The sequence below is a fragment of the Amblyomma mixtum genome, chromosome 2 (genome assembly GCF_055824585.1).
Source record: "Amblyomma mixtum isolate Tamu chromosome 2, ASM5582458v1, whole genome shotgun sequence".
NCBI classification, from domain to species: Eukaryota; Metazoa; Arthropoda; class Arachnida; order Ixodida; family Ixodidae; genus Amblyomma; species Amblyomma mixtum.
In genome coordinates this window covers 63,488,991-63,633,169 of record NC_143013.1, presented here as the reverse complement: position 1 = coordinate 63,633,169, position 144,179 = coordinate 63,488,991, and the positions used below count along the sequence as shown (strand labels likewise).

General features: G+C 47.6%; 1 protein-coding gene, 1 long non-coding RNA gene and 2 pseudogenes across 4 annotated transcripts in view; 3 read left to right on the top strand and 1 right to left on the bottom strand.

Moving 5' to 3' along the window:
* Positions 1 to 40,738, top strand: part of LOC149359539 (nucleoredoxin-like protein 2) — a 209,839-nt gene extending 169,101 nt beyond the window's left edge. The window contains exons 2-5 of one of the 3 annotated variants that reach the window (XM_089571733.1): positions 16,625 to 16,811; positions 36,741 to 36,978; positions 37,836 to 37,921; positions 40,288 to 40,738. In XM_089571733.1, coding sequence (XP_089427859.1) covers positions 36,790 to 36,978; positions 37,836 to 37,921; positions 40,288 to 40,432 — 420 coding nt within the window. In that variant the 5' untranslated portion in view covers positions 16,625 to 16,811; positions 36,741 to 36,789 and the 3' untranslated portion in view covers positions 40,433 to 40,738. Of the gene's footprint in view, positions 1 to 16,624; positions 16,812 to 36,740; positions 36,979 to 37,817; positions 37,922 to 40,287 lie in introns of all 3 variants that reach the window. The other 2 variants (XM_089571730.1, XM_089571731.1) reach the window with 2 other exon arrangements.
* LOC149359540 (phospholipid-transporting ATPase ABCA1-like) lies at positions 656 to 7,954 on the top strand (annotated as a pseudogene).
* Positions 40,739 to 43,572: 2,834 nt separating the features above from the next.
* LOC149359538 (uncharacterized) lies at positions 43,573 to 45,716 on the bottom strand (annotated as a pseudogene).
* Positions 45,717 to 55,830: 10,114 nt separating this feature from the next.
* Positions 55,831 to 123,419, top strand: LOC149359537 (uncharacterized). The gene is made up of 4 exons (XR_016288785.1): positions 55,831 to 56,051; positions 85,182 to 85,290; positions 86,396 to 86,506; positions 123,332 to 123,419. It is a non-coding gene; the product is annotated as an uncharacterized LOC149359537 (long non-coding RNA).
* Positions 123,420 to 144,179: the final 20,760 nt, after the last annotated feature.

Genomic DNA, 144,179 nt, shown 5'->3' with positions numbered 1-144,179 from the left:
ACATAGTGTGAAAGCATTCGGCCCTAAAGCATAAAACAGGGCTCCATTTTCCTTCGTGCATTTTTATAGAAATAAAAAGCTGCTCACATACTTCACAGCGAGCTAAAATCTACTCAAGAATAAAACGCACCCTTTGTGCGGTATGGTTACCTGAAGTACTTGAGATGGTACTCTGGGTCCTTCTGCCGCAGTTCTTGAACAAGCTGGTGGTACTCGCCTGTGCTTTTCCGCTCAGAGAAAATCTCTCGCACATACATCGAGCGCCTGCGCTTTCGCCGCAGGCGGCGTACTAATAACGCGAGAGCAAGTTTCTGTCGTGCAGATAACATCCTAGCCATGGTTAGTAGTAGCCGCGATGCCGTGGATGGAGCGAAACGGATGAGCCGCCGAAGAAAAATGCGCGAACGGAATGCAGACGGCCCGCGGGTCGGAAATTGGCGCGCGGGTCTGCGATCGTTCTGCGCATGCTCCGAAGAGTGCCGCCGACGGCGCGCAGCGCCGAAGTATAGAGGGGTTCGCATTTTGTCTGGCGTAGCGAAACCAGCGTAGCGTGGCTGACCGCGAGCGACGCTTGCCCGCGCGCCGACCACGTCGGACTATAAACGCGCCTTTAAAGTTGATTCTGAAGATGGCGCTATAGAGATCAACCTTAGCTATGAACCAATTAGCCCATACCAAAGTACTTCCTGACGCGTTCCACTTGTTTCGACAACAGTGAAGTCTCAGCCCATCATACACCTGCGTAACAGAGACGCCCCTGCAGACGTTTTTGGTCGTTATCAACGGGAGTGTGGTGACCATGGCGTGCTTTGACGCAGGGCGAGGAGACCGCGGGCGTACTGCTGAGCTTCTTCCGCGAGTTCGAGCTGGGCGGCCCTCGGAGCCAGAATGCCGGCTACGTGGTGCACGTGGTGTTGGTGCGCGTGCTGTGCGCAGTGTTCGTGCCCACCGCGCTGTGCTACCACGCGGCCCACTTTGTGGTCGTGGTGCTGAGCGAGCGCGTGTCGGGCACCAAGCACCAGCAGCTCATGACGGGCATCGGCGGCACCCTCTTCTGGCTGGGCCACCTCCTCTTCGACGGCTGCCGCGGAGTGCTGCACGCGTTCGCCTTCACCGCTGCCACAGCTTCCTTCCGCCCCTTCCTCAGCTGGATCTTCATCCGTGAGCCGCAACTTAGTTTTCACAGCGAGAGCTGTTATTTGCACGTTAGGCGAAATCGCGTTGTCGTCGTCGTCGTCCGCGCCCTCCTCATCTTTCTCCTCTCCTTCCTGCTCTCTCTCTCTTACGCCCTTTTCGCTCACTGGGCTTCTAGTGCAGGACACCCGCCTTATATGGATGTATACGCGAACATGCATGGCTGCGGTTGATGTACACGTGCCCTGCATCTAGCATCACACATCTTGACTATTAGTGTACACTATTACTCCAAATCTAAACATGTCATTCAGTTAACTTTAACCCTTTCCACTAACTCGAGTGCAGCGGCATAAACACTAAAGGTACTAGGAGACCCCAACCCGGAGTTAAGAAACGACCGTACTGGCACCAACATTCCGCGCTAACCAATCTATTCCACATTACTACATGACTAAACGTCCGGCAATTTTTTTTGCTTGTACTTTTATTAGCTTCTATGCACTGTCGTGAAGAGCCTTTACAAGCTTCGTTTTCGCTCTTTCTTCGTTTTAGATGCCATATTTGTCGTCTTCGTGTTGTATACTTTCGTGGCCATCAGTTTGGCCTACTTGTTCTCATTTTGGTTCGACAACGCATCCAACGCCTTCTACACGATAGCCACCATGTACCTCGTCGGAGGTGAGTTATTCTTGTCCAAGTACCATCTAGAAACGCCACTGAGACATCCACGTCCACAAAAAAGCGTCGCATTTTCCAAAAGTTCATAACAAAAACACTGTAGTCGGTGGTTTATGTGAGACTGTGCATGCCAGAATAGTGTCCAAGCCATTTGGTTTAACGGCATGTTATGTAACGGTCCAATCGGATAGAAATCATTGAAGTTTCTTGGATTAGGGTCGAGTCCAGTCGAAAAGAACAGAATATTCTTTGTCGTCGCAACAATTTTTTGTAGTATTTTTGGCCATTAACTTTTTTTGGAGTGATGCCATTTTTTTCTATAGTAAGGTGCTTTCCGTTGTACAGAACTACAGAAACGTACTACAGGAAAATACTATAATGCTATATCAAAATATCCCGCTATGACAGAACAAAAATCATTTTGTCGTACTTTGGGCACGATTCTGTCATTGTTTTAAAATGAGAATGAACTGAATTTAAGAGTACGCAGTCGCACAAATCAGGTGGTGATGATGACATTTTTCAATGGCGAAAGGGCAGCTTTGGCCGAAGAGCGCACAGTAGAAGGTATTTTTCTATAACGTGAGGTGGAGACCAAATACCTGTTTCCAAGCATTTTACCTGTTTCCAAGCACAGAGTCTGCAGTCATTTTGCTGCGCTGGTCCGCGCTTCAGCGCATTACACACTATCACGTAGTGGACCGAGTCTATCCTTTTTTAGTTTTTTATGACTAGGCTTCAAGGTAATACCAGACGCGCCCTTTTGAGGTTTTTTTTTTCTTCCTCCACATCTTTACGAAATTGGCATAGGCGGTGGCGCCAGCTTTCTCCCTATAGGTAATGTCGAAAACTTCTATGACCACGTCGATTGCCCAGGAGTACTGGGTTCCCTGTTTTCCACTGCCACGGACCTGTACCTGTTCTCGCCGAGCGCGCAGGCCGGGATTCGGGGCCTCATAACGCTGCCTGTTCGCTGGGTGCCCACCTACCTCGTCACCAGAGGCATCGTGAGTGTGCATGTTCTGCAATGAGCGATGATTTCTCGCCGTTTTGCTTCTTGTTCGTCGCAATCCATGGCGAAATCAGTAGTGCGCATCTAAGCGAAGAAAAACGCGGGCGAAAAGTGTTATAACTGGCACAGAGAGGCAATAATCACAACGATTGCGCGTATCATGACTGTCATCATCATCATCAGCCTGACTACATCCATTGCAGGAGAAAGGCCTCTCCCATGTCTCTCCAATTAACCCTGTCCTTTACCAGTTGCGGCCACTCTATTCCCGCAGACTTCTGAATCTCATCCGCCCACCTAACTTTCTGTAGCCCCATGATACGCTTGCCCTCTCTTGGAATCTACTCCATTACTCTTAAGGACCAGTGGTTACTTTGCATTTACATTACATGACCTGCCCAAGCCCATTCCTTCACGCGGCCCAAGCCGCGTTTGTTCCCTCACCCACCCACGTATATCTGCTGCCCGAAGAGGATACTGCATGGCAAGGTAGGCTTGGGTCCTCAGAAACATATGGACGAGCTGGCTTTGGCTGTGGGGTGTCATATATGCCGGAAAGGCTTTGGCCCCGAAGGGCATGTTTACGGGCAGACTTTTGCTCTGAAGGTCACGTGGACAGGGCAGCGTGGTCCCTGAATCACATGTGGCCAGGGCAGGCGTGATCCATGACGGACATGTGGACAGGGCTACGGGCCCTGAAGAACATGTGGTCAGGGCAACTTGGTTCCCAAATGACCTGTAGATAGTCACTCCCTTGGCGCACGCATGTGGTCGAGATGATGTGCGTCTATCTTTGCTTGGAGGCCAAGAATCTGACTTTCTCTTTCATTCAAATTTCTTGGTGCTGATTTAAAATCGATTGAATATTTATTCAGAAAACTGCCACGGTCCTATGCCAACGAGTTAACTACTTGCAGTATAATGAGCGCTTTACAAGTTTAGTGAGGTGCCGGTCTGGTTTTGCGCACGAAATAGCATTCATAAGTTAATTGGTTTCAAATTGGATAGCTTCAGGTTGACCAGACGAGTCATTGCGTCAGTTTTTAGCTGCTAACCTAAACATGTGAATATTTCGAAATTTGTTATCTGTCTAACAACTTTGTGATCGACTGCAAGAGGTGTGGTTCTCGATCTGTTGAGGAATCACTTGTATGGAGAGCTACTGATGCATAGCAATATTTGAAGCCTTGGCCATCAGTAACAAAAAGGGCATGTAAGTGCTCCAGTGTAGCAACAATAGGATCGTTAGAAAAGAAAAACAAACAAGATTTCACTGATTACTTGGTTGTTTTTGTATTTTTCTCTTTTCTTTCTTGCGTTGTTTGCACGTGCGAAGAGGAAGAACGGAAGAAACTTTTTCTATGTGATCTGAATGAGACCGGTCACGGATAAAGACGAGAAACAGCGAGCTACTATCAATTTCTCTATTACAGCACTTTGTCTGATGTCATTCTCCATGTAGTCTTTTTGGCCAGCATCGCAAGCGGTGACTCCTGCCTCCCCGGCATATTGTCAAGGGGTTGGGGGAATGCCATTTATTTATTTATTTATTTATTTATTTATTTATTTATTTATTTATTTATGAATACTGCGATCTTGTACATAAGACATAGCAGGTGGGAAAAATGTGTTAAGATACAAAAATACAGACGCATACGAACAAACCAGAATTGCACATAGAAAATGAGCAAAATATACCGCGGCAAGGTCATCAACAACAATCATTTAAAGTGCTCTTCAAACAAATGCAATGATCTCTGCCTGACAACATCATCTGTGAGGTTATTCCGGAAAACAAGAATATTTAAAACAATTAACTCGAGAATTTAATAGCGATTTCTAGTTTGGTGCCCCGAGGAATAAGCAAGGATATTAGAGGCGTCAGCTTTGAAATTATTATTAATTAACTGAAAGAAAAATTTTAAGCGACATATGTGATTTATGCAAACAAGGGAAGGGGAATGAGGGGCTCGTTATAAATATGACAGAAGCCAACAGCCACAGAAACCAAGGGGCACACGGGATTTTTTTAAAATTTATTTATTTAATTTGTGGTGTTGATAAATTTAGAATATTACTGAATATGTTATCGCTTAATGCTAATTGATTAGAAAAGCAGAAGAAAAAACAACCACATGCCGCCGGTGGGATCCGAACCCACGATCTCCGGAGATCGTGGGTTCGGATCCCACCGGCGGCATGTGGTTGTTTTTTCTTCTGCTTTTCTAATCAATTAGCATTAAGAGGTCGTGGGTTCGGATCCCACCGGCGGCATGTGGTTGTGTTTTCTTCTGCTTTTCTAATCAATTAGCATTAAGCGATAACATATTCAGTAATATTCTAAATTTATCAACACCACAAATTAAATAAATTAATTAAAAAAATCCCCTGTGCCCCTTGGTTTCTGTGGCTGTTGGCTTCTGTCATATGTGATTTCTGTTAGGAATAGAGGGTAAGGCGTTTTTTTTTGAAGAAATCACTGACTGATGCTCGCCCGTAAGTGTTATATATAAACCTTACTGCTTTTTGGATAATAAAAAGTTATTTCCTCCCTCCGCTTGGACTTTACAAAACTAGGCGATGGATCCGCTCGAATCATGCAGCATTGACTACAGCCGCTTTAGCAGCCCTGCAGACTGCTCTCATACCACCGTCGTTCTGTCAAAGTCATAGCATAGCATTAAAGTCATAGCATTAGAAGCCTTATCGGAAAGATATGCCGTTTCAAGATAAATTCGCTGATTGGCTGGAGGGAAGTTACAACACCAGACCGGAACATTCCCATTGGCTCTTTAGCTCGAGGAAGTGGCGTCACCAAGCCGGTGAATTCCCATTGGCTATAATGAAGGGACGTCACTAGACGGGAGCATTCCCATTGAATAGAAACAAGTAACGTAGCCAGTGCGGAGGTGACGTCACTTCCGGTGAAGGCATCTACAGCTGCTAATTAGGTCTTCATGTGACTTTTTTAATGTATGTGTGCGGATAGATAGTTGTAGCTAGTCAGCGATGCTCGTCATATGAAACCAGTTTATTGTGCTCTTCTGCTTCTTTCCTGCGGCACGTACAGTCTTTGTCAAAAGTTTAGAGCCCAGGGGGTTTGCTTCTAAGCCTTGTAGTGGGAATCCTGAAGCATTCGAGGCAGCCCTACCCATTGGAGGAGGCAGGACCAGAAATCTTCTTACCTTCAGCAGATTTGGAGCGCTGGAGGTGCATTACGAACCACACAGTGTGGCTCAGAAGCAAACCCCCTGGGCTCCAAACTTTTGACAAAGGCTGTACCTTTCATTGCTTTGCAGACCAAGCTCATCCTTTCAGGAAGGAGAACCTCATCTGCTTAGAAGACGGCCTCTCGCTGAAGCAGTACTGCCGAGAAGACTTCGTGCGCTTCACGCAGAGGCTGGAGGAATGCTGCCCGCCGCTCAAGAACGCTCGTGCGTATTTTGCTGGCGTGCGTCATTCGTGGACGCTGTCTAATGTTACATTTTCCCTGGTGTCAGAGCTTTAGTTGTGGCCAAACACCAACAAATATACCGAAACAGCGCTTGGTCCATAACCATCCTAAGTTATACTTATTGGCGTGAGTTCAACGAGGCAGGTTGCCATAATTTATATAGCCGCAATGTTGCTGTTCCTCTTGCATTCGGTTCTTTCCTATTCGTTTCAGACCAGTTAGTCGAGTTCAGCTGTACTCAGTTCAGTCAAATCATTTGATTCCGATCTTGTAGGTCAACTGATTTGTTCAGTTGGAGATGAAGAGTCAGGTGTCAAAAGTCCTCACAATATGGCTAATGTAGCTTCCTGTAGATTCTGTACAGCTGAACGCAACCCTACCCACTGAGCCGGATTGTTCTATAACCTCGCGGTGCGAATAAATTATTAACACTGATCCCTGCAGATTCCGTCGACCAGCTACAGCCCTTCGGCGTGGGCCTGAATACGGGCTTTTACGAAATGTTTTCCCTGATGCTCGAGGGCGGATTCTGCTTTGTCTTGGTCAGCTTCCTCGATTCCGAGCTGTTGCAGCGCCTCTGGTCGCGTTTTGGGACCAGCGAACCCACCGCCCCAAGCAAACCGTTCCCGGACTCTTCGGATGACGAAGGCGTCATGAAAGAGAGGCAGCAGGTAGAGAACATCTACAACAAGCGCGACTTCGAACAACACGGGCTGCTCGTGAGACGTTTGAGCAAGACGCACGGCTTCTTTCGACCCCGCCTCGCGATCGACAACATCAGCTTCTCAGTGCCAAACCGCGAGTGTCTCGGCTTCGTTGGCGTCCTGGGAACCGGCAAGTCCACCCTGCTCGGCGTTCTCGGCGGCGAGCTGTTCCCGACGTCCGGGGACGCCTACATGGGTCCCATGTCCCTCACCCTCCACTACCGACAGTGGCTACGCAACGTCGGCTATGTTCCGTTTGCCGGGGGTCTCCTGGAGGCGCTAACGGGCCGAGAGATGATCTGCCTGCTTGCCGTGCTTCGCGGAGTCCAGGACGTGCCACGGATCACGAGGTCTCTTCTGCGCATCGTTGACCTCGCCGAACCGGATGCGGCCATCGGGTCGTACGCCGTGGGCGCCAGGATTCAGCTGTCCCTGGCCCTGGCGCTGATGGCCTTCCCCAGGCTATACCTGCTGGACCTTCCGGACTTGGACACGCAGACGCACTCGGTGGTACGACGGGTGCTGGAATCCCTTCGGCAGTTCAGCACTGTGGTATTGGCGTGCGAGCATCTTCACCACTACGAGAGCGCCTGCGACCGGATCGCCATCATTGCGGCCGGTCGCATCGAATGCATTGGCTCGGTGAAGGAACTCAGTGACAGGTACTGCCGCGGCACCACGATCACCGTGTACACGTTCCCCGACCGCAAGTCTGACCTGCAGCACCAGCGTCTTATCGTACTGGACATGGTGGACCACTTCCCGACGTGCACGCTGGTGCGATGCTACGAGGGCCTGCTGGAATTTCGAATTTTTGAGCCACTGGCCAGCCTGTGCGAGACGTTCGACCGCCTACTATTCCTCAAGCGGAAGCACAAGTTTCACTTTTTTTACCTCAGTGACACCACACTGGACCAGATATTTGCCAGCCTCGGCCGCAAGCATGTTGGTCTTAAAGGCAGCGACTGAGACGACTGCTTAGCATGGCGGCCGGAATAATGGTTATCATCCCTATACATAATCGCAATGGGGGTGTTTACGAAACAGTGAAGATAGGACGATGTTTGGAAGTTTATATTTATTCATTTTCCAGATGAGCATTGGAGTTCTTTAATTAACGGCGCGCGCAATCTCCCTGTGGGTGGTCGCGCTATGTATGTATGTACGTATATATGTCTATTAACGTGGCGTCCTTTACTGAATCCCTTAAGCGTCGAAGTTGAGGAGTGCAAAGAAGAACTCTTAATTTTTTATTGAACAGCTGATCGGCTTTCGCAAAGACTACACCTATTCGCACAGTAAATTTGTTCGCTTAGACGACGCTGACAAACTGGCGTTTTGTCCTTGATCGGGTTTACAATTAGTGATGCGCCGTTTGTCAAGTCAAGTTGTTTGTTGTCAAGTTCTGTTAACACGTCTCTTGCCAGATGCCCTGCAGGTTTGAGCAAATGTGTGTAAACGGGGCGAGGGTTGCATTATCTCATGGCAGAACACAAAAGACAAAGTGAGACATGAGGCACGGTGATGCCCATACTCCTACAACCGAACGCAGCACACACCCTCAGTCGCCACAAGCGCGATGCAATGCGCGAGCGTGGCAGTGTGAAGAGCATTTCGTGGACCCAATGCGGCCCAGTGCGTTCACAGCGCGGTCCAGTGCAGTTTCAGTGCACTGACGTTCGATTTCAGCGGTAATAAATGTGTGCCAGTGCGGCCCGGTGTCAGCCATCGCAGTGCCAGCGAAATCAAGTGTTGTCCAGTGCCACCTCAGAATCGCCAACGTGACCCAGCGAACTCTCAATGCAGCCGGAGCTCTCCTTAGTGCATCCCAGTCAAAGCCAGCGAGCTGTTATGCCCCTTAAAAGTCATTGCGCAAAACATTCGGTGGAAGCACCTGCCATCGCAGGGTCATCGCTTAACCGCTGCACCACTGCGCCCGGAGTGGTATGAGGACTCCCAGGGATCTATGAATGTAGAGAATCGCCAATTTATCTCGTATGGGCTTAAGCCATGAACGCTGTCGCGGAGCTAAGTCTGATTTTACCGATCTTTGTCTGAAGCTCACTTGACGTCGAATACTAAGCCTCGAACCGAAACCGAAGCGAAACCGAAGTCGAAGTGCATCTAGTTTTCATTTCCCTAACCATGTTAAATCGTTCGCCAAATATTTCCCTGTCTTTCAGTTTAGGGCTTTCCCTTTCCTGTCTCTCTCTAGATCGAGAGAGACATAACCACGAAGCTCAGTATCCTAATACTTAACACGCCAGTAATTAAAGAACTGCTGTAATTGGCAGCTCTCTGCCCAGCCTATCGCGCGACGTTTCAATCTCAGAAACACGTCTTCGAAGCCAGACATGGGCACGTCTGCCAGCATGGGAACCACCCGCTGAGTAACTGCTGCATCGCCTCGTCAAAGTAGTAGTAAGGCAAAGTATGCGGTTAGCCGGGCGACTGATGCCTTCTGCCACTAACGAATGCTGGAGCCCGTGCTCAAATGCGATAATCTGACGTACAGGTGGCTTGTTTCAGGCCAGCTGGTTGGCTAGTGTCGAAGGTTATACAACAGCGAAGAATAGATGCCGTTGCTTTGAGCGCAACTATGGCAAGCTTTAGACACTTACTTAACGCACTGAAACCAGCGTTCTTGCTTCTCTTCTGACGTGGCGTTACTAGGGAATAAATTTTGTAACAGCGAATGTTTATTTTCATTTTGTTATGGTAGCTGTCCTCAGCGTTTGTGTCAGACACAAAGTAGTCATGCCTTGGTCACGCCAAGCTAGATGAAGCATGCGATGGCTGTAAAGGTACTGATATACTCATTTATGTAACATTAATATATCTGCATAAATAACCCTTAATTTCATTGTGTGCTCTAGATACTCCGGTGAGCTGTGAAGTGCGCTGTAGAAATCATGTACGCACTGTTTCAGGCCAGCGTACACGCGCAGTACGACCTATGGCGCGCACATATTTGTAAATAGTAAGCGATTTAAATGTTTGCTTCCCATTTCTGAAAATGTATAGTTGTCGCATGTACCTCGGCATTTTTTCCAGTCGAATTGCCCAAGGCAGCAGCTACGTCACCTCAGGGAGGAGCTTCGTGCCGAGCTCCGCGGTCTTGCATGCGTAATGAGAGTTTGGACTGAAATTTTAGACATGCATATATCAGAACCCAGACGCGTTACTAAAATTGTACAAAACAGAATAGTCCTTGAATGCCACTGCGTCGATGTTATCAATATAAACATGCACGCTAACTGCAATAAATGAAAATTTGATTAATGAATTTCATTTGATCAATTTCTTCAATGTTTGCGTCTGCCTGAGCACACAAGGCATCTAAAATAATGACTTTTGTGTACTGCTTTTGGTGTTTTTTTAAAGATCAATAAGACCTAATTTTGAACAGCGTGTACATTGCGTTCTCCTTTTCGATATAGAAAATGGTTATAAATGCGCAGTATGTATTCCCGCAAGATGTCCAAAACATATTCCCTCAAAAGTGTGAAATTTAGTGATTAATTCTCATTTTTTAAATGCGAAAGCATATCTTGCCTTGTGGATGGCATAACTACGAGGTGTGTACTCGATAAAACGACGATGTTAAGTAAAGTAATCAAAAAATTAAAGAGTAATTAATGAAACAGAACAGGTAATAATTAATGCAATGAAATTATAACAGGTAATTAATCTCAAAAATTTTTAACGAGCGCACGAGAATGAAACAAGCGCGAAAGAAGACACACACCACAAGTGCCCGGCTACGGCGCTTTGTGGTGTGTGTCTTCTTTCTGTCCTTGTTTCATTCTCGTGCGCTCGTTAAAATTTTTGAGATGTGCAACCAACTAGCCCGCCAGTTCGTCCTGAGGTAATTAATGATTGATAAAAATAGTGACAGTAAAAATAGTTGGTGATAGTAACAGTTACGAAAAACACTTGCTGTGGACTTGCCCGGCTACAGCTTCCGTGAGACGACGCTTCCTAAGAAAGGTTGGCCTGCGATGGGACGTTGCAGACGACTATCGCATGCGGACTCAAGATAATCGCTTTATCGCGAACTTTTGCCGCTTTTTATGCGAGGCTTGTTTACGCTCCTTTTTATAACTTTCTCTCCCTTTTTCATTATGCTTAATGGCAAACAGCTTGAATAAAAAAAACAGTTAATGGTAGTAATAATAGTGATAGTGACTTCATCAACCAGTCACGTGATGGGACCCAACTAGCCACGAGATAGGAACGTGTCTAAAGCAGTTGTCTACGAGTTGATGACATCACAAAACTAAAAAAAGGCACAAAAAATGCCTACACAATAAGTTCCGTCCTTCCTTGTTAGTTCGTTTTTGGATGCCGACATGTGCGGTACTCGAAATACGTTCGCATTTCCCCTTAAAATTTTTTACCTGTTCATCGTGCACAATCCTGCCTCGTTACTCTGCAACCATTATATCAGCAGCAAATGATAATAAAACGCCTATGTTATAATAAGGCGAAAGCCTTTAATGCCTCATGCTGTCGTTAGCAATCCGTGTCGGCAGCCGTGTCGCCAGCCGTGTCGACAGATGTGTCCCCGTTTTGACGGGTGTCCACCGAGATATGTGAGACAGTTACTGCGTAATTTCCTTTCCTCAAATACAATTTTCAGTTTCTTCATCACGGCCCCTCTTTCTTCTTTCACTGCCACTTCCTCCCTTCCTGTACGGTGCGGTTAAGGCGTCCACCGAGATGACTGAGAATTACAGCGCCATTTCCTTTCCTCAAAAAGCGTTGCGTTCAGAGGGTAAGGCATCGCGCCGAACGGATGGTGGCGTTCTGTGGACTCCCTGGCATCGTGTTCCTGGCAGCGCTACAACACGCTGTCGCGTTCCACTCCTAAAGGCGAAGCTTAAGCGCTATTAATTAGCAGTCAATTAGTGCTGAGTGATTGATCAGTAATTAGTCATTTAGTAATTTGTCATTACTTCGTCATCAATTATGTGTGATGTCATCCAGTGGTGACGTCACCAGTGTCACATAGGCAAAGTGATGCGGAAAACGCTTTCGCCTCTACGCACTTTAGACAGTCAAAGTGCCCCCTGAATTTAAAAAAAATGACGACATTTGCAGAGATCAGCGGCGCTGTACATCTGCGGTACACATGCTGCGAGGGCAACAGCTCCTCCTTGTTTTATTGTCATTCTTGCAGACAGACGCAGCAATCGTCTTGTGAACCTTCCTGCGCGGCACTCGCATATTCTCAGAGCTGCGCACAGTGCGATCCGCAAAAAAATTGGCAGCGGCTTAGCTCGGCTATGCCAGGATATGCAGCGAAAGCGATCGCAACGACGAGGCAAGTGGTGTGACGTCATGTCAGACAACGGCGGCGGCTCCGCGGCGATGGATGGATGGATGGATGGAAGAAACTTTATTGTCAATAAATTGGTGTTCTTGACCCTTACGGGTCACTGGGCGCCGTGGTCGATCCTTGGTCCAGGATGCCGCACTTAACTGCTGCCATCGTGGCTCGGCGCACTAGGAATCGTTGCGCTTCCTCGTCCTCGCTGGCCAGCAAGTGCTCCCACTGCATCACACTCGGGTTTATTCTTGGCTCTAAGTCTGCCTTAGGGCAGGTCCATGTGATATGTTCTAGTGTAGGTTTACCCTGACACCACGGACATTCGTCTGCATATTGTGTAGGGAAAATCTTGTGTAGTTTATGAAGGTGTGGGTAGGTACCGGTTTGTAGTCTGCGCCAGTCTACCGCCTCCTCTTTGGTGAGCCTTTTGTGTGGGGCTGGGTAGCGTTTCCGCTGATCCCTGTAATGATCGAGTATATCTGAGTACGTGGGGGTAACTGGGTCAAAGGTGCCTGTGGTGCAAAGTGCTGAGTCTGCTCGGTTGACGTATCCTCGAGCTAACTCGTCTGCTGCCACGTTGCCCCTCATCCCCTCATGTCCCGGAACCCACACTATACTATGTTTAGTGTTTTTGTGTCTTCTCGTCGTGTGTAGAATATGATTGGCGATGCTGTCGATCCTGCCTCTTGTGTAGTTTCTACATGCTTGTTTGGAGTCCGTCACTATAGTGAGGTTGTGTCCTGTTGCGTTGCCGTGCGATATTGCGAGAGCAATGGCGGCTTCTTCAGCTGCTTCTATGTTTGGGTTGTTGATCGTTGCGCTGGTTATTTCTTGCCCTCCTTCGTCTGTTACAACGGCGATTGTTTTGCGTTGGTATCGGTACTTTGCTGCGTCCGTGTAGACTACGTTGGGATTGTCGCTGAGTTCCCTTGTGAGTGCTCGGACTCTGGCTTGTCGTCTTTCATGATGTAAATTCGGATCCATGTGTCGAGGTATTGGTCTTACCCGGATGTTGTTTCTGTCTTCATTATTAATCTGTTCCTTGTCTCTTGTGTACCTAGAGGTAGCCGTAATTTCTCCAGTAGGTGTCTTTCCGTTCTGGTTTGAGTGAGTCTGTCTAATTGCGCACTACGTTGCGCTTCTCGTAGTTCGTCGAAGGTGTTTGATACTCCCAGGGCCATTAGTTTTTCGGTTGGTGTGGTCATTGGAAGTTTGAGCGCCGTTATGTACGCTTTGCGTAGTATGCTGTCGATTTGTAGAGTCTCTTGCTTGTTTAGTTCGTGGTAGGGGAGGCTGTACGTAACTCCATCTGGGGGTACCAAAAACTCAATGCCAAAGGTAAAAGCATAGCAGAAAGCACAGAAAAATACTGCATGGAGCTAGCTAACGACCCCAAAACTACGACGAGGATAGGAAACAGCGCCTGCAAAGACACCACGCCTGACCTAGCCTTCTCAAAAAACAACGAGAATATCCAATGGGAAAATACAATGGAAACCTTAGGGAGCGACCACTTCATCCTTAACTTAGAAATAGCCGCAGGAGAAATGAAGACATGCCTAGGGACTGCCAAAATCACAGACTGGGAAGCCTTCAGAAACCACAGCGACGAAATAATAAAACCGATAACCAATATAGAAGAGTGGTGCACGGAGCTTATGAAGGTCAGACAAAAATACACGAAGATGATCGTTCGCACGGAACAACACCCAGACGTAGACAGCCACCTTCTTCACCTATGGGAAGCACGAAGAAGCCTTATCAGGAGATGGAGGCAGCAAAAACACAACAGGAAACTCAAGCTGAAGATCGCAGAACTGACTAAGAAGGCATCAGAGCACGCAGACAACATCGCCACGCAAAACTGGCAACAGTTCAAGGAAACACTTAGAGGAACACTAGGCACGGCCCGAACTTGGAATATACTAAGAGCTTTGATAGACCCCACAAAAACCAAAACGGAAAGCGGCAAGTCCATGAAAAAAGTACTCCACACCTTCCCTGGAACGGAAGACCAACTAACACAAGCACTGAGGGAAAAATGCTACGGCACAATCATGCACTCAAAGCAAGACCAAGTATAGACCGGCGAAAACAACCCCGAGATGGATAGGCCAATCACCGAGGAGGAAGTAAGGGCAGCCATAGGGGAAGCAAAAAAGAATACGGAAGCTGGAAAGGACAAAATAAATAACGCTACCATTAGAAACATGGGAGACACAGCCATCGCCGAGCTTACGAAGTACCTAAACGCTATCTGGGAAAAAGGAATCGTGCCGGCGGAATGGAAACATGCAGAGGTAATTATGATACCCAAGCCGGGTAAAAGACTCCAAATTGAAAACCTAAGACCAATCTCCCTAACCTCCTGTCTAGGGAAGATATACGAGAGGGTGATTAATGAAAGGATCACAAACTACATGGAGGACAAGGGATATTACCCTGATGCCATGTTTGGCTTCAGAAGGGGACTGTCCACGCAAGACGTACTCCTACAATTAAAGGAGGATGTCCTCACTGAAATACCAAGAAGCGGCGAACACATAGTGCTAGCACTCGACATAAAGGGAGCCTTCGATAACGTGGGACATGCGGCCATCATGGAAGGTCTCATTAACATAAACTGTGGAAGCAGAGCCTTCCATTATGTCAAAGCCTTTCTCACGGAACGAACAGCTACGATAGGCATCGGAGATACAAGATCGGAGAGCTTCACGGTGCCAAACAAGGGTACCCCGCAAGGCTCAGTAATATCACCGCTACTATTCAACATAGCGATGATAGGACTCACGAAAGTACTGGACGAAATAGAAAACATCAGCTACGCAATGTATGCAGATGACATAACAATATGGACAACCACAGGCTCCCTAGCAGCTAAACAAGAGCGGCTACAAAAAGCGATCGACCATACTGAACAATACGCCAGGGCCAGAGGATTATCGTGCTCAGCAGAAAAATCAGAATACGTAAGAATCAAAAAGGTATACGAAAATACGACTCCGCGGCGAGGCGCGCGGTGTGACGTCATGCCAGATGGCGCGGCAAGCGCGAAGCGTCCGCCAGCTGCGGCGGTTGCTAGGCAACGGCTCAAGGTCGGTCTCTGTGCCTCCGCGGGGCGCGTGTTCGCCAAATGCAGCCGGTACAGCCAGTGATGACAGCGCCGCCCACCGGCAGGTAGCAGCCACCTTTAAGGCTGGTTATAAATCTTCATTCAGAACGACGGCATGACATCGCCGCTATGGCGCAGTGGATTAGAGGCACGTGTTGCGTATGGAAGGTCGGCCGTTCGACTCCGCTCTCTATACTGTAATTTTATTGTTTTCTTTTATTTCATTTTCCAATTTTTTTCCCCTTTTAGGTCGCAAATCGTGATGCTTAGTGGCATATAACGCCGTTTAAGATTTTCAAAACATTTTCTGCATACTTTTACACAGATTATTCACAGCGCTGGAATATCAATTTTGAATTTAAACTAAATATTACATAGTTAGTAACAATAGGTTGGTATAGACTTTTAAGCATTATTTAGGGAATAATTATCCCTTTTAGGTAAGCCGTTGTGACAATCTTCAGTCACCGTGATCAATTCACCGTGGTTTCAAGCCGTGTGGCTGTACAGGCTGCAGTTGGCGAATACGCCCCCGGGGCACCGCCACAGCGACATCGCAAGTTCGTGGCTAATGAAGCTTTCGCTACAAAAATGCTGAAAAACGAACAAACTGCTCGTTATCGGCTAGTGCCTTAACTGCATAAGTGAAGTCCACTAAAGTCTATTTCCATGTTCAAAAGTGAAGGCTTTCTTTGGGACGACATACAGAGTTGCCGTTCAGGTGCGGGCGCACTCTTGGCGACGGCCAACCAGTCTGTGACGCTTGTCCGTCGACCCTTTCGCCAACGCAAGTCACGCGGTTCTCGTATGCGCCTGCCTGAGAGAAAAAAAAAAAACGATGAGCAGTCAAACATTTAACGCCTAGATAAGACGAGGACCTCTGTAAAACTGTAGTATGATAAGGAATGACCGGCATCTAGAGAAATCAAAGGCGCTGCTATGGCCTCAGCTCGGGCACGTGCCGACTAGGATGATAACGCCATATGAGCAGCGGCGCGAGATTTGGCGAGAATTTTGTCTGTGCCTAGCAGAGCAAAGCGGCGGCGGTGGTCCGACGTTATCCTCCCAATTCATGCTGGCCGTGCGAAACCGACCTTGCCTAAAGAAGCTAATGAATTACCCCCCCCCCCCCCTTTTAAAGCGGGGGGGGGGGGGGGGGACTGTTGCAGAACCCGGAATTTCTGTTCACCTACAGTGCCCGAAACCGGCGCTTGACAACGTTGTATTCGTGGTCGCCATTCGCCGGACCATCGGCTGCCAACATGGGATCTTCGCCATCGGTGGTGAAAGGACTTCTGCCACGGACTTGTCTTCGGAGTGCATTGACGTGACCACAGTCTTCTCAAAGCCTGCCGCCATATCAGCCGCAGGAGCAAGAAACGGTGTGTGCGACTACAGTCTGTCAGTTCCGCAGCTTATACGCCGCCGAATACGCGAGTGTTGTGGCTTTAAATTTGTCATTAGTGTGTAAATTGCATTCAACGCTGCGATGAAAATTCCTGTAGATGCGTTTATACCGTCGTGCTTGTCCTCTGAAATACACAACAGGCGCAAATTCAGGAAGCGCAGCTGCAAGCAGTTTGTGCACGGGGCCTCGACCTTATTGCTTTCACCTCTGCTTCCTAAATTTTCCCAGTGGTGTCTTTCAGCGCACGAACACGATCGGTCTTTGGGCGGTCTAGAAGTTGCGCGTCGGCCGCCTGTGCTGGCGGATTGTGTTTTTAGGAAACGGTTTGAAAGTCTACGCTGGTGCTGACGCACAAGTTTTACGCAGCAGCGTATACAGCTCGTTCGGTCGATAAGCCGGGGCTGCGTAAAAACATCATATCATGCTAACCGTTGGTCGCACAATGTTCCGGATGGTGTCATACGGTTCAGGGTTTCGTGCAGCATAAACTGACCAGTTAAGTTAGAGCCTAGCTTGCGGCAGAGATTCCAACCGGTGACCTATGATCGGGGCCTGCGTAAAAACGTATCGTGGTAATTTGCGGTTCCAGTTACTGATAAATGATTGGTGTGTGATAGGCGATGACGACTCAGTTAAATCATTTTAATGACTTGATTATTTGATTAAAGGAATGAAAAAATTGAAAACCGGGGGTTGAAAGGCGTCAAGGTGCTCAGAATGAAAAGGCAATGCTTGATGGTGCTAGTTATGAAAATGTGCAGTGTACAACTGCTCGATTAATTAAGTTAAACCAACTGAAAAATGAATGAAAAACGCGTTCAGAGGCGTCAAACTGCTCAGAATTGAAAACCTAATCCATTACGCTGTCGCGTCATGCCCTTAACGAGGAGCTTAAGTGTCCTCTCAAATTTGCTTGCAATATGTGCTGAAGTTCAACACGTCATGTGGCCATGATTCGCGCTCAGCAAAAACTGATAAAAACACTAAAAAGTGGGCTTTTCACGCATAGTTATGCTGTTAACCTCTCGGTGAATGTTCATGTCTATAATCATCAGCCACAAAACAATAACAATATGCTTTATGTATGTAGATCCCATCAGACCTGACTGTAGCAATCCAAGAACTAGAAGACCTTTTCAAACAACTCGGAACCATACCTTGTGTTCAGGGGCTTTAATGCTCGCTCTTCTTTTTGAGAAAGTGACGGGACCGAGAGAAGAGGGCAAAAAATGAAAAATTTTATACGTTCCAATAATACATGCCTATTAAACAAAGGAAAGGCCACTTACTGTAGCCCAAGCTCGGGTAAAGTAAGCTGTCTTGATTTGGCTTTCACATCACCTTTAGTTTTTAATGATTTTATACGGGATATTTTCGACTGCCCTCTAGGAAGTGATCATTGCGTTGCAGTTATTAAGTTATCATCGTCAGCGCCTATCGTCCCAACCAGACCACAACGCTGGAAGTTCCATCGAGCTGATTGGTCGCTTTTTGCAACCCATGCCACATTAGACAAAGTATTTTGCAAAGAGCTCAGCACAGATGACATAAATGGAAAATTCACTACTTGCGTAATCTCTGCAACGAGGGATAGGTATCCCCCAAACTAAAGTGTTTGTCCAGAAAAAAAAAAAACAGAAGGTGTGGCGGACTCAAGAATGCACAGCCGCAAAAAAGAAAAAAAAAACAAAGCATGTGGTGTATTTCGTATGTATACGCCATGGCAGAGTTTTAAAAAAGCTAGAGCCAAAGCGCGCTACATTCGTCAAAACGCAGAAAAAAGCTCACGGCAGAATTATATTTCTTTTATCAGTAGTTCCGCCTTTTCAAAAAAGTTATGGGAGCAGGTCCGAAAATTTAATTCCGACTACTCAACTTTCACATTTCCTGTGCTGTTCAGATTACCTTATAAGAACAAGCATTGTGCATACCTTCCATATTCATATAGTTCCACAAACATGTCACACACGTACCAGCTTCGAGCTGACCACTTAAGGTTTCGGGCTCGAATGTTGGGAGGCAGCAGGAGCGAGACCTAGCTGCCACTGGAATGACGTGTCCCAAGTTGGCCCTAATCACCCATTAAAGGTTGTGCTTAGGATGCGAGCCGCTGGAATCACTGGAGGAAATTTCGCAGTGACTCAGGAACAGCTCGGCTCCACACGTCCCCAGCTGGCTGGACGACCGTTGTTAGCAGGTCGATGATGTTACGGGCTTAGCGACCCTACCGCCATATATGGTGGATCTACCGTTCGGACACTATACCCATATTGCCTGAATGTTAGAGAGAACGCTCAACTCTGCCGTATACAAGGCAATGGTATGGACCGCTATAGCTGCCGGGCATGCAATCTTCTACCGATTGGCGCTCAGCCCTCTCGCCCAACGCTGTGTTCCGAGCGAAACCAGGGACAGTTCGGTGGTTCACTGCGAGGCAACTCGTAATTGCCTCGCCTTATATCCCGCAAAGACTCCATGTGGAGGCGCCTTATGCGCAACTGGGGAGAGCCGCCGAATTTTTTGGCTGCGTTTCACTGTGACGGGCACTGTGATGCGTAATGCACTGGGGACCGCCGTGCCCTATCGAATGTGGAGAACGGTCCTCGTTAAGCGGAGAATCCGGTGTCATGGTTTGCATCGCCGGCAAAGTAGCCTAGGTCACGTGAGGCTGTGACGTCATCACAACCTGCCCACTGTGGCAGGGCCCGCCGCGGTGGCTCAGTGGTTACGGCGCTCGGCTGCTGACCCGAAAGACGCGGGTTCGATGCCAGCCGCGGCGGCCGAATTTCGATGGAGGCGAAATTCTAGAGGCCCGTGTATGTGCGATGTCAGTGAACGTTAAAAAACCACAGGTGGTCAAAATTTCCGGAGCCCGTCACTACGGCGTCCCTTATAGCGTTAGTCGCTTTGGGACGTTAAACCCCAATAAACCTAAACCTAAACACTGTGGCAGGTGGCACTGCAGCTGGATCTCACAAGCCCCATCCATCGCAGCACCTGCCATCACTGGGTGGTGGGGTCGAGCGCTACCGCTGCACCACTGCGGTGGTAGTGGCATGAGGACTCCGAGCGATCTATGAATGTGAAGTACAGAATGACGTTCTGCATATATGGAACCAACCCTCTACGCTACCGTGTCCCCTTCAGTTTTCATTGGCCCTTCGGACCTTAAATTTTTTTGCGTCCTCCATTACGGCAACTCTTGGGCTCTTCTGCTCCCACCTCCTTCCCTTCCCTCACATCGCGGTTGAGGTGTCCACCGAGAAGTTCAACCGTTACTGCGCGATTTCCTTTCCTCAAATACCACGAAGTATGTTCACGCTGCCGTGTTCTGATAGAGGCGAAGCGCAAAAGGCGATGGGAATCTACGAAATGTGCATTTGATTTCGGTTTCAGCTTTATCGTGCTCCGACATCGCACAACGCAGGAGTCTCGAGCATTACGACTGCATTGAAATTTTCCGATTTCGGGTCAGCATTGGAGCACAGTAACCTCAGATCCACGGCGGCGGCCGGAACGGTTGTGCTTTGCAGTTATTGTCAGTGGCTTTTCGTGAAGAATTTTCATGGAGACAAATATACATGCCGTTGGTATTATGGAATATTTCCTTAGGGCTACGCACAATGGGTGTGCGAATAGTAGGTACTTTCCCCAAACCGAACTCGAGATAAGTTGTGTAGCCTTGCTACAGAATTTGCTATGAATCAGATATTTTGACGAGTATTCGGTACTTGTACGAATTCTCAGCGAGCAATCGTGACTAATACCGAAGCGCTGCTTTGGCAGTTGTAGCTGCATCTGTCCGAAGAAGGAACACTGATCCTTGTTATTTAAGTAGCCTCCTAGTTAGTTCGTCTTAAAGTATTCTGATGTACTACGCCGATGACAATGATAAGCCGAAAAAAGCTCTCTTCTAGTTAAGAAAGCCTATTTCGAAAAATTATGTAAAGTGCTGACTTTAATGATGCAAGCGTTTTTTTTGTACATAAAAAAACAGAAGTTGTGGTGGACTCAAGAATGCGCAGCCGCAAAAAAAAAAACAAAGAAAACAAAGCATCGGGTGTATTTCGTATCTATACCCCATGGCATAGAACCTATTCATTTTTAAAAAAGCTAGAGAAAAGCGGGCTACATCCGTCGAAACGCCCAGAGAAACTCAAGGCAGAAATATATTTCTTTAACAAGTAGTTCGGCCGTTTCAAAGAAGTTATGGGAGCAGGTCCGTAAATTTAATTCCCGCTACTCAACTTTCAGACTTCCTCTGTTGTGAACCCCAGGTACTCAGATTACCTTGTAAGAAGTTTGTGCATACCTTTGACATTCATATGGGTCCACTAACATGTCACACACGTACCAGCTTCGAGCCGACTGCGTAAGGTTTCGGGCTCGTATGTTGGGAGGCAGCAGGAGCGAGACCTAGCTGCCGCTGGGATGACGTGTCCCAAGTTGGCCCTAATCGCCCATTAAAGGGTGCGCTTAGGGTGAGAGCAGCTGGAATCACTGGAGGAAATTTGCCAGTGACTCAGGAGCAGCTCGGCTCCACATGTCGCCAGCTGGCTGGACGACCGTTGTTAGCAGGTCGATGATGTTACGGGCTTAGCGACCATACCGCCATATATGGCGGGTCTACCGTTCGGACACTATACCCATATTGCCTGAATGTTAGGGAAAACGCTCAACGCTGCCGTATACAAGGCAATGGTATGGACCGCTATAGATGCCGAGCATGCAATCTGCTACCGATTGGCGCTCAGCCCTCTCGCCCAACGCTGTGTTCCGAGCGAAACCAGGGACAGTTCGGTGGTTCAGTGCGAGGCAACTCGTAATTGCCTCTCCTTATATCCCGCAAAGACTCCATGAGGAGGCGCCTTGTGCGCAACTGGGGTGAGCCGCCGAATTTTTTGGCTGCGTTTCGCTTTGAAGAGCATTGTGATGCGTAGTGCACTGGCGACCGCCGGGCCCTGTCGAAAGTGGAGAAGGGTCCTCGTTAAGTGGAGAATCCGGTGTCACGGTTTGCATCACCGGCAAAGCAGCCTGGGTCACGTGAGGCTGTGACGTCATCACAACCTGCCCGCTGTGGCAGGGCCCGCCGCGGTGGCACAGTGGTTACGGCGCTCGGCTGCTGACCCGAAAGACGCGGGTTCGATCCCGGCCGCGGCGGTAGAATTTCGATGGAGGCGAAATTCTAGAGGCCCATGTATGTGCGATGTCAGTGAACGTTAAAGAACCCCAGGTGGTCGAAATTTCCGGAGCCCTTCTCTACGGCTTCTCTCATAGCCTGAGTCGCTTTGGGACGTTAAACAACAATAAACCTAAGCCTAAACACTGTGGGAGGTGGCACTGCAGCTGGATCTCACAAATCCCATCCATTGCAGCACCTGCCATCGCTGGGTGGTGGGGCTGAGCGCTACCGCTGCACCACTGCGGTGGTAGTGGCATGAGGACTCCGGGCGATCTATTATTGTGAAGTACGTTGTTGTTGCGACTGGGAGAAGGATTATTTATTTATTTACAATACTGCCAGTCTCAGTAAGAGACCGTAGCAGGTGGGCATCAGTACAATATAGAGTACAATACAGATAAATTACAAACAGATCAACAAAAATGAGAACTCTTACATAAGTGTTATATAACTGCTAGTAGGCAGGTTAGCAAACAATAGCCGCCGCGGTGGCTCAGCGGTTATGGTGCTCGGCTGCTGACCCGAAAGACGCGGGTTCGATCCCGGCCGCGGCGGCTAGAATTTCTTTGGAGGAGAAATTCTAGAGGCCCGTGTACTGTGCGATGTCAGTGCACGTTAAAGAACCCCAGGTGGTCGAAATTTCTGGAGCCCTCCACTACGGCGTCTCTCATAGCCTTAGTCGCTTTGGGACGTTAAACCCCATAAACCAAACCAAACCAAGCAAACAATACCTTGAAAATTCAGAACTGAAACAAAAAGGAATCAAGTACAGCAGGAGTCGTTCATTCCAGCAAGCATGCTAGTATTTTAAGTATTATACAATAGAAACTAGAAGGAAGCGAAAAAGAAGGTAACGGGTGGCAATAGGCATGCAATCATCCTTAAATATAACATGTCAAGAAATGTCGATAAGTAGCTGTTGGGCAGTATCTGGTAAAATGTAGAACTATTGATATTTTACTGATTCTTGTTACATTCTACTAATCTTGAGGTGAAGGAAGATAGTGAGTCCGACATGGTAATCGATGGATCGAGCTGATTCCATTCGCTGATTGCTAAAGGAAAGAAAGAATGCTTGAGTGTGTTCGTTCGGCATGAGTATTCCGTCAGCGTGTGCGCATGCTTGTGCCGGGATTGCCGTGACTGTGAGAAGGATGCATATTTAGTCACGTCTACACTGAAGGTGTTCTGTATTAATTGATATAAAAACTTCAAGCGGGATTGTTTTGCCCTAGATAATAGTGATGGAAGGCTAGATGATGCTGCAAGATCGGTAGGGGAGTCAGAGGGTTTGTATTTGTTATGAATGAACCTTAAAGCTTTTCGTTGCACTCTCTCAAGCCGAGTGATGTTAGTGATAGAATGCGGGAACCAAACAGTGCTTGCGTATTCCAAGATTGGCCTCACGAGGGTAGTGTAGGCAAAAAGCTTGGTATTTTGAGGGGCCAAACGTAAGCATCTTCTAAGGAAACACAGCTTTCGCAAGGCAGCAGATGTAACATTGGCGATATGCGCGTCCCATCTTAGCTCAGAAGTTAAAGTTAACCCTAGGTATTTATGTTCAGAGACCCTTGAAAGCGTTGAATCATTGATGCTGTAGTCATAGTTATATGGCTGTTTTTTCCTGGTGACTCTCATGCAAACGGATTTTTTATTGTTTAACGTCATCTGCCAGGTGTTACACCATTCAACAATTTTGTGAAGAGAGCTGCTTGAAAAGGAAATTGCACGGGCCTGCCTACTGGCGCGAGCCGAGCCGCCACCGTTGCCACGTGCAGATAGTGGAGAGTTTAAAGATAAGAGGATTGATTGATTCATTAAAAACATCTTTATTTGTACAGTATTCTCAGAACATGTGAGTAGGTCGCCTAGTCCGGTAGTCCATTGGCTGCTGCTGCTGCGCTGGCCCTCCCCACCAGCCAGTGCTGACGATCAGGATCATCGCTGAGCAGAATAGCCTCCCACTGCTCCTCCGAGGGGTTGGGAATGGGGTCAACTAAGGGATTAAATTGGCATGCCCACACCATATGGTAGTGGTTAGCTACGTCTCCACAGTGTGAACCCTGCGGAGAGTATAGTGTAGGGTACCACTGGTGTAATTTAGCTGGTGTTGGGTATGCGTTGGTTCGTAGTCTCCTAAGGGCGTTCTCTTCTAACTTATTGAGGGATTTGTGTGGTGTAGGGTACTTCTTTCTGGCTGTTCTGTATGGCGCGAGATTGTCAGCATACACTGCTAAACCTATCAGGTCACGGCACCCTTCATGGTCATCATGGGGAGACGCCCGGTATAGAAGAGCTCGGGCGTGCCTGTGAGCGGCTTCGTTTCCTCCTGGTAGTTCCAGGTGACCGGGAAACCAGATGACTGAGGCCTGGTTGGGTGGATGCTTAGTCAGCAATGACAACCCTGACTTATGAATTAATCCGTAATTGAAGTTGCGACAGGCGTTCTGGGAATCAGTGAGCACAACGGCGTTGGGGTTAGATGCTACAGCTAATGCCTCCTCTGCGTGAGTGGGGTTAGATTTTTTCACCGAGGCGCAGTTCACCATCGACCCTGAAGGCGTTGAGACTACAATAGTCATGACTCAATTCTTTGGTCCTGCTGCGTCCACGTAAAGGGTGTTAGTTTGCTTGTACCATTTCTTCTGCAGGGCTTCCCCTCTTGCGTTCCTTCCCTCGATGTTATACGCGGGATGCATATTCCGCGGAATGGGGTGCACGTTGATGCGTCTTCTCACATCGCGTGGGACCTCTTCCCTTTGGTCAATTGTATAGGGCTGATTAACACGGATCTTCTAGAGCAGTTCTCTGCCGGGTGTTGTAAGTGCGAGCCTATTGAGTTGTGAGAGCCATTGTGCTTAGGAAAGAGTGAAAGAAAAGAAAAGACGCGCGGCGCAGCAACAACCGCGTACGCCGAAGCGGACGCTGGCTGAAAAAAAAAAAACAGATAAGCGGCCGGAGCCGCGCTTCGTCACCACCTCCAGTACAGAATGATGTTCTGCATATATTGGAACCAACCCTCTACGCTACCGTGTCCCCTTCAGTTTTCATGGGCCCTTCGGACCTTAAATTTTTTTGCATCCTCCATTACGGCAACTCTAGAGCTCTTCTACTCCCGCCTCCTTCCCTTCCCTCACATCGCGGTTTAGGTGTCCACCGAGAAGTTCGACCGTTACTGCGCGATTTCCTTTCCACAAATACCACGAAGTATGTTCACGCGACCGCGTTCTGATAGAGGGCGCAAAATGCCATGGGAATCTACGAAATGTGCATTTGATTTCGGTTTTAGCTTCATCGCGCACCGACATCGCACAACACAGAGGTCTCGAGCATTACGCCTGCATTGAAGTTTTCCGATTTCGGGTCAGCATTGGAACACAGTAACGTCAGATCCACTGCGGCGGCCGGAACGGTCGTGCTTTGCAGTTATTGTCAGTGGCTTTTCATGAAGAATTTCCATGCAGACAAATATACATACCGTCGGTATTATGGAATATATCCTTAGTGCTACGCACAATGGGTGTGCAAATAGTAGGCACGTTCTCCAAACCGAACTGGAGAGAAGTTGTGTAGTCTTGCTACCGAATTTGCTATGAATCAGATATCTTGACGAGTGTTCGCTACTTGTACGAATTCTCAGAGAGCAATCGTGACTAATAGCGAAGCGCTGCTTTGGCAGTTGTAGCTGTATCTGTCCGAAGAAGGAACACTGATCCTTGTTACTTAAACCAGCCTGCTAGTTAGTTCGTCTTAAATGTATTCTGATGTACTACACCGATGACAATGATATGCCGAAAAAAGCGTTCTTCTAGATAAGAAAGCCTATTTCTAAAAATTATGTAAAGTGCTTACTTTAAAGATGCAAGCGTTTTTTATTTTTCCAAGTGAACTTGGACATGGGTTGCCCAGTTTGGCGTGCAAGAAATAGAGCGCATTTTTGCATTACAATTAACGGAATATAAATTGTCCAGAGAAAGTCCCGCGTACAGCTAGAAATCTTCTCGAACACGACATCTTGAGGTCTATTTGACGAGGCTTCGCCGCCGTATCCCTCCTCTAAACTTCTATCGGCACAGACATAGTTTAAATAAATTGGTAACTTGTTTTCTGAGAAAAGGAAATGACGCAGTATCTGTCTCACATATCTCGGCGGACACCTGAACCGCACCGTAATGGAAGGGAGGAAGGTGGGAGTGAAAGATGAAAGAGAGAAAGAGGTGCCGTAGTGGAAGTCTCCGGAAAAAAGTTCGACCCCCTGCTACCTTGTAGCCACATCAAAGCTGAAAGAGAGCAAGAAGAAGCTATCCTTCGCAAAGCATACAAGATAGCCTTACATCTACCAAGGAACACGTCCAACGAGAAGCTAATGCATGCAACTAGGGCTTAACAACACTTTTGAAGAGCTGAGTGAATGCCAAATAAAGGCACAACTTCGAAGACTCAGCGACACAAGAACCGGAAGAGCACTTCTGACTAGGTTGGGTCGGGAGACGGAGAACCATCAGAACAACAGGGCAAACATACCAGACGCACTGAGAAGAAACATAAGCGTACAACCCATCCCCCGCAACATGGACCCAAACCTCCATGCCAGCAGGAGGAGAGCCAGGGCAGAACACTATGAAAAAACAATAGGGCACAGGGACAGCACGGTATACACCGACGCCTCCCCGTACTATGGTGAACGAGGAAATAAAATGGTGGCGGTAGTCGTCAACCACCAGGGAGAACAAATAACGAGCCTCACGGCCAGGGCATCAAATGTAGCATAGCGATAGCCCTAGAAATGAGGGAGGGGGATAGAAAGGGGAGACCCCTGAATATCCTAACAGACTCACAAGAAGCGTGTCGAAACTACACAAAAGGAAGGGTAGGCAAAACGACACTCAGGATCCTCAGCGAGGGGACACCCTCGGGGAGGAGAGAGAAGGAAGGAAGGAAGGGAAAACTTTATTTACACTAATGGTTTTTCCTGCGGTTTGGGGGCATCTTCAGAGACGTCTTGGTTCTACCCCCAGGAGCCTTCTCTGTCGAAGTCGTCCGCCTCTAATCAGTGGTCGGTAGCCCTCAGTCCAGGGCTCCGCTGGCCACTGCCGCCCGTTGAGCTCGCTGTACCAGACCTTGTTGGTCTTCGCAGCGGTCGCTGGACAGCAGAGTCTCCCACTGCTCCGCACTCGGGTTTTGTATTTTGGGGACCACGTCTATGTTTTGGCAGGCCCATGTCATGTGGTATAGTGTAGGTTTTTCGTCGCACCAGGGACATTTGTTCGTGTATATCGTAGGGTGCATTTTGTTTAGTATATGTAGGTTTGGGAAAGAGCCTGTTTGTAATTGTCTCCAAGTGACAGCTTCCTCTCTGCTGATAGATTTGTGCGGTGGGGGATATCGCATTCTTCTGCCTCTATAGTTTTGTAGTATGGCCGAGTATTCCCTGGGTGCTGGCGCGAGTTCCGCGGTCTCGTCGGAAGCTCGGAAAGTAATGTATCCTCGAGCTATCCTGTCGGCCTCTCGGTTCCCTGCCACCCCCGTGTGCCCCGGTACCCACACAATTTTGTGTCGGATCTTGTCGTTTTGTTCTTCCCGGTTTTTAATTCTGTCACTCGCTACGAGGAGTATACGGAGCGCGTGACGACCTATCCTGCCATTCATGTAATTTCGGCAGGCTGTTTGAGAGTCCGTAAGTATTGTTAGTGACCGCCCGGTTCTATAGCCCTCCGCCACCGCTAGAGCAACGGCTACTTCCTCGGACTCTGCAGTTGTGCAGCCTCGGAGAGACGAAACATAACATAATTTGGATACCAGGCCACGCGGGGGTCTGGGGCAACGAAAGGGCGGACGAACTAGCTCGAGGGCTTACTATCCGAGCTGGGGGGTCACAAGCCCCGGAGGAGCTCTGGACTAGCCTAGGGGCTGGGTACTCTGAAACACTAAGTTTATACAGGTGGCTAAGATACAAATACCCCCCACCACACAAAGAGCTAAGCAAGGAAGAAGCCGCAAAATGGCGGAAGCTACAGACAGGCTCCTTCCCCAACTTATATATACTAAGCAAGATGTTCCCGACAATATACCGCGCCACATGCCCTTGGTGCGAAGCGAGGCCAACACTATACCACATAACATGGGAATGCGATAGAAACATATCGTCCCACAAACACGACACACCAAGTGCGGAGCAATGGGAGAGCCGGCTCACCAGCTGCGAGCTAGAGGCCCAAAGGGCACTCATAGCACACGCAAGCGAGGTGGCCAGACTCAGTGGAGCCCTGGACTAGGGGACCACCCAAGGCTAAGGAGGCAACCTCAAGACTTGAAGAGAAGACTTGAAGACGACCTCCACCGCAGGCTAAATCTTAGAAATCAATAAAGTTTCTACTCACTCACTCACTCGACCACCTGGGGATCTTTAAAGTGCACTGACATCGCACAGCACACGGGCGTCTTTTGCGTTACGCCTTCATCGAAATGCGGACGCCTCGGTCGGGTTCGAAGCAAGGTACTCCGGCTCGGTAGGCGAGCGCCTTAACCTCTGAGCCACCGCGGCGGGTATCTTCCTTTTGCGCATTTCGCCGCAAACCTCATTATGTTTATCATTTTCGGCTCTATTGCCGCCGCATTACCTCTTTTTATAAGATGGTTGTTGGAGGAGCCCTTGCAGTATTAGACCCTCTTTTGAGCTGTCCGCTCTTGCCGTCATTTGGCGCCACCACACTTGGTTTCAGCCGCAGATCTCTTTGTTCTGCCGTCCAAAATTTCTTGCTGGAATCTCATTGGCTGCCTTGCTAAATTTTTCTAATATCGCCTTTTCTGTCTTTATTGTTACATTTTTAATTAGTTAGTTTTTCTTTTTCCTTTTCAGTCTGTAGACTGAAAAATTTATGCAGTCTATAGACTATCCACAGATTATTGCTTATAAAGTCTATTGGCTTTCAGTAGACAATTCCTATAGACAAGCCTAAAGGCAATACAAACCATTTAGACAGTTTATAGCCAGTCTATAGATTTATGGCCGTACACTTTTAGTAGACTTTGTCTACATACAGTCTGTAGTCTAGGCATAGACAAAACGATGTGTCTGCTATAGGAAGGCTACAGAGTCTACAAGAAGTCTATAGACAGTCTATAGACCACTTTTATAAGGGTATGCCCAACTTGAACTAGGACCCAACGGTGTTTCAGTCCCTCGTGCGTTATCATGTGCCTTTTTTTTTCTTGGCCGCGTAAACGTACAGCTAGATAGCTATCTATACCTCCCGATTGGCCACTCCCACACTGTGAGTGTATGCCATGTGTTATTAGGTGAACGACAACAACGTCCTCGTGCTGTTTTCTAGTGCGTTCGTATCCGCTATGCACCCTGGCCAATACTCCGCCGTGGGTATGTGCCATTAAGCCCGAGGACATCATCATCATCATCTCGCCGGCTCTGCCTCAATACCGAACACGGGCGCGCGACTCGAAGTCTCGTGCCGACCAGTGAAGAAAACATCGCCCTGTGGACGTCCGCAGTTGGCATCTTTTCGCAGGATTTGGCATGGAGCTATTCTGTCCGCATCCCAGATTATATCCCCATATACTTTGCGGAATTTTTTGCTCTTGGAATGGCCCTGCACAAAATTCCGTGTCATGTATCTCACGTTATCATCCTGGCTGATTGTTTGTCAGTTTTAGTCTCCCTTGAAACTTCCCAAAAAGATTTTTTGCGCCGCTTCCTGCGATTTTTTGTCCCGTCCACTTTAAAGGAGGTTCGTTTTGTCTGGGTTCCTGGTCATGCAGGCATTCATTCCAACGAGGTGGCTGATTATTTAGCAAGGTCAGCTCGACGGGCCAGTAACGCATCCTGTCCCGAATTTCAGTCTGCTGGCGATCTCCAGGTTTCAGCGGTTCCAACACATATCAGCCAGGTTACGCGATCCCTTACTAAATACTACTGATTATCAGCACTTATAGCGTATAAATGGAACGTCCGTTCGTGTAAAACCAGGCAGTGTGAGGTATCAATGACGCGTTTGCGGTGCAGGATTCCCAGTTTAAATTTATACCTATGCAGATGTGGGTGGTCACAGACAAACCTATGTGACTCATGCGGGGACGTTGAATCTGTGGACCATTTCCTGCTCTACTGTCCAAAGTTCGCACTTCAGAGAAAGATTTACCTGGAGGTCCCTCTCTCCAGGTTAGGGCTCCCGTTATTTCTGCCAGTGTTGTTATCGGTCGGAGCGAGCGCCAAAGGATTTGCATTGGGTTCAATTTGTGGGAATCTCCATGATTACATAATTGCAACTGGTAGGTTGATTTGCTAACTCCTTTAAAAGGCTCGGAGTTTTTTTATTATTACTATTATTCTCGCCAAAATGTTCTTTCTTATATCACTTCAAATATTCTTCTGTCGTTTTTCATGAATACATTTTTCAAAATTCACGTTTGGCTCCGATATTTTGTCGTAATCCTATGAAAATTCCCTTATGTATACCACTATACCTTGGCCAATCCCCCCACGTGGGTATGTGCCATTATAAAGAGGTGAAGAAGAAGAAGAAGTCCGCTTTACGAAGGACGCAGATTTAGTTTGTTTAATCAGTAAATTAAGTCCAGATTTAATTGCTCTTCAGGAAACATGGCTCACTAAAGATTCTAGGTTCAATTTACAAGATTATCGCTCTTTCAGGCTTGACCGGCCCTCAAGAGGTGGTGGGTTGCTATTGTTCGTATCCACAAAATTTTGCCACAGGGCAACTGTGTCATTTCATTATATGGACAGGCAGTGCGAAATTCAGGCACTTGATCTCAATATTCCTGGATATCAGCCACTCACTCTGGCTAATGTATATTTTCCAACAGGTGTGCATGACGTTCGGCCTCTTGACTCGTTTTTATCTAGTTGCAGGAAACAGGTTTTAATTGTTGGAGACTTCAACTCGCATCATGTTTCGTGGGGGTTTCGAACAGATCGCTGCGGTACGCTCTTATGGGACTGGGCTTGTGTAAATAACCTCATCTGTTTAAATTCGGGTCTCCCCACATTTGTCCGTGGTCAGTCTCGCTCAGCGTTAGACCTGTCATTTTCTTCCCCCGGAATAACTGTGTCCTCTTGGGCGCCAGTTGACTATGCCTCCAATAGTGATCACCTTCCGATTAGCTTCCAAGTTATGTGCCAGTTGACCTCTCCTAACAGCACACGGCGCACATTCATAAATTACGACAGTTTTAAAAATGCCCTCAAAGCAGACCTTCAGGAATTATCTCATTCCAACAGTGGAGATAATGCCATCCGCATTTGTTCAATTTTGGATGGAGCTCGTAAAAAATCGGAGTTCTTGGTTCCGGCACATAAGGGAACATCACCGTGCCTTTGATGGAACGCAGAGTGCGCTCGAGATTATAGGCGCCGAAAGGCTGCTTGGAAGAAACTTCTACACAATCAGTGTCCCAAAAACTGGATCGATTATAAGTTCGTTGCAGCTACGTTCAAGCGCACTATATCTCGTGCAAAGGAGTTGCACGATACTGAACGCTACGAATTCCTTTCAAAATCTGGAAATAGGCGCGCTTTATTCAATTACCTAAGATCCAGGAAACTAATCTCGTCCGCCATGAACTCTGTCTCCCTAGTTCAGTCACCGGCTGAACTTGCACAGTCCCTGGAAGAGATAGGCTGAGGCCTTGAGCGCCGGTTTACGGCTCTTCTTCCTTCTCCTCCATTTCTTGCCACTTTGGACGATTTCGAGGAGGTCACCCTCACTGAGCTGTCGAACACTGTATCCCGCCTCCCACCCGCGGCCCCTGGCCCTGATGGTGTGACTTCTTCTATGATTAAAATTTTGTTCGAGGAATCTCCCACCGACTTACTGGCACTTATAAATTACTCTCTTAAGGGGCCATGGATTCCAAATGAGTGGCGTCTAGCAAAGATTATCCCGTTGCTTAAAAAGCAGGGAGATGGTTATGTGTTAGACAATATAAGGCCAATTTCTTTAACTTCGAATCTCGTTAAGTTAATTGAGAGGGTGTTGCATGGCAGAATAATGTCTGTTATTTCAGAGACTGGGTTGTTGAACCCTTCCCAGATTGGTTTCAGACCAGGATGCTCTATATGGTGTGCCCATACCGATCTGGAGAGCCGCATACAGTTAGCTCGTCGCCGAAACCAATACGCAGCGCTTGTTACTTTAGATGTATCTAAAGCTTATGACAGCGTTGAGCACAGGACGCTCTTGCAAAGACTACAGGCAGTAGGACTTCCGAGATACTTTGTGGCTTGGGTTGCTGAATTCCTTGCTGACAGGGAATTTTACTGCGTCCAGAACGGTGTTTCATCAAGCAAATTTCGACAAGCGAGAGGAGTGCCCCAAGAGGCGGTCCTCTCCCCTGTACTTTTCAACATCTTACTCAGCAGTATTCCCTGCAGTCCTCAGGTGTCCACCTATGTGTATGCTGATGACATCGCCTTTTTTGCTTCAGAGAACATTTCCTCTTTGTACCAGTCCTTACAGTCCTACCTGAATGTCCTAGACCAATGGTTAGGAGACATTAATCTGTCCCTTAATGTCAATAAATGTGCTTTATTGGTTTTTCCGCTCTCTCGTCCAGTTAATATCTCTATTGTTTACAGGAGCCATGTAATTCCTCAAGTGCAAAATGTCAAATACCTCGGAGTAATTTATGATCCTTCTCTTTCCTAGGGGGCCCATATCGAGCAGATCACTGCGAAAGGAGTCCGAGCAGTCGGTATGCTGCGCAGGCTGAGCAGTGTTCGTTCTGGCATGAGAAGGCACTCACTTCTTATGATTTATAGAATGTACGTTCGTCCAGTCTTAGAGTTCGGCTGTGTTTTATTCTCTGGTGCGCCAGCGTATAAACTTCTCCCCTTGATTCTCTTGAAGCTAGAGGCGTTGCGCCTTTGTTTGGGCCTTCCAAAATTTGTGGCGAACTCCGTTTTGTACCTGGAAGCGCGTATTCCATCATTGACTTCTAGGTTTCGGCTCTTAACGGTGAAAACGTTCGTAAGAATGTGCGATTCTTCGCTTCATGCCTCCAATTTGATCTTCCTTCGTCAGCCTCGGCCATTTTTCAACGAATCCTGGTCTCGTTTCCGTACCCCTCAGATATGTTTTGTGCAATCCCTCCTTGACCCCTTAAACGTCCGCATTTCGGACATCCGTCCGGTGTGCGCCAACTCTTCATCTATTCAGATTGTCTTCGATGACATCTTTCCAAAACATGCAAAGTTAATGCCTTTTTATTTGCTCAGCGGTTTATTGCAGGATTACCTGCTGTGCTTTAAATCTCATGTGCTCATAGCGACAGACGCCTCACAGTGTGAAGAAAAGGCCGGTGTTGGCATTTTCTCCATCTCCCTTGACTGGTCATTCTCACTCCGTCTTCCCGATTACACCCCTATTTATTTGGCCGAATTTCTAGCAGTAGTCTTAGCATTGCGCAAATTAAACAGCTCCTTGTCTTCTGTCATAATTATGACAGATTCATTATCGTTGTGTTCCTCTCTCACCGGGCCTCCAACATCTCAGGCACTTCGGTTACTCAAATGCTTGGTTCCGCCCCACGTGTGTTCATTACGATTGGTCTGGGTGCCTGGGCACAGAGGAATCCATTTGAATGAGGTTGCCGATACCCTGGCGAAGGCATCTCTTCAAGGCCCAGTTGTATCTGTGCTTCCACCCAGCACATATATTACGGCGGGCAGGTTTCGCAGGTATCTGCTCTTGAAAGAATTCGCAGCATCAGCTCTGACCTCCTCTCCCGAATTCCGGCATCTCCTTTACCCATGGTGCAGTAAAGGATGGCGATCACGCAAGCTTGAGGTTTCCTTCACTCGTCTACGTTGTCGAGTGCCTCACTTAAACTTCTACCTTTATAGATCTGGTCTGGCGGTCTCCCCATCGTGCCCGTTTTGCGGAGAACCCGGAACGATAGATCATTTCTTGTTGACCTGCCGCCGTTTCTCATCTTTACGGAGCCGCCTGCTGGAGCTTCCATTACGACAGCTTGGTCTAAGTCTGTCAGCCGGGGTTGCTCTGTCTCTTGGCGCTTCCTCCCTTGGGCACAGCAACTGGAGTGTGCTCTCCGCCATGCAAAACTTCCTTACAGACACTAAACGGCTGCCGTCTTAAGCTCTGCTCTTTCTCATGATCAATATTTCTCTGGAACGAAAGCTTTCTGAAACGTGGAATATTTAGCCCCGTTCTCTATTTCAGTCACCGATCTCACAGCATTTGTTCAGCCTATTTCAATTACACATCTGAGAACCTTTCATTTATTTCCTAATTGCTATTATTATCATAATTATTTTATTTTCACCACCATTATTTTCTTGTTTAACATTTTGTGCACCTATCAGTTGCCGCCTGTGTCTTGGCCAATCCCCCGCAGTGGGTACGCGCCATTATCTAGAGGACAACAACAACAACAACAAGGACGCAGGGTTAGGGTTACTGGGCCGTGAGTCTAGCCACGAACCGGAACTTGACCAGGTCAGTATGTCGACCTCGCGAACATTGGCCCGCTTTGTGCAGGGTATACCTTCACGACGCCAGAGCCGCTGTAGCCAAGCTTTGAGCGTATTGTTTTTGTGGGTGGGCTCCGCCATCCGACCTTCTCGATCCTGCTCATGCTGAACCCGTAAAAAGCACAATGGGGTTCATTGGGAAAGTACGTATCCTGTGCACGTCCCCAGTGCATGCGGACCTGGAAGGCCGAATTTTTGGTGTGAGAGCACTTAGGGCGCCGCGGTGGCTCAGTGGTTATTGCGCTCGGCTGCTGACCTGAAGGACGCGGGTTCGATCCCGACCGCAGTGGTCGAATTTTGACGGAGGCGAAATTCTAGATGTCCGTGCACTGTGCGATGTCAGTACACGTTAAGGAACCCCGGGTGGTCGAAATTTCCGGAGCCCTTCCCCACGGTGCCTCTCATAGCCTTAGTCGCTTCGGGACTTTAAACCCGCATCAACCATCAACCATTTATCGAGTACTTGTTATGTTGTTATCAGTAGTTTTGCGGCTCTGTGGAATTCTCGACAGCATAATCTTGAGCGGTTGAGTTTCTTTGGAGGAGAAATTCTAGAGGCCCGTGTACTGTGCGATGTCAGTGCACGTTAAAGAACCCCAGGTGGTCGAAATTTCCGGAGCCCTCCATTACGGCGTCTCTCATAGCCTTAGTTGCTTTGGGACGTTAAACCCCATAAACCAACCAACCAACCATAACCTTGAGCAAAGGATGCGAGGAAATTCTGGACCGGTATGCTGCATACGTCTCTGCAGGAAGACTTGACCCTCTAAAATCTTCTTTTATCGAGATGCATTATGAAACATCGAGCTCAAAAACACGGAACGTTAGTAAAGGACACGACGCGCAAGTTAGTGCGCTTTCTGCGTTAGTCTATCTTTTTGTGCGCTGTGTGTTAGTCCTCTTCTTCGTCGTGTCCTATGTGTTGTTCTATCTTTTTGCGCGCTGTGTTATTACCAACTTGCCCAACGTGTTGTAAGTTACCGATCTTTTCGGGACATTAATCACCACTGCCTGTGCCCCCCCCCCCTTTCCACACAAATTTCATTTAAACTGTTGCTCTCAATAGACTCAGCGGCCGTGTTGTGCTCCTTTTGAGGACGGACGCTCGTCGTTCGAATTAAAAGCCGCATTTCGGTAGAGGTGAAATCGAAAACAGTGCGCTGAAGCTTCGTTTGCGGCATATGTCGTCTCAGGAATTGGTCGGCAGTCCAGCATTACGTCGTTGCTCTTTGCGAGTGTGTGACTTCGGAACGTAGGAATTCTGAACGCTTGTTATATTTTTTTACCAAATGCTGTACTCCTTTGCGTTTGTTCACTACGAAGCTACACTACCTCCTCAAGCCTTCTACCTCACAGCATCTTAGACATTTTATTACCCGTCCATCGAACTCTCTCTTCTGTCCTTCTGTGCTGTTCAACTTCCTTGCGCACGTCGAGTCGTCGTTCTGCTATGTTCTGTACCGTGAAACCCCAGTGGGTCCGGTTTCTCCTGATAATGGAAAGTGATCTGAACTTCTGAAGCCAAATTTACGAATGTCGTATAGAGAAATTCGAATAACATCATCAGTTCCCGCTTTTCTTCATGGCTACTGTGGTGGGGCGAAGGCCCCGAAGGAACGGAGACGAGGCTCATTGCTCGAGTGGAAGACAAAAGACTCTTTCTTTGACGAGGACGCCGATAATTGTCATTTTTGGCCACATAACAGTCAAAATCATCATCATCAGCCTGTCTACGCCCACTGCAGGACAAAGGCCTTCCTCATGCCTCTCCAATTAACGCTGTCTTGTGACAGCTGCGGCCACCCTTTCCTAGCAAACTTATTAATCTCACCCGCCCACCTAACTTTCTGCCGACCCCTGCTACGCTTCTGTACGCCTGGAGTCCACTCCGCTACCCTTAAAGACCAGCGGTTAATCTTGCCTTCGCATTACATGCCCTGCTCAAGCCCATTTATTCCTCTTGATTTCGACTACGATGTCCTTAACTCGTGTTAAGGACACATCTACACTGATCTACAGAGAGAAGTCACAAAAGAATACACTCAACTGAAACCAAAACCACATATACAACAACTACCATGTCTCGGCTTTCCCTACCCATTGCCAGTAATGGGCTAGGCTTCGCGCGGTTGCCGCTAAAATAGTGCGTAGCGCTCTTATCAATTGAACGTGGGCATGATTTGCCTTGTGCGCAGCCCAACGTGCCTCGCCTTTCGGCCCACCCTCTGACAGAGTGGGTCGTGGATGGAACTGTTCCGGGGCAAAGTGCTGTTGACGAAGGACGGCACCAGCATCTCGGCTGACGCGGCCCTGCGCAACAAGCGGATCGTCTGCCTCTACTTCTCGGCCCAGTGGTGTCTGCCGTGCTGCTCCTTCACGCCCCTGCTGGCCCAGGCATACAGGGAAGCCAAGCAACTCGGACTCCCTGTCGAGGTACGTGTATGCGCGCCCGAAAGCTTAACTGCGCCGCACGTCTTGGGCTCAGGTTGGTAACTTGGTGACAATCAGTGAAAACGACGCAACTAAAGACGAAGATTAGTAAGGTGTGGGTTTGGGCTAGTTTGTAATCCAATCCGTGGCACAAAATGCGCATAAAACGCAAGGACGAGTATAGCGTTATTGGTAAATCACCAGGCCATATGACAAGCGCAGTTATGGTGGCGGCAGAAGTGGTACTCCAGGGGAACAAGTGCTTGAACGCTTCCTCAGAGTCCCGGTCCAATTCGTCTCAAGCGGTCACGATGCATTTGGGTTAGGCCTACATTGCATGTGAACATATAGGCTGCCCTTTTGTGCCTGGACTTGCCGTTCCTCCCCAGTGAATTGTTGTATTAGCAGCGCCACCTGAAGGGTTAGCTTTTGTATCCCTCGTTCAATCTGCAACGAAAGGCAGCTAGGATTGGAGCACCACATACCGCCAAGTTCCTTTCGACCTGGTAGGCATTCGATGCAAAATCGGCACGGCTTCCGTTCAGCGGGTAGCTATACTGGTGCGGGCAAGGACCCGTGAAGATTGAAGGCCAAGTGAATGATCGCTATTGAAACTAGTTAGCTAGTAGCTTGCGCTGATACCCGCCATGTTGCTGGAGCAAAGAGCAATGCACAAGATTGCGCTTATTATCGAGCCGTGCACCACCGTGGTTAGCAATAGTTCAGTGGTTAGCAAGGCGTTAAGAGCAACACCGGTGTAAAAGACACGTGGCTGCTCGGTGGGAATTGGCGTGGTTTCGACGCGGCAGGCAGCCAACGGGAGACTGTTCTCACCAACGCAGGTCGTGTTCCTCTCGCAGAACCGAACAGCGGAGGAAATGCGGGACGACCTGAAGAACCACCACGCAGAATGGCTTTCGCTTCCCTTCGGCGATAATCTGCAGTTGTGAGTGACGCGCTGCTCAATGTTTTTTAATGTAAAATACATCGTTGGTCATGAAACTCGCCCATTGACTGGAGGAAAGTGACGTCACCAGACCGGAAGTTCCGTCACTTCCGGTAAAGGCATAAACCGTTTCTAATGCTATCGTATTACCAACATAACATGTTAGGTTTTTTTCGCACTCATTATTTGTGACTCCGAATAGGCACGGGCTAATTAATTAGTCACTGAAGAATGACCATTTTGGCTTACGGACCCGTCGCGGTGACTCAAGACTAGAGCTCTCGACTACCGATCCATAGGACCCGTTCGACCCCGGCAGCGTCGTCTGCGTTTCGATGGCGGCGAAACGCAAGAGGCGCCCGTGTGCCGTGCGATGCCAGTGCACGTTCAAGATCCCCAGGCGGTCGAAATTATAAGTTTCGTTATCAGGAAATGAGTGGTGCAGTGACTGTCTCACATATCTCGGTGGACACCTCAACCGTGCCGTGAGGGAAAGAAGGAAGATGGGAGTGAAAGAAGATGTGTCGCAGTTAGAATGCTCCGGAATAATCTTGAAAACAGGGACCCCCCCTTAGTTTTTGTGAGGGCCGGCCCTTAAGAGTCGGACCAGTCATAGCTCTCTGTACCAATAAGAGCCTTTTATCATCATCATCGGGGACCCAGAACGAGTGTTTTTTGCCTGTATGTGTCTGTTCCTTCTGGCCGGCAGGCCAGGAGTTTGTTTTCTATGAGGCTACCCTTATTGTTTTGGATGGCTCGACTGGCTGCTTGTGAGTCTGATACTACCCTTTCGTCTTCTGTTGACTTCCGAGATTGCTAGGGCTATCGCCACCTTTTCCGCCGTCCGGATGCATTTGGTTGCTATAGTTACTCCGTATATCTACTGCGGCCGCCTCTCTGCCCTTATACCTCAATGCATCCACGTACCCGCCGCGGTGGCACAGTGGTTACGGCGCTCGGCTGTTGATCCGAAAGACGCGGGCTCGATCGCGGCCGCGGCGGCTGAATTTCGATGAAGGCGAAATTCCAGAGGCCCGTGTACTGCGCGATGTCAGTGCACGTTAAAGAACCCCAGGTGGTCGAAATTTCCAGAGCCCTTTACTACGGCGTCCCTCATAGCCTGAGTCGCTTTGCGACGTTAAACCCCCATAAACCAAACCAAACCAAACCAAACCAAAGCATCCACGTACATCACAAACTGGGCCTTTTTTAGATGTTCGTCCAAGATTTTAGCTCTGTGGCATTACTTCAGCCCTCGTGGTTGGCCGGGTCGATACTCCTGAGCAGCGGTCTAACCACGAAGGTGTCTGATTTCTGGAGCGATGTTTGTGGTTTGATTGCTATGGTCTTCTATAGGTTGAGAAGTCTGAGTTTAGTGAGGAGAGTGCGGCCCGTCCTGATCCGTTTAAGTCTCCTGATCTGGGAGTCGAGCAGATAGATTTTTTACGTTCTTCGAAAGCGCAGTAGAATCCCAGACCGTCCAAGTACTTCCTCTCTGAGACGCATGGGGTTAATCTTAACGCGATGTTATGAAGCACTTGTGGTAATCTTAACGCCAGTCTAGAGGCCTTTCTAATTAGCGCGTTTATTTTTCCGTTCCGTCATGATTGATATCTGTTACGGGTGGTGGTGGTGTGACACTTTTATTAGAAAATCCTTTCTATTGGGCGTTCAATAGGTCCTGAGCCAAGGCGACGAGGACACGTTGCAGCTTGAGATCTAGGGAGGCGAGCCAGATGAGCCACGGTTGGGGGGGGGGGAGGGGGGGGGGAGGATAGGCGGGGGACTGGAAGGCTGCGTGGCACTGAGTAAGGCAGTGCTCTATGGCCGCATATGTGTGTGGACAGTTTGGGAACTGAGTTGTGGAAGTGCGCCGGTATAGATAAAGTTTGGCTGGTGTACGTAGAAGATTAAACTGTATTCGGCGAAGAATGCGAGCCACACGGATCGATAAGGATTGGTGTGGTGGCGGTAAATCAGCTAAGTCCAATTTTCGCTGCGTGTAGTATTCGTCGACAGTGTGTTTGTAAGCCCTGACCGCCTGCTCCGTCGGTGGACTCGTCCATGGGTTCCCCGGCGCCCGGTGTATAGTATCGCAGGCAAGCTGGTGAGCCAGCTCATTGTTACGGGAGAGGGTAGTTGAGGTGCGGTATGATGGACGCTGTCATTATCCGAATAGCCTCTTTCCTTATCATTATCCGCCTTATTAACGCGGCCGCCACGGTCGGGTTCGAACTCAGTAGGCGAGCGATAGGAAGGAGTTTGTGCATAAAGGTACAAATGTAGCCAGGATATGTGCATCTTATACACGTGTATAAAAACTGTCTCGGGACAGAGTAATGGACGCGAAGTTACTTTGTTCGCAGGACGCTGAAGACTCGCTACAAGGTGGCGGGCATACCAACGCTGGTGGTTCTGAAGGCGGACGGGGCGCTCATCTGCGCCAACGTAAGGCCCGACGTCCAGACCAAAGGCAGCCAGGCCTTCAAGGACTGGCTTACTTGCATATGAACAAACTCGTCAAACAAATGCAACAATTAGCGCGCTTACTTGGGACCAACGCGTTCAACGTGCCCGCGAACATTGCGTAAGGTGTAATGAAATGCGTTGCGTCACCTGTATATCAACAGAGCAGATGTACATGCAATGACGCAACTGGGTGACGCGTTATGTACACCTTGTATTTGGCAAGTATAGTAAACAGCATAAAAACAGCACTTTTTCCTGTACGTCATCCGGGTTTTAACGTACAAAACTCGCGAAGCCTGCATAGTGGTAGAACTTTTCCTAGGTTTCTGCGAAAGCTTACAGTCGCAATCTTTGTACCCAGTACTATCGAATGTGCTTGTGTACCCATTTTTCATATCCATTTGCACAGCTCGACACTGGCTTTTGTATACCTATAATATATTTTACGTGTTTTGCGATAAAATGTCAGCGTGTCGGTCTTTTATCTGTATGTACATCGCTGATAAATGTGTTTAAAATGTGCCCATAATGTTGAATAAACAAACGTTGCCGCATAAAATCAGCAGTCTGAAACTTCGTCACAGCGCATTTTTAATGTTCGGAAGGCGTACGAGGCTAGCAGACGTTAAAAATAAAAAAAAGTCTTGGGTTCAACGTGGCTTGATCCTAGTTACAGCTCTATTAAGCATGGCCTCCATTGTCTGAAACCAAATTTCATGGTCAAAGGTCAAGGCCAGGTACCAAGTGGTCAGTCATGTGATCACGTGGTCATACTACCGTAGCTAGGGCCATACCACCACGCAGTCAAGTTCGGTTTGACCTTGTGACGCATTGAAGGTCGTTGTCTTATCCACATTGAAATCGGAAGCTGCACCCCAAGGAGCAGAGTTCCCACTCTAAAACGCAGTGTGTGTGTGTGGTTCCTTGTGCGTGTTTGGTACACTAATTTATCCACCTTCTTAGAGCGAAGACAGCGTAGATGAAACAAAAAAAAATGACGCGCGATGATCAAACATCTAATGCGACAATTCTGATGGGTGATGTTGCCTAAGCTGATGCGTCGGCCACCCGGGCCGGCTGTTTCGCAGAGACAGTAGCACTGCATCCGCTGCAATAAATTACTACAACGGCTTATCAACTAACACGAACAATTCAGTGAACAGCTACCCCCGCTGCTACGTTCCGGCAGATGTTTGGCTTAGCGAGCACGGCGTTCACCCGCTAGCACACGTTTAGCAGGCGGCGGCTCCGTATACGGACCGGCCACGGCCAAGGTAGCTAGCTGGTACGGATGCTTCTCTCTTACTCTTGCGATCATCATCATCATCAGCCTGACTACGCCCACAGCAGGGCGAATGTCTCTCCAATTAACCCTGTTCTTTGCAAGCTGCGGCCACTGTGTCCCCGCAAACTACTTCATCTCATCCGCCCACCTAACTCTGCCGCCCCCTGCTACGCTTGCCTTCCATTGGAATCAACTCCGTTGCCCTTAAAGGGCAACTGCACCACTTTGAGAATTTCGCAATGTTCAAGAATTCAGATCTGTATGGGCTGTAGGCAAATCATACCAAGTTTTGTTGCACTAGTATTTCAAAACGATGACGCAATCAATTTAGCGCTTCTCCAGAAAGCACTACAGGAATGCGGGGAAATTCAGTGGGGTGTCACGGAAGGTATGCTTTCAAATTACTGCTGCCGTCAGCCAAACCCTGCCGTGCCTCGTTGGATGCTGCCAAACAACGTTCGGCGGACTGTGCCTTAGATTGCGTCGGTTTTTGCTTCAAAGCAGGCGTTTGTGCGTTGTAAATGTAGTGATACCTTCGATGACGTCATCATGCCCCCCCCCCTTTCCCCTCCCCCATTTGGCGTTGTGCGCTGCGGAGAAGCTTTAAGGCTGTCGCTGTTTGAATCGTCGATGACGAAACCACTTCAAATGCTACCCCCAAAAGGACTTCGCATGCTTTACCTGCAAGTTTCGCACATTCGACCCTCTTAATCTCGTCGATTTCTAAAACCTCTGTAGTTGCCCTTTAAGGACCAGCGGTTATCTCGCCTACGTGGACGACGCCCACGAGCACACCGAATCTCGGCTCCTTACTGCTGCTGAGACAATTTGTCTCGCATCTGCCATGGCGAAGGAGCTTCACGCCACCCACCGCGCAACCTCTGCTCTGAACCGCAAAGACGAAGCAGCCACGTACTCGTGAGGAGTGTATCGTCCTTGAGTGGGACAAGAATGAACAGCCAGGTTGCCAAAAAACAGTGAACCCCCTCATTTATTGTTCGGTGTTATTTATACCCGAAGGTGGAAGGCGGTTAGTGCACGCAGAGGGCGAGGAAAACACGTGGCACTGCACAGTACTGTAATGATCGGAGGCCCAGCCAGCGGAGAATGGCGAGCCAGTCAGGCGCCGTCAGGTATGCGGCCGAAAGCGCTGCTGTTCGGAGGAGACGAAAGAGACACTGCCTGGGGGCGGCTTCTGGCGACGGTGTTGGCGTGGACAAAGGCTCTAATCCCCTTCGGCGGCAATGCTGAATGCGGCTCTGGTGCCGGACTGCGCTCCTGAGGACTGGCAGCGGAAACAGGCGAGCCAATCGGGCGCCATCAGGCCACTTTGGCCGAAGCGCTGCTGCTCGGGGAAGACAAAAGAGACACTGCGTGGGGCAGCTACTGGCAACGGCGTCGGCGTACACAAAGGCGTCTAATCCCCTTCGTCGGGGAGGCTGAGTGCGGCGCTTCTCCCGGACTGCCGTGGACCGACGGACGAGACCCAGTGGCGACGACGGCGGGGCGACGGCGCCGCCAACTCAGTGCGCGCGTGCGCCCTGAGGAGCCGACAAAGCGGAGAGGAGACACGGCTGATTTGTCCCTCCCACCGAACTGAAGAGGTCACCGGTGAGCGGTCAGCGCTCGCGTCCCCATCAATCAAGGTCATCACACAGCAGCAACGACCTTTGGGCCTGGTCGGCCCGCGGAAAACCAACAGTTCGCGACTGAGAGACGCCAAGTTCCTCCTTGCCCGTGTGTGTGTGTGTCTGTGCGGTGTGCGCGGCCACGTGGGGAGGGCGGAGCCTAGGAAGACGCTGGCGGCCCATTGGACGCTCAACCAGAGATCAGATTCTCTAGCCGGGTGCCTGGGGAATGTGAACTGCATTTAAGAAGCAATCTTTGGGGTGCCAGGGATCCTCCCCCATTTTCTGACTTTGGTCTCCTTGCTACTGTACATGATGTAAAATAAACCTTCAAGCTTGCTATTCCTCCCGAAGGCTTCTCTCCGTAGTCTGCTTGCTTCGCCCTAATGCGGTGAAGACCCTGGTCCCGATCCCCGAGCACATCAGTACCCAGATAACTTGCAGACCACGATCTGGTATGATACATCCTCCGGCTCAACTGTTCAGCACCAAACTCGACATCGTTGGCTTGTCTGCCGGAATCGCTGGTAGTAACCCAGACGCTCCGGTGGCCGCATTTGTTGTGTCGTCCTTCGCGGTGGTTGGACCGATGGCCGCTGAGTTATTTAAGCCGGATTGCCCGTTGCCAATGCCTCTTTATGCTGCAACGAGAGCGTCGGTGTTGTCGGTGTAGGCGCAGTGACTGTTGTCTCCAGCCCTTGTGACGAACTGATATTACACCGTTCCCTCGTTGCCAAAAGGTGCCGCCGGTTGCGCCGAAGAGCAGCACCGTTTTCTGTGCGCACATAAAAGGCTCGTGGCCGGACCGGTCCAATCACGTTTTCTTTCCGTGCCCAGGACTTTCCATTCAAACGCACCAAGTCGTTGCTGAGGCGAGGTACAGCGCACTCCTTGCGACTTATCCGGCTGTGTGTCTTCACCTGTATCACCGGCATGGGATTGAAGTCCAGCACTGGTGTGCGCAGCCACCTCCCTTGCAGCAGCTCGCCTGGAGACCGGCCATCTTCGGTGGGACTGGCCCTGCAATTCAACATGTCCATCCAGAAACACTCATTTGCCGCTTTCGATTTCATCAGAATCCGTTTCACGATTTGCACACCCTTTTCTGCAAGCCCGTTAGGTTGGGAATATTCCTGGCTAAATTTAACATGCTTGCAATCATAAAGCCGTTCAAAAAGAAAAAAACTCGTCAATGCTGAACTGTGGGAAAAATTAACATGCAGAAAACGAAAGTAATGTTCAACAGTCTAGCAAGAGAGCAGCAGTTCGCAATGGGTGGCGTGGTGCTAGAAGTAGTAAGGGATTATGCCTATGTAGGGCAGGTAGTGACAGCTGCTCTGGATCATGAGAGGGAAATAATTAGAAAAATAAGAATGGGGCTGAGAGCATATGGCAGGTTCTCTCAGATCATGGATGGCAGTTTACCCATATCCCCCAAGAGAAAAGTTTACAACCGCTGTATCTTACCGGTATTCACCTATGGGGCAGAAACGGGGACGCTAACAAAGAGGGTTCAGCTTAAGCTAAGGACAACGCAGCGAGCTAATAAAGGAAAATGATTGGTGTAACGTTAAGAGATCGGAAGCGGGCGGAGTGGGTGAGGGAACAAACGCGGGTTAATGACATCCTATATGAAATCAAGAGGAAGAAGTGGGCTTGGGCAAGGCATGTAATGCGAAGGGAAGATAACCGCTGGTAGCTAATATATCTATGGCATTCGGTTTGCAGCCTTCGGGCTGCGGCCGTGTATCTGTATTTTTCAGCCAGCGTCCGTTCCGGCGGACGCGGTTGTTGCGACGCGCGTCTTTGCTCTGTCCTCTTATCGTTCAACTCTCTTCTATCTGCACGTGGCAGCGGTGGTGGCTCGGCTTGAGCCAGTTGGCAGGCCCGTGCACTTTCCTTTTCATCCTTCTCTCAGTCGCAACCAACCAACCAACCCTAAGGGTAACTGAGTGGATACCAAGAGAAGGCAAGCATAGCAGGGGGCGGCAGAAAGTTAGGTGGGCGGATAAGATCAAGAAGGTGCCGGGGATACGGTGGCCGCAACTGGCGAAGGTCAGGGTTAATTGGAGAGGCCTTTGCCCTGCAGTGGGCGTAGTCAGGCTGATGATGAATCTATCGATCACCGAACTGGCTGTCATGTCGGGCAGCAACTTAACACTTCTAACTTTGAAATCACGGTAGCGCAGTCTTCCTCGCTTTCTTCTCGTGTGAACACGAAGTTGTTGAAAACGTCCAAGCCTTCCTCACCCGCAACGCTGAGCAGCAGGACCGTCTTTGACACCTCTGATCTTGGTTTGTCATCGCATGCCATGGCTCGAAGAAAAAATTCGTACTTCCGACGAAATAGCTTCCAATTCCGTCCTCCGTCCGTTGTCAAACGCAGGGGTTCCGACTGCCTTACTTGCTCCATTGCATCCCACTTCTGGCGCCATGTATTGTCCTTGAGTGGGACGACAAAAGTGAACAGCCAGGTTGTCAAGAAATAGTGAACGCCCTGATCTATTGATCGGAGTTATTTATACCCGAAGGTGGAAAGGGGTCAGTGCACGCAGATGGCATGGGAAAAGCACGTGGCAATGCACAGCACACAGATGATTTGCAGGCCACGATTTACGATCTGATATGATACAAGGAGTGCTCCAGCTGGTGCTGTGACGGTAAGCTAAATTAAGTCCATAGCGGGTAATCTCAATGTAACGGCTTTTCGTGTAATGTGATCTTTCTGACGGTGTCAGTCCGACTATATCAAGTCGACGAGGGCTGCGTCACCACCGGAAGCGGTCTTGCTGGAGCCAGGGTGAAAAAAAAAATGCCCGTGGACCTATTTACCTATTACATTTACCTATTATTATTAACCAATTTACATGGTTAGCAATGCGATAGCATTAAAAGCTGGTGGCGTGTTTACTGAAAGTGACGTAACTTCTGGCTGGGGACGTCACTTTTGTCCAGTGGAAATGTTCCCGTCTTGTGAAGTCAGTTTCCTCCAGCCAATAGGAATGCTGCTGTAGAAGCAGCACTGGTCTCGCGCAGCACCGGTGGCAGCGGCCGTCCATGAAGACAACACCTAGCAGCATCCTGCCTGGGCTCCCTCCTCGCGCTGGACCCTCGCGTATGTTCCTGCTGGCTCAAGGCAGCGCATTGAACCGCGACACTACTGCCACTAAATCAGTCCATGTTTTCCTCATCACGGCCTCATACTTGTTGACGCGACTCTCCCCTATGGTGACGTCAGTTCCTTCCAGCCAATTGGAATGCTGCCGTCTGGTGAAGTCGGTTCCCTCCAGCCAATGGGAATGCTCCCGTCTGGTGACGCCACTTCCCTCCAGCCAATGGAAACGCTCTGGTTTTGTGAAGTCACTTCTCTGCAGCCAGTTAGAATCTTCATCATCATCAACCTTAATACGCCTACTGCAGGGCAAAGGCCTCTCCAATGTCAGTGGAAATGCTCCCGTCTTGTCACGTCGGTTCCCTGTAGCCAATGGAAATGCTCCCTTCTGACGACTTCACTTACCTCCAGCCAATGGGCATGATCCCGTCTTGTGACGTCACCTCCTTCCAGTCAATATCAATGTTCCGGTCAGGTGATTTCACTTCGATCTCAAAATAGGAGAATTTTTTTACCAGCGAGGCATTTTAAAACTCGCGGGCGATCATACGATGTGACGCTGAAAATGGGCGTTCGCAGTATTGTTTGTACATTTCATTTTTACATTGCCGCCTTCACATTGCGTCTTTGAACTTGACTTCGCCTCCGTTTTCGTTCCGCTTCTGCGTGAGCTTCTGGTGGGTGAAGGTTTTTCTGACCGCTCACCCACCGGCGGATGTTGGTGAGCTCCATTTACTTTTAACGCTAACGCTCCCGTTTTGTGGAAAATCCGGCTTCGTCGTTGGTGTCCTCGTCGGCACCACTTTTTCGCCCAGGCCCACGCCGTTGGGTGGGTGGGTGGCGCTTCTGGAAGGTGGCGATTTCTCACCCCGAGGCTTCAGCCCACCACCGTTTCGCAGGGAATGTCGCAAAGCAGTGGCGTCCCTTCCGGCCGAAGAGTTCTTCATAAACGTCTGCATGGACAACATACATACAGTATTTCTCAAAAATATGCAGCCCATCACCGCGAAGCGGCTGCTTGAGCCGATGGTGGCGCCCGTCTCCCACGCGCACTTGGCACCTGGGTATGGAGCGTGAGGGTGAAAGACTTCCGCGCTCTTGGGCGGGCGAGGAAGTCTGAGTCGCGCTGGCTGGACGACAGTAAGTGCGGCGTTCGCGTTATTACTTCGTTCGCAGCGCCTGTGCGGGGGCGCTTGCATTGGTGCACAGTGGAGACTGACCTTCGGGCCGCGCTTCCAAGCGGGCGCGCGCGGTGCGAGTGGCGAATCTGTTCCGGGCGCTCAAAGATAAGCCGTGGCTTCGACCTCGTGCTAGTGCCGACTATGCCTGAAGAAACTAGAAGATCGAGAATATTCCACGCGTGCTTCGCCAGCGAAAAAAACGAACCAGGGTTCAAGCCCACTTAGCAAATGTCAGCCGTCCATGCGCTGCACTCGATTTCTTTCAGGCTCCTTTTCTGTGGTTTGCGTCAGTTGTCGTGAACTTTTCATATCTTAGCTTCCCGCAGTAATCCTTTCTAACTTACTCTGGTGCATGCCCATGTGCACTGCACGCAATACAATCAGTTACTGCCGGCAGCCCGCTGAAACCAATGAGTGCGAAACTCCTTATTTTCACATATCGAATAAACAGTGGCCACACTCCGTTAACGTAGTTGGGAACTCTCGTGCCATTTTTGCCGCGAAGATGAATGAGAACCTTGGAAGGAAAAGCGTGGGCGTAAGGCACAAGCGGAGACTGGTTGCCACGGGAACCGCCTGGAAGGCAGTTACTCCGGAAGAAGGGGGAGAAGGATGGTTACCGTAGAAGGCGAGAGGGGATGAATGTAGCACGGTCCTGCTGCTAAACCAACACCCTCTTGTCAAAATTCTTCAGAGGGTGTTGGCTAAACGCGCCGCCTGAGGAGAAGGTCACCGGTGACGCCGAGCGCCTATATAGCGGCGGACTGGACAGGACCGCTAGTCGAACAGGGAGTATGCGTAATAAACATAAAAGAGCGCTCTGGAGCAATACAGATATATGAAGTCACTCTCGTATTCTCTACCTCAACATATCGTAAAATATACCATCGTGCGAGTTTTCTTCTTCGTCTCTCTCCTAATGTAGTTTTTGCATTTGGAGGCTGCTTACTTAGAATCTCGGGGCGCGTAATTCACGCTAATGAGGTATTTGCGAATACAGGACCTATCTGCCCAACGAACGTTGTGGAAAGCGGGAATGCGCTCAGAGTGCACACGCAGTATTGCCGCCTCTGCATGCAGAACAGCGCCGATAACAAGAGACGATGATTATAAGTTTACAGCTTCGTGACTATTGCGCAGAATACGGTATACAGCCGCGTTTGGGCCGTGCGTGTAAATGCTGTTCTCCCCAAAATGGCACCCGGGCAACTGAAAGAAAGCAGGCATACAGCGCTGACATTGTGTATGATTTTCCTCGTCAAGCACATTCCGCATGGAGCAACAAACAACGCACTCTTCATAATATGATGAAGATGCCATATTTCCTGAGTTCCTTCATCAGCGAGCGGAAAACAGGGCCAGATGAGAGCCTCCTCTCACCTACGGCCGTGGGTCCCACGAGCGAAGCACCGATTCGAGCCGTCAGCCAAACCGTGATTATGGCCCAACGACAAATCCCACCACTATACGCATATGCCTTCGCTTTAATTCTAAGTGAGAACAACTTGAGGTGACGCGACCTTCGGCAATAAAGGGATCTACCAGTCTGGTAAATTTATTGGAAGCAGTTCTTGCTGGACGTCGCACATAATCCATAATTTCAATGGGCTCTCTCCGTAAAGGGTCCCCCAGACCCACGCTGAATCGTTTTAAAACGAGGGTGGCCGCACAAACAGTATACACATGCATAATCTCGCCTACACTGTAATCGCTAAAAATGAGTAGAAAAATTACGCTTTCTTGCAAGAACAGTTAGTTAGTTATATTGATTTTAATGGCGCAAAAGCAACTGAGGCTATGATGCGCCAAACACAAGGTTAGAGTTTTTGTTAAAGGTGAAGCTTTCTATACTTAGAGTTTGTTTAAAATGCTTGCTTACTTGAGAAACCTAAAAATACATGAGATGTCAACCAGTGCTCGATCACCTAAAAGTAACATGGGGTGTAATTGGATGCTTTCCCTGTAAAATATTGTAAAATATTTCTTTCTTAGTTGTTCTAGCTTTACACATGAAATTAAAATGTGGTTCACTGTGAGTTCAGCACCACACATGTCACAGAGAGGTTTGTTTTGTTTGGTTAGCAGAAAGTTGTGCGTGAGTTGGGTGTGTCCAATGCGGAGCCGACATAAAATGACTTCGGTAAAACGTTCTTGATGCCTACACGATTGCCATTCCCCTAAAATGGGCTTAACAGAATGTAATTTGTTGTTTGCGTGCTCTTCCCATGCTACCTGCCACTTATTTCTGAGTTTACTGTAGATAAATTTCAAGCAATCCCTGTGCGGTATGTTCACTTGCTTTATTTGGCCATTCCGAGCTTGTGCAGCGCATATATCTGCTTTCTCATTACCTACAATTCCAGCATGGCTAGGAACCCAGCAGAATTTAATGTTGTGCTTTTGTTTTGTGATTTTAACTATGTTATGTATGATGTTTCCTATTATGGGTTCAGTAGCATTCCTGGAGTGCAGTGATTTGAGCATACTGAGGGAATCGGTGTAAATGATGCTATTTTTGATGTTCTCTCTTACTATTTTTTCTACAGCTATGAAGATGGCATAACACTCAGCAGTAAAAACTGATGCGCATTCTGGTAGTCGCATTATCTGTTTATTTTTTCCTTGGATTACTGCACTTCCAACATGACTTTCTGTTTTTGAGCCATCGGTATAAAATTCAATGTAGGTGTCATACTTTTCTTGTAGTGCAAATAATTCCTGTAATATGTACTCGTTTGGCGTTTGCTTTTTGTCTAAATGTGTCATTGTGAAGTCACATACTGAAGGCAGGCTGTACCATGGTGGCAAATATTCATTCCTTTGTGCAATATTCGGTAGGGCATCCAGCACTGCTAGCTCTTCGCATTTATCTTCAAAGCGCAATAGTAATGGCCTGATAGAATGTGGTTTGTTGATGAATAATCTTTTAGATGCGCACTTGGTGACAATTGGATGGCAGAGATGTTTCGGAAGAGAACGGATTTTTAGGACATATGTGCATGTAAGGGCGATTCTTCGATCCTCAAGAGCGGCTTCATTAGTTTCAACGTAAAGGCTAACTACTGGTGATGTTCTGTATGCTCCAGATGATAGGCGCAGGCCAAGATTATGAATGGGGTCTAATCTTTTTAAGTAGGATGCTCTTGCCGAACCATATACTATGCACCCGTAGTCCAGCTTGGAGCGCACCAGAGAGCGATATATTTGTAAAAGGCTTGCTCTATCGGACCCCACCGCTTCCGTGAGAGCACTTTTAAGACATTGAGGGCTTGAGAAGCGTTCTTTTTAAGGTTGTTAATGTGTGGTAGAAATGTGAGTTTCTTGTCGAAAGTTAGGCCTAAAAATTTGTGTTCTTGTTTAATTGGTAGCGCAGTGTGATTCAGGTATAGATTGGGATCGACCTGTAGGCCTCGTCGCAACGAAAAAAGAACAGCTACTGTTTTTTGAGGAGAAAATTTAAATCCATTTCTGTCTGCCCAAGCACCTAGTTTATTTAGTGTGATTTGTATTTGTCTCTCACAGGTTGATATGCTGGAGGATGTGCATGCTATTTGTAGGTCATCTACATAAACTGAATACAATATGGACTTGGGTATTTCTTTAGCTAAAGAATTCATTTTTACTATGAAGAGTGTCGTGCTTAGAATGCACCCCTGGGGTACGCCGTTCTCTTGGGTGAAAGTCATGGAGAGAGTTGCTCCTAGGCGGACTCGGAATGTGCGGTTAGCCAGGAAGTCATTCAAGCAGTTCAACATCCTGCCGCGGATACCTAGCTCTGCTAGGTCACGGAGGATGCCGAACTTCCACGTGGTATCGTAGGCCTTCTCCAAGTCGAAGAAGACACCAATACAGTGCTGCTTGTGGATGAATGCTTCCCGGATGGTGTTTTCTAGGCGGACAAGGTGATCTGTGGTCGAGCATGCTTTCTTAAACCCACACTGGTGTGTATCTAATAGTTGCCGAGATTCAAGTATGAAGGTTAATCTAATGTTTATTACACTTTCGAAAGATTTAGCAATGCAGCTGGTGAGGGCTATTGGTCTGTAACTGCTAGGACTTGTTGGTGGTTTTCCGGGTTTGAGAAAAGGTATTATGACTGCTTTTTTCCACTCGTCAGGTATATGTCCAGTTATCCAGATTTTATTAAAGAATTTTAACAGTGCCTCTACAGCAGCCTCGGAGAGATGTGCAAGCATAGCGTAATGCACGTTGTCTGGTCCTGGTGCTGTCTTTTTTCCAGAAGATAATACCTTATTTAATTCCTGTAGTGTGAGAGGCTGGTTGTAATCCTCATGTATACCTGCTCCGGATGGGAATCTTTGTTTCTCAGCTATTGCTTTGTGTTTCTGAAATGTGTTTGTGTAGTTGGATGAGCTTGAGATCTCAGCAAAATGCTCGCCCAAAATGTTGGCCTGTTCTTCTAAAGATGTTTGTGTCCCGGGTGCTGTCAAGACAGGAAGTGTAAAAGGGGTATGGTCACCAGTAAATTTACGAAGTTTTTCCCACATTTTCTTTGATGTTGTTGAGCTGTTTATTGAGGAGACATATTTCTGCCAAGAGGTTTTCTCAGCATTTCTTCGCACATACCGCGCTCTGGCTTTTGCCTTCTTAAAGGTAAGTAAGTTCTCTGCAGTGGGATATCGACGCAGAGCGCTCCAGGCTTTGTTTTGTTGTTTTTTTGCTAATGTGCATTCTTTTGTACACCACACTTTGTGTTTCTTTTGTGCAAGTCCTGTTGTTTGTGGTATAGCGAGTGTTGCGGCCGATATTATGCATTCAGTAAACTTCTCATTAATTTCATCTGTGCTGAGGTGGTCACAAAATTCATTTTCTAGTGTGGCACTTTTTGTAAAAAGTGACCAGTCGGCGAGGTGAATTTTCCAGCGCCGTGGTCTTGTGGGGATGATTGGAGTAGACGATGAGAGGCTGATGACAGTAGGTAAGTGATCGCTGCCCATGGGGTCATTTAAAACATCCCATTTAAAATCGTTAAAAAGTAATGGTGATGCGAAAGCTAAATCGAGAGAGCTCATTTTTGCTGAGCTTGGGCAGCAATATGTGGCTTTTCCCGTATTTAAAAGACAGACATTATTCGAAAGTATAAAATCTTCGATCGTTTGGCCTCTAGAGTCACAGCGTTCGCTTCCCCAAAACGGAGAGTGAGCGTTAAAATCGCCAACTACCAGAAATGGCTCCGGCAGTTCATCGATCAGGCCTTCTAGATCTTGGCATGTTAATGTGATGTGTGGGGGAAGATATACCGAACATATTGATATGGTTTTGTAGCTGATGACGCCAACCGCAACCGCCTCAAGTTTTGTTTTCAGTTTGATTTCTTGAGCCGGGACGCCGCTTTGGATGACGATTGCGACGCCTCCCGAGAGTCTATTTGCATTTTCGCGATCACGCCTAAAAGTTGTATAATGTTTTAAGATATTTGAATGTTGTGGACCAAGATTGGTCTCCTGGAGACATAGAGCTAGAGGCATCACTGATCCTAGAATATGTGTTATATCACTGTAGTTTCTCAACATTCCTCTACAGTTCCATTGAACCACGAATGGCATGTTTGTTTTTTTGGGTGGGAATGGAACGGAAGAAGTTTACTGTTCTGGGCCCGTTACCGGGGTTCTATCTTTTCGTCGCTCGAGAGAGCCGGTCCGCCGCTGCAAAGCGGATGGAGTGGGAGTTGTATCCATCACCTCACCAGAGGTGCTGGAGGACCGCGAAGCCGCGGATGTGTTGGTGTCGGGCCTCCCCCGACGGGGTGAAGTCCTGCGGGGTGCCGACCCGTGAGCCGGCGCTCCCTGCTTTGGAGATGGCACAGCAGCGTTCGCTGTCCCTGCCTGGGGCGCGGATGGCCCTGCCATAGGCTCGGTGGAAGTGGCCTGGGCAGATGCCGGAGTGCTGTGTGGTGCGCCGCCCCTGCGCACCACATCAGCAAAAGTTTGTTCTTGTGGAAAAGTTGAAGCTGTTCTTTGCGTAAAACAGTCGTCGCGCTTCCTTAAATGTGATATTCTGTTTTGTTTTGATTGTAAAAATTTCTTTTTCATTTTTCCACGATGGACATGACCTCGAATAGGCGGGATGATCGCCTTCACAGTTTGCGCATCGAGGTGCTGCTCCTTCACAGTTGTCGGAAGCATGTTCTTTTGATGCACATTTAGCGCAAGTTTCGCGGCCACGGCAGCTTTGAGACCCATGACCGTACCTTTGACATTTGAAGCACCTGCGTGGGTTTGGGATGTAATGTCTGACATTTATTTTGAGGTAGCCAGCTTCTAGTGATTCGGGGAGTGTGCTTGAGTTGAAAGTCAGTACTAGGTGCTTTGTAGGTATCTCTTTGTTGTCTTTTCTTATTTTGATACGATACACACTTATAACATTCTCTTCTTTGAGGCCTTCAAGCATCTCTTCCTCGGTGAGGTGAATGAAATCTGCTTCGGATATCACTCCACGGACGGTGTTCAGAGATCGGTGTGCTGTAACTGATACAGGGATTTTCCCGATGGACACTAGGCTGGAAAGTTTTGAGTATTGGGCAGTGTCTCTGAGTTCAAGGAGCAGGTCACCACTTGGCATTTTAGACAGTTTGTACCCGGGACCCAAGGCCTCAGTTAGACTTTTTGCAACTAAGAATGGGAACATGGTTCTTGCGGTTTTTTCAGTTTCTTCGCTATGAAGAACGTGAAATTTTGGAAATGGTTTCGGTTTTTCGAAAAACTCTGCAGTTGCCTCGTTCCGCCCTCTTTTATGAGGGCGATCTGGTTTGGAAAAGGGGGGAGCCATGAAAAATTTGTGTTGTTCGGCCGTGGTGCCAGCCACCCACCATGGAGCCCAACGAGGGGACGGGACAGGAACTTGCGAGCAAGTCCTGCCCACGCCAGCTGTACACCTCAACTATAACCCAATATGACGCAACTCAGGTTAGTTGGCCACACAAGGTTAACCCTCGCCGCCAGGAAAAAAAGGAAAAAACTAAGAAGAGAGGAGGATACAGGAAAGTTGTAAGGAAGGAAATAGGAAAGTCAAAGATAGAGGGGAGGACAGGAAAAGGCGACTGCCGATTTCCCCCGGTCGGGTCAGGCCGGAGGTGCTGTCTACAGGAAGCTGGGGCCAAAGTGGTGTGTTGCCTCCGCCGAGGGGCCTTAAGGGTCCAAACGCTCGGCATCGTCTCAACCACCAGGATCCCCTTTTCCCCGGACACGGCGATGCCACGCACGGCTAAGCGCGGATGCTCGGGTCCGTGGTGACGCATTGTTCACCATCATCCCCCTGCGGGGATGTCCCTGCGGATGCTCGGGTTAACCCCGTGGTGTCGCCACTCACCAACGTCTGCATGCTGCAGACGCCTCCCTGCGGGGATCTTGCAAGAACAGCACCCCGTCAAAATCCCGAAAAAAAAGTGCGGCCTCCACGCACGTGTCTACACACGCTTTACTCAAGGTTTGGTGCTGCTGGCAGTAATGTTCTTTCTCTTTTTTTTTTTGGGGGGGGGGGGGGGGGGGGGGTTAACATATTCAAATGCTCTGCCGCAATTCATTTCCGCAAGAAGAGCGGAAAAATATATGCGCATAGCTGGCCCCTAACCTTCGTTGCACTGTTTAAGGAAAGTGATCTTCACTCTAGAAAATAGTAGTTCGACCGCTAGAGGTCTGCCAAAGGTCGAAATGGATATTTTTCAACCTTCCTGCCACTGTTCTCGTGATAGTATGGTAACGCTACGGAATCCCCAGTCAAGCGGACTAGCAGTTTCGGCGACAGCCAAGCATGCTCTGTTGCCGTCTTTCCAATCGCGGCGGAAAGGTTACGTGGCACTGGTATGCTCCCGTCTGCTAAAAAGCAAAGCAGTCGAGCGCGACTGAACGTGAGCTTCAAACCGAGATAAAACAGTGCAGTCTGAAAACTAAAAAACACAAAAACAAAAGAGTCGCTGCGGCCTCAGCTGCAGCACGCGCTATCAACTCTGTTATCAGGCCTCCCGCTTGTTCCCGCCCGGCGGACGAGAATTAGCGAGACTAGGCCTAAGCCTACCTGGCCGAGACAAGGCGGCGGTTCGCCGTTACAGCGGTGTTCGGATGTCATTTCGTTAATTACTTGTGACGTAGTTCGAAACTGGCATTAATTATTGGACTAATGCGCCCTTTATGCACCTCGTCGTAATGTGACCCCAGTCCCTGTTTGTCATTTCTGTCAAGTTATGGCTTGAAAAATTCTGAAGCTCCAGCTACCACCGGTGCCTGACAACGTCGTGTTCGTGTGAGCTGTTCGCCTGACCGTCGCCATTCACGGTGGATATTCTGTTCTGCGGCGGAAGAAAGAACTCTTGCCAACGTGCCAGTGCCGGCTTGTCTTCGAAGTGCGGTGTTGTTGGCGTGATATCTTCAATGTGTGAACACGATCGGTTTGCGTGAACTAAGCCTTCCCCAAAGCTTCAACCTCAGCAGCAAGAGCGGTAAGTGCGATGGCATCTGGTCAGTTCTGTAATTGGCATTGCTGAATACGCGAGTCTTGCAACAATCGAGAATTTTATTAGCGTAGAAAGTGCTTTTAGTGTTCACGCGAAGAACCCGTAACGACCTATATTTACTCCGTGAGATTTGTTGCCCAAATCGCAGAAGCACTGGTGAAAGAAAGTGACAGATACAGTCATATGCCGCTGAGGGTGGTCGCGTGGCTGTGGCCGATGTAGAAGTGAAACTCAGGCCTTGACGCGATCACGGCTCGCCTCTTCTAGAAAGCACGGATGGAAGTAAGCCGCGTAGTTCTTCACTCAGCGAGTACTGCAGGTTTTCAATTTAGAAGCACTGTTCTTGCCGGTGTTAACACCGGGAAGGTTAAGGATGTTTCAAGCGAATGAGTGGCGCGACGCCGCGAAAACTTTCGTACTTCTCGGAACATCGTCACATTGGCCCCTGTAGCTGTCGCGGCCGCTCGAAACACGTTTTTCTGCTTCGGGGACAGAAATCGCAAGCGTTTTCGCTTGCATGCATGTGAAACAGGCTTTAACTGTGTGAAGAAGTCATTTTGTTATCCGGTACTGAGGGAGAAAAGATTGTGTTTTCGAAAGCCATTTTCATCCACATCGAAGAAGCCTTCAATTTTAAGTTCAACCACCGGCGCTCGCTTGAGTCGCATCTGCATGCGTTCTGTTACTCACTCTTGCATATCGCTCGCAATAGCGCGCATATGTTGAGAAGCAGGGTCTTTGTTTCGCCGAGACTTGAGCGTACTGATGTTACTGCTGACTACCTGCCTAAATCTGATGTTTCATTCTAAGTTCACGCCACTGAGCACGCATCGCAATTATCATCCAATAATTAGTATGCGCACGCAGAGAGCCTTCGCGACGTTGTCCCAGTTAAGTCCTTGTCGTGAAATTTCCAAGAGTTTAGCGATTGCACACATGACCGTATCCTATGTCGCGCAAGGTGGCATTGAATCGTCGCGTTAGAAAAGATTTTTGGACTCGTAATTTTTTTTTATTCCTTTTGAGTTCGGTCGCCTCAAGAAGCAGAACTGCATTCATGCATGTTATCGTAGATGCGATGGACTGCCAACGCTGTTGGGAATCATAAGATTACAGAGAAGCTTAGTGGCGTTTATCTTCACCCTCGGCATTCCTATTCATCGCTGCCAACGTGCGGCCTTTGCGTTGTCATTCTGCCACGCCTTTCATGCACCCGCCAGAAGAAACCAGGAGGCTGGCAAGGTGTCGCCGTTCTTCGCAGGTGGTTGCGCTTTTCTCGGGACTGTTCGCGAAGGTGCAGAGCCTTTGTCAAAAATGCACACCCCAACGGGTTTGCTTCCTTGCCACGCAGTATGGATCGCTCGTGCAATCCAAATCTTTCTTGGGCAAGGAGGAATCTCGCCTTCGTCTACCCGAATTTCTGGTTTTCCTGGAATGCCAGGGGGTCCACTACTCGGCTTAGAAGCGCACCTTTCCTGCTGGATATTCATCGGCGTCGGCTGTACAGTATAACGAAACATGAGCGTTCGCTGTCATTTAGGCCAAACTGCACCAAATTTTTTCTGCTTTCATGTTCACTTAAGCTCTTCAGTAAAAATGGCGCTGCAGGATAGTGCGGACCGTGGGGTGATGGTCCGGCGTCTAGCTAAGCTCCCGCGTATTGTTCAGTCTTCCTGCGATATTGAACCGCGTTAGAGTATTTAGATTAGGCCTCGAGCAATCATCTTCGGACTGTGTACAACATTGTGTTCGGCGCGTGCATTCGGCGTCGCGACCATGCAGTGGCATGCGCTTGGTTGGTTCGCTTTTCGGGAAAGGAAATGGCGCAGTGCTTTTCTCACATCTCGGTGGACACCCGAACCGTGCCGTAAGGTATGCGGGTCGTATGCAGTCCAAGTGAACGGACTTAAGGATGCTTCAGGCCGCTCTGAATGGGCCACAAGCAGCTCCGGCGGATACTGCCGCTCGCTTGCGCCGAGGATAGAGGGCGAGAAATCGATGCCGCTCGCCCTCGGGTGGTCAGCGGTAACCAGTGAACACCAGTGTTGTCGGTAACGCGTTACAAGTAACGGCGTTACCGGTAACGCGTTACTTTTTTTCGGTAACTTAGTAGCGTACTCGTTACCATTTCGGACCTGTAACGGGCAACGTACTTACGTTAACATTTTTCGGTAACGTGACGTGTCACGTTACTAGTTACTTTTTATTTCAATTGTTCCCCTCCGCCTCTTTAAAAAAAAAAACGCCGAAAATGATGGTGCAAATAAACAAAATCTACCGGTGCTCTCGACGACCCTTGTTGCGGCTCGCATGCATGCCAGAAAACACCTGCCCTTGACGACGCACTCAACTAAAAAAGAAAGCACGAACACGCAGTCACCCACTTGTATTCACCCCCAAACCACCCACACACACAACTCTCTAAAGAGTGGATGCATGCCAAGCCACCAATGAACCATTTGGAGAAATATTTAAGTGAGTTTCTGCGTAAGCTTGTTTTTCAACCAAAATGTATCGTTCTCAGGCGACACTCTCGCATTCTTGGTGGGAGCAGTTCCCTCTTGTGAGCAAACTCATGAATGTCGCCAGTTCACTTCAAGTTGGCCCCAAGAGAGCCATAGAAAGAGTACAATGATACAGCACAGAAAAGGGGATTGCAGTCAACCAGTTGTTTCTATCTGCAACTGCGGCTAAGTTTTGCGAGCGAAGCTGACCTTGAACACCTTGACGCAAACACTCAGCATTTTTGCAATAATTATGCAGGTTCAAGTAAAAAAAAATTGTTTATGTGCGCAAATATATTTTTCTGAACTATGACATTTAAGCATTTCGTTATTGCTACACAATTTCCGCGTAATTTCGTAAGCAGAAGCACACCAGAATTACTGTAAATTTGTTCAGTTCAGCTATGTTTTCTTTGTGAAGTTGGAATTATATGAAGTATGAGCTTTATAAAATTGTTATCTTGAGTTCTTACAGCGAGGAACCACTGATTAAAATTTATGGCCATGTAGTCACGGCAAAGTAACGTGCGATACTTTTTTTCGGTAACGGTAACGGAAATGCGTTACCTTTTTTTTGTAGGTAACGTAGGGCGGTAACGCGTTCTTTTTTTGTTAGTGTAACGAGTAACGTATTTAGTTACTTTTTTTCGGTAACGCCTACAACACTGGTGAACACCTAGTGCGGCGTTCGCTTTGCCCGCTGCGTCCATGTCTTGCGGCCGCCGCGCTACGGCGCTTTGCGCGAGTGAACACAGTGGCCAGGGCCAGAGCCGTATATTCCCTTCGGCTCTGGCCAGGGCGATGCTGCCCGGCGCTGTAATGATTTCTAGCGGCCGTGAACATCCACGTAGCCGCTGCAGCACAGATCATCGGAGCGCTATTTCATTACCTTCTCATTTTTGCATTCCGGGCTCATTCACATGGCTCGTCTACTTTTATACACTTTTTTGTTTTTCAAAAGAACGGAAAGGAAAAATTTAACGTCCATTACCTCGCTAACAGGGATGCGTTCATCACCTCGCATCTCGTGGCCGTGGCCTTTACGCGATTCCGACTTAGCGGTTAATGTTAAGGGTGATAACTTTCACGTTACCGTGGACCCTAATGAGGACAGTATCCACTTGTGCCTCGACAGTGTGCACATTGAAGTTGGCACTAACGGGCATGAGACAGCATTGTCGACGTCATCAAAAGAGGCCGATGCTGTGGCGCCATATGCTCTGTGTCGCTCCGCTCCCGCGTAACATGGACATGACTTCACATAAAGGCAGACTACAAGCCCGGGTTCGCACGCTTGAGAGGCAATATGGACCTAAACAGGGCGTCTACTACGCAGACATCACAGGGCCGTCGGCCGCGGGATTCTGCACGGCTGTCGTAGTCCCCCGGGGAGTGAATGTCGATGGCCTATCGTTTAGGGCCCCGAATTCAACGCGAGCGGAGGAAATAGCAGTAGCTCTCGCTGCCACCGATCCAAAATCGAGAACGGTTAGCACAGACATTCGCCGGGCCTGTGAACGCTATCTTGCAGTGGAAATATCACCTCTTGCCTCTCAAATTGTAAGACGGGCTCTCGCCGATCCAACTCGTTCAAATGTAATCTGGGCTCCTGGCCACCAGGGTCTACGAGGCATTGAGGCCGCTGATGCGGCCGCCCGAGCGATCACACACCGGGCTCCTCATTCTAGCTCTCCTGGCTGAGTAGCTCATAAACCGCTTCTGCGGTCCCGCGAAATCTTAATTCATTACTGCGACAGCCACCGTCTCTACCCAACACCTGCCAAGGGGCTGAGCAAAGCGGAGGAGCGAACTCCACGGCACCTGCAGTGCAGACAGGAACTCTTCTCTGTTCTGCCATCGCCAAACACTTTGATCCGTACATAGATGGGCGCTGCCCGCACTGTGGGGAGATATACGATAGCTTTGACATGGCGTGGCCATGTGCTCAGAATCCTCACCTTCCCCCACACCCACCTGAGAGGCATGGGAGACTGCCCTGCGTTTAAACGTGTCAAACTGCTCAGAGTGGAAAGCCTAACACACTACGCTATGGCGTCGTACACTTTCTTGCTAAGGATCCGTCGGATAAGGTGTGTGAGATCTCGGCAGTCTTTTATAACAAAAGCTTAACGGCGCCGGAGCCTCGAGAGGAGTAGCAGGCGGTTAGCAACGGCGTGCCTAGACAACGGATATGCGTCTGGAAACAGGTGGTCGCAGCGCCGAGCTCCGCGCTTAGCCGCGGAGTAGCGCCGCAGGATCGCTAGTCTTATTGCATCTAGGCGTGTACTAGTTACTGTGGTTGACCATGATGACGTCATAGTATAGTAATGACAATACATTGGAGTAAACAATGTCCACATGTAATGCATAATTGTAAAGATGAAGTTTTGCCTAATTAACATTAATTATACAATTTAATTGCAACAATTAATGAGTTGATATGTTTCTATAGCAGTGGATAACTACAAGTGCTAAACACGATGTGACCTTCTGCTTGACTTTGAAAAATTTAGCAAAATGTAAGAATAACAATGGGTGAATGGATGACGTCATATACCGTATAACAGAGTGCAAGTCACGTGACCTAGCATAACGTCACTCTGCGCGTTGAAAAGGTGCCTACCGGGACTGATCTCGCCGCAGACGGCGCTGACGTGGACGGGAACGAAGACGCAGCCTCTTCGACGAGCTCCCGTGCTGGTAGTTGTCCGGAACGTTCTCAGCGTTACTGACGCCAAGCCGCTTCTAGTTACTCGATACACTAGAGCTTTCACTCTCTAACTAGGTTGAGCAGTAGTTAAACCACAGCTAATTTACTTTTTTCACTCCCACCTTCCCCTACGGCGTGGTTGAGGTGTCCATCGAGGCGTGAGACAATGACCGCGGCTTTCACTTCCTGATAACCAGTCATTAGCCTGGAGCTGCATAGGCATGATGCCACTCGCGGTCACTGAATTTCCGTTCGCAGCGCAGTAGCCCTGGCTTCAAATGTCTTGCGTTCTCATCATGTGAAGTTCATTGCTCGAGTATCGTTTCATAAGAAGTAGTTCGAAGAAGTGCGTTTGGGCGCTGCATCAACCGCACCGTATGGTTTGTTTTCCGTGACCCCAGGTGGTCGAAATTTCCGGAGCCCTCCACTACGGCGTCTCTCATAGCCTTAGTCGCTTTGGGACCTCAAACCCCATAAACCGTTGTTGTTAATGTTTCGTGCTCCTTCAGTCATGTGGCTCACGCACTGTGCGGTACGAATAGGAAAACTTTTTTGAAATTGTACAAGGTTGCAGTTTGTATTGTCGTAATCGTGTATTAGGAGTCCGAGTATTCTACACGCTGTCACCTTTGGTACCTGTCTGCCGAGTAGGGTGAGTTGTAACAGGGCGGTGGTTTTGTTTTGGTATTGCATTCGATTCATCAGGAGGAATTCCGACTATTCTGCTGACGGTTTGAATCCGGTTACGTGGAAGTGATCCACTATGGTGTGTATGCTTTCCTGGAGGGTCGTTTCAACGTCCCCTGGACATCCGGATTCGTTCCACAAGGTAACGGCGTAGAATGTGGGATGACGGTTTCAGATCGTGGATAGAGCTCTCAGGCATATATTAATGAGGGTTGGAGATATAATGGATCCTTGAGGTGGTCCACGGGTAATGTTGACTGGGGAGGAGAGAGAGACGGCGCTGCCTTGAAAAGGGCTACCCTACCTTTGAGAAAACTGCGTATGTAATTGTACATGTTGGGGCCGCATCGTGTGTCTTGAACAGACTTGAGTATGAGATCATGTGTAACATTATAGAGGGTCTTTTTTATGTCTGTTGCGAAAAGTGCCTGTGTCTGTGCTGTCTTTGGCTGCAGAAGCGTGCTTTGTAGTATGAGAAATACGTCCTGCGTGCCAGCATTACAGCGGTATGAGCTTGTGCGGAAAATGTTTCGTGTTTCCTAGGTGTTCTTCTTGCCTCTTTTGCGTCTGAGAAATGTACGCCATGTTTTCGCAGCTAAAGTTTTCATTTGGGAGAAGGCGTTCAAGCATGCTCTGGCGTGTTTTGTCGCGTTCGTTGGCTGAGTCAAGTTTCTTTGCAGTGTCAGTCAGGCGGTGAAGTCTGTTCAGTCTTTTCAAAGCACGTTAACGGGATCTCTGTTTTGTTCATATCAGATTCTAGCATTGACGGTATGTGTTGGATATGTTGTTGATATTGTGGAGCTGCGTAAATGGTAGTAGTAGTGTGTGGTTGTAGCATGGAAGAAGGAGTGCTTGGCTTACCAGTCGGCGTAGCTGTGTAATTTTTTCTAGGCTGCGCACAGGGCCTTTACTCGAGGCACATCGTTGCAGGATGTCAGCAGCAGCATTTGCCGATGCCATTGGCTATGACAGTGGTGCGTTAGGCTGCTTGTCCTGTGCTTCTGAGACGGCGGCGTCTTCGCTGTTTGCGATGGCTATTCTAGATGGTAATCGGGTGGCGTTGCGTTGCTGGGTGTGCTGCAATAAAGTGGAGTCTGGTGCTGGTTGCGCATTTTGATGCGTTGTATATAGATTCATTGAGTCTGCTTATGGTTTTTGTGAATCGTTGGCTCTATGATCTCCGGGGCAGTGCAGGCAGAGGAGAAAGCACTGGGTTTTCAGAGTGGCCGAGTTAGATAAGTGAGACGTCACGAGAAAGAATATCGTTCAGGCGTGCTACCGGCATCATCATCATCATCAGCCTGACTACGCCCACTTCAGGACAAATGTCTCTGCTATGTCTCTACAGTTAACCCTGTCCTTTGCCAGCTGCGGCCACCGTATCCCCGCTAACTTATTTATCTGATCCGCCCACCTAACTTACTGCGTCCACTGCTACGCTTGCCGTCTCTTAGAATCCGCTCCGTGACCTTTAAGGACCAGCGATTATCTTCCATTTGCGTAACATGCCCTGCCCAAGCCCATTTCTTCCTCTCGATTTCGACTAGGATGTTATTAACCCGCATTTATCCCCTCACCCTCTCTGCCCACTTCCGGCCTCTTAACGTTACACTATAATTATTCTTTCCGTAGCTCACTGCGTTGTCATTAACTTGAACTGAACCCTTTTCGCTAGCCTCCGCGTTTCTGCCCCGTAGGTGAGTGCCGGTAAGATACAAGTGTTGTACACTTTTCTTTTGAGGGATATTTGTAAACTGCCATTCATGACCACAGAGAACCTGCCATATGCGCTCTGTCCCATTTTAATTCTTCTAGTTATTTCCCTCTCACGATCCCGATCTGCGGTTACTACCTGCCCTAAGTAGACGTATTCCCTTACTACTTCCAGCACCTCGCCACCAATTTCAAACCGCTGTTCCCTTGCTAGAGTGTTGAACATTCCTTTGGTTTTCTCGTTGTAATTTTTAGACCCAATTCGGGATACCGGCATGGGTGTGGAAAAAAAACAGAGGTGCCCAAATCTATATCTTCCCAATCGGAAGTTGAGGATAGCTTTGAATAGTTCGTACAAAGCAGGTTTTGAGACAGAAATGAGCTAGGCGAGCCTGAAGGCAGTCAGGAAGATGCGCCAACGGCAGAGGACAATCATCCAGCTTATATAATCGACATAAGCTAACATAATCAAGTTAATAAGGGAGTAATTACTCATTGACGTCCACCCGAGCGCAGCCGTACGGCTACAAAGGAAAGCTATACAGCTTTCTCAGAAACTTCGTAGTTAAAGAAAAATTCGTCCTGGTCCGGGGTACGAACCCAGGACCACCGCTACACCGGAGCAGTCGCTCTACCAATTGAGCTAACCAGGACGGCAAGCTTGGACCTCAATGAGTAACTACTCCCTTATTACAAATCTACTCCACCTTGGGGGATTCTCCGAAACATTTGGTCATAATGAAGTTAAATTTGAGTAACTTCGTTCTGTTTCATTACCCTCACAAATTACTTCCTCGGTATTTTATGCTGCCGCTTCCAATCGCTTTTACGAGTGAAAGTTCCCATCTAGTTGTTCATCTTGCCTCATTCACACATTATTTTGTTTGTTTGTTGTTCTTTAACGTGCACGGGGCTTTAGCATCTCGCTCCCATCACCGCAACGGCACCTTGAGTCTCAAGGTGATGGTGCTTGGTGCCACCACGGACCCTTAGCCCCCTTATACGGAAGCTGTCATCCGCACCGTGGCGATAGTTTTTAAGGTGAATGTTAGAAACCATGAACGGCGGCGGTCGGAGCCATGGTCAAGTTCCCGCCGACGGGCTCCCCGTCTGTTTACGAGTCAGGGGCTCCGGGACCTTTCTGTAAATAAGAATGGGCAACACAGGCGACATTTCAGGAACCGTCAGCATACCTATATCGCATGAGTACCTCTTCCTCCAAAAAGCCTGATGAATTCCTGAAAAGGAACTGCACCGTAGAAGGCTTCACTAGAAATCGACCGCGCTGTGACTACTTTCCTCGTTTCCTGATATTTTTTAATTATTTATTGCAAGTACCTACAGCGCCCATGAGGCATTATGGGGGGATATTACTACATACAATAACACATGCACAGAAGATATTGGGAAACATGTCAGCAAGGATAACACAGCATACTAAGAGAAGACTAAAGGAGTTCACAAGTAGTATGAATGGTAACACATCGGCAAAGCGCTGGTAAACGCACGAGACCTGGAAGAAATACATCAGGTTATCATTTCAACAGCACTTTGGAAACCAGGTGCACAAACCACATCAATCGGAAGCTTATTCCAGTCCAGAATTGTGGTAGGAAAAACGAATACTTAAATACATTAATGCGGCATTGATAACTCATCTTTTTCGTGTTGTCTAGTCTCTCCGAAATGTAATACGGCTGCTTTAGATAGGTGTTTTTATCAATACCGGTGCAATCATTGTAAATGCGGTTATTCTCACTCCCTAGTAGATAACGACAAAGTTCCTGCAGTGTCTGTTTTTGTTATTGCTAGAACCCTTGAGAGAATTATAGGAAAAAATTACAAAGCAAAAACACTTTCATCCGATGACCTTCTGGTTGAAGTTTCGCAGGAAGATCACTCTGACATCCTCTCAAGCAAAAGCAGTTCTGGTGACAGTCACCCCTCAAACGGAATCTAAACACTGTGCAAGGTGGTATATCAGAATGCCATCTGATCTCCTGAAATGCTTCCGAGATCAAGGTGCGATTGCCCTTCGCCGCATCACTATGAGGCGAAACGAGGAAGAGGCATCCGATATCGCCTTAACATTTGAACGGTGCCGTCTACCAGATACTGTGAAATCGGAATAATCCACTGTAAAATCTGTCCCTATATCCCAAACCCGAGAAGATTTTTAAACTACGAAGAGTACGGACTCGGATCCAAAACATGCCGTGGAAATCTCATCAATGCGAAGAGCGGTGCCCATGAGCGCCTGACTGATAACTGCAGTGCCGGTCAAGCAGAATGTCCCAACTGTCACAGGACACACGCTGCGCATTCACGAACACGTCAGGCGTTCCAGAAAGAGAAAAAAAAAAGTAATCCAGATAAAGGTTACAGAAAAGAACGTTTTCTGAAGCCCGGACGAAGCTCTAGCTTCTCTCCGGAAGATCCTACGCTGACGCAGCGTGCAGGGGCGGGCGCCGTCTGGGCACGCAATACACCATCGCCAACATTCCCTGTCCCAGAGGTCAACTTTTCACAGAGCTCTGAGAAAATACAGGCACGCGAGAGAGAGTCTCTCCCTCTTGACGAATCCACATCTGCTTCCGCGTCTACAGTGGAGGTAATACCAGGCTTCTCAGCGTCGGAGACGCTGAAGGAGTCCCCCAAATAGAGGCGGATTTTCCAAGACCGTCTCAAACCGAAGACATCTGTCAATTTAGCAGGATAATAAATGCGGCTATATGTGAATAACTCCGGCTAGTATTCGCGTCCTCGCTTACAACTATGGCTGTCGAAAGCATTATGCACTGGAACTGCCGAGGGCTACAAAGAAGCTGGTTGGCATCGAAATACTCGCGCAGTATCAACCAAACATAGTTTGCCTTTCTGGAAAAATATGTAGTGTACCGGAAGGACTGTCAAGGAAGTACCTCCTCATCAGGTGTCGTTGCTGTTGTTTTTCAGAATTCAATTGCCTCTCAGATTTAGAGGCAGTGGCAATACGAGCACTAAAACCGTATGTTGCCTATACATACCACCACATCATCAACTTTCCATTGACTAACTTGAAAAACTCATTTACCAGCTTCCGGAGCCGTTCCTGTTGGTCGGCGATATTCACGCACACCACCCATTGTGGGGAGGTATTAGAACCGATTCTCGAGTTGCGCTAGTCGAAAAATTCATATTGTTATCTGGGTCATGCATATTCTACAGAAGAGAACCAACATGCTTTAATGCAGCACACAGCTAACGCGCTGCGATAGACCTTGCTATTGGCAGCTACTGTGAGGGCTGTTGTAGATAATCTCTATAGAAGTGACCTCTTTCCCATATCTCTAAAATGCACATAAAATATAAACCCGAAGGTAAATAATCCTAGTAAGTTTAAAGAACGGATTGCTGATCGAAAGATGCTCCATTGTCATCTTCATCAATTTCATAACTAGGTAAGGATGAATTTCAATTCTTGGTCGCACTGCGTATTATAGGCGCTGCACAGAAATCCATCTCAAAGACACCAGTTGAAATACAAAGCAAACGTAGAGAAGGGCAGGATGCACACTGCAGAAGAGCTCGTGAGAACGAAAATAATTCGTTGTAAAAGTTTCGCTATAATTCTACGGTTGGCAACTTGAACTTTAAGCGAGCTAAAGCAAATGCAAGCGTACTCGATGTATCCAAGCGGGAAAGTTAGCAGTCGTTTCTCTCCTGTGTAAATTCTTACGCAGATACGCATAAAGTGTACTGTACACTAAAAGCACTTCGAGGGCATAGTGCACGTACATTACCTCTTGTTATCACTGCTGGCGGTACATTTCGGCACCAAGCAGATGCACTAGGCAAACACTTCTAGCTCAGCGCATTATGCAGAAAAAATCAGGGGGCACTTTGGCTCACTAAAGTGCTGCAAGGCGAAAGCGTTTCCTGGCCACTGTTTGTTTTTATTTACTTTTTATTTTTCATATCTTGTTTTTTATTTATTTTTTGCTCCTATTCTTAATTTTATTGTTTTTTATTTTTATTTTCACATCTTATTTTTAGTTTTTATTTTCCTTTTCTTGACTTTACTCCTTTTATTTTATTTATAAAGCCCATGCATTCACTAGATGCGCCTTTATTAATGCTGGAACCTTGAGCCTATTAAGCAGTGACGCCGAAAGGCGGACGAATCTGCCGACGCGTCTGTCGACATTCCTGCCGACGCGTCTGTCGACACGGCTGCCGACGCGTCTGCTAACAACAGTATGGGGCATTAAAGGCTTTCGCCTTAATAGCCGAGCGTTCGTTATATCTGTCGCAGTTATACGTGTAAATCAAACGTGTGTTGAATCGGTAAAAATGAAAGTGCTCGTAGGTTGGACAAGTCCAGATCTTGCAGAGATCGTCCTTCGATTAATATTTTCGCTTCCTACGCTGAAAAGCAGATTTTAAGGATTGCTAATTAACAAAAAGAAAGCAAAGTTAGCATTTAAGAGGATTTTTGGGAAGGGGTACGCAAGGAAAAATAAAGTGTAGGGAGTTTCGCGAAAATCAGTGTCGAGGAAGTCAATCTCACGCACGATGCTTCATAAACGGCAAGAAATACGTGTACCACGGTAATAAAAGCCAGGTCGCACCGGTCATGTGAAAGTCAGCATAATGGAGCGGTGATTTCTTTTCTCAAAATTAATTTCCGATGCATTAAAAAAAAAGGTTTATGAAATTGGTGTATTCGTTGATATGGTTAGGCCGTCCGTTAATCTGGTCACGGGATAATGGTTAGGTAGTGAAGTTGCTGATTAAGTATAGTCAGATGGCTTTCAATGTTACAGAAAGCATAGAAACTTGTATGGCAGAGGTGCGTTCAAGATGTGTTGTGGGTTACATGAAATAATGCTTTCTTGTCACTCTTGTGAAGCTGCACTTTTTTTTTCTGTTTCCTGTAGCCCCACTATAATGCCTTTGGCGCTATGAGTTTCTGAAAAAAAAAAAAAAAACCCTAGATGCCCTACAGGTGCGTCAACGTAGACGTGCTGGACCAAAACTGCTGAAGCGAGCATAACGCATTAAAAGGACTTACCGAGCGCTAAAACTTGTATTGGGAAATTGAAAGCAAGTTCTGGCATTGGCGTCATGGCATTCGTTGGTCGCTCCGTTCCCACAGAGAACAACCGTGGAAATCGCGACGAAAAGGAATATAAATAGGCACCCTACGTCACGTAGAAAGCACAAACAACGTATACTAGTGCACGGAGTCAGAAACTAGCCAGCTGATGTCCACGGACGTAATGCAAAATATGCTACGTTTTATGCGCAACAGGAGCTCTGTTATTGATAAGCGCAACATGCGTTGATGAGGAATTCTATGAATGGCATTTTCTATTAATTTCCTGAACATGGTCGTCTTAGTAAATTACAAACGCTACTGAAGTTTCTTTCTCAGTCTCCAGCCAGCAGTAGGAAGTTCTTTTCTCATTTTTCAATTTCTGTTGTTTGCAGTCTATTAACCAATGAGTTTTATTTCATCATCAGGCGTCAGTGTGGTGCTAGGTTCGGAGACATTCTCGCAGAAAAAGACGTTGCCTGCTACAAAGAGTAACTGAAAGTACAAAGCGTCACTACGAGCTATGCATGCTTAACAAAGCACCCTCCGTTACAGCTGTACTGTCTGAATCGGGAAATAGTGGAACTTGAATACTTACAGTTGACGTATTACTGCCCTGCAGCCTTGGGCAGCGGGAAATGCTTTGGTATACTAATCAAGACAACGACAATATGCAGCGCATACTTTTATTTATTTGTGCACATGCCAATAGGGAAACACTATTACACGAATGCAGGCACTGTTGCTTCTTCCGTTGCTCGGTTCATAGGGTCTTCCAGCAGCTGCTCGGCTTGCATACCAAAAAGAATGGACCGCCAGATTGCGCGCAAAGAGGGAAACTATAAACATTTGAAAAAGTCCTAATTTGTAAAGAAAAACTTTATTCCGTTATTCCAAACCCCAAACCTAACTCTGACACTGAAATTAAAGTATAGGTTGCAGCAAGACAAAGCACGTTTCATTTATTGCCCCTTCAGTCCTTCGAACACTTTGCCTCAGACAGGATCCCCGTCAGAAAATCGACAAAAGAGAAGAAAAGCAGCTGGGAATGTTGCAACGGTAGCTGTGTGCACCGCGCTGGAAACTGCGGTTTCACCCTGCTGAAAAAAATCTATGATGCAATAACCTCATAGAGGCTTCCTCATAAAATATTACACAATTCGTATAATATTCTGTGACTTCTTTTTGATGATTGCACGACTTTACAGAAATGTATGACATTTGTATGATAATTTTCTACGATTTGTATGATAATTCTATATTTGTGTGACGAACTCTATGAGTTTATTGCATCGTACAACTTTTTTCAGCAGGGCAAATCATCAGTGGCCAACGCTTCCATAATTGGCGAAATGCTGGACACCAATCAAAGTTTGTGTTTAGATGTGGTGACAGGCCAACCATTGGCCATTCTAAGGAAGGCCAAGCATGAGCAACAATTGGAAATGCCTTGACCATCATAAGGCCTTCACTCTAACACCACGTTAAATCCAAGCAGTTTCTTTGATTGTAGGCCAATCATCTTGGTCAATTAGTATTTTAGCTTTTTCCTAGAACCATTTTTTTCACTAACTGCAGCTGCTTAGCTCCCTGGACCCTTCTGTGAGATTTATTAACTGTACACATTAATTTTGGGGCCACCACTTGCCAAACACCTCTAATATATACTATCCCTTCTAGAAGATCTCAGTCTCAAAAAACACCAAGATCACCACATGACCGGATGGTGTGAAATGCAGCAGTAAGCAGCTGACAGCATTGCTGCAAAAAGACTTCTGTAAAGAAAGGTGCAAAGTACTATTTGAGCCAAGCACCTAAAGAATTACACATATTTGTAAATTTGCCAAAGGCTACACGCATGTCTTTTTTTTTTTTTGCTTCTCATTTACAGCACATTTCAATTATGGTGAGGCACCGTAAATTCAAGGACTGTTAGATCACTTAGTTAAATCACTTAATTTCACAAAAGCCACGATGACGGTAACGCTACCAAGGCATTCAAAAATCTTACCCGAGTATAAACACTGCTAATGAGTTATCTCGGAAATGTCGTTCAAATGCAATATAAATATTATTTTACGGAAAATACCGCTTCTCTTGCTTGACAAACCGAAAAAGTAGGCCGTAAACTCGCGTGTCAGCATACAAGACGAGAGTATCTGTCAGAAGTGCTGGTAAAAATTTTTTGACTTATTTTACAGGCCTAAGATACAGGACTTAGGCAGGAGTGGACAATACAAATCAACAAATTCAGAAACAGCAAACAATTAGATACAGGACGTTGAATGATAAATCAGAACAAAGACACAAGATACTGTTTACAACATGAATGCATTTTGATGGGGGGAGGCACAAGGGCGCAGAGGAATCACGAAACCGTTGTACAGTTGACCGTATCAGCGGATAACAATTCCAATCGCAAATAGTGCGCAAGGAAAGGAATTTTTAAATGCGTTAGTCCTGCACGAAAAATCTAGGACTCTTTTGGTGTGATAGAGCGCGTAGAGCGGCGGCGCAGGCTGCCGAGATTTCGGCTTCTACCCGACGCGCTGCCACAGCTAGCTCGTTCAAGTCGCCGCAGTGACTTCTTCCGCAGATAGAGAGCAAACGTGGGGTGGCTCTGTCGGACAATCCTTTCCACTGGCTCCGCATTCGAAGCTCCGGGATCGGCGTAGACGTATTGCTCCTGCATCGCCCTGACGTTCTGGACCAGTTCCAACTCCCTCTGCATCCGCAGCATCCGCACACGAGCGGACCGGATCGCGGATGGTCCGGGCGCGTCAGCGCTGTCCGCGTGCCACGTAACGTGAACGTTCCTGCTCTGAGCGACCTTGAGCCGGCGGCGTGCACTTTTCTGGGCCCGGACCGCGGACCGAATGAAAAAGGCCAGCGCCTTTTTCAGTCCGAGGGCTTGTCGGCGGACCGGGATTGTTTTTGCTTCTAGGTGCGCTCGTCTGGCTAGCTATCCTGAATGAAGTCGGCTTTGCTCCGTGCTGGCGCCTTTCGTTTTGGCGCGCTTTTCGCCGCATTTGCAGCTCGAGTGCAGCATTGTGTGTCCTCCTTTTCGTATTTCTCTCACTGCGTCGTACTGTGTATTTGAGCTTGTGCGTAAATACCCGCTTAGCTTTGTTGTTTCTGCTTATTTGAGTGAATATGGAGAGAAGGAGCTCTGTGAGCCAGTATCTGGTAAAACTGCTCTGGACTAAGCCGCAGCAAGCGTTTGTACTCTCCGGGTCGCATTCAAGTAGGTCCTCGTACAACAGGTCCTGCATGGCCAAACATTGTTTTTCCAACCTTGACTTTGTCCAACATAACCGTTTTAGACGCGAAAGCTTCCTTCTCGCCCTCAGACGCTTTAATGGCGACAACCAGTGCGGCGAGACGACGTTTTCGTTCGGCGTTCATGTTTAAACTCTCGGCAGCTGAGTTTTCGAAGCCACGCTAACAGCGCAAGCCCGCTGTGGGCGAGAGTATGCGCGGATTGTCCGCTGCGTTCGTGTGAATGCCCGACGTTCAGACCGACTCCCGGATGCACGTGTCACGATAACCGCGCTGACGCGCGCGTACCATCCGCGATTCGGTCCGCACGTCTGGACCGACCTTCATGGAGATACGATCACGTGGTAGGTACACCAGTAATGGCAAGGCTTTGGGTTCGGTTCAGCTACGGTTTCGGGTGAAAATTCGGGTTCTGTTCCTGTTTCGGGTTCAGGTTCGGTTCCGGTTCGACACTATGCTTTAGACAGTCAAAGTGCCCCTGAATTATTTGCTGCCCTTTTCGCCAAAGGTAGCTTCATATTCGCTACTGAGAGCATAATTAGCATTCGACTCGAAGAAGTTTTTCTACTGCTAATTGCAACGAAAAATTTAGCGGCAACAACGCGGCACATAAGAGAGCGCGAAGAGTGAAAGAACATCTGGCGAGCGCGGCGCCTTGGCTTTCATGCTCATTGATGGCAAAATCACCGAGGTCCTTATCTGTGGGAATGAATGAACACCGTCCTGACGTACTTCCATCTCTTGGGGACACAGCTGGAGCACCTTGGTTACTCTACTCTTGACTCCGTAAATGCATCTCTCAGTCAGACCGCTATCTCATATGCGGATCTGTCACGCAAATAATGTCACAACTTCGGCTTCAGTGCCCATGGGGATTCTAGAGCACGTCAGAATTAAGCGCTCACCGTCAAAAACGTGACCGCTTTCCACAAACCAGCGCGAATTTCATCGCAAGCCAGGAACAGCAATACATTTTCAAAGCGACCAGTTATATGCATGGACAGACCCACAGACCACGTACGGACCTTTGCAAATACATCATCTTGCCCAGTGTAGCAATATATTTATGATGACGATGATCGCGTCCACGTTCACACCCCTTTTCAACGGGCTGTCACGTTGTTGTGAGCCGCCAGACATCACAGTGACCCCTTACGCTGAGTTTGCTCGCGAATAGAGGGCAGCGCGAGATGAGCGAAGAGGACAGCAGTTCCTAGAATTTTCCTTCCCTCGGTGTGTTGTCGCACTCGGCACATCACTCACGTGACCTTTTCTCCCGTGCTCCGGTCCGTCGTGTGGACACTGACGTTCTAGAAGACCGTGGTTACCGCTCCAAACAGTGCACATCTCGGAGATACGGTCACGTGGTGGGTACACCAATAATGGAAAGGCTTCATCGCTCTTAGGCGTTTTTCAATGCCAAATTAAAATTATATATTTTTGTTTCCTCCGATATGGCACTGCTCCACTCTTACATCGTGGTACTTTTTTTTCGAATATAATCTCATGACACGTGTTTCAGTCAGTAATTAATATACTGTCTCTTTAATGAGCACAGACCTCGATGTTTCATAAATGCTGCACTTACCTCCCAGTATCCAGCGACCTAGTACCAAGCACCCATTGCCAGTAACCCTGCGTTATTCCCAACACTGCTTCGTTATCAGATATGGCAGCTGGTGACTGAGTTCCAGTTGCTCTGGGAATGGGTATTCTAGCCAATATCGACGAGCAGTGCCAGAAAGGAGACAAATGCAAAACAAACCTGTTCATTTTGGCGAAAATGGTGGAGCGAGAGCTGACACGCTGCATGAGACACATTCACTCAAGGCGCAACGCTGACACAGTGCAAATGGTGAGAATTTTGTAGCCCTCCAATCTCCGAGATTAGACATGAAGGCATGCTGATGTCCTGCTGCATCCCAGTCTCCATGGGTCACAAATGAAGTATTGCTGATGTCCTGCTCCATAAGGTCGGTGGTCATGTCTTCATGCAGATGATGTTAAACTAGTCGCGAAACCTATGCCGGGTTTTCTATCAGTGACCTCACCACATTGCATACCTTGAGAGCCATCCCTAAGTTCATACCCATGACATTTGTTAGGTAGTCCTCAGTAAACATAAACAAACCTTCCCTGTCAGTTAGCTGTGCAGTGAATTCTTTGACGCATGCTGTGCAGCTTGGAATTTCCGCGATGTAGGGAATAGCCTCCGGAACCGTCCAGCCACGAGGGCTTTCAGACCAGCAGCGCCAGATGCTCCAGCAGGTTTTCCACTTTCTCTTCGTCAACCATGTTCCACTGAGGATCGTTCTTCGCTCTGCTTTGCTAGCTGCAGCTCGGGCGCCATAACTGCCTGTTCCTGCTGTTCCCTCTCCTCCCCGTTGGAGCTGCTTCTACCACGGACTGCCTCTGCGTCTTCTGGCCGTCTTCAAATTTTGGTGAGGCCGTTCCGCGAGTGGGGGATTTGGCCAGGTCTTTCCCCCTTTGGATGTAGGTTCGAAGGATTTGCAGGTTTTCCGCCATGGCTATGTCTTCCCCGGGCTCAGGTCCGGTAACCTGGTTCGCCAGTTTACCGGCTGAAAATCTGCCGTTACCATCTTTTAGTCAAAACGGTGTAAAGCTAATCCCTGTGGCGCTGGTCCCTGTAGGAGATGGAGTAATTAAAATAAAAAACTCTCGATTGATCCAGGAGCAGCTGAAGGCAGCCACCAGCCACTATCTTGAGATTTCGGAGGTGCGACCATTTGGCAAGAGAGGAATTCTATGCAAATCGGCTCACTTGGATTGCGTTGCTGATTTGCTGCAGTGCACCTCTTTCGCCTCACTACCGGTGAAGGTATTCATTCCAGAGCAGCTAGCCTGCGTAAAAGGAATTATACGCGGTGTGGATCCTTCCGCTACACCAGGGGAAATTCTTGCAGACTTTCATGACGCCGGTGTTGGCATCCTTTCAGTTTACCGCTGCAGCAGAGAGGCTGGAGGCTCTCGAACACCAACGGAGTCGATTATTGCAACATTCGCAGGGTACTCTTGTCCGTCCGAGATCAAAGTTTGGCCTATTGTGTACCGTGTAGACCCACTGCAGCCCCGTCCTTTACAGTGTAAGAATTGCTGGCGGTTCGGTCACAGTGCCAAATCTTGCAAGTCCGCAAAGCGCTGTCGCGTTTGTTGCGGTGATCATGCACACGATATTTGCACTTCTGAGTCGCTTAGCTGCTGTCTTTGCCACTCTGATCACACAGCTGACGACCCCACCTGCCCCAAGCGTGCCGATGAGCAGAACATCTTGGACATTATTCAGCGTGACAGGTGCTCGCGCGCTGATGCATACGCCCGCCTTGACAGACGGCAGTGCTCATACGCAAGTATTGCCCGCACGTCCACTGCTGATGTGGAGGCAGCCTTAACTAAGTCCGTTGTTGCTGCGGTGGAGAAGGCTGTTGCTGGCGTACTTGACCGCATGATCAGTACGTCCCAGGTCATTTCCGCGCAGCCTGCTTCATCGGCTTTAAGTAACCTCAACTCGTCTACCTGTCCTTCCTCCTCTGCCACTGCTGCTATTCAGCCCACCACCCCTTCTACCTCCACGTCCGTGGATGTAAATGACTTTGACCAAGTCCCCCTCTCTAACGCTTGTGAGTCAGATGTTGAAATGACTACTCCATCTCAGAAGCGTCGTGCTTCCTCTTCTCCATCGAAATCTGACCATCATCATGGTAAGACTAAGAAAAGTTCGCCTGGAATTTCAAAGAAAACAGATGTGTTGAAAGAGGCTGTTGCGGCTACGTTTTTAAAGCAATAATCATGGCGGGAATATCTGTTCTACAGTGGAATTGTCGCTCTATATCATCTTCTTTCCCCGATTTACAGCAGCTTATACTAAAACATAGTCCAGACATTATTTTAATACAGGAGTCGTGGCTCAATCCTAATCGCCCATTTGCAATTAAAAATTTCTCCGTTTTTAGAAATGATCGCCCAAACGGCAGGGGTGGGGGCTTACTAACATTGATTTCAACGAAACTGTATCATCGTGCTAAAGTGTCTCACAAAATTATGAGACCTGATTGTGAGATACTTGCCGTTGAAATCATTATTCCGCAGTGCGCCCCTGTTACGGTGGCAAATATCTACTTCCCCTCAGGAGTCCGTAGGACGGATGAGCTCGATGCGTTACTGCGCATCAGCAGACGAGTAGTTCTAGCTGGGGACTTCAATTCTCATCATGTAATTTGGGGTTTCAGATCAGACTTTAGCGGGAAATTGCTTTGGTCTTGGATGTCAGCAAACGGCGTGTGCTGTTACAATAGTCGCGCCATAACTTACATGAGGGCTAATTCTCGATCAGCTATTGATTTAACGCTAGCAGTTAATGGTACAGCGGTATCTTCGTGGTGTACAGTTGACTGCGGTACGTCCAGTGACCACGCCCCAATCACTTTCACTATTGCGTGCAGTCCAGTCAGAGCGACTGGTTCGCCACAAAAATTTATAAATACTACACTGTTCAAGAACCTCCTAGGTGAGGCCCTCTCGTCTGTTTCCCCCTCCGATAAATCTGACGGGGGCCCTCTGGTATTAAATTCAGTGTTAGACGCCTCTCGGCGAGCAGTCTTTACAGTCCGGTCAGGCGTTGTACATAAGACTCCTTCCAGTTGGTGGAATGACGACTGCGAAAAAGCCTATCGTCGAAGGAAAGCTGCATGGAAGAGTCTAACGCACAACCAGTGCCCAAAGAACTGGATAAATTACAAATTATTTGCAGCCTCTTTTAAAAGAACAATATCTAAGGCTAAGGATGAGTACAATGCCAGCCTGAACACCTATCTGTCTAATCCTGTCAACCGGAAGTCTCTTTATAGATTCATGGAACGTACTCATGTGCTGCCTTCTTCTCACATCTCTCAGTCCGCAGTATTGCCACCTCGGGACGAAAAAGATATACTAGAGTCCATAGCTCAAGGCCTTGCTGTGCGTTTTCGAGCTCGCACTACCTTTCCATCAACTCCGTTTCATTTGGGTGGAGACTTCACTAAGGTATCTGTATTGGATTTAGCGTCCGTAGTTAATTGCCTGCAATCTGCTGCCCCTGGGATTGACGGAGTAACAGTTGGCATGCTTAAAATCCTAATGCAAGATTTTGCTCCGTACCTCTTGCAGATTGTGAACTGGTCTTTGGAAAAAGCCTGGATTCCACAAAATTGGAAAACAGCGAAAATTATTTTACTGCTGAAAGAGCAGGGGAAGGGTTTTGATCTCGACAATATTCGGCCGATTGCTCTCACATCAAATTTGGTTAAGCTTGTAGAGCGGGTAGTCTTCAGCCGCCTCACGAGTCATATTCTGAGTCTTCAAGGTTTTAGCGAGGCTCAGATTGGCTTTCGCCGGGGGTGTTCGATTTGGACCGCGCACATAGACTTGGAGAGCCGTATTAAGGTTGCTATGAGGCAAAATGAGGTATCAGCTCTGGTTACTTTAGATATTGCAAAGGCTTACGACAGCGTTGAACACAGCATTTTGCTTCATAAACTGGCTAATGTACAACCTCCTTTGTACCTATTTGCGTGGATAGGAGAGTTCTTTTGTTCTAAGGGTACGTTAACTTCTACAACATACGCCCAGTCTAGAGGTGTCCCACAAGGCTCCGTTATTTCACCGTTATTGTTTAACATACTAATGCGTGATATCCCTATTCACCCTGCCGTCAAAGTTTATGTGTATGCGGATGATCTTGCTTTTTTCGCTTCTGCCAAAGACATTCATATCCTGTACCAATTACTGCAAGAGTATTTAAATGCTCTGGAAGTTTGGCTAGACAGCATAAAGTTAACTTTAAATGTGAACAAGTGTGCCGTCCTTGTTTTCCCACAAGCAACCCCTCTTTACATCTCTCTGTCGTATCACTCTATCCACATCCCGCAAGTTGATTCAACAAAATACTTGGGTATAATATATGACCCGCATTTAGACTGGCGGCCACACATTAGAAGCATTTCGTTTAAGGGTGAGCGTGCCCTCGGCCGGTTGGTGAGGATCAGCAACAAAAAATTCGGTATGCGACGAGACACTCTACTACTTCTTTATAAGACCTATGTACGGCCAATCCTTGAATTCGGCTGCGTTCTATTTTCTGGGTGCCCAAAGTACAAGCGTGAACCCCTGTTTGTTATGGAGCGACGCGCTCTGCGCCTTTGCTTAGGTCTGCCTAAATCAGTAGCTAATGCTTTGTTGTACTTGGAGGCGCGGATACCTGATCTCAATTCCCGGTTTGAGCTTATCACTGTGCGGACATTTTTAAGGTCTTTGGAGCCTGTTCCTGGATTGGCTAACCCTATATTTACAACGAACCCAACTCTCTTCTTTGGTACTCCCTGGCCTCGGTATAAGCTCCCTCAGGTGGTGTTCACTAACTCTTTGCTGTCAAATATTTCTGTATCAGTGAGATCTTTAGTACTGGTCAACCACAGGCGGGCTGACACGGCGGTCTTCTTTGACAACACCCTCCCAAGGAATGCTAAGAACCTGCCCGCCAATATGTTAAATGGGCTCATAGAGGAGTACCTAGACAATTTTCCTAACCATATTGCCGTCTATACAGATGCCTCCCAGCAAAATGAAAAGGCCGCTATTGGTATTTACTCAAGTGCTCTTGATTGGAGCTACTCATTTCGGGCCCCTGACTATACCCCTATTTTTGTAGCTGAGTTTCTGGCCATTGAGTTGGCCTTAATAAGGATACCCTGCAGTATCACTCGGGTTATTATACTCTCAGACAACCTTTCTGTTTTGGCAGCGCTCGAAACCTCGAGTGATACTCCTATGAGCCGTTCCCTTCAATTTTTTATTCCTCCACATGTTTCAGAAGTTCGCTTTCACTGGGTCCCTGGGCACTGTGGCATTGTTTCTAATGAGAGGGCTGATTTTTTAGCAAAGTCTGCCCTTGATGGTCCTATTGTCCCTTTCGTCCCAAATGCTATTTACTTGACTCTAGCACGCTTTCAGCGATTCCAGCGTTTCCACACCTTGAGCCATGAGCCTCTCCTCGCTGCAGCGGATTTTCAACACCTGGCATTTCCTTGGAGTGTGCGGATGTGCAGTTCGAGGCAATGTGAGGTGTCCATGACCCTTTTGCGCTGCAGGATACCGCGGCTAAATCTTTATTTATGCCGATCGGGGCTTTCGATATCCAACCTTTGTGAGTCTTGTGGCGAAATTGAGTCTATAGAACATTTTTTCCTCTCCTGCCGGCGGCTCGCTGCTCTCCGTAGAATTTGCTTGGAGATCCCCCTCGCTCGGCTTGGGCTTCCTCTATCTATTCCGATTCTCTTATCCTTCGGGGCAAGCGCCAAGGGATATGCCCTGAAACCAGTGTTCGATTCTATTCACAATTATATAATTTCATCTGGTAGATTCCTCTGCTAGAATGTGAATTCACAACTTTTCTTTCTCCGTATTTTTTGTATTGTACAAATTCTAGCTCTGTGTCCCAAATTTTAGATTTAATTATACTCCATTCCCTGTACATGAGTGCGTTTGTATCCGCTATGCACCCTGGCCAATCCCCCGCCGTGGGTATGTGCCATTCAGCCCGAGGACATCATCATCATCATCATCATCATCATCATCATCACTGAGGATCATAGTCAGCAGACGGGGTAGGGGTCCTGAAGCCAGTGTACTCCTGCGTAGAGCAAATATGCCGACTCTAGATCGAGAGCTCCACATTCTTGGAACTGCTGTCGCAGCCTTTGTGGCAACACATCTTACACTCTAATCCCGGTAACCCTTAATATAGGTGCACACTTTCACAAATTTGTGCAGCGATAATTTTCAGAGTTACAGCGTACCGCATACGTTTTACCAGTTACACTGTGCCTTTGAATTTGGTGTCGGCCATGAACTGGATGCAGGTTACGCTGTAACCCTCAGCGTTGCTCTCATTTTTGAGAAATTTAAAGGTTAAGCGGTAACCCTCAATCTTACCGTCAGCTGTGAATATTTGCAAGTTACGTCGCAACCTTCATCCTGTCTTAGTACTTCACAGGTTACATGTCAACTCTTTTTCTTCTTTCAATTTATGCATTCATGCACACTGCCGCCCCTGCGTTTCTCCTCCGAAACGCGGCTCGGTTCGAACATAAGACCTCTGGCTCAGTAGCCGAGGTCCCATGGAGGTTCGAACCACTATGGCGGGTTAATGTTTCAACAAATAAGTCTTCGACCCGTCCAAGTTGAAGATAACTGTACGGCGCAGTAGTAAAATGGGCGCTTCAATGTTAAGCCGCTGTTGTGCACATGTAAAAAGGAACAAATGGTATGAGGCACAATTTGTTTTATTGAACCACACTGCTTGAAAATAATATACATAGTGAGAACGGGCCAGACATTGGCTCTGTAAAGATTACTAACAAACCTTCGCGGCAAGCTCCACAGCTTTACAATATCTTATTCAAAACAGTCAGGAACTTCCTCAGGTGAGCTGAAACAAGGCCCCTAGGAATAATTTCCCCCGGCAGCACTATTTTTTGCACCAGAAAATGAATTTGTGAAAAAGAAGAGGGATACTCCAAGTTCTTCACGTAATAGATGAGAAGACAAATAATTAATGCACGCTGCAGGCCACCTGAGCAGACTCTGATGACTTCGTTTAGGCTGCCAGCAAAAACAAACGTTCCGTCCGTGCAAGTGTAGAGGTGAGGCGCCGTCACTTGTACTTCACCTGCCGGCAGTGCCGCCTACAAAAAAAAGGAAGAGGTACTTAACACAGAAGAGAGTTACCGGCTCCCATACGAAGCAGTTTAATAGTGCTCTAAGAGTCATGGTTGCGACATACAGGCGAGAAAGATTTATCGTACACTCGTTTCACTGCTTCATCTCTGCTGTTATGCAGATTTTTAAAGGAGATTGGAAGCACAAGGTGCACATCAATTGCACAATTCTTCTTTAAATCTCATTCAGCAATCTAAACTTTAGCAAGGCTGTTGACGCACCCTCACGCCTTGAGGCAATGGAAGTCACGGCGGCGACTTCGAACCAGCGAATAGACACGGGAAACACGCATTGTACGCCGGCCGGCATGATGAATGGAAAGCGCTGGATCAAGTAATGCATAGTAACGGCGCCTCGCGCCATGTGTTCGCCCGACATTACATTGCCTACGGGATCGGATATTCCTTCACCGACTGTTCCTCCAACACAAATTAGTGCTCCATAGTGCAGCCTATCATAAAGACACCTGCAGAAGAAGGTTCTGCTACCGAAACATGAGGCTCAATTAAGTCGACATTGGGCTGGCAGCATTGCGCCATTCGTAACATACACGATACTCGCAGTCAAAGGCGGCGCAGTCACTATGCCAAGTGTGAAAATAGAACAACAGGAATCCTGCACATGCGTTCCCTGTCGAGCTGCTGAGCTCCCTTTCATCCGAAAGGATTACTCACGAAGTCGCACTTAGCGCACAATAATGCACGCAAGCAAAGCAACAGATGCGCTACACACAGTTCTACTAAGGCGCTCAATTTCCCCCTTTGTTCAAGCGCAAACAAGCTTGCTACAACAACATAAATAACCACCAGGTAAAAATCCACGTAAAGGTACTCACCGATCTCGTTCATCTTCCCGTGCGCTGCCGTGCAGTGTCCGCAGTACTCGCACTTCAGTTTCGATTCCGGCAAAACCATGCACTGCGGGCACTCGCAGTTATCTTCACTGCACCGCAAGACGCCAAACACGTCCGTGCTGCTGGCCGCCATTTTGACTTCTATCCCACCGTCCACTCGTGAAACGAGATGACGCATCTTTGTTGTTGTTGTTGTTGTTCACCTCATGGGATGGCGCATACCCACAGAGGGGGATCGGCCAAGAAGAGGGGTGCATAGAGAGTTTTTGAGATTTCTTGCTTGTTTGTTTAGTTTTGTTTTCGGGGGAAAAATATATAGATAAATTAAGTAATAAATGGAAATAGCAGAATGCTGGGGAAAAGAATCTTTATGAGAAAGCAGAAAGACTGGGCGAGCGCCTTCGCAGTTATTCTCCTCCTCTCTCTGAGAGCTGCGCACGCGGCCCGCGCCAACCGTGCTGCCGCAAGCGAAAGGCGGACAGAGTAGCGAAGCTCCCACGAAGAGGCTACGCACAGAAGCGAGAACGAACTCTTGCGCCGTCACGTGGACTCTTGAGTGCGCGCGTGCCTGCTCGGTATAGCCCCGCGCTTGACAGCTCCGATGCCCGCATGGTGTCGAAATTGATGTCATCCGTGCCGCTAGCATCTTTTCGCTACCTCGGGCCTTTCTTTAAGAAGCTGAGATCCAATCCTCTCCGCATTCTATGGACGTAACATGCAAGAAGTCCAATCCAACATTTCCAATCCTTGTTAAAGGGCCTAATTGGACGATATTTAACCTTAGAATAACACAACTACTTTATGCTTCCTTGCTAAAAATCATGCACCGAGCTTATGTCGCTGGAATTATCATTTAAAACGTGCCATAACACGACGCGCAGGATAAGCTTCTACTTCATTCCGCATATACGATGCACATGCTAACACGCTTTTTGCTTTGCAGCGGTGCGCACAAAAGAATACTCGTTTCGCGGGCTCCGCAATGCAAATGCAAGTGGTAAAAGATGGCGGCAGCGAGAAAACAGCCGACCCGGCTTCCCCGCCTTCCGTCTTGTCGGAGGCGTCGCATGGCGGGAAAAACACGCAGTGGCCTTGAAAAAGAAACAATTTTTTTTTTTCGTTTCAACGGGATCGCCGCGCCGATTATAGGTTACCGTAATCTGAGAGGTGCGTTTTATCGGTTACAAAACCAAAAAAAAAAAAACTGGTTTTGGGCATTTTTTTCTATGGGTTACAAGGCAGCTCCTTCAGCAGTAACTTATAAAACGCACCTCTTGAGTCGTTGTAACCTATGCATCGGTCAAGAATAATCAAAACATCAAGAACACTCGACCTGTAACGCTTATTTTAGACGCATTTATTGTGTGTAACTCCTATAGGTAGCTTTATGGGTTACTGGGATTAGAGTGTAGTAGCCAAATTATAGTGGCAATGTATTCTAGACACAATGAACAAATATTACTATGCAGACCAAATACAGCCCGTACTCAATAGTGTTCTCCAAATTATCGTACCAGTATAATGTAAGCACTTTGAACAAATTTTACTGCACACAAAATGCTGAGCGTACTCAGCAGCGTCCTGCCCCGCCGCGGTGGCTCAGTGGTTACGGCGCTCAGCTGCTGGCCCGAATGACGCGGATTCGAACCCGGCCGCGGCGGCTGAATTTCGATGGAGGCGAAATTCTAGAGGCCTGTGTGCTGTGCGATGTCAGTGCACGCTAAAGAACCCCAGGTGGTCGCAATTTTCGGAGCCCTTCACTACGGCATCCCCCATAGCCTGAGTCGCTTTGGGACGTTGAACCCCATAAAACCAAATCATAAACCAATCAGCAGCGTCCTGCTCCGTTGATGTGATCACGTTATCTAACTATTTCCGTGATAGCAGGACTGCGACGCTTTTAAGTCCTCAAATAGGTAAAAAATATTCTCCTTAATAATACTTAACTGGGAACGCGGGCAGAAAATTTTTTACTGGGGAGGAGGGGAGAATTAATTTTTACGTAGGCATGGTGCCTGCGTGACTATTTTTGCCGCTGCCCGTCGCGTACCCTTGACGCCTTCACTGATTTTCAACGCTTGTTGAGCCTCGTTTTGAGCAAGCATCGCAGGAGTTAACACGACTTCCCCTCAGCGCTTTGCCACCCTTCTTCCTGGAGCACAGCCAGTAATTTTTTCTAGGGCTATCTGTTGTTTTTTTTTTCAATACATAATGACATGACCATCGACCCGCAAGCGCTAGATTGATTTGTGATTTTGCGACTTGTGATTTTTTTTTCCTTTCAAGAACGCTTGCAACATCGAATGGCGATTCATTCCCGCCACCTGCATAGAGGCGATTACAAACCCCGCCAGCCCAGGAGAAATAAGCCGGGTGCCGCTTCCAAACCTGTCTTCCAGCTTAAAATAAATAGAATTTGCACATGGCATGCTTACACGGAGAAAAATTTGGGATTTACCTTTCTCAGCTCGAGCAGAATACGCCAACGCTTTTTCGAGGTGGTGACCCTGCTAAAAACAATCGCCGCGAGAGGCGTCAATCGTCGAAAGCACGTTGTGGGCATTTAAAGCACTGCATCCAACGCAAAACTGTCGCAAAAGTAGGCCCTCACAGCATACATGTATATTGAGCCGGGGTATGTTGCGTATTTAGCGAATGGAACATATGTGATCGTGCACGGTGGCCAAAGAGTTGCGAAGTCATCTGACCAATGGTCGTCCTATTTAGTTTCATTAGCATGGTATGCAAACCATTTCCTATCAAGGAAGTAGGCTGCTAGCCAAGTGTGATGGACATTGAGAGGATTCCCAGACGTGTCCAATGATAAATCATCGGCCACTGCAGTGTCCCCTGCGGGAGAGGAATCAACGCTGGCTCACGGGGCTTTCGCTTGTGCCCCACTAATGGATGAAATAGCATGCACCTCTTTCCATCTATTCTTCCGAAGCGTACAACTAGTCGAATATTCTTGAGAAATTGGAAGGCCCAGCATCAGGTTTGAAGTGCTCTCGTTTCAATGATGTTTTCCGAGGGTCCTCAACAGTGTGAGACTTGTCCTGCAGCCGACGTTGACGAAATGGTCCGAGCAAAGAAAGTCGTTTTCGGAAAGTGTCTTATGTCGATCGAGATAGCTGTGCCGCACTGACCCATGCCCTCTAGAGATTGCTATCCTTTCGAAAGGGTATCACAGCTCGTCAGCGCCACACACGATGTGTTACACGGTGGAGGCACACTCTAATTAACTTTTGCAACAATTTTTATCCGAGCAAATACCCCCTGCGTCCTGTTTCGCCGGTCACAAAACTACATATTGCAATGCAGCAGATTGAAGTGGCCAGCTACCATATAGTACACCAGGTGACTGTGCTATCCGTGCTTCCGCTACTTGAAGGACGCATCGATGCAGCTGCAGCAGGGGCGCGCCGTAGGTGACACCGGGCTAACCGCGTGCTGTGAAAAAGTGTGACGTCATGGCTGCCAAGAGGCTGCTGTGTCAAGCCCCCCTAATGAACTCTCGCAGGTCACGACTGTATGCAAAAGCGGCGTTGGATGACTGAAGGTGCTGGACGCGTTCTCCAAGTGCGGCTTCGGACGGCACAGAGCTCACCGTCGCCGAGGACAGGCACACGGTGAGCAGCTCACTCATTTCAGCCCGCGCGAGAATGCCGCACCCACAGCTATACCGTCTGTAGACGAAGCACGAGCACGTACAGTCGGACGAGTAAAAGCAGGACAGCGTAGAGTGAAATTTTAGCGCGAAACACCGACTAAAAAATTTGGCTGTGGCTTAGCTAAGGTTAAGCCTGGATATCTCAAAGCGAAAAGCTCTCGCTGCTTTTCAGCCAACTCCCAAGCTACCACTTCTGGATCGGTGTTGATGATGATGACGATGTCCTCAGGCTTAATGGCACATACCCATGGCGGGGGATTGGCCAGGGTGTTTCTGCGCCGTCCGACTGTTGCTTTTTCTTCTCCTTCTATGGCGAGTGTCTGCGCCTGTTCTATGGGGAAGCGCGCCTTATGTACCCCTCCTTTCAAATGCGCACTGCGCACGGATGTGGCGAAAGGTCAAACGCTAAACAGAGCGTATTTCTTTTTGACCAAAAATGCCCTACATGAGGCACACACCCTACCCACGGTTTCACTCAACTTTGTACCAAAATCTATGTCCAACCATAATTGACCAAGCCAAACACGATGGCGACCTCCAAATTTGAATTGAGGCATTTCCAAAGTATGACCCGGGTCACACCCGAAATTTGACCTTAGCCTATTGGGACCAAAGAATACTTGGTATAGGCAAAAACTAGAGCTTTCGCACTAGTAGGTTTAACCAAGTTAAAACCCTGACATCTTTTCTTGGATGCGTTTAGTATGCGCTCCCCGTACTGTCACACTTGTGTTGTAACCATATGTTTATGAACTTTCACAAGGCAACCATTTTTGGTGTATTAATGATGGACCAATCATGCTCTTCAGTGTGATTTTTGCAATGGAATGACTAATTTTCACAAAACTACTTGGGGCAGAGAGACGACGACAGAACGAGCGTTTTCTCTCAAGTGCTACTTATAGTATACAAGCCACGAAGCTATCCAAACTTGCATTACTGGAAAGACGCGCCGACGCAGCTGCAGTAGGGGCTCGCCGTTGCTCGCACCGCGCTAACCATGTGCTCTGGAAAAGTGTGACATCAGGGCTGCTGTTTGAAGCCCCCGTAACGAATTTGCGCAGGACACGACTGTTTACGAGCGCGGCGTTGGATGCCTGGAGGTGCTGGACGTGTTCTCCACGTAGCTCCAAGTGCAGCTTCGGATGGCAGAGCTCACCGAAGACAAGCACACGGTGAGCACATCATTCATTTCAGGCCGCGCAAGAATGCAGCACAGTTTACTGAATGGTCTGTAGACGAAGCACAAACTCTGACAGTGGGGCGAGTAGCAACAGGACTGCGGAAAGCGCAGTTTTTTTACATGTCAATAGTATGTGCTCCTCATGCATACAGCGACAGCGGTGTTGCAGCCGTGATATTTATGCAGTATCACAAGGAAACCTGTTTTTGGTATACTGACAGAGCAATCATGCTTGTGTGTGATTCTTGAAGTGAAGCGATAACCTTGACAGGAAGGCCTGAAGCAGAGAGACGACAAACAGAACGAGCGATTACTTTCAACCATTTTATTTTTTGGGCGGGAAAAGCTTTTCTAGGAATGGCGGAGGGTGGGCACACACAGTTATGCCTGTGCTGTCTTGGTGAGCTTGACGGATAGGCTGCTCACATAGTCATCCGTCAGTGCATGTCAGTAGGACACGCACGAAGGTATACGTCGTCGAGAAAGCGTACCCCCTCCCCCCCCCCCCCCCCCCCAAGAGGCCATTCACAACCAACAGGCTCATCTCCACCGTCACGTACACCATATACCACTCACCAAGGAGTCGAATACATTCAGACAGAAGAATTCCACACCAAACGCAGTTACGCAGGAACAAGCAACCTGTACATTAAAGGGGTCATTTATGATCTCCCAACAAATCGTGGCGTTCTAGCCACGACCGTTGTTATGCATACTTAAAAAAGAAGCAGGGCTCTACATGGCCATTTTAGCTAAAAAGTGCAATTTGAAGTTGACTCTAAGCCCCTCCCCCGACAGCGCCGCCATCTGGTGGAAAACCGATGCAAAATCACCTTGACACATTACAGTTAAGCCGCCGAGATCGGCAGTAGACAGAAAAGGGAAGGACACGGACCTCTGTTGCCTTTGTCCCCCTGCCGTCACTCCCCCCCCCCCCCCCCCCCCCTTTACCCTCAGCACTCCTATCCCGAACAGCGAGCCACCCACTCCCCTACGCTCGTTACGAGGAGTGCGCAGTTCACTCGTTCAGTTGAGAGAAAGCACGTGAGCATCGGTTCACGGCGTCATGAATCGCGAACGCGTTAGTCTTACCTGACTACCACACGGTACAGCACAAGTTTTAAAAATTCCATTACAAATTACTCGTTGCACCAAATGACCTCATGCCCAGTTGTTCCGAGAGTCATAGCGAACAAAATGAGTCTGAAAAACGCAGTCATAACACATTTAAATGTTATTCGGTGACAGCACCCACACATCACACAGCCATCCTCACTCCTTAAACCTTACCAGTTATCAATAGTACACCGACACAAACCTAAACACACCCGCAAGAATCGGCACGTGTTACATGCGGGCCCTCGGTGACCTTGCTTACATATGCAAGCCCGCACGTCTTGGTTAAGCCACAGGGTGTCTTAGCAGATTATCTCGGCAGCAACCTCCCCATCTTTATCACTACCCATACATTCAAAACCAAACTATTTCTTCCCCACTGTTCTTTTCCGTGATATGACAGTGCACATTAAAGAACCCCAGGTGGTCGAAATTTCCGGAGCCCTTCACTACGGCGTCCCTCATAGCCTGAGTCGCTTTGGCACGTTAAACTCCAATAACTCAAAGCACTCAACTCCTCTGAGAGCGAGACAAACTTGGCTCTCATCTTGCGCCAGAACCAGCTCCCTGGGCGAGTAGGATTGAGCAAGCTTTACACACCCCCAGCAAACGAGTCAAGAAGATTATTCAATTTGATCTACAAAAGACACAAAGTGAACAAGGAAGGGGAAGGGGGCTTCTGTTCACCTGGGCCATACGAAGTCTTCTTGCCGAAACGCTGGCAAGCACCCTGAGGCTTTCCTCTTCCTTGTTCTCTTTGTGATTGCGAGAACCGTCTCGCTGCCTTGATCTACAAAAAGGGCGCTGACATCAACCGAACTCTACAAGACATATGCACTGCGAAAACAATTCTATCGATTGGGACGGAATCACTTGTCCTGGGCCCCATCGGCCTAATCCGAACCTCGACAAGGACAACACCCTTGATGAAGTCGAACGTTCACTGATTACCATACGCCGCCCAACAACCCCCGGACCAGACCACATGACACACAGGGTCCTCCGCAACCTTGACGACACCTCACTTTAGGAACTGATGGAGCGCTGCCCTCCACCTGGAAACATGCACACATCACTTTTATTCCCAAACCCAGCAAGGCAGTCATCCTACGAAACCTTTGCCCTGTCTTCCTCATCAGTTGCGTGAAAAAACTGTTTGAACATGTTTTCCAGCCAGCACTATACCATCCGTCCCCATCCAGGTCAGGTATGTTGGTGAGTTGTTTAGCCAGGAACTGCACCTTGTGGAGTGTTCTGGATTGGGAGGGTTAATAAAGGTGACACTCCACAAGGTGCAGTTCTCTGCTCCCTCCTACTGAAAATAGCGTTAGCCCACTATCATACCTGACCTCCGCGCGGCACTATACACCTACGACACCACTTCATGGACGACAAAAGGCTCCATAGGAGAGGCATAAAATACTTTACAATATACAATTGATATTATCACTTCGAAACTGACCTTTATGGGACTTAAGTGTTTTCCATTCAAATGATCACTCCACGTGATCAGACAACTTCCTCGGGTTCTACGCATACACTGCGACACACCCCTGGCCAACAGACTCGGAATCCTTGGCCTCTATATATACAAGACACTTTGGGTGCCACCCTCATATAGAACTCCTAGACAAGGAAACCGAAATTAACGGCAGGCTTAATTCGCAGATTTGCTATATGCAATCACGGCCTGTCGAAGAGGGGAACCCTTAACATGACAGACGCCCGAATCACCAGCCGATTGAGTTATCACCGCTCCTACCACTTGCTGATCAAAACAAAACAAGATAAAGCTGATGTCCTTATCATAAATGCGACCGCCTGAGCACTCCGCCTGCAACTGTCAGTTTGGTACGTTCCTTATTAGATTATGGGTTCACTGTACGGTTGGGCAAGTCTGTCATGCCGTAAAAATTGGATCGAGTACAAAACTGAGGCCTAGCGCTCTCATGTGGCGCATACAGAACAACTCCCATAGTCAACCTCTGTGCAGAAATAAATGAAACCTCCCTTGAATACAGAAGAATCGCTACCAAAACATATATACTATCCAGTTGTGGCGAAATGTCGTTGTTGAATATTATTTACCCACAAACCGCAAGCTACCTGGCCACTGGTATTGCGATTCGAAGAGATATGCCAGAATCTCAATATACAGGACACATTACCTGACAAATAGATTCACAACAGCGCTACGGAACGAGGACAGAAGGAACACGAAAAACACAGGACGGGCGCTGTCCTGACATTTGTGCAGCTGCAGGAAAAATAGTAAACGAGAATCTCACGAACAGTATTAATTACACAGGCCCCCTAATGGTACTGACATCTCTTCACTCTAGAAGTGCAATCACTCCGTCACTGGGTGACACCATTCACAACATGGCAAAAGACAAAATTATGCTGGGTCCCCAGTCATGCCAGAATGAAAGGCAACGACAGAGCAGATTTGTGCGCTGCTGAAGCTTGTGGGAAGACAAAATAAACAATGTATACCATTTAAGGATTGCACGAATTTAGTACAACGTAAATTAAGAAAAAAAAGGGCATTCGCCTTGGAAAAACGAAGTAAATAGCAAACTGCGCTTGGTAAAGATAGCTTTAGGGTGAATGGAAGTCATGTGTGCAGCAGGAACGTTTCAAGCAAGTGGTTCGCTGTCATCTCCGAATAGGCCACACACACCTTACGGACCAATTCCTGCTAACAAAACAAGACAACAAGGATAGCTGCTGAGGTTTCCAACCCCCTTTAAAGGTTTTACTATTAGCCATTTCTAGAAATTCTTTCCTATGTGATGACTAGGTGGCACTAACGTTTTAGGCCCCCTACACCACCGATGATTCTTCACTTTTCTATAAAATTCAGCGGAAAAATTTTCGTAACACCGTATGCTTGGCGCATGATGGCCTTAGTTGCCTGTGCGCCATAAAACACTACACACACACCAACCGCCCGATGCATCCCGAGGTCTGATGGCAACATGAGACAAACCGTTGCATCTCCCCCTCCGTCCCAAAGCAGAAGAAGCCCCAGCTTGTTCATCCTCAACACGTACAGCGCGCCAAAAAGCAGCGGAGCCCCCCCCCCCCCCCTTCGCCCCCTCCGCTTGCGGTTATTACAAAAGTGCTAAACAACCGCGCGAAGAACCCGAGGAGATTTTAACGCAAGAAACGTAAGCTGGGGTTACAAGCAAAAGTGCAGAAAAGAATCGCAACACTGGACATTAATGCAAAATGAGGCCCTAACCCGTTAACGACACACAACAGCACGCAGCTAAACACCAACCCAATCCCACGATCACCAAAAACATCGCACAGTGTTTGTGAACCAACACGCAGACCTCCCTAGGCAGCGACGACTACAACATTCAAACAACTTCCGCACTGAAGTCAATCTCTCCCTCTGTAAAAGAGACACTAAAAATCAGGAATCTCCGGAAGAAATCCACTACTGAGATAGAGAACCTTGCAAACTGGGTGAATGCACTCACATAGGACGTTGGAAGTGCCACATCCCGAGTAATCGGCAAACGAAAATCGTGGACAGCAGACTTGTCCACATGTGGGAAACACACTCCAGTATGCAAAAAAGATGGCTGAAAAACAAACACGGCCTCTTAAACTAAGGATAGCAGCCTTAGGAAAAAGATTGAGGCACACGCAGTACACCTAACCCGTCAACAGCGGGACCAGATTTGCAACTGCATGGAAGCAAATCTGGATTTGCTTTCATGCGGTTGCAAATCTGGGACTGAAAAATACGTGGAAGCTTCTACGTTGCCTCTTAGAAGCATAAAACACTAAAGACTCCCAACAACGTAACGTAAATCGCAGCGCCAAGAAATTAAATGTGGAAGACAGCGCTTTGATCCAAAACTTAAAAGACGGGTATCTCACAACCACAGCTAGAAGCCTACCCCTCAAATACTCAAGCCCTCTGAACCCCGTGTTTGACGAAGACATATCGACAAGGGAAGTGAGAGTAGGTATGCACAAGCTGCGCACCATGTCGGCGCCGGGCGCGGATAAAATCACCAACAAAACATTACTGAACCTGGACGAAAATTTGGTTCAAGCCGTAACCAAGCTTTTCGATGAACACTGGAGAGGGGCACCCCCTCCCGGAATGGACCTACGCTAAGGTCACCTTTATTCTAAAACCAGGTAAACCAGTTCAATTGGCAAGCCTCCGTTCCATGTCGGTCACCTCGTGCCTAGGAAAACTGTACGAACACGCTATCCTCGGCCGTTTCCAAACCCACATACAAAAACACGGCCTCTTCCCCCATGCGACGCTGGGATTTAGAAGCAAACTGTACACGACGCAGGACGTGATGCTTCAAGTCTCGGAAGTAGAGGTGTGCGAATATCAAATTTTTCGAATACGAATCGAATACGAATAATCAAGGACAGACACATTTAACCACTACAAAACATTTATTTGAGCACCCAAGAACATCACAGTTCAACTATCAGTGATGAAATGAGCACGAAAGGTGCGTGTGGCTGCACAAAAAGTATCAGTCTCGAGCACTGTTCTTAGAAGAGTGAAAATATCAGAGAAGGTGGCTAGGACACAGCATTGATCAAGGCTAGCTTACCATAAGCACAAAAGCGCGTTGCTGGGATGAACATAAAAAGGTTGTCGGCTGCTCTACTTGGTCAGGCAGAAGTAGTTCCCTTCTAGCTGAAACAACTTCTCCAGCTAGAGAAAATGCCCTCTCAATTGGCACTGAACTGGCTCGTATTGCGAGGTATTTCGTGCACTGCTCTGACTATACCAGCTTCGCAGGTATAGCCACAAAAAAGTTCACCAGTGCAGTCAGCTACTGCATGGCCCAACTGTAGTGCCTAGAACCCAACGTTACGCATTGCTCTGGGCGCCGCCATGTTGTTATGTCTCTGTCGATAGGACTTGCGGACCGAAATGAACGCCGGTGCTCGCAGTAGAATATTCGGCTAGACACGAATATTCGCGTCGTGTCGAATAATCGAAACAACACGAATATGTGGATTTCGAATCGAACACGATTAATAAAAAAATAATATTTGAATTATATTCGAAAATTTCGAATATTCGCACACCCCTACTCAGAAGAAATTCTACACCTGAGACACGGCAGACGCACGAAACCAAACTAAACGCACTATCTTACTGAGGTGTAGGGGCTAGAACACACGCGTATTTAACCGCCTTTATGAGTAATAGGACGGCGGAGATATGGTTTGGGTCCACACAATCCCCCTCGTTAGCTCTAGAAAGCAGGGGCACATCTCAAGGCTGAGTTTTATCTCCACTACTCTTCGACACCACTCCCATACCCATGGGCCGAAAATTAGAGCGGATCCCACTCCTACGCAGACGACCGCGGCAAAATGCCGGCGAAATGGAGGAAAGCCTCCAAGCGGAAGCGGTACGGACTGCGTGGCCTGTATAGGCCTTGCACACTCGCTGACCGAATCCTGCTGCTCCACCCGACTGCGGGCCGTCACAAAAAGGGAAAACCCTCTATACCAGTGACGGTCGACGGCCTCCCAGTATCGGAGGTACAGAAACTCCGCATCTGGGAACGTTTGTCCAAACACACGGTCATGACACATCAAAGCATCAGGCTAATAAAAAAAATGCCAAACAAGCATTCGTGATTAGCAGAATGGTATACTCACTGCCCTATATTCCACCTCACAAAGATAGAAGAGGAAAGAGTAAACGTGCTAATAAGACAGGGAAAGACGATCTCGCCTATGCTATTAACCGCATGTTTACAGGAGGTATTCCGGGGCCCGGAATGTGAACAGATGGGGATAGGATTTAGCGGAGAATACCTTAGTAATCTGCGATTCGCTGATGATATTGCCTTGCTAAGTCGATCAGGGTATGAACTGCAAAGTATGATCAATGAGTTATACTCAACCGTCTAAGAAAAAAATGTGGCTGTTTAGGGCAGGTAGTGACAGCTGATCATGATCATGAGAGGGAAGTAACTAGAAGAATAAGAATGAGGTGAAGCGCATATGGCAGTTTACCAATACCCGTCAAGAGAGAAGTCTACAACCAATGTATCTTACCGGTACTCACCTATGGGGCAGAAGCGTGGAGGGTAACAAAGAGGTTTGGTTTGGTTTATGGTGTTTAACGTCCCAAAGCGACTAAGGCTATGAGAGACGCCGTAGTGGAGGGCTCCGGAAATTTCGACCACCTGGGGTTCTTTAACGTGCACTGACATCGCACAGTACACGGGCCTCGAATTTCTCCTCCAAAGAAATTCAACCACCGCGGCCGGGATCGAACCCGCGTCTTTGGGGCTAGCAGCTGAGCACCATAGCCACTGAGCCACCGCGGCGGCTAACAAAGAGGGTTCAGCTTAAAGACAACGCAGCGAGCTATGCAAAGAAAAATAATAGGCGTGACGTTAACAAATCGGAAGCGGGCGAGGGAACAAACGCGGGTTAATGACATTCTAGTCGAAATCAAGAGGCAGAAATGGGCATGTAATGCGAAGGCAAGATAACCGCTGGCCCTGATGGGTAACGGAGTGGATTCTAAGAGAAGACAAGCTCAGCAGGGGGTTGCAGAAAGTTAAGTGGGAGGATGAGATCAAGAAATGTGTAGTAATACGGTGGCCGCAGCTGGGAAAGGACAGGGTAAATTGGAGAGACATGGGAGCGGCCTTTGTCCTGCAGTGGGCGTAGTCAGGCTGATGCTGATGACAAATCGGGCCTAAATCCGCCTCAAGGGACTTCAACCAACAGGCTCCTCCGCATGTGGGTCCGTAACACTCTACAAGAACTGTCTGAAGCCCGTTGTACTGCTGGCTATCCTCCACAAACACAGGCAGATACATCCCAAGCCCCCCCCCCTGGACAACACCCTCAGCAAATCACGGAAAACCTAATCGTCCACCCAACCAACAACCGGGAAAGAGCTGATTTCACTTCATTTTTTGCTTGAAAGTAAAGTTGTTACTAACACCATGCTACAAATTATTTTCCCGCCTGAAGAATAAGTAATGGAAACCGAGTGCTCGTTCTGTCAAAGGTAACGTTTACATTTCGAAAATGCTATAGCAACTGGCCCGAATAATCGGGTGAGTGTAAGTGTCAGCCCCGAACTGAATTCTCGAAAACTGCACAAGTGTGCTATCGGTGAAGAGTGAGTGTTATGAAAAGTACGAGAGACTGATGTTATATTCCGAGGGTTGCCTTGCGTGAGCAATTCGAAGTCGAAGGCAGGATGAACGTTATAATTGTAATAAAAAAAGAAAAAGAAATGAGCACAGTTTTTGCACTGACTGCTGCGGAGACATACAGGCCGGAATGTATTGCGAAACGTCCCCCGGTCTGGTTCCGGTCCTAGGCCCGAGCTAAATGATGCAAGTGCTCTCAGCAGGTGTGTGGTCGACCGTACGCAGAAAATGTTTTAGAAGGCTAGGCCATTAGCGTGTGTCCCCGAAGACAGTACAGGATTTCTTAAAAATAAAAGTAATGAGTTAGAACACTTTTTTTCGGCTTAGAATTGTCAGCTGAGTATTACATCAGAATACAGCTAACACATTCTAAATAGCAGGCTGATTAACAAATACTCATTAGCTGTCTTTTTAACTATTACTAGTAGGCTGCTTAGTTATTGAGACCCCTGTAGCCTATCGTAATTTCTACATCAGTTTTTATAATTTCGAAAATACGCTTACCCTCGACGGTGTGGGCCAACAAATCTTGGCTATTTCGACGAGTTACGTGGCTACATCGAGGCAAAATGCACGCTCTTTCAAGAAGCTTGGAGGCACAGCAAACTCCCTAGTGCATGTAAGACGTCGAAACAGACAACGTTTGTTGTGCCACAGCGCTGAGGGTAGCCGTTATTTTTGTAAAAACTTTGGATGCTACTGTGGGCTGCAGGCCTCTTAAAGGTGCAGTGAAGCGAAATCTGAACTCGTCTTTTTGCCGCGGGAACTCAATCTACACGTTTCTCGCATTCTTAGAAACTGCGATTTATTGCCCTGTGTGGTCGATTTCCCTAATTAAATCAAATTAACGTCCGGCTCCCACCTTTTTTTTTTGTTTTGAATTCTCCCCGTACGGTGGGCGGAGTCGACCAACGCGCCACCCAGTGCCGTGGCGGCTTGCCGCTGTGCCATCGGCGGAGTAATACGTATGCTTCGTCTCACAAGATGTTTGCAGCACTACGGAAGGCAGAGCACTCTCGTCCAATCAGGGCTGCAGGAACACAAAAAATAGTCCCTCGAATAATTGAGCAGTGTAGGACTATTAATCAAACAATGAGCACAGCAATTGAAAGCATAATGTGGACTAAGCCGCCGCGGTGGCTCAGTGGCTATGGTGCTCGGCTGCGGCCCGAAAGACGTGGGTTCGATCCCGGCCGCGGCGGCTGAATTTCTTTGGAGGAGAAATTCGAGGCCCGTGTACTGTGCGATGTCAGTGCACGTTAAAGAACCCCAGGTGGTCGAAATTTCCGGAAACCTCCACTACGGCGTCTCTCATAGCCTTAGTCGCTTTGGGACGTTAAACCCCATAAACCAAACCAAACCATAATGTGGACTGGTAGATTTAGGTGGTATAGAGTGCTTCAATCACTGGTGAAATTAACAGACAAAGCCCGTACGAACACAGCTCTGCGGAGGCTTGCTGCGAGGTAGTGATGCATCGCCATTTTCCAACATGGCGCCGGCCGAGTCGGTTGTGTCGTCAGTGTGCCCTACACCGACAGTGCGCTGTTTTTCTAAGCAGACCATCGCAGTTGGCTTCTTGAAGTGCTTCGTGTCGAGAACGGGGGCAGTTCAAGTACGAATGCGCTCACCAAGAGGAGGGCAAAACTCACTCAGGTGAGCGAGCGAACGCTTTACCAGTGGACAACGCAGACGTTGAAGGCGGGCCGAATGTTGTCCCTGAAGAAACCGGCTGCGTTACAGCGATGGACAACGCGCCATATCATTCTGTGAAGCAGGATAAAGTGCGGCGGAGGACTAGCCTCAAAAAAAGACATAGACTTGGATGCCTGGAGTAGCGACATGGTGAAGGCCGAGCTCATGAAGCTTGGCAACAACGTGAACGCAGGTGGGGACCGATACCGTGTGGACTGCAGCGCCGAAGCTGCTGGCCGTCTCGATGTGCGCTTGCCACCCTACCACTGCCAATCGAACCCGATAGAGTTTGTTTGGAGCGATGTCAAGGGCTTCGTCGCCAGTCAAAACAAGACGCTTAAGCTCTAAGACGTGGAGCCTCTGGTTTGGCAAGGCATCATGCAAGTGACTACTGAGAAATGGAAGAATTACGTGCAGCATGCTATTAGTGAGGAAGATGGGATGAGGAAACTGGACCATGTCATTGGCGATGCTGTTGACCAAGGACCATCTATTGTTGTCAACCTGGACGACGACACAAACCAGCAGAGTTGAGTGGAGTTGTGATGAGCCCCATTAATGTGCTAACGTACGCGCGAAAGTCGGAGTACCCTCGCAGCGTCTCTCATGAGATATTGCAGACACCGTATCAGACGGCTCCGGATTAATTTTGACCGCTTGTGCGTTGACTTTAACGCAGCGCATGGGGTTTTGCATTTCGCCAACATCGACATTCGGCTGCCCCGGCCTGCATTTGACCCTTGCATTTGCTTAATAGTGTAGTGGCCATGCTGGAATAAATAAATTCATTTACACATAGCAGGAACATTGAAAATAACTGTGACGTGACAACAGAGGAAATGATACAAACAGGTGGCGACAGAAAAAAAAGAAAAAGTGGGGCCAGTGCGTCTGGAACGGGCGTCTGCCTATACAAAAATAAACAGACATCAAGCGCCCCCTGCTAGATGTACAAAGAAGCTAATTAGCAGTACTCCTTCTTTTATATGGAACGAGCCACCTGATGTCCAGCCAGGTGGATCGAGCAACAGGCGCGTAGGAACACACTAATGTAGTGCGCGCCATCCTGATTGGACGAGAGAGCTCTAGCTTTCGTAGTGCTGCAAACATGTAGTGAGACGGAGTATAGTAGCAAATAGTCCGCGCGTATTTTTATTTCTGCGGGCCTATTTTGCGACTATATTATCTGCGAATGAAACTATTTATTCGCGGAAACCAAAAAGACAAAATAAAGCGAAAGCAAAGCTTCGACGGGACTGGCTGAAGGCAGTCCACGCATTGGTCGACTACGCCCACCGTACAGGGGAGAAGTCAAAAAATAATGGCGGGAGCCGGACTTTAATTCGATTGAATTAGAGAAATCGGCCACACAAGACAATAAGTCGCAGTTTCTAACAATGCTCGGAACGTGTTCAGATTTTTCTTCACTGCACCTTTAATAATCAAGGTTTGTAACAGTAACAGTTTAGAAGATAGCTATTGAATATTGGTTTATCGTCTTGCTAGATAGCACGCAGTAGCTGCATTCTGATGCACTACACCGCCGACAGTGCGAAAAAAATGCTTTTCGAACACAGAAAGCCTATTTTAGAAGAAAAAAAGATGTGTAAAGTCTGAAGTTGAACACTCACTATATAAATCCTTCGCGGTCGCGTTTTGCTAGTTTCCCGGCAGCTGCGCACCACTGCCTGCAGGCTTCTGTAGAGCGAAGTAGTTGCTATGGAGGTTAAAACATGCAGAAACTAAAAATCGAAGCGACGGAATGTCGGCGCGAGAAAAACGGGTTTCCACGGGCCAAACCAAAGATGCGGTGTACGCGAGACGACTGCGCTGCATGAGTGAATTCAGCGGGGAACTACTGATTGCGACCGCAGGACGTTGATTGGCATGGTGCTGGAGGTGCCGTGGAGGACAGCTGCGAGCGTACATCGACCGGACATCCGGAAACGCGACGTACGCGTCTGGTTTTTTGTTCCTAGATAATTGTTTTAGCATCCTCTCATATCCTGATGTCCCGTAAAAAAAAAAAAGGTCTGCCTAGTGTCTTTCTGATGTGTGCTCGCTGCGGTCTATTAGGGTAATTGCAGCGGCATGCCTATTAGTATAACGATATAAAATGATCATCATAAAAGGAAATTGTATACAGTGGCTGCGGTCCTCATCGACTCTCTCTGCACTTTCCCCATGTTTGTGACATGCAATATTGTTGTAGCACCGCGTGAACTGCACAATGTAGAACTACGTAGCGCATTCAAGACGGAGGCCAGTAATTAGAGAAGACTCGCTAAGTGTTAACGGTTCCACTTACTGGATTCTCGCAGACTGTTGTGGCAAGTGGCCATCAATTCGGCAGTTGAAACGGACTGTGATAATTGGAAGTGGTGAGTCATTCGCACAAGGAGAGTAAATTCCAATGATTGTCTGCAGCCTGCAGCTTACGTTGCTCAGTTGTAGCAAGGCGATATGGACCAGCTGACAAAGCAATAACTAGAGCTAGTGAATTTTACGTTGTGCAGTGCGCGCGCTAATACAGCAACAATACAAGACACGAAGATGTTGACAGTGGAGAGAGAGACAATGAGGAGTGCAGCCGCTGTATTGTGCGTACTTTCATGAATGTGCTAGATATTATGATACGAAAGGGCACGCTGCTGCAGGTGCCTGAAAGACCGCAGCAAGCACACACTGGGCAGAAATACGAATCACACTGCGTGCGCCCTTTTTCTCTTTTTTTTTATGGAACATCAGGATATGAGTGCATTAAAAAAAAAAAAACCGTACGTAGCGTTTTCGGATGCATTTCAGTATCAACATGCTGCTGCAGGTACCGTAGAAGTCCGCAATAGCAACCAAACAACGGCCAGACATCCGAAAGGCATCACGTACCCTTCTTTTTTTGTTTGCTGGACGTTTTGTTTTTCATGAACGTTCATGGAACAAAACGTCCAGTAAAAAAAAAAAAAAGAGCGTGTGGACGTGGTGTCTCTCGGACGTCTCGTCAGTGTGTGGTTGCTGCGGACTTCTGCGGTGCCTGCAGCAGCGTGCGCACTCCTCCCTCGAATTCGGAACGATGGGAAAGAAAAAAAGAAACTTCCTCCCCCGGGGAAACCTCCGCAGGAGCAACGGGCATCCGCCCTCTGGATACCCGGGGGACAGCGAGAAGAAGAGCTGTGCGAAAAAGCACAGATCATCCCCTTGTCCACCACACACGGCGGCCGAGTTGTGACGCTGGTGGGATCACCAGGCGCAGTTTTTTCGACAGCGATGCGCTGTGCCTGCGCTGGGAATCGAACCAAGGTCGGTGGGGATATTCGCCCAAGCATTGCCAACTGGCGCGCTGACCACTCGGCTACCGTGCGGCTCTGGTTCTTGTCGGCGGCCGCGAGTGCTGATAGAAGGGAAGCGAAGAAGACCGAAAGCGAGCATGCGCGGAGCGGCCGCACTAGGGCGGAAGTGCGATAGCGCGTGGGGCACCAGCCCCGTCATGGTGGTTCGTCCGTGCAGATAAAAGAAAGGTCAGAATGCCAAAGCCGCAACTTGAAACACGATCGGTGCGATTGTTCGGCGGTGAAAAAGATGGCCGCGCGGCGAGGCAGGATGGCCGGGAACCTTTTGAACGGGAATGGCTTTGTTGTAGGTGTAGAAGCGCAAGCCAAAAACTTGTGGGATGCTTTAGCGTACGTATACAGTAGCACGCAAAAGCGTTGGAGGGTTGTTACATTTGGGATTCCTGGTGCCCCGTATCGGTGAGATTGACAGGTCGGGAAGGGACCTGTCGGTAATGGCGCGCGCAAAGGAGCGTTGTTTCTGTGAGCGAAACGTATGTAACCTCCTGGTAATTAATGATTCGTGAATGGCAGACATTTTCTGGCATGTGCGTGGCCTACCGCACAGAGATGCTGCCGTACTAATAATGGCAGTGTCACGTGCATTGAATGAGGAATGCGTCATCGGAGTTGTAACGACCATATGTAATCTCCACCCTCGCAGGCAGTGGCACGGATGGGAGGAGCGGAGATTTCAGTCCCAGGCCGAGGACAAGGAGGTGCGTGGACATTGGTCGTGGTGGGGCCACTACCCAGCGTGGAGTGCTCTTTCACACCTGCACGAAGGGACAGCAGGATATAAGTTGCTTCGAGGAACACAAGGTTGCAACGGCAGTGCCATCGCTAGAGACCACTTCAAATTCGCAGGAGTTCGTAGGATTTCAGGTGCTAGAAAGAGTGTGATGGGTTTCATTTATTCATTATACACTGTTCACTTTCCATTTGAGACACTAGAATGTGTAACTGGTCTCTTTCGTTCAGTATACGCTGCTCATTTTCCATTTCAGGTACTAGACAGTGGGATGGGTTTCGTGTATTCAGTATACGCTGTTCATTTTCCATTTCAGGTACTAGACAGCGGGATGGGTTTCGTGTATTCAGTATACGCTGTTCATTTTCCATTTCAGGTACTAGACTGTGTAACTGGTCTCTTTCGTTCAGTATACACTGTTCATTTTCCATTTCAGGTACTAGACAGTGGGATGGGTTTCATGTATTCAGTATACAGTGTTCATTTTCCATTTCAGACACTAGACTGTGCAACTGGTCTCTTTCGTTCAGTATACACTGTTCATTTTCCATTTCAGACACTAGACTGTGCAACTGGTCTCTTTCGTTCAGTATACACTGTTCATTTTCCATTTCAGACACTAGACTGTGCAACTGGTCTCTTTCGTTCAGTATACACTGTTCATTTTCCATTTCAGACACTAGACTGTGCAACTGGTCTCTTTCGTTCAGTATACACTGTTCATTTTCCATTTCAGACACCAGACTGTGCAACTGGTCTCTTTCGTTCAGTATACACTGTTCATTTTCCATTTCAGACACCAGACTGTGCAACTGGTCTCTTTCGTTCGGTATACACTGTTCATTTTCCATTTCAGACACCAGACTGTGCAACTGGTCTCTTTCGTTCGGTATACACTGTTCATTTTCCATTTCAGACACCAGACTGTGCAACTGGTCTCTTTCGTTCAGTATACACTGTTCATTTTTCATATGAGGTACTAGACAGTGTGATGGGTTTCATGTATTCAGTATACACTGTTCATTTTCCATTTCAGACACTAGACTGTGGAACTGGTCTCTTTCGTTCAGTATACACTGTTCATTTTTCATATGAGGTACTAGACAGTGTGATGGGTTTCATGTATTCAGTATACACTGTTCATTTTCCATTTCAGGTACTAGACAGTGGGATGGGTTTCATGTATTCAGTATACACTGTTCATTTTCCATTTCAGGTACTAGACAGTGGGATGGGTTTCATGTATTCAGTATACACTGTTCATTTTCCATTTCAGGTACTAGACAGTGGGATGGGTTTCATGTATTCAGTATACACTGTTCATTTTCCATTTCAGGTACTAGACAGTGGGATGGGTTTCATGTATTCAGTATACACTGTTCATTTTCCATTTCAGGTACTAGACAGTGGGATGGGTTTCATGTATTCAGTACTACACTGTGTAACTGGTCTCTTTCGTTCAGTATACACTGTTCATTTTCCATTTCAGACACTAGACGATGTGATGTGTCCCATATATTCAGTACACACTGTTCACTTTCCATTTCAGACACTGGACAGTGTAACTGGTCTCTTTCGACCAATTTGCTGATTTCCTGTTTTGTTGCCTCTTTGGGTTAGTGCAACACGATTACGTGTGAGCGTTCATTGCTCGCGATATTTTTTCCGCTTCGGTCCGGCTGCAAGGGCCAGAAATCTGTATTATATTTAATAAACAGTACACAGTGCTTCAACGCTTTGGCTGAATGTGTACAGCGATGTACTCCGTGCCATGTTGGTCCCATCAACGCTTACATGGCAACAATCGAGTTTCAGGTTGCGGCTTTCGCATTCCCAACTTTCTTTCATCTGCACGGACGAAATACCATGACGGGGCTGGTGCCCCACGCGGTATCGCACTTCCACACTAGTGCGGCCGCTCCACGTTCGACGCGTAGCATGTTCTGCTGGCACGCCCGATCTCGAGATAACCGCATCCCCCGCGCATGCTCAGTTTCGGCCTGCTTCGCTTCCCTTCTATCAGCACTCGCCGACGCCGTCAAAAGCCAGAGCCGCACGGTAGCCGAGTGGTTAGCGCGCCAGTTGGCAATGCTTGGGCGAATATCCCCACCGACGTTGGTTCGATTCCCAGCGCCGGCACAGCGGATCGCTGTAGAAAAAAAACGGTGCCTGGTGGTCCCACCAGCGTCACAGCTCGGCCGCCGTGTGTGGAGGACAAGGGGAGGATCTGTGCTTAAAAGCACAGCTGTTCTTCTCGCTGTCCCCCGGGTATCCAGAGGGCGGATGCCCGTTGCTCCAGCGGAGGTGTTCCCGTGGGAGGACGGTTCTTTTTTTTTTTTCCTCTCATTCCGCATTCGCGGGAGGAGTGCGCACGCTGCTGCAGGCACCGCAGAAGTCCACAGCAACCACACACTGATGAGATGTCCGAGAGACACCACGTACACACGCTCTTTTTTTGTTTACTGGACGTTTCGTTCCATGAACGTTCATGATAAACAAAACGTCCGATAAAAAAAAAGTGTTCGTGGTGCCTTTCGGATTTCTTGTCAGTGTTTGGTTGCTATTGCGGACTTCTACGGTACCTGCAGCAGCATGCTGGTTGATACTGAAAGCTAACACTCCGATGCCGAATAAAATATTGCAGAGGACACTTGAGCTCCACCTTGAAGGTGGCGCGATAGCATACCGGGTGTTTTTTTTGAGAGGTTCAAAATTTTTAAAGAAAGGTAAATTCCTTTAGATTTATTTTAACCCTGGGGCTATACCGAGGGCTACGGCGGACAGCAGGTAAGAGGCAAGCTACTTTAATTAGTTCGCTGATTAACTGAATACGCTAATTAACTTTTATTTTAGGGGATATGTTGTATTAGCAGAATTGGAGATCGTCTTCCAAACAGTCCAGCCAAGAAAAAAGATTTTCATGCAAAAATTTTTTGCGCGCGTAACGAAGCGAGAAAAAGTCACCCTGGTAGGCAGCTTCACACTGTAACACAGCGTCTGTGAGCGCCTGTGACTTAGCTCGCTCCGCCCTGCACTTTGTGTCAATGGCCGCATTTGTTTTTCCAGTCCCGGACTACTTGCTGGCAGGTCTCGGCTTCCTCTCGGACAGGAAAAGCGTCATGGTCACATGACCTACTTGCCATAGGCTGCTTTCGAACACGGCGCCAGAGCCGGGCTCCCCCTCGGTTACCGTACAAGGACGCTGTCATCTGCTAGCAGACGATGCAAGCCACGGCCACTACGACGCCGAAGCAACGCCGTGCGCTCGATCATGATACTGAGTCGATTTAAAGACTGTACTGTCAGCTTAGCGTAGGTGCATTACAGAACTCAGCTTCGGAGGTATGCTCGCCGCTACTGCTTGCGGCGAAGTTCGCACAAAGTAGCCCAACTCGTTGCGGAAAGGCGGATAGACGAAAGCCTCCGCAAAAATGTTGACAACAAGCTCTATAGCTGCTCCAGTATACGAGTGGTTCACCTGCGATGCTTTCAGGTAAGCGTACAGACAGCATGTGGCAAAACAAGCGAACAAGAACCTCTTGACGACACGAGCAAACGATACGCGCTCGCAGCTCCGAACGCGCGTCCGTGTGCGGTGGGTTTCAAGAAAAACGAAGATGCAAGAACAAAAAGTCTTGCGATGGCTCAGAGAGGAGCTACGGAGCTCATGTGAAGGTTTAACGCATGATATCGACCTCCAGGAACACGAAAAGCACTCAAAATGCACACGGAGTCTAACTTAATATGGCTGCCAGCGCGGCGCGCAGCTATCGTCTGCTGCCTTCTCAGCAGCCCCAAGCAGCCCGCGGACTGCCATAGGCTAAAAACGAACGCGTTGCTATGGCGATGCAAGCAGGTGGGCGGAGCTTTCGGGTTGCCCGAGAAAAACAAATACCGGACTCGAGTCCGCAAGTAGTCCCGGACAGTCCGGGACTGAAAAACAAATGCGCCCAATGCGTTTTTGTTCCAGCGCGGCATTCCGAGAGGCCGCGGATCGAAGCGAGATAAGCAGCGATAGCGCAGGGCGCAGTGAACTACGTCAGAGGCGCTCCCGCCGCTGCGTTACGGTGTGAAGATGCCTACCAGGATGAATTTTTGCGCCTCTTAACGTGCGTGTAAAATTTTTAATTGAAATTGTTTTTTCTCGGTTGGACTGTTTAGAGGACGATCTCCAATTCTGCGAATACAACATAGCCCCTAAAACAAAAATTAGAAATGTTAATTAACATATTTAGTTAATCAGCGAACTAATTAAAGCAGTTTTCCTCTTGCCTGGCGCCCGCCGTAGCCTCCAGTATAGCCCCAGTGCTAAAATAAATCTAAAGCAATTTACCTTTTTTTTAAATTTTGGGCCTCCTAAAAAAAAACACCCGGTATAGTTGGTTAGGCTTTCCATTCTGGTGAGTTTGGCACCTTTGAACAGATTTTGCATTTTTTTAAAATTGTTTCAACTACTTAATCGATCAATACTAATAGTAATAATAGTGAGTTTATGCTGCACAACGCGCTGAATCCTATGACACCATCCGGAACATTCCGCGGCAAACGGCTGGCATGACACGATTTCTTTTTTTTTATGCAACCCCCAATTATTGCCGGCACGAGGTGCTGTCGGGTAGAAGCCCTCCTCTAGCTTAGAGCATATTCTTAAAAACTGTGCAGAGTCTTAGGTGAAATACCCTTATTCACAATCTGCAAGAATGGCGGCCACGCCTCCGAAGACAAGATTGAGCGATGATGATGATGATGAGAGGGAAACGTACCAAACGGTTTGCGGTTGCAACTAACCCCGCTCTTAATGCCGACGAGAAGCCTGAGTGGAGAGGTATTCTACGCAACCGTTCAGTATGCATTGCAGACCTACTTATACGGCACAGTCAACGAAAAATAATCGAATTGGAGCATACCCGTCGCTAACCGGATCTCACGGCGACAGAAATAATTAAGGAAAAGAAATTCGAACAACGAAAGTACTTAGGAAACCCAGGCAGGCTGGTGTCACAACAGTGACCCGTTCCCTGCCTCCTACTAGAAACACGTCAGCCCTGAGAAGAACTGCGCGACTATTAATAGCGAGTCTTCCATTAGATCTGATAACATGGTGAACGTATCCAGCCTGGCACTCAAATCATCGGAATGAGTTCCTCTCTACGCGTCTAACCTTCTACCCCATGACGGGAGAAATTTAGTCAGTTCCAATTATACCAGGATCCAGATAAGTTCTCATACGCCTGCGTGAGTGTTTCCAAAACCGCGAAACAGACCGTGAAATGAACGTACCAGGGACACCCGGCAAATCATGGATTCCAGCCAAACACAGAGGTAAACATTTACATATGTATACATCACTGGTATTCAATAGCATTTCCTATCATCATATTCAAAATCTAAACCAAAAGCAGCCCACAACAACCCCTTAAGTCTTCAAGCCTGTGGACCAAGGCGACGCTATCGTTGTTAAGGACAAGACCGATTACTTAAAGGAAGGTTTCTGACAATTCCAAAATAAACACTTTTACACTGAACGCACTGGCGACCCCATAGGAGACTTCGAAGTCGAAGTTAACAATCAGATAACATCTCTCCTTCAAAAACAAAAGATGTCCCCGGATATGTTTAAAGCAATGACACCGGCCAGACCAGTCCCCGCACGGTTCTACCTCCTCTCGAAAATTCACAAACCAAACCGTCCCGACCGTCCCATTGTCTCAAGTAACAGCGAAAGAAGCTCCGAGGAATATGCACTCGTCCCACTATGACCAGCGCCGCAGAACACGTGCGATGGCACTCCATCGAGCGTACGGCTCCGAGCCAGACGCCGTATGGGTTGACGCTGCCTGCACGGATGATGAAGCGACAGCGGGTGTGGTGGCCTCCTCACACTACCTCTCCCTCCAGACACCTCCCCATAGGCTGCAGAGGAAGCCGCCACTGCGCTTGATATCACCCGCACGGAAGCCCGGTACATTTTAAGTGACTCTAAAACTGCGATTCTAAATTTTGCTCGATACCGAGTCTAAGTCCCTGCTTTTGGCATACTGGACTCGCCCGATGCACCCCCACCCCGCCAAATGGAGCTGATATGGGTGCCTGCGTACTCCGGGAATCCCGGATACGAGGCCGCCAACCATTTAGACCGGGCTCAGGTGGTCTCGGATCGGGGATACACGGAGAAGCGCATGCACTCGTTCAGCGTGCTGACGTAGGCCTACAGGGCCTCACGCCAGTTCTGCCCCCTCCCCACCCCTCCATAGATAACAGACTACACACTCTCTCCTTCACTCCTTCCCTATGCTCAGGACCCTCCCCCGCGGGACCTAGAGAACCTCAAGACATTGGAGGACTGGGAGACCCGGCTGGGCTGCCAGTGTTATCGACCTTAGGATCATAACACTTGAGTGCAGTGGTGTCGTGCGGAGACCCTGGGGCGTGCCCCGAATTTCTCTTACAATAAAGTTTTTTTCTTTTTTCATTTATCCCTCCCCCCCCCCCCCCCCCCCCCTTGTCCGTGTCCGTTCTTCGTTCGTCCTGTCCACCCTTGCGCCTTGTACCAATTGGGATATTCGTAAACCGCCATTCATAATCTGAGAAAACCTGCCATAAGCGCTCCACCCCATTCTTATTCTTCTAGTTATTATCCACTCATGACCCGTTCTACACTGACTGTCTAACTCATTGATCATGCTTTTCACTTCATCTCCTGGGTGACTTAGGAAGGCAGTGACATCTGTGGATCGGATACTACTTGCATACACTTCATTTACAGTTATCCCCAACTGTTCCCAAACCAGGTCTGGGAATACCTCCTGTAAACAGGCCGTGAATAGCATTGGCGAAATCATGGCTGCCTACCTGACGCCCTTCTTTATTAGAATTTTATTGCTGACTTTATGGAGGACTATGGTAGCTGTGCAGCTGCTATAGACGTCTTCCAGTCTTTACGACACATATATTATTGTATCAACGCGCGGTGCTTGGCTTGCTGTGTGCGTCGTAAGGGCGCTTGATCATCATCACCAGTCTGACTGCGCCCCCTGCAGGGCAAATGCATTTCTCATGTCGCTCCAATTAACCCTGTCCTTTGCCAGTTGCGACCACCGCCCACTGCTACGCTTGCCTCCTCTTGAAATCAATTCCATTACCCTTAAGGACCAGCGGTTATCCTGCCTTCGAATTACATGCTCTCCTCAAGCCCATTTGTTCCTTGTGATTCCAACTAGGATGTTATTAACCCGCATTTGTTCCCTCACCCACTCTTCCTGCTTCAAGGGTCTTAACTTCACACCTATCATTTTTCTTTCCATGGCTCGCTGCGTTGTCCTTAACTTAAGCTGAACGGTTTTTTGTTGCGGTATCAAATGGTGAATTGCCGTTGATGATCTCAGAGGACCTGCCATATGCGCTCCACCCCATTCTTATTCTTCGAGTTATTTTCCTTTCCCTTTCATCAGCAGCTACTACCTGCCCTAAGTGCACGTACTCAATTACCACTTACAGCACACCGCTACAAATTGCGAACTGCTGTGCGCTTGCTAGACTGTTCAACACTACTTTGGTTTTACGCAGACGATACGATTGTCTTGTCTCAAGGTTACCGCTTCTCAGACGCAAGCTCCCAAATGCAAAATGCAGTTAGTGTAAACGTCTCTAAAACAGCTTATCTCTTTCCACAATCATTTGAAGAAAGTTTAACTCTTCCACTACTGTTGCACTCGCTCGCTGGTTCCGTATGGCTCATCTGTTAAATGTTCGGATGCCTTACTTGACACTGAGTTCGCCTGGAATGACCGCCTGATTTATGTATGCTAATGACTTAGGATTCTCGAATTTTAACGTCCTGCTCACAGAACCGTATTCTGAGCCATTTTTGGTCTCATACATCCTCATCATCAACCTGACTACGCCTACTGCAAGGCAAAGGTCTCTGCCATGTCCCTCAAATTAACCCTGTCTTATCCCCAACTGTTCCCAAATCAGGCATCGGAATACCTCGTGCAAACAGGCGGTGAATAGCATTTGCGGAATCGTGTCTTCCTGCCTCACACACTTCCTTATTGGAATTTTATTGCTGACCTTATAGAGGAATGCGGTAGCTGTGCAGTTGTTATAGATATCTTCCAATATTTTCACATAACACTCTTCTACACCCTTAATCCACAATTGATGCACGACAGCTGAGATTTCCACTCAGTCAAACGCTTTCTCGTAATCAATTAACGCGGTATACCAGATGTCCCAGCTAAATGTAACCAAGCTTTTAAAAAACACACGGTGGCCTAGCCGTCTGAAACCAAATGAGGGTTGTTTATAGTCGCGTGACCTAGTCTGCAGTATTTTTTCGTTCTTCAAGGTTAACGAATTAGTTAAGCTTAATTAACTAACTTTTTAATTATTGACTTGAGGAACACGGTGTCAATGGAGAAGTTGTAGATCGCTTTGAGAAACAGCTTACTGAGACGTTTGCAGCAAAGTAATATTTACGTAAAGCAGTTTTTTTACCAGCCTTTAACCATAACCCGCACAATAAGGAAAAGCTTCCACATGACAACTGTGCCACTTCAACGTCCCAAGACGCGCCTTAAAGAATAAAATCAATTTTTTCTGAAGTCCTCTCCTCGATGAGACTTTGGGTGCACATTGGGGCAGAGAATTGAGCGAGCAGCTGGTCACGTGACAACTTTCTTTTAATGCCAATAAATGAATCTACGTAAATCGTAACTTGAGAGAAACAGCACTACTAGCGGTTTTTCGAGGTGATCTAAAACTTTTGTATTGACACTTTCTTCCTGAAGTCAATAATTAAAAAGTTAGCTAATTAAACTTATCTAATTATTAACTTTGAAGGGCGAAGAAATACTCAAGACTAGGCCACGCGACTTATGAACAACTCTCAGTTGGTTTCACTAGACTATGACACTTCGCCTTTTTTAAAAGTTTGGTTACATTTAGCTGGGACACCCGGTATATATAGGTTTTGGTTATATTCTGCTCATTTCTCTATCACCTGATCAATAGTATGAATATGGTCTGTGTGAAGTGTTCTTTTCAAAAGCCTGCTTGATCATTCAGTTGACTGAAATCTAAGGTTATACCTACTATTAGCGATTACTGCAGTAAATACCTTATAGGCAACGGACAGTAAACTGACCAGCCTGTAATTTTTCAAGTCCTTGACGTCTCCTTTTCTATGATTTAATGTTCCCGTTCTTTCAAGCTTCTGTTTTGACGCTACCCTATTCTTCTTGCCATTGTTGGGAGTTTTCGTACCATGTGCCACTGCACACACGCTAGTGCATTTCTATACATTACCGACTTCCCTAAAAATGTAACATCTTCAATAGGACTCTTTGCAGACGACTGTGTGGTCTACAGTGAATTAAACAATACTAATGACGTTCCATCACTCCAGGCAAAGCTAATACCTATCTCTAATTGGTGTTCGCAATGGCAAATGACGCTTAACGCGGCTATGTGTAATGTAATGCACATTTGTGTCGCAGAAATTCATGCTACGTTTCCTATTTTATTTCTTTTTCTATTCTGACACCCCTAACATCTTACAAACATCTCGGCGTCATTCTAACCGCATGATTGGACATCTGAAATTTAATTTTTATTTAGCACCGGCACCTGTCAAGCTTCTTGTGTACGAGTCACGTGTCCGTGCTAAATTCGAATATGCTAACTCTGTTATGCTAATAGGGTCAGGACAACCATAGACTTACATCAACCAAATTGTTGGTTTGGTTTATTGGGGTTTGACGTCCCAAAGGGACTCAGGCTATGAGGGACGCCGTAGTGAAGGGCTCCGGAGATCTCGATCACCTGGGGTTCTTTAATGTGCTGTGACATCGCACGGTACACGTGCCTCTAGAATTTCGCCTTCATCGAAATTCGAACCCGCGTCTTTCGGGTCAGCAGTCGAGCGCCGTAACCACTGAGCCACCGCGGCGGGGCCAATCAACCAAATGATCAGGCAGGCTTTCGTAAAGGATACTGGGCGGTAGACCATATTCACGCTCTCAATCAGGTGATAGAGAAATGCGCAGAATATAACCAGCCCCCATATATAGCGTTCATCGATTACGAGAAAGCATTCGACTCGGTAGAAAACTCAGCTGTCATTCAGGCATTGCGGATTAAGGGTGTAGAAGAGTTTTATGTGAAAACATTGGAAGATAATTATAACGATTGCATATCTACCATAGTCCTCCATAAAGTCAGCAATAAAATTCCAATACGGAACGGTGTCCGGCAGGGAGACATGATCTCGCCTATGCTATTCACTGCCTGTTTACAGGAGGTATTCTGGGGCCTGAAGTGGGAGCAGTTGGGGATAAGAGTTAATGGAGAATACCTAAGTAATTTATGATTATTTGAATTAATTGGAGAGACATGGGAGAGGCCTTTTCCCTGCAGTGGCCGTAGTCAGGCTGATGATGTTATTGATGACCTGGAAGCAGTACAGAGCCGAGCTGCCCGTCTTATCACCCGTAACTATGACGGGCTGTCGAGGGTCAATGAAATAAAAAAAATAATTGTCCCTAACCCCTCTTTTCCTTAGCAGGGCAGTATCACTCATGTGTCTGTTTCTTCAAAATTTACAGGATGAATTGAATTCTTCGAGATGCACTGACGACGCACATATGGTTCATCCCACATTGATCGATCATGCAAAGTTGGCGTTCCCGGGTGCTGTACAACAATATGCATTAATTCTTTCATTCCAAATGCATCGTCGACGTGGACCCACCTTCCACCACAAGTTGTACTCGGAAATGAGATTGAAGAGTTCAAGAGGAAGATGTCAGTATATGATTGCTTACCATAGTCATTTTTGAATTTTTCTATTCTGCGTTTCATTTGGTTGTACCCATGCATTCTGTTACATTATAGCATTCTATAACGTGCCCATCTGAGTGTTCAACATTTGCACAAATGGCGTTATTATATTTCTCATATCAATTTGCCTCCTTGTGTGAATTTTTTCCTCTTGGCACATGTATTCATTCTCGTGCTTCGGTTTATCGACTGACATATTTCCGCCAGTTCATCATCAGCCTGACTACACCCACTGCAGGGCAAAGGCCTCTGCCATGTCTCTCCAATTAACCCTGTCGTTTTTCAGTTGGCGCCACTCTAATCCCGCAAACTTCTTAATCTCATCCGCCCACCTAACTTTCTGCCGTCCCCTGCTACGTTTGCTTTCTGTTGGAATCCACTCCGTTACCCTTAAGAACCAGCGGTTATCTTGCCTTCGCATTACATGCCCTGCCCAAGCCCATTTCTTCCTCTTGATTATCTTTCATTGTGTCACAGTAGCGGTTTTTTTTTTGCTGTATGCGTTGTGCCCTCCTGTAACCAATGAATTTTTTGTTTCTATGTATCGCTCAAATCAATAATGCCCTGTGGGCCATGGGAGTATCGGAACTGAATAAAAAAATATGCGCCGCCCGTTTTTATCGTAATTGAGCTAGTAAGGCTTTCGATTGAAAGGTTCCTCGCGCTAAGCTTGCCGGCTTAGCGCATTAATCTGCGAAAGCTGATTGCCATTAGCGGATTTGTGCTCAAGTGCACACTCGGCCTTCTGCCGCTCGCGGATTTCCCAGCACACTTCACGGACTCAAGGGCCAGCTTACACGAAAAAACTGCCTAGTTTCCAGTGTTACCTTTTCCGCAGCATAAAAACATTCGTTTTTGAGGAACGGAAATGCCGCTCTAACTTCCTGACGCCTCGATAGACACCCGAACCTCGCCGAAATAGAAGTAATAAAGGAGGAAAGAAATGTGTAAGGAGGGAAGAAATCTGGTAAGGCAATACGTCTACCTAGGGCACGTAGTGACCGCTATTTCGGATCATGAAAGGGAAGACAAATGTTTATCTCCTGGCTTGTTATATCTATTCTCAGAACAAATCCCATCAAATTCTGGTGTATCCTCTACCCTATAGACATAAATCTAATCGGCTCGATTAGATTTATTAGATTAGATTAGACGTTTAATATCTACCCCATCATTCCACACGGGAAGTATTCCTGATGATCGTACGATAGCCCAAATTGCTCCCATCTTCAAAACAGGTGATTGCGCATGCCCAGCTATCATATAATATCCCCTACTAGCATAAATTCTAAACTTCTAGGGAACATTATAGCATCAAACTCAATGTCCCACCTAGATTCAATTAACCTCTTTTATCCGCATCAGTATAGCTTCAGGAAATCGCTTTCACGTGAAACACAGCTGGCCGTGTTCACCCAACACATACTTAAGGACATGGACCATAACCTCCAGACAGATGCAATCTTTTTAGACTTTTTCAAAGGCATTCGAATGCGTATCTCATCATCGTCTGTTTGCGAAACTTTCGTGCCTCGGGATTCCTACCAATCTAATTATGCTGGCTTGAACATTTTTTTTAAAAGAGCGCTCGAAGTTCAAATCCGCAAATGACATCTACAGGTTTTCCCACTGAATTTAATCCTAGTGCCAGCAGAAATAATCTGAGCGCCGACAGATATAATCTGCCTGCTATGTAATTTAATCTCAGTGTCATGCACTTAATATAAGCGCCAGCGTATTTAATCCAAGCGCCAACTCGAACAAATCCAGCGCCAACCAATTTAATCCCAGTGCCAACGCAAATAATACAAGCGCCAGCTGTTTTAATCCAGGTGCCAACCAATTTAATCCGCATGCGAATAAATGCGAACAGAGAATAAATAAAGCGAAGTTAAGATAATTTCTGAGACCATGCAAGCCTGTGAGTCACATTCTCATGCACTATTTCGTTTTCTTCGCATACCTTGCAACATCAAAGAGCCATTAGCAGCTGTTAAACCTCAGTATTTTATGCAACTCTTGAGGCTTGTGACTGTCGTGTATTAATTAGTTGGGTAAGCACTGCTGATTATGGGTTGTCTTATGCGCTGAATCTGCATGCTAGTTACAATTCCGGCCTTTATACTGTTTTCATGCAACCGGTTCAAAATTTTTTCGGGAGGCTGTGATAAAGATTGAACACCACTAGCAGAAACAAAGGTAGCAGTGTAATGCAGAGTTCTTCTAGGTGGAACGAGTCACAGAACCGGAGGAACGGTTCTTCACTTCAAGGTTTATTTAGTTTTAGAACGGAAAGTGAGAGAAGCTACACCGGAGCTTACAGCCTAGGTCAAGAATAGCTACTGGCGGCTGCCTTATAGCGGTGTTAACAATCTAGGTTTATACAAGCACAGAAGGGGCCGTCTTTGAAATGCAGTTTTATTTTCTGTAGGACATTAGGTGGCGCAAAGTGTGATCTCACATTTTACATGTCATCTTCACGCAAAGCTGCTGGTATAAAAGAAAAGTTATGGCGGTCGAAAGCAGCGCATTCTACTCGCTGTACTTGCTGCATACAGTGTGGAGCAGCGTCGAGCAATAAACTGCGCCGATGCTCCCTTTTAGTCAGTCCGGGCGGAGTGGTGAGCGCCAAGTCTCTCCGCTCGCTGAGGAAAGCTTTGACTTCAGACTTGAACTTCGAAAACACTTCCTCTATAGGGTTAAAAAATGGGCTGTAAGGAGGCAACCTCTTGATTGAGTGCAGCTGACTGGCCAGGATTGCCTGTTCCGCTTGGCTGTGAGCGGGAGCATTATCAAAAATAGAAACGGCTTCTGAACCAGGCTCTTCACTTTCGACACGGGCTGATATATCGCTCAAAAATTCCTTAAACACGACCCAGTGAACCTTGTCGACAGCCGTCCAATGTATGACACCGTTTGCTGACATACAGGCGATAATGTTAAGGTTTGCGCCTCTGGTGCCAGTCGTCGTCTGCACCGCAGGTTGCCCCTTAATCGCACGGCCGAAGCTCCTTGAATACCATATGTTATAGTTGGTCTCATCAACGTAAAACCTGCACAAGCGGGGTCCTTCACACTGCAGCCACTGCACATATGCTTTGCGGGTGCGTTTCACGTCATCTCTGTTGCGGTCGATCGGCCTCTGAGTCACCAACTTCATAGAGTAGCCGTGCGCATCCAGTAGGCGATCGATGCTACTTGTGCTGATGGCAATTCCGGGCAATTCTTCTTCCGCCGCCTGCTTTATTTGCTTTAGAGTGAAAGTAGGGTTGTTGTCCACAATAATTTTGAGAGCCGCTACAACCTCATTTCCGAATTTCTTCGACGTTCCGCCTTTCTTCAACACCTCTCTATCGGTAGCTGCAATTGATCTTGCTGTCTTTAAATTGATGCCCAGCGTGTCTGCCATTTTTTTTTCACATCTCCTCCACGCCTTGACACATCGAGAATTCTGGCCCTGTCATGTTCAGAGACTTTGCTGTTCTTTCTTCTTGGTGCATCTGGGAGCTTGAATGGCGGTCCTCGTTTTCGGTGTCCAATTAGGACCTAAGAGCACGGCTCATCGGCTTCCATGGAAGAAAATACTGCGCGTTAATGTCCATGCGAGATGTAAGAAAAGTGGTACACTATCACCTGCTTATAGTATACGAGTGCGTACCACCACCGTCCGGCTCTACTCCGTTGTGCAAATGCAGCCACAATGCGGCACACACAAAGCCGTCTGCTTTGAAACTTCCTTTTCTTCTGTGTTTTTAACAATGCTTTTTTACGTGCCTGAGAAATAAATCTTCTTTCTTGAAAAAGAAAGTTCACAGATTTCTATAACGAGTGCACATATCTATGTCTTTTTCTGTTGTCCTAGCATATTTTGCAAAAGCAGACGACAATCCACAAGAAATGGAGGCGCAAAACTTGCCTTTTGCTTTGGAACTTTCCATCATTGGCTGTGTACCTTTTTTTCACACGAAACTACGTAGGGCTAATCTAAAGTACGGTTTATTAACACTTTCTTTGACTATCTGACAAAATAATCGCATCTTTTATTGAAGACAGTGGATTCAATGTTACATTATAAACAGTGTGTGCATTTGTGCCCTCCTCCGTTCTATGGTCGTAATAAAGAGCCAGTAAGCCATAGCACTGAGCCCCTATGCAGCTTTTTAATGCTGATATTGTGCGCTTTAAACGGCGCTTTAAAACACGTGTATCAAAGTAGTGTTGGTTATAATATTGATGAAAGCTATGCAATATGTGTACACTTCGCTTAGGCATCGCATAGTTTGAAAAATTATCTAATCTTTATTCCTGGTATTCGTGTTCTATGCTTTGGAGTCTTCTACAGCATTCGTTTTTCGAGTGTGGATTAAATTGGTTGGCACCTGGATTAAAACAGCTGGCGCACGTATTATTTGCGTTGGCACTGGGATTAAATTGGTTGGCGCTCGCATTGTTTGAGTTGGCGCTTGGATTAAATACGCTGGCGCGTGGATTAAGTGTTTTGCACTCAGATTAAATTCATGGCACGCAGATTATATCAGTCAGCGCGTAGATTATTTCCACTGGCACTAGGATCAAATTCAGTAAGAAAACCTGTAGTCACCCTTACGAGATGTAACATCACGTGTCCCTCAAGGGGCCGGCCTATCACCATTACTTTTCTTAATATACATTAACGACCTACCCTCTAACATTCAATGCAAATTACGAGTCTTCGCGCATGATTCGCCATTTATAATGCAATAAATATCCCGACTGATAACCTTGTTTTGCAACAGGACCTTGACGTTATTGCATCATGGTGCGAAAAATGGCGAGCGCCATTACATCTATCTGAATGCACATCATTTTCCTTCACTCACAAACCCACCATATCGCATGTGCACACTAACAGTATCTCATCAGTGCCGATCACGGCTGCAATATCTTATAATCACCTAGGTGTACATCTCGCACCATCATTTTCATGGGTCACCCACATTACAACTATTTGCTCCGATACTACACTCACACTTGGCTGCCAGAGAAGTAATCTGAAATCTGCATCCCTAACATAAAACAGCTGGCGTACGAAACATTTGTACGGCCAAAATTATAGTGTGCATCATCCATCTGGCACCCATGGCAATCATATCTCACCGTCGATTTGGAATCGATACAAAATCGTGCAGCTCGGTTCATTACTTCATGTTACTCAAGAGAAACCAGCGTCACCGCCCTCAAGCAGTCCCTCCGAGTCACGCCCTGTCGTTTCCCGCCTATGATTACTCAATACATTTGTCATAGCACGAGAACACGACACACTCTATTAACCACGTCACTACGAACGTCCTTACGGCTCAGTCACGGAAACCCGATAGCACGCATAGGGTGCCCGCACGAATGCTTACAACAACCCATTCTTTGCCAACGCGAGAACACTCGAATTCACAGCCTAACGACATCGTTTCATGCACTGATCACAAAACATTCCGGGAGAAAATAAAAATTCATCTCATACAGATCCTGGTCGCATAAGCGCACTTTGCAGCAAATATTGTTTAATCTGTCTTTCAAGAGTGGTGTATCACCTGTTGTCGAATCCTGTCATAGTTGGAGCCCTTGCCATGTGAGTGTGCACGTTTGATTTCCTGTTTGTTATGCATGTTCACATCGCCTTACGCCGTTTCAACAATACGTCCCCCCTTATGTAATGCCTTCAGGCGTTTAAGAAAACAATAAATGAAATGAATTAACTGAAAGAATAAGAATGGGGTGGACCGCATATGACAGGCTCTCTCAGATATCATGAATGGTAGTTTACCAATATCCCTCAAGAGAAAAGTATACAACGGACGTATATTACAGGTACTCACCTATGAGGCAGAAACATGGAGGCTAACGAAAAGGGTTCAGCTTAAGCTAAGGACGACGAATCGAGCTATGGAAAGAAAAATCATAGGTGTAACGTTAAGATATCGGAAGCGGGCGGAGTTTGTGAAAGAACAAACGCTGGTTAAGTACATCCCAGTCGAAATCAAGAGGAGAAAATGGCCTTCGGCACGGCATGTAATACGAAAGCAAAATAACCGGTTGTCGTTAAAGGGCAACTGCATTGGTTTCAGAAATCGATGAGCTTAAATGGGTCGGATGTGTGAAACTTGCAGGTAAAGCATGCGTAGTCCTTTTGGGCTAGCATTTGAAATGGTGAAGTAATCGCCGATTAAAATCGCGACGGCCTTCGGGCTTCTCCGCAGAGCACAACGCCAAGGGGGGGCATGATGACGTCATCGAAGGTATCGGTACATTTTCAATGCATACACGCCCAATTTGAAGGAAAAAACCAACGTCGCCAAAGGCAATGCCCTCCGAACATTGTTAGGCAGCATTCAACAAGGAACGCTAGTGTGTGGCTGACGGCAGCGGTAACTTGAAATCATACCTTCTGTGACGTCACGCTAAACTTCCCCGCACTCCTTTGGTGCTTTGAGGAGAAGCGCAAAATTCAATCGTCGATTACATGACCATTTTAAATGCTAGTGCAAAAAAACTTGGCATGCTTTACCTACAGCCTATATAGATTTGAATCCTTGAACATCGCGAAATTCTCAAAAAGTGGTGCAGCTGCCCTTTAAGCTTACGTTACGTTATATAGGGTTTTATGGCGCATAAGCAACTATGGCTATCATGCGCCAAACACAAGGTTAGATGATGTTATGTCAAGTGTACAGAGGTTACATTATAATAGATTTAAAACATTGGCTTTCTTTAGAAACTTACAAACAAGTGAAAACTCGACAAGTGTTTGCTCGCCTAAAAGCAATGCGGGATGAAATGGAATGTGTTCATTGTAAAATGCCGTAAAAAACTTATTTCTAAGTACTTCGAGATGCGAACAAGAAATTAAAATGTGATTTACTGTGAGCTCCTCACCACACATTTCACACAGAGGTCTGTCTTTTTTTGTTAATAAGAAGTTATGGGTGATGTGTGTGTGATCTATGCGTAAACGACATAAAATTACTTCGATAAAACGCTCTTTATGGCGGCATGATTTCCATTCTTTTAAAATGGGCTTTACAGTATGCAGCTTGTTGTTTCCTTCATTTTCCCAAGAGGCTTGCCATTTGGCTCTTAGTTTGCTACGTACTAACTTCATGTAATCCCTAGGAGGCAAATTCACATGTTTTATTTCCATGGTGCTTGTGCAGCACACATGTCGGCTCTCTCATTATCCCTAATGCCAACGTGACTGGGAACCCAGCAGAATTTTATAACATGTTTTTGTGTTGTGATCTTTACTATGTTGTGTATGATGCTTCCTATCAGTGGCTCCGTGGCATTTTTGGATTTTAATGCTGTAAGAACGCTCAGTGAATCTGTATAAATGATGCTGTTTTTGATGCTTTCATTTGTTATTTTCTGTACCGCAACACAAATGGCATAACACTCAGCGGTGAAAACTGTAGCACAAGACGGCAGTAGTACTGCATTTTTATTTTCTCCTTGTATTACTGCGCTTCCTACATGAGCATGAGTTTTTGACCCGTCAGTATAAAATGACGTGTAATTTCTGTATTTTTCTTGTAGTGCTAGATATTCTTGTATTATATGGTCGTGTGGTGTACAGGTTTTCCTGAGGCGTGTTAGTGTGACGTCACACACTATGGGGAGAGTGTACCACGGTGGTAGCGCTTCGTGTCTTGGGGCAATATTTTTGATTTCGTTTAGTATGTTCAGAGTTTGACATTTTTCTTCGAAGCGCAAGAGCAACGGCTTAATCGCATGGGGCTTGTTGTTGAAGAGTATTCGGGATGGGCATTTCGTGACAATTGGGTAACAGAGATGTTTGGGCTGAGAAAGGATTTTGAGGATGTATGTACAAGTTAGTGCTGTTCTTCGATCTTCTAAGAAAGGTTCATTAGTTTCCACATACAGACTTGCTATTGGTGAAGTTCTGTAAGCACCGGAAGACAACCTTAAACCAAGATTGTGGACAGGATCCAGTCGTTTTATGTAGGACGGTCTTGCTGAGCCATATACTATGGACCCATAGTCTAACTTAGAGCGAACCAGAGAACGATATATATGTAACAGGGAAGCTCTATCAGACCCCCAGCGTTTTCTTGATAGTATTTTCAGCACATTGAGGGCCAGGGAAGCTTTTTTCTTTAAGCTGTTTATATGTGGCAAGAAAGTGAGCTTTTTATCGAAAGTTATCCCTAGGAATTTATGCTCTTGTTTGACAGGTAGTGGGGTTTGGTTTAAATATAGTGTGGGGTCGGCCTGTAGTCCTCGTCTCAAAGAGAACAGAACCGCTACTGTTTTCTGAGGGGAAAATCTAAATCCGTTTCTATCTGCCCAGGTAGCCAGTTTATTTATTGTTATTTGTATTTGCCGCTCACAGGTAGGTATGCTGGAAGACGTGCATGCTATTTGGAGGTCGTCTACGTAAACTGAGTACGTTATCGATTTTGGGATTACTTTTCCTATGGAGTTCATTTTGATGACAAATAAGGTCGTGCTGAGGATGCACCCTTGGGGCACTCCAGTTTCTTGGATAAAAGTCTTGGAGAAGGTTGCGCCTAGGCGGACTCTGAACGTTCGATTGGTCAGGAAGTCGCTCAAACAGCTCAGCATCCTGCCGCGGATACCTAGGTCCGCTAGGTCACGGAGGATACCTAACCTCCACGTGGTATCGTAAGCCTTCTCCAGATCAAAGAAGACTCCGATACAGTGTTGGCTGTGGATGAACGCTTCCCGGACTGTGTTCTCAAAGCGTACAAGGTGATCGGTTGTGGAACATGTCTTTTTAAAACCGCACTGGTGTATATCTAAAAGTTGCTGGGACTGAAGTATGAAGGTTAGTCTGATGTTTAGAATGCTTTCGAATGATTTTGCTATGCAGCTAGTGAGTGCTATTGGCCTGTAACTGGTGGGACTACTTTGTGGTTTGCCAGGTTTTAGAAAGGGTACTATGATTGGTTCTTTCCATGCTTGGGGGATTTCTCCAGTCATCCGTATTTTATTGAAAAATTTTAGGAGAGCCTCTATGGCAGCCTCAGAGAGGTGAGCAAGCATGGCATAATGTATATTGTCTGGGTCTGGTGCTGTCATTTTACCGGATGTTAGTACTGTGCTTAGTTCCTGCATGGTAATAAGCTGATTGTAGTCTTCATGTATGCATGTTCCAAAGGGCAGGCTTTGTTTTTCTACTATTGTTTTGTGCTTTTGAAATGTGTGTGTGTAGTTGGATGCTCTTGAAACTGTGGAAAAATGCTCACCCAATATGTTGGCCTGCTCTTCTAATGTTTTTTGAGTACCGGGTATTGTTAGCATTGGAAATGTGAATGGAGTAAAATTTCCTGTGAATTTCCGCACCTGCTCCCACATTTTCTTTGATGATATTGAGCTGTTTATGGAGGATATGTACTCTTGCCATGATGCCCTTTCTGCGCTGCGTCTAATGTATCGTGCTTTGGCTCTAGCCCTTTTGAAGATGAGCAAGTTTCCTGCAGTGGGATATCTGCGAAGGTTGCCCCAAGCCTTGTTTTGCTGCTTTTTAGCCATTGAGCATTCATTTGACCACCAAATTTTATGTGTTTTTCGTGAAATTTCAGACGTTTGTGGGATGGCTTCTATTGCTGCAGATATTAAGCATGTGACAAATTTTTCATTTAGTTCTTCTATAGTAAGGGTTTCGGCACATTCTTTTTCTAGTGTGGCCTTCGTTCTGAAAAGTGCCCAATCGGCGAGGTGAATTTTCCATCGCCGTGGCTTCGTAAGGAGGATGAATGTAGCTGATGTTAGTTTTAAAACCGTAGGTAAGTGATCACTTCCCCGGGGGTCATCTAAAACATCCCAAATAAAATCATTAAAAACAGATGGTGATGCAAATGCTAAATCGAGGCAGCTCATTTTTCCAGAGCTGGGGCAGCAGTACGTGGCTTTTCTCGTATTCATTAAACATATGTTATTCGAAAGAATAAAATCCTCGATGAGCTGACCCCTGGAATCAGTATGCTCACTTCCCCAGAATGAGGAGTGTGCGTTAAAATCCCATATTATTACATATGGCTCTGGCAACTGTTCCAGAAGTTCTTCTAGGTCATGCGTGGCTATTGTGTTGTGTGGTGGTATGTACACAGAGCATATTGTTATTGTTTTATGGCTAATGATGTTTACTGCGACCGCTTCTAAGTTCGTCTTTAATGATACCTCTCTTGCAAGGACATCGCTTTGCGTTATGATAGCGACGCCTCCTGAGAGTCGGCTAGCTTGTACTCGGTCTTTCCGGAAAATATATTTTTTAAGATGTTTGTGTGCTGTGGCCCAAGGCTCGTTTCTTGCAGGCACACAGCTGTAGGTGCCATTGTTTTGAGCATATCGGTTATGTCTGTGTAGTTTCTCTGTAGACCTCTACAGTTCCATTGTATTAGATACGCCATTGTGATAAGTTGGGGATTGGGGAAAGTTACTTATTCTCAGGGGCAGTGATTCGTGGTTTCCCTTTTTTCTCTAGGGAGTCTCGCCGCCGCTGCAGCGGTGGCGAACCAGGAGTTGTATCCATCGCCACTTTCGTGGCGCCGGATTTCCGCGGAGAATCCGCGGATACGTGTGTTTTAGATGTCAGCGGACTTTCGCTGACATCCATCTCCTCCACGGTGGACGTGGAGGATGTTTCTTGTTTGCGATGGCCCGTGGCCTTCGCATTCGTCTTTTTTGTTGGCACCAGTGAACCATGCTCTGCTCCAGGGGCAGTCTCTTGGGTCAGCAGTTGCCTTCTTAGAGGGGTGGGGCAACAGGTCCAGTTCAGCAGAGCTGTTCTGTGTGTCTGTCGCCGAGGATGCCGCTGCTGAAAGTGGGGCCTGAGGGCCTCCGGCGAGGATCGCGTGGTCTTCCCGCGAAATTTTCAGCCCTGTGGACTGTGTCACCGACTTCTGTGGTGGGGACTTGGCTGTCGACCCCAGGTCCTTCGGATCGACCTGTGTGCCGACAGAAACTGAAGGCGGCGGCGGTCCCCGCGTCACCGCTTCAGAGTATGTCCCTTTCTGTTGGAAAGAGACGCGTTTTTTTGCTTCAAGGTAGGACAGGTTTTCTGTGGTCTTCAAAGTTATGATTTGTTTTTCTGTTTTCCCGACTGGGCACGACCTGGAGTACGCGCCATGTGCGCCATTGCAGTTGATGCACTTTGGTGTGCGTTCGCATCTTTCTTCTGTATGTGAGTCTTCTGCGCATGTGACACAAGTGGGTTTGCCTCGGCAGGCCAACATGTTGTGTCCAAAGCGCTGGCACTTGAAACATCGTCTCGGATTCGGTATGTATGGGCGGACTTTACAATGGAGGTATGCGGCATGGATGGAGTCAGGCAGAGTTGTGCTATTGAAAGTTAGTACAATATGTTTGGTCTTGATTTCAGCATTGTTTCTCCGGGTGGTTATTCGTCGGGCTGCTATTACTCCCTGTTCGGCTAGTTCTTGTTCCATTTCCGCATCGGTACTCTGTAGGAGTTCATATTCAGATATGACGCCCTTTGAGTGGTTCTGGGTGCGGTGCGGGGTTACCTGTATGCTCATTTCTCCAAGATTCTGTGATGACATCAGTTTGGTGCTCTGTTCTTTTGTGTTTATTTCTACAAGGAGGTCTCCGGTTCATTGCTTTTTTTGCTTTGTAGTCTTTGCCTACACAACTTTTTAGGGTGTTGGCGATGAAAAATGCAGATAGGTTGGCTACCGGTACATTAGTGTTTGAGTGAAGCATAAAAAACTTCGCAAACGTTTCTGGCTTCTGTGGACTCAGTTTCTTCACATCGGTGCGACCCCTTTTCGGGGGTCGATCAGATTTTTTTACAGATTTTTCCATACGGCATGTATAAACTAATGGTTCCTGATACTTTGTCGCCTCTGATTCACCCTTATACACAGAGGAAGGTCCCGGGACTCCCCGCCTGGTAGACAGACGAGGAGCCCATCGGCCGAGGATTGACCACTTCCTCGACCGCCACCGTTCAAGGTTTCTTCCCTCCACCTTTCAACCTATCGCCAGGGTACGGATGACAGCTTCGGTATGGGGACTAAGGGTCCGTGGTGGCGCCAAGCACCAACACCTCGTTACACAAGGTGCCCTTGCGGGCTGCCCTTTAAGGGTAACGGAGTGGATTCCAAGAGAAGGCAAACGTAGCAGGGGGCGGCAGAAAGTTAGGTGGGCGGATGAGATTAAGAAGCTTGCGGGGATACGGTGGCCGCAACTGGCAAACGACATCGTAGATGAAATCAAGAGGAATAAATGGGGCCTAAGCGGAGCCGCGGTGGCTCAGTGGCCCTCCCTTGCCTGGCGCATACTGCAATTTAGCTGCCGATGCGAAGATCCAGCTTCACGCAACCTGATTTGGGCATACGGTCACCAGGGACTCCAGGGAAACGAACAGGCCGATCAGGCCGCTCGCGCACTCTCTCCCCGGGCTATCTCCCTGTCCTTGGAAGCCTACTCCAAATCAGACAATCTGGCCCTTACATTCAAACAAATCACCGATTACTACAAGGAGGAGCACCGGCACTACCCGACCCCTTATAAGAGACTGGACGCGCTGACGAGCGCCTCCTCATCAAAACTTTAACACTGTACTGTGCCCGGCGGGGCTTAAGTATTTCAACACATCCTTTGACGGCGCGTGCCAGCTCTGTGGGGAGGTGGTTGACACCTCCCGCATGGTTTGGGAGCGCCCATCTATTCCCCCCCCCCCCCGCCTCAACCCCACCAGAGAGGACTGGGAGGCGGTCCTGTTCGGCTGTCAAGACCTCAAGACCCAAAAAAGGCCTCGGTTCAACGGACGAGGATGGCGTTGCTTGCCAATGCGATTACGGAATAGGGGCTTCACCTAGTATTGTGAGGGGAAGGTGCCAATAGGGCCCTACCCCAATCACATCTCTGTAATTGTTTAATTGTTGATAAATGTTTTTCGCCACCGCCACGAGGGCCCCTCTTCCTTTCTTCTACCATATTCTTCACCATAGTACTCGCGACGGCGATCCAACATCGCTCAATCATATGGGTCCCCGGCCACCAAGGCATGCCATGTAACGAAGCCGCCCATGAGGTAGCCCGCGCACTCACTCACCGGGCACCAGGCATTCCTTGGGAGGACCTTAACCCAGATCAGAGCCCTCTTATTTCTTCTCAAGACTTTGCTGAGCACTAACGTGCCGCACGCCGGCGCTACCCGGTTCCTATGAAGGGACTGGGTAAAGCTGGCGAACGAACTCTCCTCAGGCTCTTTACAAACATTAAAAACACCCTGCTGTGTCCGGCGGTTCTCAAGCACTTTAATCCTTTTTGGAAGGCCGCTGCTCATTTTGTGAGGAGGTGGCCGACACCTTCCACATGGTTTGGGCATGCATGAAAAATCCTTCTCTCCCCCCCATCACCCCTTCCCCTACCCGCGAGGACTGGGGGGCGGCCCTGCCCGGCTGCCAGGAACTATCCGCCCAACAGGGCCTGGTTCGGAGGACGTGCGCAGTGGTCATGACCAACGAGATCCCGGAATGAGGGAGTCCGCCAAGTATTGCAAGGGGCGAGACCCACTGGGGGCCTCTCAGGGGCAAGCACCTCTCTGTAAATATTGTAAGGGAAGACTTCACGTAAGACGTTTATTCTAGCCCTTTCGCCAGAGACGTCTTCCAAGCGAACAGCCTCAAGCGATGACGATGGGAATCTTCAGGTGAAAGAGAATGAAGTCGCAGCCAGAGAGGCGACGACGACGAAGGCGAATAAATTGCTTACAATATAGCCGAATAAATGCTTTTCACCACCACCACCCCCTTTCTTTTTTCACTCCCTCCTTTATCCCTTTCCCTACGGCGCGGTTAGGGTGTCGACCGAGATATGTGCGACAATTACTGCGTCATTTCCTTTCCTCAAAACCAATTTTCATTTTCAGGGAATGTAATGCGAAGGCAAGATAACCACTGATCTTTCAGGGTAACGGAGCGGATTCCAAAGGAAACCAAACACAGCAGGGGGGGAGGGGGGGGGGCATAAAGTTGGGTGAGAGGATGAGATTAAGAAGATTGCGGGGATACGGGTGCCGCAGCTGGCAAAAAGAAAGGGTTATTAGGTAGAGAGACACGGGAGAGGTCTTTGCCCAGCAGTTGGCGTAGTCAGGCTGATGATGATCAGGAGGAAGTACGTTGCTACAAAAAACTGAATCGATTCGTTCTAAACCCCCTCTACACACTTAACAGAACGCACGTGCCTCTAAAGTGAGTATTAGGAAACTTGCTTAATTTGATGCTTAACTAATTAAACAGAATTTTAAAGATACACTGAGGAGCGCCACACGACGGGAAACAATATGTCCTTGGTTGCACCCAGATCCGATTCACCACTTTTTTTAATCACTGGTTCAAGTTACGTGAAACACCCTGTACAGCAAGCTTGCCAAAATGTAAATAGACGAGGAGGGAGAGTATAGCCTAGGATGTGATCATAGATGTATTATTCTGCATATGCGTGCCCTGATCAAAAGAGAAATGTATAAAACACAAAAAAACGAAAGCAAAATTCAACGTCCAACAAATAGCGCTAATAGCAGCAGGCGTTGAGAAAGCATAAGATTAACGCCCCATGGAAAAGTGGGATTGTAATTAGAACTACTGAGCAGTATGGAAATGGAACAAGCAAAGTTACAAACCGCTGGGAAGGAAAGAGGAAACCACGAGGCTGACGCAATAAGGAATTTAAGGAGGTCATTGAACAACTACGGGTGGCTTCAGGGAAACAGAGAGGAAGGAATAGACCGAAAATGGGAATCTTATCGATGATAGAAACTGCTTGTATAGGTCCTCGTCCAGAGTAAAATAAAGTAATCCCCTGATCGCGCAGCTAAAGGTGGGCCAAGGAAATTTTGGAACCATATAAGTTGTTTGGGTAAAAAAAAAGCGAAGCGCAAGAGGAGGGTGCACGCTGCTGCAGGTACCGCAGAAGCCCGCAGCAACCACACAGACTTTTTTTTTTATACTGGACGTTTTGTTTCATGAACGTTTATGAAACAAAACGTCCAGTAAAAAAAAAAGCGTGCGTGGTATCTTTCGGATGTCTTGTCCACGTGTCCTTGCTGTGGCCTTCCTCGGTACCTACAGCAGTGTGCCGATCGATATAGAAATATAAAGGTACAGTCGGGGACAAAAGTCTCCGGACCACGTGTTCCTCAAACAAAGCTTATAGCTCTACTATCAGACAGCAGCTGGAGACCGCACTTGTGGAGATGAAAGAACAAAAATTTAACTTTTGCCTCCACAAGGGTGGTCCCCAGCCGCCGCCTATTAGCAAAGCTATCGGCTTCGTTAGAGGAACACGTGGTCCGGAGACTTTTGTCCCCGACTGTACCTTCATTAAACAAAGTTATAAGTCGGAGTCCCTCCTGTCTTCATGTTCACGATATGGGCTATGCCTTAGTTAATGTCTCCGAAGGTTTTAATCGCCTGAGGTTCTTTAACGTGCACTGACATCGCACAGCACATGGGCCTCTAGCATGCCGCCTCCGTGGAAACGTGATCGCCGCGGGATCGAACCAGCGTCTTTTGGGCCCAGCGGCCACAGCGCCGGCTTTCGTCATGTTGATGTCTTGTAATTTTGCAGTAGAAGCGTGTGAACTAAACAGTGCAGAACGAATTGGTGGTAAGTGCTGCTTCGATAGCCAGTTAACCATTACTGTGGGCACTTCGTTTTCGCAGTTTGTACGTGTCTTCGTCTACGGTCCCCAAAGCGACAAAGCGAATAATTTGTTCCAGTGAACCATGCCGGCAGCCGCCGAACAACGTGCAAAACCCGACCGAAAAGGCGGGGAGAACACGATACCAGGAACCACCCTGATGGCCACCATTGGACGCTAGGGCCTAACCTTCTTGTAAGCTTTCCGCGTATAATGAGGCCATTACGTTCATTCACTTCATAAGGGGTTACAAGCCACATTATTTTTTTTTAGCCTCCAGCAGCAAGGAATTCTTGTTCCGCGGAATCAATGCAAGGATGAGCCTGATTGTAAGGGAAAACTTTTCTGTGGGGCCGTCGCTATCTCCAAACGATTCTGCAATGTCTGCGCGTCGTCAACAGTCAACGCGAAATCCGCGTTCCTTTCCACCCTCCCCCCCCCCCCCCTCTCTGATTATGATGTTCATCCTGTCTCACAAAAGTAACTGCTCGGGCGCTGTCACCCTCGAAAGAGAAGCTAGGCCTCTTTCTCTTCACATCATGGCGCCTTGTGTTTCGCAATACACTCCAGAATGCGTGTGGTGCGGAGAGATAGCCACCCTCTACCACTCCACATGGGGCTGTCGGGTGAGTCCGATAGAGCCCAAAATTACAAACCCGCCAGTCGAGCAGCGGGAGGAGCTTCTGTCCAGCTCCGACCCGCAAGATCAGCTTGCGCTGGTTGAGCGGGCCGAGGAGGCAGCAAGAACCAATGGGACCCTGTACCTAGGAACACCACCTGCTGCTCAAGACCCCAACCCCTAAACCCCGTCCCATTTTGCGGAATGAAGTTTATACTACTACTCCATAATGCTCACAGTTGAGCAGTCATAGAAAATGTAGTTCGAAATTCCCACTGACGAGCATGATTGGTCCGTTCATATACCGAACATCATTGCCTTGAGATATATTATAAACACCCTGGCTACAACACAACTGTGGGAGTGTGGGGAGCGCAGGTACTTTGTGCAGCCAAGTCAAGTTTGCAATTTCCACAATCCTGCTGCTTCTACAGACCATCTCGTTGACGCTGCGGCATTGTCGCACGGAATGCAATAAGTGACGTGCTCACCGTGTGCCGGAGACGGTGAGCTCTGCCGTCCAATGATTCTCGTGTACGTAGAAAACGTGTCCTGCACCTCCAGTCATCCAACCACGTGTCTGCCTAAAATCGTGACCTGCGCAAATTCGTTATGGGGGTTTGAAACTGTAGCCCATTGTCAACTTTCGTCACGGTTAGCCCGGTGCCTGCTACGGTTCTCTTCAGGTATTTTCTTTGTTCTTTTCTGTTTCTGGAATTTTTTTTTCTCTTTTTATACATGCGATCAATTAGCATGCCACTACAGGGACCTTAGAAGACAGGAGTAGTGCGATGTTTAGGGAAATCCCCCACGGTGAAGTAGATTTATAATAAGGAAGTAATTACTAAATAGCAGCCATAAGGCGTCACTGCTGAATTGCAGTGACGCCTGACATCGCACCCAATTACTCAATCATTCTCAGCATTTTCGCAGCGTATCCGTGACTCACGCATCATTCCAATGTGTCATCACTAATTTCACTTGCAACTAGTTCAGCAGGCCCCGGGGTTCCAAATACTCACACAGCACCCAGTCGTCCGCGTAGTTCATGTATATGTAGTTTCGCACACGGATCCTCGCCTTTTTTTTTCCCTGATGTGTCACCTCCTTGCTTTTGCACTGCGCGTATATCTTCTACTATAGCGCGCTTGCAGCAGTGCACAGGTGCCAAACAACATGTAAAGTAAGACTGCAAGCATGACCGGTCCTTCAAATATACCAAACGCAACTGATCTTTTATAATTCATGAACATCATGGCCACAATACAACTGTGACAGTAAGGGGAGTTCATATACCCTAGACATCCAAAAAAAGTTCGCTTTCCTTAGTCCTACTCCTGCGGACTATGCATTTAGATGGTTCCGCAGCATTTTAGCTTTGGCTGAATTGCGCGATGTGCTCACCGTGTGCAGGTTCTCGGAGACGGGGATATCTGCCGCCCAAGGCTTCAGGCGCAGCGGCGTGGACAACTTCTCCTGTTCCTCCGGTCATCCAGCCACGCGCTCGGGTACAGCACGGACCTGCACAAATTTGTTACCAGGGGGGGGGGGGGGGGAGTAAGGGAATTAAGGGCAAGATAAGAAAAGATCCAGGCAACCCCTGGATCAGCTTCAGCTTTTATAAGGTGACAGTGCTACATGCTGTGTTCAGTTTAACGTCCCCAAACTGCTCATGAGCTATGAAAGACACCGCAGTGAAGATCTTCACAATAATCTGGACCACCCGAAGTTTTAACGCGCCCGGACAGTGCACAGCCCATGGCTGCTGTTGCATTTTGCCTTAGCCCTGTGGTAAGGGTGTTCGGCTACTGAGCCGGAGGACTGGGGTTCAATGCCGAAGAATGCCACTGTCTTCACACTAGAACAGCTTATGAAGGGAATATTGGAAGCCATCATATTGCTGAATTATTGTAATGAAAATCATGGTGGCGGATGGAAAAGCATGGTGGAGGGTAGAGCAGCACGACCTTGGGAGAGCGCCCAGGGCTACTTAGTCGGCCAGCTGTGCCGATCCCAGCCAGGCACGCTAGTTGGATTTTGAGAGAAGTATAGGTATTGGGAGGGCGATAAGACAATGGAAGTGGCATTGTCCTAGGTCGGCGTATGGAAGGGGGCAGTTTCTATAGGACGAGTCGGAACGCGCCCGAAAAAACTACAACGGGACTCCAGAGAGCAGTGGGCCCAAATTAATTTTTCGGGGGATGGGGTCGAGAGAAGGAAGTGTGTGCAAGCGAGAGTAGCACATGTTCCGTGATTTGCTTATTTTAGAGGAGGGCTTCGCCCTCCGAGGGTGCACTTGACTAGAGGATCGCAGGAGTCCTCCATAACCACCGCAATAAAATTGCAGTACGGAAGGATGTCAGACAGGGAGGCACTATATTTCCAATGCTATTAACCGCCTAGTTGCTGGAGGTATTTGGAGACCTAGATTGGGAACGGTTGGGGATAACAGTTGCGAGCATCCAGTCTACCCTTCGACCGCCCTAGGCGGCGCATATCCTGCCGAACTCTCTCAAGTGGCCTACAGCGACCCTTACCCTCCCGGCTCTCTCGGGGTTGGCAGAGAAGAAAGCTGGGAAGCAGCATCCACATCGTCACGTGGGCGACCCTCCTTTCCCCCTCGTGTATTCGGTGGCCGCACGGGCAGCCCACCACGGGGAGAGAGTTGAAGGAGCCATGAGACAACGCGTGACGGGATGGACGGGATGGACGGAGCCATGAGACAAACGCGGCTTTTCCAGGTGACATCGAGCTTTCCCCGTGCCCGTTTCCTGCTGCCTGTGCTACTGAGGGCGGTTATCGTATTTTGGAATCACCCCAAATAAACGATTTGCCTGCGGGCTATACCTCGGTGTGTTGGTCCTGTCGACCTCCACAGTGTAATCGGGGCTAGCGGAGTGGCATTGGTCCTGAGTGCTCGCTGTGTCGTCCTTAATATAAGCAGAACCCTTTTCGTTAGCCTCCTCGTTTCTGCCTCGTATGTGACTACTGGTGGGATACAGCTGCTGTACAGTTATCTCTTCAGGTATAATAATGGGTGGAAAATGATCCATTCCGCGTGGGTTGTCCAGAAGATCTCATTTAACATCATTAAAAGGTGATGGTGAATTAAACGATAAATCTAAACTGCTAATTTTTGCAGTTTTTAGGGAGCAGTACATGGGCTTTCCTGAATTCAGTAGGCACACATTACTGCACAGAATAAAATCTTCTAAAATGCGACCTCTTTGATTAGTTTCTCCACTTCCCCAGAAAGAGGAGTTCTCCGACTAACAGATATGGCTCTGGTAGCTTTTCTAGAAGTGTTTCTAAGCATCTGAGGTTGAAGTTTCCATTAGCAACCTCAAGGTCGGATACCGGCTTCAAAAAAATCAAAAATAAATAGAACAAATTTGAGTAGGGAAATAAAAATCTATCGACCGAGAATCATGTGAGAAGCTTGGTAACAACTAGTTACGGCACCTTAGATATGTGGTGTACTGTGATCGAAGTAGACTGTTTTGATCCAGAGGCAAGTCATTTTGCTCGTTTCGATGAGTGGCGCTCCAGCTTGGCCTAAATGCTGAAAATGGCCGCAAAAGCAGCAAGCCATACAACCTCTAATGTTGCGTACCACTTTTTGCACCCGACATTGCATACACTATCCAAAGTATAGGCAAGAAGAAAAGCCGGTATTCTGGCATGAGAGCTCGGAGCGTTTATGTATGGCTTCTATGTCGACAGCAACTAATACCGCTTTTTAAGGTCGCTTTTGAGGGATATTTGATGATACGTGTTATATTACCGGTTTGATAAAAAACACAATCATGAGCAAACATACAAATTTTGCAGGACACACGCGACAGGAATAACGCTCATTAAGGCACGACAGAACCAAGTTGTATTCATTTATATGTATTTGTAAGCGGCTTCGTTGTATATTTGGCTGTTATTTTTTATTATTTATCACAAATGTCCACTTTCTTTAAATTACACTCGTGAAAACAGGTAGGCCACAACGGCGCATAGGTTGAAATGCGCGTTTTTTACATCGGCTCGCCCGTCAAAGTCCACCTGAGCGAAACCTCTCGCTTCTCTGCAAGGCATCTGAAGCCCCTGCAAAACGCCTGAAGAAAAGTGTAGTGTGCTGCCGATCCTTACGAAAACAGCTCGCCAACTGGAGCCGGAGAAATTAAAAAGGAGAGGACAACAGTGCGCCTATGCACTCCATAACGCCTCTTTGTAATCGATTCGATTCACTAACTGTGAATGAAAAGAATAAATTGAGTGAATAGATTTGTGCGCCACCGACCACGAATTTTTCACCATGATCAGCTCAATGCAAAATGTGGCGAAAAAAACACGTGGTAGGTGAACTATTCGTGATGTAGCATCTGGAATATATTTGTTCAGCGTCTAAATAATAGTTCCCAACGCAAATAGTCCTGGAAAAAGTGACGCTGCTTACGAAGCAACCGAATCAGTCAAAGCTTATGCATTCGACGTGTATGTCAGTCGCATGGTATTGGCTAGACCGTCCCTTCATTCCTTCTTTATTCATTTGAGTTGTTTTCCCACTAGCCTATTTTAGCACAACGCTATACTATGTATTCATCAAACATGGCACGGCGTTTCACCCTCATCGTGGTTCGGAATTATATATAGTCGTACCTCGCTAGTACGGACTTCGTTATGTATACGTGGAGAATTTTCGCAAGGACCTAACTTTCTCAGTGTGTTTACGTCTTCTTTGCATGAAAACAAACTTTGGGCAATGGAATAACAAAGCTAAGAACCTCACAGCGGCGTTCATAACGCTGTACTTATCCGCCGCATCAGCACCCGCCGCAGAGGTATGAAGGAGGATGACCTCTGTCGGCTCACGCAAGCTTTCCTCATTAGCAGGATAGTCTACTCCTACCCCTACTATCACCTCCGCCGGAAGGACGAGGAAGCTGTGAACAGCATTATACGTTCAGCGTACAAAGCGGCACTGGGGCTACCTCAGTACGCCAGCACACAGCACCTCCTCCAACTCGGCATCTACAACACGCTCACACAACTCATAGAGGCACACAAGACCGCCCAAATCCACCGCCTCTCCCGCACTAAACACGGGCGGCTCATACTTGACCGTCTCAACATCAACCCCATAGGCGACGTCCACCCCACGACGCCCATTCCGATAGGGGTCTATAGCCGCCTAGTTATAAAACCAATCCCCAAAAACATGCTACCTGGCCGCCATGATACGCGCCGTCAGCTGAAAGCCCAAGCACTAGATGCCACATACCTTGCCGACGAACACGCAATATACGTAGATGCTGCACGGCAAAGTGCAAACACATACGTGGCTTGTGCAACCACGCCACAGTCTTCTCTCGTCACCGCCGCCACAGTAGTAGCTCACTCTCCGACAGCGGCAGAAGAAACCGCCATCGCGCTGGCCATCGCTGACCCACGTACCCGCACAGTCCTCAGCGACTCCAAAAGAGCAATACAAAATTACTCGGCAGGTGTTATCTGCCACCCCGCTGCACGCATCCTTCGCGGCTGCACTCCCGACCATAAGACCAACCTGGTCTGGGCACCCGCCCATGCGGGAAACTCTGGAAACGAAGGGGTCGACCGACTAGCCCGAGGACTAACCAACCGGGCGGCCGGCCCCACGGACCCAGACGCTCTTGCCGAAGCTCCCCAGACCTTTGCCGAAATTACCAACCTCCACAGAGAGATGAGACGCCAGTTCCCGCCTCCACACCCCGACTTGAATCGAGCGCAAGCCACCTTGCTCCGCAGGTTGCAGACACACTCCATCCTTAGCCATTCTAGGCTTTCACTCATCACAGACGGGGAATACGTCCCCGTCTGCCAAAATTGTTACCAGGGAGAAATCGCCACCCAGGCGCACATCCTCTGGGGTTGCGCTCGAAATCCGCCCCCTAGAACATTACTGCCAGCTGCCTCCGAGGAAGGATGGAACCAACTCCTCAGAAGGCCAGACAAGAGCATCCAACTGGCATTCATTTCGTGGGCCCAGGAAGTCGCCCCCACCTGGGGGCCACACCAAGCCCACCTGCCCTAAATCCCGCCACTCTATGGCAATAAAGTTCAATAACACTTTTTGTTGGGCGAGTTGGTTCATTTTGCTTGAGTGGATGCTTGTAGCGCGACAAAAACAGACAAGGGACAGAAGACGAACGGGACAAGCGCTAACGGGACAAGAACGGTAGCGCTTGTCCCGTTCGTCTTCTGTCCCTTGTCTGTTTTTGTCGCGCTACAAGCATCCACTCAAGCTATGGCAATAAAGTTGTTTCTCTCTCTCTCTCTCTCCTGCGTTTCAGTAAGCATTTCGACCAATGCAAAGCAGTAACCTAGTCTTTGTCGCAGCGCACGAGTAAATTTTTTTTTCTCTCGATCCCCTACTCTTAATTTTCCGGAGGCTGACGTGATTTGTGGCCGATGAATTTCCTCACCAGAGAGGGAGCTTGCTAGATAGAGGCAGAACGGTATTGGAGACCAAGAACTTAGGTTTACGTACAACCAATATAAAATATTCGAAAAAAAACAACACCTGTCACATGGTTGGACCAAATGAGCAATCCGTTCGCTGCTGTCTCCCGTGCGGCGGTTCTTCCAAAAGCAAAAGGGAGAGAATGAACGCCTACAGCTTCCTTGCCTTCGGCTAGGCAGTAAACTACGACCGTGCCTTTGCCCTCTGCTACATGCAGAACTCGGGAGAAGCGTTCAGTAATTTCTTCGAAAAGCGAGACAGCACTTGTCTCCAAGTCATAAGTATCAACAGAGCAGCATGGCTGTCTAAGCGTCTCTCGGGTTACTCGCACGGTCCACGGATCCGGAGCCCTCAAAGCACCCCGCTGCAGCCCGGCCGCGGCTCTGAAACCTTTAACGGCTCGTTAAGGAGACCTGAGCTGATCTTCTGATAACTTGAGCGCCTACTTGTGGGTTGCCCCTCTACTGTTCTGTTCTCCAGTCACCGCCCTAACAAGCGGAGGGCAGGCAAGAATGCACAAGGCGCGGGTATTCAAAGGCAGCAAGCTGTTACGTCGTCTCGTGGCCTGCTAAAGCGGCGTACAGCGCATTCCGTAGGTCGACGTGTCCACGCAGAAAATTTACAGCAATGGTGAACAAACCTCAGAATACAGGCTGATGGGCTCGTTACTTGGGTCAACTGAGAATGCCGATGGCACACTTTTGAAGTCAACAAGGCGGTACGAATGCGCGCGGCGATGATCTCGTGGCACTGAGCTCGTGGCTACGTAAACTCAGCACCTGTTTGTGCCCCGGCCACGGTCACATCTAGTATAGGGAGGTATACGGGGACACCGGAAACGAGCAGGGCGCGAACACTCGTCCAGGGATGTGAACTCTGACGCCACCAACGCTAAAAACAACCTGCGGCATTCCTCGGAGGAAAAAGGAACGCAACCACTCGCCTAGACCAAGCTGCACAACTTCGTTTTTTTTTGTTTATTTACAATATTGTAAGCTTATCTTGCGATGTTGCACTTCGACCCACTTGATGCACATCGACGGTGTCAGTACACTAGCTACCACTCTTTCTGAACAGCCAGAACATCCTACATCTCAACCAAGCAAGCTGTTCATGATTATGTAGAAAATTCTTTGGAAACTGTCTAGTGAAGGCGATGCGAAGCCAGTCGAAAGCCTTACAATGGCCAGCATGAAGTTCGGAAGAATGGAACTGAATGTCCCCAGTGCCGCCGGATGCCCACCGGCGATACAATGGGCACAAGATTCCCCTGGCCTGGTGCTCGGCTTCTTTAGGGTGAAATACTTGGGAAATGGGTCTTTGACCCCACCTTGTGCAACGAAAAAACCTTGTGCCGGGTAGCTCTTTGACCTCTTATGGCCTTGCGCCATAAGAATTCATCGTCATCATCAAGAATGAAACTGAATGCTTCTATGAAGAGCAAGAGTGGCGAGTACACGTGCGAATTTAGTGCGCTTATGAAGAAAACAAAAAACACTTGGATTAAATCTAGCCATCGAAGAGTGCTGCCATGGCTTGGGTCTCCACAGAAAACGCTTCAGTATCTTTGGGACAATGGTGACCGAGAGAACGCCCTTCACGTAGCTCAGCTTTGTCTGCATTGAATAATAATGCTCTCCTCGGTATGCACAGAGGCAAACTCTCGTCACCAACTTCTTTTTGTAATAAATTGGCTTGTTTTTCCCGGATATTCGTTTCTATGAACAATCAACTTTATGGACACATTCACGGGGACATTATCATCACTATCAGCATCAGCCTGACTGCGCCCACTGCAGGGAAAAGGCCTCTCCCATGTCTCTCCAATTAACCCTGTACTTTGCCCGCTGCAGCCATCGTATGCCCGCCCACCTAACTTTATGCCGCCCCCTGCTACGTTTGTCTTCTCCTGGAATACACTCCGTTACCCTTAAGGACCAACGGTTATCTTTCCTTCGCATTACATGCCCTCCCAAGCCCACTTCTTCCTCTTCATTGCAACTAGGATATCATTAACGTCCGTTTTTTCTCTCACCCACTCCGCCCGCTTCCAATGTCTTAACGTCACACCTATCATTTCTCTTTCCCTAGCTCGCTGCGTTGTCCTTAACTTAAGCTGAACACTCTTTGTTAGCCTCCACGTTTCTGCCCCATAGGTGAGTACCGGTAAGATACACCTGTTATATACATTTCTCTTGAGGGATAACGGCAAACTGCCATTCATGATCTGAGAGAACGTGCCATATGCGCTCCACCCCATTCTTATTCTTCTAGTTATTTCCCTCTCATGATCTGGATCAGCGGCCACTACCTGCCCTAAGTAGAGCCATTCTCTTACCACTTCCAGCACCTCGCTACCAATTGCGAACTGCTGTTCCCTTGCCAGACTGTTGAACATTACTTTGGTTTTCTGCATGTTAATTTTAAGACCTACCGTTCTGCTTTGCAGCTCATCTCTTGAGAGACTTAGCAAGGCGATGTCATCAGTGAATCGCAGATTACTCAGGTATTCTCCATTAACTCTTCTCCCCAACTGTTCTCATTCCAGTCCCCGGAATACCTCCCTTAAGCAGGCAGTGAAGAGCATTGGCGAGATCGTATCTCCCTGCCTGACACCTTTCCTTATTAGAATTTCATTGCTGACCTTATGGAGAACTATGGTAGGTGTGCAATCGTTATAAATATCTTCCAATATTTTCACACAACACTTTTCTACACCCTGATTCTGCAATGCCTGCATGATTACTGAGGTTTCTACTGAGTCGAATACTTTCTCCTAATCAATGAAGGCTATATATAGGGTTGATTATATTCTGCGCATTTATCTATCACCTGACTGATTGCGTGAATATGGTCTATTGTCGAGTATCCTTTACGAAAGCCTGCCTGATCATTTTGTTGATTGAAGACTAAGGTTGTCCTGACCCTATTAGCGATTACCTTAGTAAATACCTTGCAGGCAACCGACAATAAGCAGATCGGTCTGTAATTCTTTAAGTCCCTGACGTCTCCTTTCTTATTACTTAAGATAATGTTAGCGTTTTTCCAAGCTCTAGGTACGCTCGAAGTCACAAGGCATTGCGTATACTGGGTGGCTAGTGTTTCGAGCACAATCTCCCCTCCATCCTTTGCTGTTATCTGATCCTCACCAGCTGCTTTTCCTCTTGGCATTGCTCCTAAGGCTTTCTACTTCCTCCTTTGTTACTGATGGGATGTCCCATTGGTGTGCTCTACTGCCTCTCTCAGTAACATTCTGATTGCAATCGCTACTGTATATATTTGTGAAGAACTGTTTGGCTACTTTAACTATCTTATCCTTATTGCTAATGACATTGCCCTCTTTGTCTCTTATCGCATAAATCTGGTTTTTACCTATGCCTAGAATTTCTCTTCACTGCTTTTAGGCTACCTCCGCTCTTCAGAGCATGCTCGATTTTCTCCATGTTAAACTTCCTGATGTCGGCTACCTTGCGCTTATTTATTAATTTCGACAGCTCTATTAGTTCTATTCTATCTGTGGAGTTAGACGTCCTCATGCTTTGCCGTTTCTTAATCAGATCTTTAGTCTCATGAGATAGCTTCCCGGAATTACGAGCCAGAACAAGGGAGAGGCCCCTCATCCATCGCTCACGGTGCCGGAGGCTGGCCTTCTTCGGCACATCCAAATGAATGCAGCTATCACCCCGTCTCGCCTCTTTTTCTATCGCTATCGATCAGACCCTTCCTGTCCCAACTGCCCCTGTATCTATGTGGACCTGGCTCATTGCCCTTCTATTGCCCGGCTGCTCAGCAGTCGGGTTCCTACCCCCCACCTTCTTTATCCATCACCACCTGGCTCGACTGGCTTGGCGCTGAAGGGGAGGCAGAACAGCGACTCCTGGTCGCCCAGGCGGTCGACATGCTCGGCCTGTAAATTATGGCCGAATAAAGGTCTTGTACTACTACTACTACTACTAGGTTATGCGGGTGGAGATAAGAGTTCATTATATTTATATTTACTATTTATATGTATGGAGCGAGAATACACGGAAATATTGTTCACGACTCGAAGGGAAGCACTCCGATTATACCTGAAAACCTGCGATTCTCTTGCTTTTTCGTTCTTTTTTTTTGTTAAATGAACGGCTGTATGTGTTAAAAGCTGCCGTAATTACGTCCCCCTGCTAATGTAGTCTGTGTAAATAATGTATTTGTGAGGTTCTTGTTTAGTATTCTTTCAGTGGCTGCACAGATGGCGTAACATTCGGCAGTGAAGATGGAAGCACATTGCGGAAGCCTTACTATTTCATTCAAATTCCCTTGTGCCACTGTGCTTCCAACGTAAACATCTGTTTCTGAACCATCTGTACAAAAAGCTCTGAAAGTACTGTACTTTTCCCCGAGCGCAAGAAGTTCTTCTATTACAAGTTGCTTTGTGGTTTGTTTTTTTACGGAACTCTGCAAGAGTGAAATCACAGATTGCAGGAAAATTGTACCAAGGGCCGCAGTGGATCTCGTCTTCGATCAATGCCAGGCAATGTGTCTTCTACGAAGATGTTTTGGCACATCTCTTCAAAACGCAAAAGCATGTGGCCTGGTAGTTTGCGGTTTATTGTTAAAAAGTATTCTAGAAGTGCACATTGTAACTATTTGGTGACAGACGTGTTTAGGTTGTGAACGAATTTCTAGAATATATGAACACGTAAGCATGGTTCTTCTGTCTGTAAATGATGGTTGGTTAGTTCCTACATCAAGACTATTTATGGGCAACTACCTGTAGGCACCAGTGGAAAGTTATGTAATGGATCCACTCGTTTATGATATGATGGTCTCGCTGACCATGCAATATACATCCATAAACCAGGACAGAGCGTTCCACAGAGTGGTATATTGCTAAAAGACATGTCCTATCTGCCCCCCAGTGTTTTCGTGAAGGTACTTTGTGTATGCTCAAGGATCGGAAGGCTTTCTTATTCAGCGCGTTTATGAGAGGCTGGCAAGGGAGCTTTATGCCATACGTTATGCCTAGAAATTTATGTTGATCTTTTACGGGTAGCTCAGTTTCGTTCAGGTGTAGGGTGGAATCTGCCTTTAAGCCTCGTTTCAGAGAGAAAAAAAAATGGGCACTGTTTTCTCTAAAGAAAAGCGGAAACCATTTCTGTCTGTCCATGTTGTCAGTTTATTTCACTTGTTGGCACATTGGACGATGTGCAGCCCATCTGAAGAACGTCTACATAGAGTGAATACATAATGCACCTTGCAATTATTTTAATAACAGAGTTCTCCTTTACAACAAAAAGTGTTACGCTTAAAATACGCCCCTGTGGTAATCCATTTTACTTAATGAAATTCCTCGAAAGGGTTGAGCCTAGGCGTACATGGAATGAACGGTTAGATAAGAAGTCTTTTAGGCAGGTCAACATTCTGCCTCGGATGCCAAGCTCGGCAAGGTCTTGAATAATTCCGAACCTCTAGGTTGTGTCGTATGCCTTCTCTAAATCAAAAGAGACTGCAGTGTTGTTTGTGTACAAGAGCTTCCCGGACAGCATTTCAAGACGAACTAGGTGATCTGGAGTGGAGCATCCCTTTTTAAAACCACACTGACGGATGTCAAGAAGTTCGGAGGATAGAAGGACAAAAGTTTATCTCATATTCAGGACACTTTAAAAGTATTTTGAGAGGCAACCGGTAAGGGCTATGGGTCTATAATTGTTAGGAGAGGTTGGTGGCTTTCCTGGTTTAAGAAACTGCACAATAATAGTTTTTCTCCAGGCTTCGGGTACTTTACCCAATGCCCAAAATTTGTTACAAAAAAGTCTTCAAAGTGTATCTACGACATATCTGGAGAGATAGGCTAGCATTTGATAATGTACCGTCTTTGTCAAAAGTAACCAGGCTGCATGGTTTGCTTCTAGCTTGTATAGTGGAGCCCATGGGGCTTTCCTAAAGATCAAAAGATGTTGGAAGGTAAGAAGACACCCAGTCCTTACCTTTAACGACCATTACAGCTTCAGGGAAGCCGTAAGGGCTCCACTGCACGAGCTAGAAGCAAACCATCCAGCCTGGTTACTTTTGACAAAGACGGTACTTCATATGGGTCGGGTGCAGCCTTTTTATCAGTGGAAATTAGTTCATGGATTTCTTGAAGCGTGATTGAACTATTGCAATGTTCATTTGTGCTGCCACTTGTTGTCAGTGTGTTTTTCAGCTGTGTTTTTGTATTTTAGGACTGTTTCTGTGTACTGTGACGAACTGGAAACTGCAGAAAAGTATTCACCCGAAATGCTTTCCTGTTCTATATCTGTCTGTACAGCAGGGGCTGTCAGAAGGCGAACTGTGAATGGGGAATAGCTGCCATTTATCTTTAGAGCTTTCTCCCATATGTGTTTTAATGTTGTTGAGCTGTTTATGACGACACATAATTTTGCCGAGAAGTTTTTGCGGCACTGTGACGGATATATCGGTCTTTCGCTCTCGCCTTCTTAACAGACCCGTGTACTGTGCGATGTCAGTGCACGTTAAAGAACCCCAGGTGGTCCCAATTTCCGGAGCCCTCCACTACGGCGTCTCTCATAGCCTCAGTCGCTTTGGGACGTTAAACCCCATAAACCAAACCAAACCAAAGTTTGTTCAATTATCCTGCGTTGCATACCTACGGGAAAATCCCCAAGCATTCTTTTCTATCTTTTTAGCTTCCCTACGTTCTTGTATGCAATACTTTTTTACTCTGTTTTACTACTCCAGAGGACTGAGGGATGACTAGGCGCGCAGCGGTAATAGTACACGTCGTGAAAAGTTCGTTAAGGTTGTCTAAAACTGAGGTTGTCGGTAACTATTTTTTTCTAGGCTGGCCTTTTCTCGGAACAGTGCCCTGTAGACGAGATGCAGCTTCCAACGTCATGATTTTGATGAAGTGACTTCTAGTGAAGATGTTGATTAGTATAGGCAGATGATCACTTCCATGTCGGTTATCTAGGTCATCCCATTTTGTATCTAAAAATAGATGGCGAACTAAAAGATAAATCTATACAGCTCATTTGTCCTGAGCTAGGAGAACAACAGGTTGGTTTTCCAGTGTTTAATAGATAGAGGTCATTACACAGTATAACATCCTCAATGAATTGTCCTCTAGTGTCAGTTTTGTCAGTACCCTGAAAGCTGGAGTGCGCGTTAAAATCTCCAGATATTAGATATGGCTCTGGGTGCTGCTCCAAAAGGTCTTCTAATTCATGATTGCTTAGATTAACATGTCGCTCCAGGTACACGCAGCATACCGTAAATGTTTTAAATGTTTGTAGGATGGCTGCCACAGTTTCTAATCTAGTTTTAAGCTTGTGTTCGCGAAATGCATCTCCATTTTTAACGATGATGGGAACGCCATCCGAACGTCTGCTAACCTGCTCTCGGTTGCGGCGGAAGATATTATAGTTTTTTTTAGAATGTTTTCGTGCTTAGAGCCTAAGTTTGTACCTCGATCGCATGACATTTGGAGAACGTTGGGACAGAGTAAAAGAAATAGAAAAGCGACAAGCTAGAACACACCAGGTTCTGGCACGCATCGTAGTTTCTTTGTATAGTGGACACCGTAGCGTAAAAGCCCATCGGCATTTCACTTTTCAAACGAAGCGCAGCCGTTTTAACGAAACGCTGGGCCGCAGTTTCGTTTTCTGTACGGAACCAACACGGAGGACTTGGTTCTCGGAGCGGCGAGAGTTGGCGCTGCGTATTTCGCGTATCGCTATTAGGCATGCACATGAGTACGCCGGATGGCTGCCCTCACGATTTACGCACAGATGTGGTTTAAGTGTACAGTTATCAGAATCATGTTCGTGTGAAGCATGCTTCGCGCAAGTCAGTTGGCTTCGGCAGCTCTGAGAGCTGTCGCCATACCGTTGGCACTGAAAGCAACGTCGTGGGTTTGGTACGTACTGCCCGAAGTGAAGTTTCATACAGCCGATTTCTACGGATTCTGGGAGTATATGCTTGATGCGAAAGTCAGGATGATGTGTTTTGTGGCTATTTCTTGGTCGCCTCTCCTCATTTTTATTATCTACACGTTAGTCACGTTTTGTTCCTCTAGTCCTTCAAGAAGTACTTCTGTTACATGCCTAAGGCCGTCGTCTGCGTTAACTCCTCGCACTGTGTTCAAGGATCGGGGTGGGTTGAGTGTCACAGGTGTGTCTCCAAAAGAGGTGACTTCTGCTTACTTTTCGTGCTGGTGGTTGTACAGGATTACTAGTAGGAGGTCACCGTTTGCTGGTTTTTTATCTTATAGCCCTGGCCTATGCTATCTGTGAAAGTTCTGGTGACAAGAAATGGTGTAATGCATCTAGCCGTTCTTCTCTGCGTGTTCAGAGTGCACTTCGTGGAACCGTTCTAAGCTGTTTTGGTTATTTGGGAAGAATTTTGCTGTCTCGGTGCGCCCTCTTTTGCAGCGGAGATCGGCGTTAAAAAATGAGAAGCCATAAAAAAGTTTTGGTGTTCAACAAAGGCGCCAGCCGCCCACCGCGGAGCCCAACATGGGGACTGGACAGGAGCCCTTAAAAAGCCCTACGCACGCCAACTGCGCACCACCACTGTAACCTAATATGGCGCGAAACAGGGTCGTCAGCCACACAATGTTAGCCCTCGCCGCCAGGAAAAAAGGAAAAACCAAGAAGAGAGAAGGAGATAGGAGAGTTCTAAGAAAGAAGATCAGAACGGCAAGCGACAGCAGACCGCAAACGGCCAACTACTAATCCCCCCCCCCCCCCCCACTCCGAACGGGAGATCGCACGACAGTGACCCTTCCGGTTTACGGCAACGTCTTAAGCGTGGGAAACGCTCGGGAGGTCATAATTGAATGTGTTCTAGGAAGGCGCCGGATAGACCCGTGTAGAACTCAACTCCGGGGTCAGTTTAGTTTGTTTTCTTTTTAATTTTAAGAGAGAGTGTAGTGTGCCCTATCAAAGTTGTAGGGCGGGACGCGCGCTTCGGAGAGCCAATCGCTTTTGTGGAGATCGTTCTGTGCATCGTATTTTGGAACTGATTTGATTACTTTTTTAATGTGTTTTGACTCTTGAGGAAGAGTTAATAATACGATCAACATGGAAAGGGGCAGCACGCAATAAGGAATCAATCGTGTTGAGGCCGGCTGCTACTGGATGCTTCCTGTATTTGAGACGGACTTCCGAGGTTTTAAGCCGAGCCCTGAAGAAAACAAAATTAGTTTGAGAATTGGTTGTAAGGAAAGGAAATGATGCAGTAACTGCATCACACATCTCGGTGGACAACCCGAAAAGCGCCGCAAAGGAAGGGATAAAGGTAGGAGTGGAACGGAGGTAGCCTAAAAGCAGTGAAGAAAAAACTACTCATAGGTAGATACTAGATGTATGCGCTAAGAGACAAAGAGGGAAATGTCATTAGCAATATATATCTTTTAACCACTCAAAATGCCCTTCTGAAACTTGCATTTGTGACTATTTTAGATCTGAGGAAGATGTATCTCGGAGTGCTTTTATAGCTGCATGCATGAATTTTAAACATACGTATGTACGTAAGCAGCATTTGTTCAATGCTCTGTAACAATTTCTTGTACAATTTGCTTCTGCCTCCCTGCTTGGACCAAAAAGGTCTCCAGTATCATGTAAATAAAATAAATAAAAATATGGATAAGATAGTTAAAGTAGCCAGAAACAATACTAGCCACGAACATAACCTTCGCAAATGTGGCGCTACATCCAAGCCTTCTTAATAAGACACAATCAACGGCCCAGATCCAACTCGGCACTATACCGTCACCTCCGTTCTCCCTCCCCAACCGGGGCACTCCACAAGGAGCTCTTCTCTCCCCCCTCTTATTTAATGTAACTCTAGCCCCGCTGGCCAAACAACTGACCGACATCCCTGACCTCCACTCGGCAATATACGCCGACATCAACGACTGAAGGCTCCACAGGAGGGGCGCAAGACACCTTACAATTGGCAGTTGAT